This window comes from Gambusia affinis, linkage group LG04 (assembly GCF_019740435.1).
Source record: "Gambusia affinis linkage group LG04, SWU_Gaff_1.0, whole genome shotgun sequence".
Classification (NCBI taxonomy): Eukaryota; Metazoa; Chordata; class Actinopteri; order Cyprinodontiformes; family Poeciliidae; genus Gambusia; species Gambusia affinis.
Window position 1 is genome coordinate 10,894,284 of NC_057871.1, and position 125,619 is coordinate 11,019,902.

The 125,619-nt window shown below is 37.7% G+C and overlaps 2 protein-coding genes across 5 annotated transcripts; one reads left to right on the top strand and one right to left on the bottom strand.

Annotated features, from left to right (window-relative positions):
* Positions 1 to 15,199: 15,199 nt before the first annotated feature.
* On the bottom strand, positions 15,200 to 51,019 carry palm3 (paralemmin 3). Of its 3 annotated transcripts, XM_044114705.1 has the most exons (8): positions 50,523 to 51,019; positions 27,075 to 27,127; positions 25,534 to 25,614; positions 22,040 to 22,167; positions 21,038 to 21,086; positions 19,921 to 19,951; positions 18,420 to 18,470; positions 15,200 to 16,626 (listed from the first exon to the last, which is right to left on the bottom strand). In XM_044114705.1, exons 2-8 carry the CDS (start codon positions 27,117 to 27,119, stop codon positions 15,497 to 15,499), a joined length of 1,515 nt encoding a protein of 504 aa, XP_043970640.1. In that variant the 5' UTR covers positions 27,120 to 27,127; positions 50,523 to 51,019; the 3' UTR covers positions 15,200 to 15,496. The 3 variants fall into 3 exon arrangements, with proteins under 3 accessions (XP_043970640.1, XP_043970641.1, XP_043970642.1); XM_044114706.1 differs by lacking the exon at positions 50,523 to 51,019 and having other exon boundaries at positions 27,075 to 27,251; XM_044114707.1 differs by lacking the exons at positions 25,534 to 25,614; positions 27,075 to 27,127; positions 50,523 to 51,019 and adding an exon at positions 23,418 to 23,535.
* Positions 51,020 to 58,320: 7,301 nt separating this feature from the next.
* On the top strand, positions 58,321 to 114,315 carry LOC122829887 (phospholipid phosphatase-related protein type 5-like). Of its 2 annotated transcripts, none has more exons than XM_044114788.1 (8): positions 58,321 to 58,773; positions 63,835 to 63,945; positions 79,844 to 80,032; positions 101,723 to 101,843; positions 102,448 to 102,698; positions 105,557 to 105,733; positions 109,539 to 109,688; positions 109,860 to 114,315. In XM_044114788.1, exons 2-8 carry the CDS (start codon positions 63,835 to 63,837, stop codon positions 109,890 to 109,892), a joined length of 1,032 nt encoding a protein of 343 aa, XP_043970723.1. In that variant the 5' UTR covers positions 58,321 to 58,773; the 3' UTR covers positions 109,893 to 114,315. The 2 variants fall into 2 exon arrangements, with proteins under 2 accessions (XP_043970723.1, XP_043970722.1); XM_044114787.1 differs by having other exon boundaries at positions 109,539 to 109,672.
* Positions 114,316 to 125,619: the final 11,304 nt, after the last annotated feature.

Genomic DNA, 125,619 nt, shown 5'->3' on the forward strand with positions numbered 1-125,619 from the left:
TTTATTGAGTTTATCAGAGGAAAAAAAAACATCAATTTAATTTAATCTAGGAGTCTAACTTTATCTTATGTAAATTTCTTGAAAGAAATATTTTCTGAACCTTTAATAGATGTAATGCTGAAATCATTACATATATTTTGTGTAGTATAACAACTAGTGAATGCCCAAGAGGATTCATTATAAATTAATGGCCTGTTAATTTAATAGACAATTACCAGGCTACATAAAGAAGGATTTAAACATGTAATTTTGATCAGACTTAGGAATCTGCCTTGTATGCTGCTTTAAATAAAACAATAAGATGAATTATTTTCTCTTTAAAATGAAGTCTGCTGTTATATAAAAACAAAGCCTGTGACCTTTTACTTAAGTAAGTGCCACATCATTCAGCATATTCATTGCATTTGTTCCTCAGACTGAGGCTTTCAGAAAATGTGATGACTCCTTTGTTAAGACTGTTTACCTTCTTGAGATAAACTTAATTTTAAGTGCCTCATAATGAACCTTTGGGTGTTCGAGTTTCTTTCTAAAGGTTGCAGTGTAGTTAGTGACCAAATTAATCTTGCTTTGGTGATTGACGTGTTATATTTTTCTTTCTTTTCAGAGAGTCTATCCATCGTATAAATTTGTCTTTGCAGGGCTGTGGAGGGTCAGCAGTCACTGGGTTGCACTCTGGACAGGCTACCAAGCCTTCATATGGCAACACAATCACATCCCTGGTTTACTGACTAACCTAACAACCATGTATGTAGACTGTAGGAGGAAACCAAAGTACCTGGAGAGAACCCATACATGTACAGAGAACATGCTCCATGCAGAAAGGCCCCAGGTTGGGATTCAAACCTGGGACTTTCTGTAACAGTGCCACCAGTTGTGTCACCTTTTAGAGAATCTTAAGCACCTCCTTTGTGGATTTATGGAAGTATGCTTTGGCAAAAAACATTTATATATATATATATATATGTATTAAGACTAATATGTTTCTTAACGGGGAAATTAATATGCATAAATTTCTAAAATATAGGTTGCTGTTTAAAAAAATGTTGGGAAATGTAAAAAAAAAAAATTAAAAATGGGGAAAACATACCGGTAGGTTTAAATAACAGACTTCATGTGATCCAGAACAGAAACTGAAGAGGCAGAGACAATTTTGGAGAGACAAAAATTATACGAACCTATAATAAATTAGGCAGACAATTTGAGTCAGAATTTGGTTGCATTTTGTTCAACTTCTTGTTGAATGTTCAACTTATTTTCTGCTGAACAAAGCTAGAATGTCAAGATTTAGACATGAAGAAAACATTCTTTTCCCCATGTGACGGTCCATCAAAACTCACTCCAGACTGTCTCAAGCTCATCGTTTGTCTTCATTTTGTCATTTCTTCTTGACAAAGTTCTTGTGTGATCCAACAGAGTAGGTGGAAGCTTTTTCAGACACACTGTGCTGCTCCGTGTTCACTTCCCTTCTCCTGCTGAACAGCCACAAGCACTCGGTTTTCTTTGACTTGTCAAAGCACATCACCAGGCAGTCTGGACAGGATGTATAAATAAAAGTCACACTGAGGCTCAGCTGATCCCCTGCATTAAAGCAGAGGATGCTTCCTTCCACTGTGACGCTGTAGGTGTGATGCTTGCACTGTTCATCCAAACGATTTCTCTTTGAATATGACATGTTGAAGGTTGCTCTAATGTTGGAGAAGTGAATGCCGGAGCTGAGGTTTAAATGACTCAATATGTGCTGAATTATTAAAAGTGCCTTGAAGCCAAAGCCCATTTGCCCAGCAGGTGAGAAGGGTCCAGCTGATCCAAAGGTTCTAGCAGATCTGTGCAGGCCGCTTCACAGAGAGCAAACAGAACAGAGCGATAGACAGGACAACAAACATGTCTGTAAAGTTCAAACTCACCAGAAACAGGACTTATTTGAAATGTGGAAACACTGGACTTCTATGACATGATAAGTACAAATCTGATGAAACCTTGGTACGCCCCATCATCCCACAATCTGTTCAAAAAGGAGAATGATCACTACAAACTGCTTTGATCTCAGCAATAAACCTTATGCTGGGGAACAAGAAGTCTAGAGAATGGCAAAAGTATTCAAAAGCCTTGACCTTTCACACACCTTGTCACATTAGAGCCAGAAACGTCTGTGTATCTGTTTGGTATTTGATGCAGCACACCCAAACTTTGTGAAAGGGATTAATAAATGAATAAATAAATAAAAACCATAAAATATCAGGCATCCATTCACGTTCTATTTTTGTGTGTAAAGGAATAAAAAGCATGTTTAATTTTCCTTTTTGTGCTACATCTGTTTTATTAATAAACATCAAAAGTGTGAATATGTTCCTACTCAGTCTGTGTACATGTGAGGCTGTGAGTTTTTCTCAGTACAGTCAAGGTAAGAGAATACCAGAATACCTAAATCATCTGTTCTCTTAGCATATTTGTTTATTTATAAATAGCAGTACATTTAAAGTTCTGGTAGCTCTTTCATGAACTCTCGAAAACTTCAAAATTAATTTGGTGGAATCTGTAGAGGGAGGTTGAGATAGATTATTATTAGTTGTACTAATGCTTGAGAAATTGCTAAATGTCATGTTTAAATTGTGCTTTTTGACCCACGTGCAGAGAAGACACTGATTAATTTAAAATGGTGTTTTAATGACTTATCACTGATAATGAGTTTAAAGTGTTTGAGGTTGGATGTTTATATTACTACTGCTAAATTATTACTTATATTTTAAATACCTGCCCAAAGATTCCAACACATGCATGTTTTCATATTTAGGTATGTATCATTTTTATTTCCTTAACTATAGTCTCAATGTCATTAGTAATTACATAAAAGAAGCCGACATGTCAGTGCTGTCAGACATCTATGAACATTTTAAGAGCAATTTATGTGTAGCTTAATAAAATCTTTACAGTGTTTCGCCGTCACATGCAGGGAAAATCTTAGAATAATAGCTCAAAAATGGGAAAAGTAGAGATAGATGCAGTGAAGAAGTTTATTCATCAATATGCAATAACAGGTCCAGGCTTATGAGTGTCTTCTAGCGATTTTGTTTTAAATTTCACACTGATATGAACAATCATGATTAGCTGTGTTACTAACAGTGAAAAGTCTTTACATTTTCACTAACACTACTATGAAAAACAACTGACGTTAATATTGCGGTCTAATCGGCACAGACCTCTCCAGCAATGGCATGTTAAAGGTGCAAAGTTCACACTGTTTTACAATGACATAACAGTAGTTTTCATGCTGCTCAGCACAGATTTAAACACTGATTCATGAGATTTTCTGTGATTATATGAGCCAGGTTTTATTTCAGTTTTGTCAACAATTATCTCTGTGAAAGTTAGGATCCTAATACATGGGACTAGGGATTGAATTTAGCATTTTGCTAAATCCGGTATATTTACAACAATATTGTACGTTCATTAAAATGCCATTCAAATAAAATCAGTTCAGTTCAGTTCACCTTCAAACAATAAATAGTACATGAACTATTGAGTAATCCTTCAGGTCAATTGCTATTCAGGTATTCTCTTTATCAAATCATGAAACTTGATTATTAATAAGTTGGACAGACTATATTTTTATTGAAATGTGTCACTGAAGACAGTGAAGTAGTTAAAGTTGGATACCTTGAAGTCGTATTGCTTACAGTATGAGGATAGCAAATTTAATTTAAAGGGATCCAATCCAATCTTCTTGACCGTCAAAAAGGTTGATCTACTGGCACTGTCGTTTTCACATTTTATATAATTTTGTACACTATAAATGTTCAAAACACATTAGTTGAACTTAGCCTTTGCTAAGTGACAGTAGATGCAGGGGTGTTTCAGGCATTTTGTCCCTCAGTTGTTGCTCCAGTTGAAGCAGCTGGATTTCTGGACATCTGTTCTGGACAGAGCTCCTTGGTGGGATCCATCACATGATGTTCAGACATGCTGAGGCACTCTGCCTGGGCTTTGAACTCCTCCATCTCCCTTGCCTCCACCTCCCTCCTTCTGCTGAACAGATACAGACGCAGTGGCTGGTCAGGGCTTTTGTCTAACCGCACCACTATACAGTCCTGACAGGAGCTTTGGATCAGAGTCATGCTGATGTTTAACTGAGGATCGCTGAAGCCACTCCCATCCAGGGTGACGTCCGTCTGCATGTACTGGCAGCTGTCACCGATGTTTGAGATGCGTGTGAAGGATATCTTCGTGCTGTCAGTGTAATTGGCAAAGACGCCGCTTCCGCTGTCTGAAAGCTTCATTTTTTCCAGGTATTTTGGAACAGCAGCGCTGACTGAAACTAAAGCCCATCTGCCCTCCACATCCCGGAAACTCAGGCTCTCCACAGGTCGAAGCAAGTTCTCACAGGGGGCTGGAGCTGAGTGGCTCACGGAAGCCCAGCAGAAAAGTACAAAGACACACAGAGCATACATTTCCTTGAATTATAGAGTACACTCTCTGCTATGCAAGTCGGTGTAGTGTCAAAGTGAGACTGAGATTGGTGAAGCAGCTAAGCTGGTTTTTATAGATGTTTCAGGGATCTTCTGTTTCACAACACTGGCAGATCTGAAGAGCAGAGTCCTCTTTCTGTCTATTTAATCTTTGATTGTGAAATACAGAATGCTCTGTGACTGTTGGACATGAATAACACGGCCTGCCTCTCCACTTCTAAGGGATAGCTGCTGATCCAATGCTGGATGCATGGAAAAATTTAAGACTGAGACAAACTCCAGTCTTCTGACAATATAACCCAATATTCCCTCTGTAATTTACACAGACAAAATGTATAAAAATATGACAATCGCTATGAAGCATTTACAATTTCTGAAGAATACAACTAAAAATCTGTCATTTTATCCAATCGTACTTCTTTAGTATTCCACTTTTTGGCAACTTTCACATGTACACATGAGTTACTTCAACCTAGTAACTTCATCATGAGTTAGATAACTGAAGAGTTTTCTTAGTTTATTTTATCTTCAGTTTTTGTATTACTTTGTATTTCCAAAGAATTTTTTTTCCTGGTTACCTTTGTGTTTGCTTCTTTCATAAATACTTCCCTGGGCAAGCTTTCCTGTCTTTCTTACCCACATCCACTGCTGTTTTCTCCTTTTCATATTTGTTTCCATAACATAAGTACCTACAAAAATGGCACCAGTTTGAGAAGGCATTATTTCCTCAAATTCCCTGGTTGAGCATAGCTAAAGGTGGCAACATCCTCTCCAGCAAAGGGAAACATGTCACAGAATAATTTGCACGTCACCCAACGTGGGCACTGTGTGACTGTGTGACGGACAGCAAACACATCTTCTGGTGTCCCTATTTTCAGCAGCAATCCAGGAACATTTTCTCAATACATGGATTGAAAGAACAACCACAAAAGCAATAGAAAACATATTCAGGGCACAAAAGACAACCAAATAAGTACTTTTGAGCTAGACCTTGTCCTCCCCATTTTAATGCCAGTAGGAGCTAACATCCATATTGGACAAACCAAAGTACACCGCTTGGGAACGATAATCTGACCACAGTTGAGTGTTTTTTTGTTGTTGTGTTTTTCTTGAAGAAAACCTGAGCTTTGACCAGTTTCCAGCCATCTGAAGCAGCTGTCTCAAGGTTTTCCTTCTTGGCGGGATGTAGAAATAGAACTGTTTATTAAATTTCTCATTGTTTTCTGACCTAAACTTGAAGCTCTGTAAGTGCAAGACACATTTCTGTTATTACTGGAGCACTATTGCTTCTAATCCACTTCTCTCATCAGGCACATGATCACAACAGAGCTAATTTTGTGCATCATGTTTTGTTTTTAAGGAAATTAGTCTTTTAATAGGAGTAAAGTGGAGCAATGAGTAAGTTATCTGTTCCCTGAGTATAAACTTGGGATTCACAGAAGTAGGGGATGTAAAAATTGTTTATTCAAAGTTAGATATGTTAGATTAAAAATGATTTTACTGCCTCAGACTGGGATTGGACACTTATTTGTTTCATTTTACAGAGCTTCCAAATTTGATGGGATGTGAAGAGGAAACAGTTTCTTCCAAATCTGAAAGAGAATGTGTGGATGGAAATGAGTGTTAATGAACTCATAGATTAAAATAGGAGTAAAAAAACATGCCAGGATGAATGATTTATTTCCAAAGCACTTTTCACAGACAAAGTCCCAAAGTGTAATACAATATAAAAATAACAAATGTCAGAAAGGTCACAGGACATTCAAATCACAAAACATAAAATTGGAAAACATGACGGAGAATCCATCATAATTAAAGAGTGTACACCTAGAAATGCTCTGTCATTCTCTGTTTAACAAGCTTTGATGAATCCACTATAATTGTACAATTCTTTCCTCAGATAATATTAATCAATAACTATCATATTGATTCTAGGAGGAAAGCAGTATCCTTTGATGGTTCACAGGATTGAAGAGTAGTGAGTTATTCAGTTACTTTACTGAATGAAATATCTCCAGTCACACAAAATTGTAGCAAAAGTACAAATCAATATTGCATATTAATTTAGTCAAGTTTTTTTCTGTGTACAGAGTTGGTTAAGCCTAATGATGTTTCTCTGTTCTTTGTTAGATTCTTTGCCATCTTGGGCTTTAATAAATCTTACATTTGTCTGTACTCTAAATTCAGATGTTTTAATGTGTTTCCCTTCATCTCAACCAAACTCATAACAAAACCCTGCTGTGTAAAATCAACCCAGGACTGGATCTGTCCCTTCGAGTGAGTCCATAAAATTTTAAAAACAGCGCAATGCCAAAAATATTTTTATGACGAAATTGAGCTGTCCGAGACATGTGTGGAAAATGTCCCAAATAACAGTTCAGACAGATGCCACCAAAGATCCTGCAGCAGGGTATTAATATAACAAAGCATGATGCTTTCTCCTAAAATATTTAGAGATGAGGAATACGGATGGTTTGGGGCTCCAACCCATTCGATCATATACAGGATGATAAAGTTTTCTCTAGAGTCTGCTGCCCCACTATAAGCAATCTGACACAATTGGTGTAATTCTAATGAAATTAACCACTTATCATAGGCAAGAAGGATATTGATTTGGGACCTTTAAGGATGCATTGCAGCAGTTTTTTAGGGGAATAAAATGAAGCTACAACAAACTTCAATGAATCTTAAAAAGGTCAACTGAGTGCAAAAGTCTGAATTTACAGTAGTATTCAATAAATCAGAATACAGCCAAATGAGTCCTGTTTGTCAGATTCAAATTATTCAAATTACATTTTGAAAAAAACACAAGGTAAATTTTTTCAATTAAAAATTTTAGTTTTTAACAATGGTTATTAAGAGGAAAAAAATATTAAAGTATGAGTGTTTAATGTGTTTCACTTTGTGATGGAGTTACTGGTAACCGACTTTTCATTTATATTCTAATTTATTGTATCAGTTTGTGTTTTGCTTTTTTTTTTTCTAATCCTCACAGGTTCAAAAATATATGACAGGCTCAAATATATCCATAAAAGCCAACTAATATGATTAAATGTCCCTAAGCAAATTACAATCACTTTTTGCTGCCAACAAAAGCTTCTGGCTTGATGCCAGCTGGATGTTTGACTGCTCCTTCTGGCAATAGAGATAGAGTTCATTTAGATTTATTGGTTTCACGGTATAGTCCCAGCTTTTAAGCATAGTTCACAACTTTTTAACAAAGTTGACATCAGGACCAATCCAAAAGTTTGATGTTTGCCAACTTTACCCATTCTAAAACCAGTGATGATGTGCATTTTGGATGTTTAATTCCCAACAGTGTCCAAGTTTCAGATATGTATGTATGTAAAAAAAACAGTTAGTTCAACAACAACACAGGAACCACCTAGTCTGAAATCTACCAAAAAAAAATTACCAAACAGTTTTTATGGTTACGAACAAAAAAATCTGTTGTTTTAATTGGGTATCTATTATTATTCTTGACAGGAGTTTTGCATTTGTATAGAATATGCTGTTTCATAATAATGATGATAATCAAAAGAGAAGGTTCCATTACAAACAAGCTGTTTCTTGTATTTTTTTTTATAACTTTTATGAGAACCTCTACAGTTGCTTTAGTGATGTTCTTTACACAAAACAGAATAATGGTGGGGAGTGAAAGAGCATCATAAGATATTCTTAGATCAGTAAAAGACATTTACAAAGCAAATTCATAACCACTGATAAATACATTTTCGTCACTGAAAGTACTCTTAACTTGGAAGTTGTGAATCCATAAGTGAAATGCATACATTCATGGTAAAAACTCTTTTACAGACTCTTTTAATGCCAACAACCTTGTAAACAGATGCTTACTACATAGCAAAATGTTTTCAGCAATTAAAGATACATTATTCAATTACTTTTTGCTCCTGTTTTGTCCTCTTTTTGATCGGTGGTGTGCGGTTCTGGGCACAGCTCCTTGGTGGGGTCCATCACAACAGGTGGAGGCATGTTCAGACATTTCGCCTGAGCTCTAAACTCTTCAATCTCCGTCTCCTCCAACTGTCTCCTCTTGCTGAACAGATAGACATGTTGTCGCTTTCCTGACTCCACATCAAATTTCAGCAGGATGCAGTCGTGACAGGAAGTGTGGACAAAGGTTGTTGTGAGATTGAGCTCATCCTGGGTGAAGCTGCTGCCCTCCAAGGTGACATTGTAGGACGCGTAGTAGCAGTTGCCATCTGAACGGCCGCTGCGTCTGAAGAAGATGCTGCTCTCATTGCCGTTGTTGGAAAACTCAGCGGTGGCGCTGTCTCTGCTTCTCAGTAGCTCCATGAAGGGCAGGTGGCTAATGAAGCCGGCAACCATCGCCCTTCTGCCCTCTAAACCACGAAGGTGAGGCTGACCTAAAGGCTGGAGCAGATCTTCACAGGCCAGGGGAACAGAACAGCTCACAGATACCAAACTGAGGAGAAGAACAGCAGCAGCTTCTGCCAACATGACCGTGTTGGAAAAATTCCTCATTTCCTAAAGGTTCAGTAACAGTTTCTGACCATCGCAACATTTTCAATTATATACCTCAGAAACTTGCTGTTTCACAATACTAAAAATACCAGCAAACAGAAATTGTTTATCTCTTGTGCATTCTGTGATTATGAAATGATGGACTTTTAGCAACACAGTGAATTGTTTACGCTGGAAATTTACTGGCTGCTTTTCCCCTCTGTGAGGAGGGGTCAGTGGGTGAGAGGTACGCCCCACAGGGGTCAACAGTCCATCATGAAGCACCACAAAGACACCACAAAGACAATCATGAGAGCACATGAAGCTGACATGGCTGAAAACCACAGGTTTCACCTCCTTACTAAATTTGTAATTTGTATCAGAACTCAAAGTCAAAAAGTAAAGATATTAGTTATTAAAATGTGAAACTGGAAATGTACTTTTGAAGAACAAATAACTGAAAGGGGTAAAGTGGTTTACAAACCAACACTTCACCAAATGAAGAAAATATTGGATTTAGGCCTGGGCTTTGATTGAGAAATTTTATCATTAATATACTTTACTATAAATTACACCCTTGATGTTCTAGCTGTATGCTTAGTGTTGCAGTCCTGTTGGCGAGGCTCTGTCCCTGTGTCAAGTCTACTGTGGAATTCCTCAGCAATGCCCTGTGTTTAGCTCCATCCTTCATTCCAACTCTGATCAGTTTCCATGTTCTTAAAAAAGGGAAGGCTGTTTAAATTGAACCCATGGCATGATGCTACTTCCACCATGATTCAAAGTAATCATTTTTGGAAATATGTTCAGTGTTAGTGTTTGCTACTAATCTAATCTTGCATGTAGGCCACAAAGGTAGATTGTTGTCACATCTGATCAGAAAACATGGCTTTTGATGAACTACTAAAAATAATTTACATAATGGGTAGATCTGTACAGGGCACAGCAAATACTATTAGTTGTTCTATCAACAAATTAGTCCATTTGAGCTATGGATCTCTGCAGCTCCTCCAGATTAACCATAAAATTCTTGGCTATCATTTGAGGTGGACTGCCAGGCAATTGATTGGACTTGATGTTTATAAGGGTTTCAGAATAAGGTGGACACCCACCTATTTGGTTCAGTATTTACAGATTCACCTATTCACAGAGTTTTCTGTGGAACATAACTCCAAATTATTCAAAAATGTGCTTATTCACAGATTTATTTTTGTAGAGCACTTCTAAAATATTCAAAAGAAAATGCAGTTTGAGAATCTGAAATACCTAGGCAGAATGCTACTTGGAACATGGTTGGCTGGATCAGAGTCATTTGGGCTCGTGTTGGCAAAGCAGTCAATCCAGGAGCACGACTTTTTAACCCCCACTGCTGATTGGTTATATGTATCTCAAAAGGAGAGATAAGTAAAACTGCAAGTGGTAGCTCCTGTGATGGTGCTGAGATGGTTTTTACTGTATGTATTGAGTCATAATATTTCAATATATGTACCGTTATATATATATACTTATGTTTATATATATATGCACACCATGTTAGCAGTGTAGTTTTTTCATTTATTATTATTTAGTAGGATTACCTAATAAACCGCCTGTTACTTTTTGTATGTCCGCCTCAAGATATTCTGATAAAACACATTAAGGTTTGTGGTTGTTTAAAATACTGAAAAGATCAAAGGGTATGAATGGTTCTATAAGGAGTTGTATAATACCAACAAAGCATCATAGCTAAATTCCTACAGGGACGTTGAGTACTTGAGTGTGCATGCTTTTTGTGCCATTGAAGTAGTTGAAATTCTATATTCAGAAATTATTAATCTTTTTAAAACAGCTTCCAGTCAAATTCTTCACTCACTGTTGAAGTTGAGTTTTGGTTGAGAATGACTAAGCCTCTTTAGTGAAGGTCAATTTATCCAAATACCAAGAGGGAGACAAAACCACTCTTGTCTTTTATTGCTTTTGTCCCATTTATAAATGAACCAATGCTTCTCAGACTTCCATCATAAAAGACAACATTTATTTAAAGTTCTGCATTACAATATTACACAAGTGTTGGGTTTTCAACTTTAACTTTTAAGGATTAAATCAAGAACAAGAAATCAAGTTTTTCTGTGAGTTTGTTACAGATTCTTTTGAGAGTTTCTTTAGTGTTTAATTTTTCTGCAATTCTGTTTTCTGGCATCATCATTTGTCTGGACACAGCTCCTTAGTGGGGTCCATCATTGCAGGTGGAGGCATATTCAGACACTCCACCTGAGCTTTGAACTCCTCCAGCTCCTCCTGCTCCAGCTGCCTCCTCCTGCTGAACAGGTAGAAGTGAACCCTCTTCCCCAACTCCGCATCCATGCGCATCAACAGGCAGTCACGACAGGATGTGTGGATATAAGCGGCGCTCAGGTTGCTTTTGTCTGTCCCATCGAAGGTGAAGCTGCTGCCTTCCAGGGTGATGTTGATGGAGCTGTAAGTGCAGTTGCCATGCAACCGGATGCTGCGAGTGTAGGAGATGCTGGTGTCACTTGTGGTGCTGGCGAAGTTTATGGAGGCGCTGTCTCTCTGCTTGAAGCGCTCCAGAAACGGGGGGTGGCTCAGACTGCCCGCCACCATAGCCCACTTCCCCTCCAGACGGCGAGTGTCCAGTCGATCTAAGGGCCGCACCGACTCTTCGCAGGTCAAAGGAGCTGAATAGCTCACGGGTAACAAACAGAGAAAAGCGACGGCACACACAACAGGAATCATGATGTTCTGTTTATGCAGTCTCTGATAGAGCCAATGAGGCAGACAGTGAAATCTGGCTGTTTTTATAGTTGTTCCAGAGATGTGTGATTTCACAATGCACCTGGGGAATTTTGTGATAATGAAATCACCTCTCATTCTGAGAACTGTCTGTTACAGATTCCGATATTTGTTAACTTTCTCTCATCGGTTGTAAAGGCACTGAATTCTTGCACACAGAACGAAGCTGTCTTAAAGTATTTGGGGATTAAATGCAAAAAAAGGTGCATAGATTAGTAGTGGGTGAACAGAATGACAGAAGCAACAGCACATTTTATGAGTATAGATTAAAAACATTCTAATTTAAGTAGGCATGTTCCGATAATAAAATTGTGTCATTATCAGCATCATGATTCATAAAACTTTGATCAGTTTTCCCTGTTGATTTGGAGAAAGTGATTTCTGTTACACTGACATGCCTGAGGTGGTGCTGTAGGAAATGATTTGAGATCAAGACTCAAGAATCACAGACAGTTCAACTCACATCTTCAGATACACTCTTTACAGGCATGGATCTCATGTTGATTTTGTGCAATTTACCTATTTGAATAATTCAGTTCTCCACGGTGGAATGATTATATAACACAAACAACTGAGAGTTGATTGTGAATATTCTCCAGTCCACACAGGATCGTGTCCTTGAGAGCATAGAGACAAATGTGAGTGTTGGTAGGGGCTTGTGTGGTGTTGCTGTTTTCTGAGTGTACAGTCAGCTCCTTTGTTTTATCACTGTGTATAAGTAAGCTGTTCACCAGAAACTACATGGTAAAGTACTTTAGTTTTGAGTGGCTATACACAGCTGGTGATTTAGTGAGTTCACAGAAGGAGGCTTAAAAGACATTTTTATGGAGCTCCACTTTTCAGGGTGATAACCCCAGATGTGTATTTGTGTTATAATAATAATAATAATAATAATAATAATAATAATAATAATAATAATAATAATAATAATAATAATAATAATAATAATAATAATAACAATAATAAAACGACGAGTTGAGTAAAGGCACAACATAATCAACCAAAATCTTTCTTGACTATGTTGTGGGTTTACCAGTTGTGTTTTGGACATTACAAAAACTGAAAATGTCTTTTTTAATGCACTTGTATATTTGGAAACAGATGTAAAAAAAAAAAAGACATCAATAGCTAATGACTGACAGATTGTTTGCTCTGATGTTGGTGATGTTCTGGAGTCAAGGTTCGTCACATTATCAAATAAACTTAAATAGACACAACATCACAGCTGGGTTGTTTGGGTTTGAACATTCTGGATTTTTTTCTGTTTGTTTGTGATGTTTAAACACTGATTATGAAACTTCCAGTTTGACAACAGGTAAGAGACAACTCTTTTAGCAAACCTACAAAGATGTAAGTTTGATAAAGGTAGGGACTGTGATAACATATATGCAATAACACAACAAATCTGATTTCAGTAAAATGGAACCTGTTAATCAATGCAGATATGACACATAGAAATGTTCTCATACAGCTGTCATGATAGAAGAAAGGGATACAATGTCCAACTTTTTTTAAAATCAGTTGTATTCCGTTTCCTTGATCCAAACTTTTGAAGGCCACAAATGTTTTTTGAGCTGGACTTTGTGTAGTCCTTCTCTAAATGAGCTGCTTAGTCTTTGGGTTCAGGAAATGTCCAAGTTATACGTTATGATTTGATATGTTTATGACTTGGATGTGTGTCCGTGGTGATAGTCTAAGAGTTTACACTGGACAGGGATGTCATAGTTTGTGACCTTGGGAAACCATTTGAACTGTTGTCTCTAGGTAAAAGAATTGTACAATATACACTTTCAATGACTTTCCTAAGGAAGAATTTGTGCACAAATTGTAGGTTTTCTTTTATCCAAGCAGGGATAAAATTCTATCTTTGGTCTTAGGAAATTGTACACAACTCTATGAATATTTGGGTAAATGTGGCTAGGAGTTGTACTTCTACCACACACTGTTTGAAGACTTGTATCAGTTCTTGCCACAAATTAAGAATGTACTCAATGATCACTGAGCTGTAAGTGCATATAATTCAAATTAAGACTTCTGAGACACAAGGAAACACAACATAGACCTTTGCTTGGTAGTTATGCATAACAAAGGCTAATAACATTGATGCATCCGTTTGATCATTCTCTCACTGTGAGACCCCCCCATCAACCTTCTGTTTAATTACAAGAGGGAGTGTCTCTTTATGCAAACACACTTTGATATCTCCTCTGTTGTAGGTTGGGATGCAAACATCTGTGCTCAACAAGAGCCAGAAGAGAACGCATGACTTTCCCACAAGAAAGCCGATGTTGACCATGAGCTGGCAGAGAAAAGAAACTACTCAGGCAGATTTCTCATATGTTTCAGTACTTGCTTAAATAAAGAATACTTGAGACCAGCTGGGAGAAAAGTACAACCCCTAATGAGGTTCTCTATACTGCTTTCTTTACAGGCCATCTTTTCTCTTCAGAAGAAAAAAATGTTTTCAGCAGTTTTTGTTAATATATATCTAAAAAAACACATCCTCTAGCAATTATAGTTGCAGGCTTAATGGGGGTATAAAGTACAGACCAAAAGTTTGGACACAACTGTGTCCAAACTTTTGGTCTGTACTGTATGTCCTCCAGCTTTCCACTTCTAGACTGAAAATTCTGTACATTCCAAAAAAAGCTGAAGCTGAACCCCCTGCCCCCAGGGTCAGGTGCACTGCGACCTCTTCGACCTTACAAGTCTGCCTTATATTTAGCTTCTTCTGTCTTCTCATCAGTTTGGACCAGATTCCCCGTCAATGCTGAAGAATGCGGTTTTCTTTTATCTAATGTTCTCTAATAAACAAATCTATACTGGGATTAAATTACACACAGATGGACTATTTTTTACTAATCAGCTTCACTTTTATAAAAGGGAAACGAAGTAAAGACACTTTTCAGTTTTTTATTTGTAAAAACAAAAAAATTACTCATGCAATTATTTCTTGTTCTGCTTCACAGTTTTGCCTAACTTCGTTTTGGTTTATCATAGAAGATCCCAATAATTTGTCACACAGCAAGAGTTCATCTGAAAATTATTCAAATGCACTAAGTAAGATGAAAGACAAATTTTAACCAGGAGCTTAAATCCTGCGTAGACATCAAGACGTGACACAGAATAGCACAAACGTTGGTTTAATCATGAACCCATCCAACAGTCACATCAAAGCTCTAAAGATCCACAAGCTGTTTTGTTTACAGTATGTACACCAATTCACAGAAATAATGTATTCACACTTTCAGGTATTCAAAAATGAATCTATTTCTTAAAATCGTCCAAGGTTCCTAAAATGCTAACTGGTGACCCCAGTTTATAAATAAAATGAATAATGTATACGACACTATAACAATGTTCCAAATTAATTAAAAATTTTACTTGGAATATTAGTGTTTCCCATAAAATGCCTAAATGGATAGAAGTGTTAGAAATCAAAGACAAAAACAAGTTTCACCAGATATGTTCAAATATTTATTACTGCAAATAGCATATTGTTTTTACTTTACTGCAACTAATATGTGGAGGTACTTGTAGTCTAACTAGTTTGTCTAAAAAAATGAAGGTTCTCTCAAACTCAACAAAGTCCTCCATGTTTTAGTTTTGTTTGTACAAAGAGAATTTAATAAGGTTGTTCCGGGTAATGAGCTAAAGAGGCTAAAAATTTGTAATATCAAGCTGTTTCAGGTTTGAGTAGTGGAAAAAAAATGCAGCAAAAATGGAATGGATGCATAAAACCAAGGTGACCGAAGGAACAATTACATGACAGAGCAGCACTGGCAGGATTGTTGTTTGGGAGTCTCAGATTTCTCTCCCTGGCTAGCTTTGCTTGCGCTCCGTGTCTCTGAATAGGGAAGGCTGTTTGGTCCTGCAAGTTCTACGTTCAGGTCGGGGGATGGGATTTTCTGCAGAAGGGCCTCCTGCTCTCCAGACTCTGCCTCTGTGTTCTGGTTGTCCTGGGAATCAGTCAGAAGCACCTCCTGGAACTGGCCGAGATTACAGACAGGTTCCTCCACTTTTACTGCCTCTTCAGTCACCTCGGGCACTGCTGGTGCTTCAGCTTTGGCTTCAGCCTCCATCTCTGAAATGAGAGCAGAGGGAGACGCTTCGGCATAGACAGGCACCAAAGAAACACCACCAGAGTCCAGAGCTGTGGGTGGCTGTGGGCTGTCTGGTTCTTCCTGTTTTTCATCGTGGCCTTCAACTTGTGTCTCTTCATCTTGCTGGCTGCTTGGTTCTGTATTGCCTTTTATGTCTCCTCTGTCTTCAGGTGTTAATTGGTCTTTGACAGTGAGCTCAGCTGCCTCCCCATTCTCAGTCACTGGTGAAGTTTCTGGAGCTCCTCCCGTTTCTGAACCTCCTCCTGTATCTGGACCTCCTCCTGTTTCCGGACCTCCTCCTGTTTCCGAACCTCCTCCTGTTTCCGAACCTCCTCCTGTTTCCGAACCTCCTCCTGTTTCTGGACCTCCTCCTGTTTCTGCTACCTGTTCCATAACTTCTACAATCTCCTGGACTCCCTCTGGATTCTGCGTGGACTCCTGCTGGTCCTTCAGGGAAGAAAGGTCCCCAGAGACATCATCCCCTTCATCTGTGATGTACACACACTCTGCTCTTATCACCAGAGTCCCATCTTCTTCTCCCTCCTCCTCATTCATGTCAACATTTGGAACCTGACTGAGAGGAGTGGCAGTTGCGCTCATTTCTGACTCCATCTCAGCATTACTGGCATCCTTGGTGGTTCCGGCTGGTTCTATTGTGCTCGTCTCACTATGCCCCGAGACGGTGTGAGAACTGATGTCTTCGCTGCTACCCCCACCATTGGTCAAAATGACTGTGGTTTCACCCTGTGGTGTATTTTGGTTTACTTTGACTTCATCAGCAGCTGGTTCTGAAAAACACAGAATAAATGTCAAAAAATACTTTATTAATAATACACAAATATATTAATTCATAAAAGTGAAGGGAAATAGCTATTAATATTTATCAACAAGCATTGCAATAACTAGAAAAACAGTTAAAAGTCAAAGAATTAAGTGACTTCTACGACTATGTCAGTGGTTCCCAAAGTGTGGGGGGCGCCCCCTTGGGGGGCTGCAGTGCCATTGCAGGGGTTGGGGGTGCGGGAAGCAGTATGGATGAATGAAAAAAAAGGTGTAAATGTGGTTTGTAGTTTGTTTTCTTGCAACTTGAAATGTGACAAACTTCAGTGGAGTTTGAAAACAAAATATGTAAATAGGTTTATGTCTGGTTGAACGATGTGTATGCCCAGTTGATTTTTTTTTTTTTCTTTTTTGGTGGTGTTTTACTGTAATTCAGAGTGTGTGTGGGGGGGGGGGGGGGGGATTTGGGGGAAGAAAATCTTTAGGAGTATGTTAACTGGAACACTGTTAGCATTAGGTTATATATTACATATTTATTTATTTGTTTGCACAAGGATGTGCACAGGAGCAGGTATCTTGAGTTCATCATTTGGAGCTACAAGTATAAGGGGATTTCCATATAAAAAGTGGTCGGAAACCTTTGAAGTATTGTAGTGTGTAGTATGTCCTGAGTGAAAGTTGAGAGTTAGCAGTGTTGGACAGCTGAGTCATCAACTTTGATTGATTTTTTATATAAAACGACGCGCAGACTTTGTTTCAAGTTCTCTTCTGCTTCAACAGCATCCTAACTGACACATCTGTGCACTCGCTGCCCTTTAAAAATGCAAGATTTGCGCTTTAGTGCCCATTAAAGTGAATTCAAATTCATCACATTGTGTTACCGTTTTGTGAACTTTGGCTACAACATGCCTCTTCACCCTCTTTCATTAAGATAGTTGATGCAATGCATACTGACAGTTACATTCATAAGGGATTCCATGGTGTTACACAGTTTGGCATAAGATAGTGATGGAATAAAATTAACATAAAAAAATTAACAGAGAAAGGACATATTTTCATCGGAGTTCCCCCTTGATGGTACCTGTTATGGCTGCCTATGTGACTAAGCAGGAGCTATATGCTAATCTGCTAATCTCAAACATAACACAAATAAAAACTGATATTTCCAAACTACCAAATGCAGCAGACATTATTGAGTAAGTAGTGTTTCTATCTGTTGATGAGAGTAGAGAGACTTGAAGGATACTCTAACCAAATATACCTAAATTAATTATTCCCATTAAAGTAATGTGCCAGAAATATAAAAATGCATCTATCGTACCCACCTAAAACATCTATCATAGGAAAAATTTTGGATTTTGAGATGTCTTAATCTTACTTACTCAATAGTACACTTGTAATTCAAGACATTTATGTTAATGGAATTATTGACATCCTTAATTTAATTTTTTGCTGTGAATGTTGCTTTGACTGCAAGGACGGATATGGGAAAATGGGAGTTTGAAATAGTTGCATTTTTTTCATATGACGTTAAAATGGTTGCTAAGATCTGCAGAAGTGTAAAAACGCAACAAAAGAAAAATAATCAGCTTTACACTTCCATAAATACCAGATTGTTAGACTCACTACTTGTGACTGAAGTTGAAATTAATCATGGCTTGATCGGTGTGCAAAGACTATACCAACAACACGTGAGCCAAGTTTTGTAATGGATCAGATCAGAGGATTCCTGGTTGAAATAAAGAAACTTGTCAAAGTCAAAGAACATAAATCGATGCGGAGAGACATTCTTTCTACTCACTGTTTCTTAATGCTGTAGAATCTCCATTCTCCGAAAAATTGTAGATGTTTTCTGAGGGCAAAACAAATAGTGATCAACGGGTTATTTAATAAATACAACTGTGGATCTTTTGATGGCCTAATATTAAGGGTATTACAAGAAGGCGACCAAATCCTGACTAAACTAAGCCATGTTATTTGTTTAAATATCATCCACTTTGATGTTATTTCTTGCAAATTAAAAAGCTGAAAATGAGCAAGCAGAGCAATAGAAGCACAGCTGCTGTGGTGAGTGACAGTAAAGTGCGCTTAGTAAAGGTCAGACGGATTGGACAGATGAACATGCAAGCATTAAAAACAGGTGTCCAGATGGATGATGGCTATGCTTTGCTTTTCCCTGTTACATAACTTTATGTAGGAGCTTGTCTGATTATACAAAGATATCAAGATTGGTATTACATACCAAGGAATCTTAAAGTACCACTTTTTCTGTTATAAAAAAAAAATCCACTGAAATTCACTTTTCAAAATACACACTGCTATAAAACAAATGTAGGGGAGCTTACATGTTTCTTCTGCTTTTTCTAATTGCCACACTTCAATATTTTAGAAGATAAAGAACCTCTCTCTTACAAAGATGGCCTGGGCAAATGCAACAAAGCTGTCTTCAAATTAGGTTTTCATTTTGTAAGAAAGGTGCTATGGAAAAACTCAAAAGCCTGTCAAACATCTTGCATAAAAACATTTTTGTGATCTCCAAAAGTCTTGAGAAGGTATTCTGTGGACTGACGAGACCTCAGTGGAATGTTTTGGGAGGTATGCATAACATTAAATCTGGCGGAAAAATAACACAGCATTTCAGAAAAACATGGTGGTGGTGTCATGATGGTCTGAGGATGCTTTATTTTGAACAAAATTGATGGAACTCTGACTTTTACAAATGAATAGCCCGCAGGACAGTGTTCCAAAGCGCACCAGCAAGACTGAATTTAATCAATTATGTAAAGAAGAGTGGTCCAAAGTTCCTCCACAGTGACGCAAAACAATCATTGTCAGGTATCGCTGCATGGCAGCTGTTGCTCCAAAGGGTGACCTTTGTTCCCTTCTGACTTGTTTGTTCAGATAATAACAGGATGGATCTTTCAAATATGCCAGCTGCATGAATGTAATGGATTCGTGGCTCATCTCTGACCTAAAACCGAATCAACTCTGGAAGCAGGAGGTTGCTGCTTCAGCATCTTCAGATCTGACAGATACTGTTTGGCTGCCGTCACTATACTTCTGTGTTCTAGCAGACACATGCTCCAGCACAATTTTGTAAGAAATAAATGGGTCTTTTTTTGTGCTGCTGGGAAATAATTCTTTCATACAACACAGTAGCAAAGTACAATTTGTCCTCCTGCATTTTTATTTTCCATATAAGGTAGACATGAGTGTTTTACCATTTGGCTCTAAATTGAATGCATACTTTTTAATGACACTGTAGTTCTGATTCAGCTTTGTGTTCATCTCGTTCCACTTACCTGCTTTAGTTTCTGCCTCTTTTAATGCCTCCTGTGAGAAAGAGAGACAAGCAGAGTACTTAAATTAGAATCGCCTGAAAAGGTGAATCTGTCATGTCTTATCAGAAACAGCCTTAAATAAAGAAATATATTGTTATAACACACTATTTTGGGGGGCATTCTGAATCTGTGTCTGACGCCTTAACCAGCTAAAACCGTGGTGATGGTTTAATTTTGAATCCCTGGCATTTGAACCAAGCTGAAACTTCTGCCTCGTCACAAGAGGGAGCGATTGAGCTGGAAAGGCTTGATGTAGAACTGTGCAAAGCTTCAATTACGAAAAAGATATATTTAAGTTAGCTTTTTCTTGGGCCCCCTTAAAGAGAAATGTGACCCCTTTTACTGTACCTTGTAAAATCAGATTTAAAGCAACTAAAATAAATAAACCTTATGCAACAGATGCACTCTGTATTTGTGAAGTTATCCAAAACTTCCCCCAAAGCGAATTATTATTAAACTCACTTGCTTATTAGAAGAATTATGCAACCATGTCATTCCATCTTACCTTGATGAAAATTAATAACATCCATTTGTATATTCAAAAATTTTATGAAAAAAAAGCAACTAGAATGTAACAATGTCACTTCCATCTTACCTTGATGAAAATTAATAACATCCATTTGTATATTCAAAAATTTTATGAAAAAAAAAGCAACTAGAATGTTGATCTAAAGAAAAGAAATTGAGTCATGCAGTAAATCCAGAGAAGCTGCAGAACGCACCGGACAACACAATTGTTTTTTTTGTTTTTTTTTGATGTAACAGATGCAACAGATGTCCTAATAAAATACATAATTGGTGGCAAAACAATTATTTAAGAGTGGATCAAGCTCTGTATTTTTTATGTTAAAGTGCTGCTCATATTCATAAAGTCCCTGCTTTTCAACAGGAGGTGCTACATCAAAGCTACACTGAGCGAGCAAATGCATTATGCATGGCAGAGAGCCACAGAGAGGCAATGTGGGAAATTTCCTGCCTAATAGAAGGTGATGTAGCAAACATGTTCAACACATATTCCAGCCCCTCTTTTGTGTGCACAATGCAAGCGTATGTGCGCTTCCACAAGAGATTTGCTCACCATTTCGTAATCTTTCTGTGCAGTCACCTGCTGATCCTCCGACTGCAACCTGAGATGGACACACAAGTGTGTAAGTACGCACATGGATGAAAGAAGCGATGCATTCAAACTCTGTGTGGCTTCACAGAGCAGTAGAAATTGTACTGTGATGAAAGATAATTCAATTCAGTACAAAAACACTTTACTGATCCCAAAGGGAAATTAAACAAATCAGAGGAGGAAAAACAGTTGAACAGTGGCTTTTGTCATTTTTAAACTAACATTGATGTCTTGTGTTAAAATGTTTTGCTCAAAAGAGGATCTTTTTTTGAAAAAAGTGTACTCCAGATCTTGAAGACTATAAATATAACATGATGACAAAAAAAAGTAAAAATACCAAACAGATTTTGTGGCTGAGCTCTAATGACCAGTTTCGTAAAGCTCAGACCTGCAGGTATCAGTTTTAGCCGACTCCTATTTCTCTTTGGGAGCTTTAAACACCAAATTGCTTTCTTCACTGTCTAAATAAAACGTTTCCACCAAAATAATACTTTTGTTTTTCAAAAACAGACCAGAGCTTACTCTGTTTCTTATGGATATTTACCTATTGCTAGCAATTTTCTTTGATTCTTAAGAAATTATTAATATATATATATATTTTCTGAGTCTCTAATTGCTCCGTTCCAGTCATTTTTTAAATTTCTTGATATATCTATAGAAAAGAAAATCTGTCGATAAAAATGAGAACATGATGTGCCAAAGTTAAAATCTCGTGAAAGCAAACAGAATGGAAAAGGTTGCACCCATGAATTTAACCTTTTAACTGTCACCCCAAATACTGTTACATGCAGGTCAATGGGTAAATCGGGGCACCGGCAGTTAAAGGGTTAAATTACCTGCTATGTACCAGCTGTACACATACAAAAACAAAAATTCATTATGCTGCCAGCCTTTCCGCCTGTTTTAACAATCCCAAACTCTTGCTCTTTCTCTGAGTGGTATCCACATACACACAAAACATACCTGTCAGCAGGCTTTTCCATATCCTGCTCCTGTGTTCCCCACAGAGAGGAAAAGGTGTTCTGGGTGTTTGGTGACAAGGGAGACAAAGGATTTCCTTCCATCAGCCACTGATCTCTTAAAGACTTCCTCTGTAATATAAACAAGAGGGTGAGGGGAGAAAAAAAATGATGAGTGTTAATCAAGTTTTGCCTGTCCTGAAGGGCTGTGCAGAGCAGCTCTGTGTGATTCTGAAGGCAGTTACAACCTTAGTCTGAGCCACAAGAACGTTCCACTGCTGTAGAAAACATCTTGCCCTTTTCCAGCACCAAATAAATCCTTATTGATAATCCTACTGATATCCCACATTATGAAGAGACTCCTTTTGGCCTACGCGAGTTAGTTATTAAATTATTATTATTATTATTATTATTATTATTATTATTATTATTATTATTATTATTATTATTATTATTATTATTATTATTATTATTTCTCCAGTGTATTTAACATAATTCAGCTTGATTTTCTTTGTTAGACACAATACGACACAGGTGGAAGCCTCAACAATCACCTGGATCGATGACTTCCTGACAAACAGACCACAGTCTGTGAGACTGAAGTGTTGTGTGTCTAACCAGGTGGTCAACATCACATGAGCCCCACAAAGTTGTGTCCTGTCATCTGGAGAACTACTCAGAGGAGCAGCGGAGCAAGAGGGGAGCAGACTGTGCTTTCAGTGTTTGGAGCAGTGCAATGTTGGGGGTGTTAGCATCAGAGCTAGTTGCTTAAAAAGGTAAACAAACTGACAAAGAGGGCTGTTCAGTGGACTGATTTTGAATCTCTAGAGATGATGAGATTTTTTCAGAAAACAGAGCGCATCAATAATCCTCTTCATGACTTTAGAGGCCTCTTTGCTGTAATACTGACCACACAGGAGGTTGTTCTTCATGCCCAGCCCACAACCATCACCATCTACAACTCTTCAAAAAATTTAACTATGGCTTATAGATTTATTTATAATCAATTTTTTTTTAACTGAACTGAAAACACCTCAAATATTTTCCACTTCTCACAGGTTTCTCAAAAATGTTAGCTGCAGTGTTAGCATCTTTGTTGTGTATGTCATTATACATATTTTAGATCTTAAGATTGTACAAGGATGTTACAAATAAAAATGCTGGTTGGTTAGCTGTTATTTACACGATCTTAACATATATTTAAACACCACATTAAGTTGATGGAAAACAAACTGGGCTCCCAAGATTTCATTAAGATTATTGAATTAGCATCAACTGGCAGTTAGCTATCTAACTGTCATAACTTAGCCTTCAAGAAAATATAAAACAAACACACATTTAAAAACAGTAAATTAATAAAAAAGACATGACAAATAGTATACCTTCAGCTAATATACCCGTCAAGGTAAATGTTGTCTTGTTATTCACCCACTTTATCCTCATTCGCAAACAAGTTAGCCACTTGTAAGTATCTGTTATGGTCCTGTTATTATCCAGTTGCTACGGGAAACAGAATGTTCAAATGAAAATAACTGCCTGTCACCGTAACCAAGCAACAGTAAAAATATTTTGTTTGTTAATCTTTGGACTTTTATTTTGAGACACTGCATAATTCAATTCAAATTTAATTAAAAAAGCAATTTATTAATTCCAAAAGGAAATTAAATGTTATTGTTACTTATATTCTCCAAGGCTCTTTAAAACCCCTCAAATGTCATGAGGACAGCAGTGTCCCCATGGACGTATTGACTTGCATGTAACTGTTTTGGGGTGACAGTTGAAAGACTTAAGTAGCTGCATGCTAATGTGGGCAGGAACAATCTTCTGAACCAGTCTGTATTACAGTGACACCTTTGAAGCCTCTGACTGAAAATGCACTGTTGTAAAGCAGTCTCATGAAGCAGATGCTCATGGTTGTCTGTAACTTTGTTAATTTTATTAAGAATTCTTGCAACCATCCTCTCCAGTGGTTCTAAGATAGTCTCCAAACAAAACTGTTGTCCAGGTAAACATGAGGTTATTTTTATTCCTCACCTATCTCCACTTCTGTTTCACCATGATGGAAATAGTGTTTGACCTAATTCTGTTTCTTCTGAAATCTACAATCACATCCTTTGTTTTGTTCACATTTCAACATCATATGATATGATGATTGTTTCCACACCATGCCACAAAGCGCTCCACTAGATCTCTGCTGTACTCAGCTTCTTGTCTATCTCTGATGCACCCAACATAAAATTAACATAAAATCATAAACTCAGCAGAACTATATCTACTGAGGTTAGATAATGAATAGGAAGTCAAATGAACGTGTCAACTAGTTTATTTCGGATATTTAGCCAGTTAGGCTATTGATTGCTGCATGGTACAACATAAAAATGGTCTTTACTTGCCATCATACAATTCAAACTACATTTTACTTAGATTAGACTGAATTATATAAAAATCTCTGCCCTACAGATTTTGCACTACATGATAGTAAACATTTTTCTTTTCTGCTTTGTAGAATAGCTCAATCAGTCAGATTGGAGAGTATGTTGTGGGAAAAATGTTTTACATTTTTGCCTTAGCTTCTCAATTGAACATATACACACACATATATATATATGTTTATTTCTGCAAGGGACTATAAACCTAAAACTTTTATGTACGATTTCCATCCACCAGAAAGGCCCAGGTTTCCAACCTTTGGTAACCGTTCACCTGTAGCTACCTACTTACAGTAACTGAAGGCAGCACAATACTACCTCTGTCTCCTTGTGAAGAGCAGAACAAGTCTGGCTCTGTTCCTTTTCCCTGTACAGGGCGCTGCCTTCTCTACAGTTTTCTGCAGGCAAGGAACTGCATGCAAGTTGATGCTGTCACGCTTTCGCTTATTTATATTTGCACCGAGGTCAACTTCAATGCCAAAGCAAATGGATTCACTAAAGCCTGCGATGATAACACCTCCCGTAAAAGTGCACATATCTGGATTGCAATTCGAGGTCAATATTTAAAATCTGTAGCAATTTTTCTTTTTTATCCAAAATTGCTTTCCACTGTTGAAGCACGGTGCACAAACTCACAGGGTCGACGCTTTCCTACATGTTTCAATGTGTCCTTCTACTGGACAAACTTTGCACAATTTGAGGAATGTGCCTAAGGGCGGCAAAAGACCGTGGAGTAGGAAGTGGAAACGGCAGTTTGGAAATTATGTGAAAACAATGGAGCAGCGCTGTGACTTGCAGAGTGTGTGTAAACAGTCACATAAAAATGATTTTGGCAAAGGAAGGGGCTGCCTCTAGGATTCTAGGGAACAGGCAGAAGCAGGAAACGTGACGGGATATACTTACAGGTCATCTATGTGGGTGTGTGGAGAGAATGTGTGAAGAAAGTTGACATACAAACAAGCTGGAGTAAATATACAGATGATGTTTGCTGAGCGAAATGAAGGCAGGATGTAAATGGGTGTGTGCGTGTGTGTGAGGGAGTGAGGTTAGATCATCATGCGTGTCAGACCTTGAGCTGTTGTTGTCTAAGCCTCTCATCCTCCTTTTCTCTTCTGACTTTGTCCTGCTCTTCCTGTAGTCGGCGCTTCTCCTGGATAAGAACAAGAGAATAGAGACTTGAGGGTTTAGTCTGCACACAGCACAGGAAGAGCCAGAATCACAATGCTTTAATTGTTATTGTACTGAAGCACAACAAAATCCCTTTCATTTCAGAAGTGTTATCACGTAAAGTGCGAGAGGGACCTATCTCTGATTAACAAATCATCATAAACACAGTTAATCTAAAATAAAACATAAACTGAACCAAAATAATTAATTAAAATACATTACTAGAAAAGAAAATATTTCTTTTGTTCTTTTGCACCTGGAATTGAAACAGATTTTGGTTGGGCTTTAAATTTAATTAGACCAACACATTCACTATTTTGATGTTGTATTATATTTTAAACATTGAAGCGAGGAGCATATGAAAAAAGAAAAGCTTTTCCAGTGTATTTATGTTTGGCCCACCTTAGCAGATGGACAGTAATCTTTTCATCAGAGGGGAACAAAAAAGAAATGTTTCAGCTCCTTTCAAGCAGGCTGGCTTCTGCTGCTGTACAGCGTTTGTAAGAGCCAGATGGAGATGGAGGTCTGGGCTTTCACCATATCATTCAAACACATGAATAAAGCTTCTCCAATAGCAGCCTGTTGCTGTGGACTCGGAATGTGTTTTCGTTTGTTTGTCTCTTACTGTTTTTCCCCATTTTCCATCAAGCTGTTTTTCTATCAATTTAAGATGTTTATCTAATGACTTTAATGCTTTACTGCATTAGACATTTTTGTTAGCACTTCCTGTGCATTTCTAATGATATGTCACCATCCCAATCGGAGACATTTATATAATCTGCAATAGCAGTCAATCAATCAATCAATCAAATTTATTTGTATAGCACATTTCAGCAACAAGTCATTTCAAAGTGCTGTACATCGTAAAAACACAAAAGGAAAAACATCAGTAATTAAAGCCGTTTCAAAGCTCAGGTACTCAAAGAGCTGAAGAGGAGATATGAAGATAACATGTAGGTTATTTTTTAAAAAGAAAGAGACAGATGGGTTATGAGTGCATTAGAGAGATTGTGAGAAACATCAATAAATATTGCAGCTTTCATGACTTTTTCATAGAGCAACCAACTTTCATATCACTAGCTTTTTAAAAATCACACTTACACTCTCTACCCTTCAACCCAAAGTGATACTTAAACTGTAATTTAATTTTTTTTTAATGACTATATTATTATACGTATCACTGCCTTTGTCTTGTGCTTCTTGCCAATACTCTGACTTGCTTTAAGTCTTTAGACTTCATCTGATTTTTATGAATTTAGTTTAATACTTTAATTTCTTTAACAATTTGCATAACCACATTTATTTGCCATCCACTGACTGTTTCAGTACGAGGCACAAACTCGCTCATCACATTCACATTCAGTGAAATATTTAAAATGTAGATAGTAAAAAGAGAGCTGCTTAACCTCTTTATGCTGTGTGTTTTTATGTGTGTGTACTCACAGCAATGGCCTCCAGTCGCTGTTTGTATTTCTCGGCCTCATCCATCCTGGCACCTGTCAGACACCAGGACACGATCACAGTTTAGAGCTCTGTGGTTAACAAACACACAAACACTCAACTGGATCCATTCACTCTACAAGTTTTTATCACGGTAGGGGGTTTGGAAAGAGCGATCCCCTTCCCCTCCCCTCACTCCCCTTCTGTACGTTCAAAAAAAAATAAACAACAACAAAAATCCATGGAATTCATCTGAAATCCAACAGAGCATTTTCTTCTGTTGGTGTGTCAATTTTCCCAGCTTTTGTGATGTAATTATTATTTTTGTTTTTTTGTTTTCATCTTTGTAAGAGTAAATGTTGTCTGTCATCTGAAGAGAAGAATCAAAGAGTATTTCTGCACAAGTCCCCAAACTCTTGCAGTCTTGTTCCTGCAACATCAGAGACTGAGTAGGCAAGCTGATGAGTGGGAGCAAGATCAGAGGCAGAGGCTCAGGTTCAGCCTTCACAGTTGGCAAAATGTGTAATTTGGCAAGCATAAGGCAACATGTGCCCTTAACTACAGAGCGCCTCTGACCCACAGTCCCAAATAAAAACCACAAGAACATCCCCCTTCCAATCCATAGTTAATCTTCAAGTTTTGTCGTGACACGTTCTGTCTGAGAAAAGGAGTAGAGGAAATATTAGGTTTTCCCTGCAGCTAACACTAACTTGGAAAATATCTCAGTTCTGCAAAACCCAAAGGTACAAAGAAGAGTCGTACAGAGCAACCAGCTCCTCAACACTCCATCATTCTTGTGCTCTCACCAACTACAAGAACAACAACAACAAAAAATCTCTGGTTTCATCATTTGAAAGGGCAATTTTTTTTTTTTTTTTACAAAAGCCAGAAATGTACATTTATTGACCATAATTTTACCCAAACAGTTCTTTTTCAAACCCAAACAGTTTTTTTTTCAGGGTTTGATAATATACAACCTGGATTTTACAAACAAAAGTAGATGTAAAAAAAAAGAAAAAAGAAGTGGTATTGTGAACTCTTGCCAAATGCACTGCAATCAAACACTTCCATTCATCCCACTGTTATTTTCATTTTCAGTACAGACCAGGCCAGGGCCTTTCCAACAGCTTAATATTAACTTGCTTTGTCTCATCCGAAATTAGTTGTAACTAATTTCGGTCACAACTAATTGGGGTCGTGGTCCTCTCAGTTTCAACCATCTGTCAATAAGAAACAGCTGAGACATGGCCAAAGCTCAAACCTGCCATAAACTAGAAACTGCTGGTTCATCAATATCACTTTCTACTCCTTCATGCTTGACTGAAACATGCACGAAATAAAGTTTTAATCATTTGCCAAATATCAATGTTTATGGCAACATAATGCTCTGAGGTTTTTTGTTGCCATGGATTATAGCGTTTTGTATGTGAGGAGGATCTTATGTTTGCTGAAGATGAGCCAGATGAAGCTAAAAACTTTGCCACTTGAGGAGTTCTGGAAAGAACATATTTACAAAAAAAAAAAAAAAATCCTCTTCATCTTTAATGTAAAATGTATATTTTGTAAACTCTCTTTACTGTTGACGATTATTTCAATAATCAATTAATCACAATTAATTATTTCAGTCCACGTTGACTATCTTAAAAAGTCAATAATTCCATTCAAGAGGAGAGAATCACATATTCAGCCAGGATGCTGGAGCCTTGATGATGGTTACAAAAAGTGTTTGGTTACAGACAATTCATAAAGTTGTGAAAATATTTCTTGATTTTTTTACTCTGTCTATTTCTCTGTCATCATTCCACTCTGAAAAAAGAGCAATTGAAATAAACCATTCACATTCCCAATATCATTCATGGCCATGATGAGTGTATGCAAATTTCAGGCTGCAACTGTAGATCTTCTAGTTACAGAGCAGACCTAAAGTTTGGACACACCTTCTAATTGAATTCAATTAGAAGGTGTGTCCAAACTTTTGGTCTGTACTATATATATATATATTTATAACTAGAATTTCTAGTTATATAAATATAACTAGATCTAGATCTAGCACATGTGCTATGTGCACAGATGCTATGCTGCACACACCTAAGAAGCTCATACACTCTACAAATGAGGTCTCTCCTTTCTTCCCAGAGGGGAGCTCTGCACAGCACAGGCTATTGTTGCTCCCTCAGAATGGAAGATCTTCCAGGGCCTTAGAGGGTGTTAGTTATCATAGATAGAAACCTCATCTTCTTGATGCCAGAGGGATTCCTCCTGGCGCCCTCCAGGTGTAAGCGGGTGGGTGGATGGGAGTGAGGGTGGGAGGATCACAAAAGAGGTCCCTCATAAATGCTGGCAAACACATTGGTGTGCTCAAAGACAGACAGGAATAAAAGAAAGAGAGAGAGAGGAAAACAATGTAACCGTGGAAAAAAAAAATCTAACCTGCTTTTCATCAGGCAACTCTAAAAAAAGATGCACACAGACAATTCAGAAACATTCCATCGATGCAGAGCAACAGAAGAAGAAAAAGACTACATTTTTCCGTGGAAGGCTTTTGAATGACTGAAGGTGCAGTGACAGCTTACAGTATAAGCCTCCGTAGGGAGTGGAGGCTTGTATCTCATCAGGGCTTGAGGAGAACGCCTAGAATAGCAGTCTGAGATAAACAAGCAAACACAAACCGAGGCTTTGATGAGGAGGTATTGAGCAGCTCCCTGAAGACACGCACTGACTTCAATAATTAAGCATGATACAGGAGAGCAGAGATGGGAGGGCTGACAAAGTCAAAAAGTTAGGAGATGGTAAGAAGATGGAAGGAAAGAAAAAGACAGGAAGGAAATGAGGTGATGCGAGGTGTTGCACCTGGTTAGCTGGTTTGGGCTACGACTGTTAACGTCAGCATGTAGGGAATGAGCTGTGACAGGAAGGTAAATGTAAACATGAAAGAAAGCATCAGGAGGTTTCAGAAGATTCTGAGCACTGTGAACCAGAGTGGTACAAAACACTCTCTCTAAGTCAAGTCTTTAATGACTGAACTAATGCTCTTTCATCAGATGCATGAGTACTGCCTATAACACAGATGTAGTTTATGAATTCAAATCATGCTAATGGACAATGTGTCTTTTAGAGCATCTTGTCCCCCCCCAAAAAAAAAAAATCTGCTATGAAAACAGCAGCCCCACACAGCATAACCCCTCCACCATCACACAACAAAAAACAACAGCAAACAGCAGCAATTTAAAATAATAATATTAATGATAAAAACATGTTATATCTGCTTTTTACACAGACATGCCATATTTGCTGCATAATCAAGCTGCAGTCAATGTATAATTTAACTTGTTAGACTGTCAGGAACCTTTTCCCTGAACCAGGGTAGTTCAGAGCTATGATTTATCCTCCCTCACCCCAATCCAAAGATTAAGTTTCAGTAACACTTCTTAAATATAGTTGGTATCATTTATTAAAGATCAATGAATTTTACACTTTTGTTATAAGAGATCTTAATGCTGTTGCACAGAGTAAAAATAACCCTGATAATCCTCCTCTTCATTTCACTCTTACTACAAATGCAAGTGAATGTAGACGTCTGCATCTGTGATCATTTAATATTTGCTACAGTTATACAGAGATTGGGATCTTGTTTATCCAAGTTATAGACTGAAGCTGTTAAAATTTCGTTGCTTATAGTTTTATTATAGAAAACCCATGTTTTTATTTTAGAGAAATAAAAACATGCTTTTCATCATGCAACACTTATTTTCCATTTCTCTTTTACACACTTGGCAGCAGTGTGGAGACGAGAGCCAGACAACCCTCTCAGCGTCAGCAGATGTAATTTACATATCACAAACACTGAGCAGCAGCCAAAAACGCACAACAAACAGCCCAGGGGATGTTAAGGGTTCAGTGTAGGTAAGTTCCAGGGGATAAAGGTTCAGGGTAACGTAATGGTGACGTGCCTAAATAAACTGATGAGTCAAATCAGGAAAACTGGAATCCAGAAGGGGAAATAGAAGATGCGAATAGAAGCAGGACAATACACTTACATGTTGTATAATATGTACAGTGCTCACATTTTGAGAACAGTCTGAAGTTGTTTTTTCATTTGAATTCTTTGATCTGACCACGGATCTTCACACCTTAACTGTGAATGTTCACACGACTCCCACAATCATCACAAAGAATTAAGAAGGAAGAGCCGTTTACAAATTTGGTGTGGGACTGAACCTGCACCTCTGTTTAGTCAGATTAAATTTTTTGTACCTCAAAGAAATAATGATTCCACACTCAGAATACAGAACACTATGGTAATAATTAAAAAAAATATACATTAACAAACTTACTCTTTATGACAAAGTCATCAGAGAAAACCATGAAAAGAAACAGATTAGTAGGAAAAACCCAGCAAGGATAATTCTCATACAGCACCTCATAAAAAAGAAGCTCAGATTACTTACATCAGACAAAGTTTAGCTTTTAAAATGTATCCACTCACAGGATGATGGGCTACATCGCTAAGCAGCCCCCTGGCATTTGTTCATGCAATGAACTGAGGTAAAACCACCAGAAATTAGGCAGTCTGAAAGTGTATCTCTATATGTAACCAGCGTGTTACAGATTTGTGTCATTTATGAGCTTTTGAAATGCATGAGAGCATATTAGTGAAGTAAGGAGGACACAGCCTTCCACTCCCGACAGAGCTGACTAATGTGAGTGCAAGCGGTCGTCATCTGAAAAAACACCAGGAAGCTTAAAATGTCTTAAATTAAAAGAGCCCTCCTGTGAGCTGTTAGCCGTTTTAGTTGTAAAATGCGACACGCACAAGGAAGTAAATTACAATCGTATGTATTGATCTAAAAAGTTTTACGATGTGGGGAACACAGCTGACAGTAATTACAAAAGCTAAGCTGTTAAAAGCCTCTTGGTATGGCAGAAAAAAATGTCCCAACAATCCGATGTTTTTATGTGCTATGTAAATAGATTTACATTGACATTTTAGTAAGACCTAATTCTTGTCAGCTTTTTCAGAAATATGCATTTTCAGCAAACTCGGAAAGCGTAAACCTTGGGGGTAACTCCAAAGATTCCATAGAATTTTGTCATTTTGTCAGTTGAGAGACATTGTCATTCTCTGTTTGTCGATAATTTTCATGAGTTTTTGCTGAATCACAGCACAGAGGGATTGTTTAATGTCCAAGATCACATAATTTACATTGGTATTTCTGCAGACGGATGTCCTGATGTCACAAATGATTCATTTATGTTTGGTTGTTTATCAAGAAATTGTTTATTTCCCCCAGCCAGAACCAGTTGTGGCTGAGAAAGAACTAAATATCAGGCCCATACCCAGAGCTGGCATTAAGCAGGATTAATACAGATCGGCAGAAAACCCACATCCAAAGGAAAGACACTTAGTTCAGGTTAGACCAGGTTAACCATTTTAGCTTTTGAGCTAGTGCTAATTAAATGCAGTTGAGGTTCCATAAAGGCAGAACCTGAACTGATGATTCTACAAATTACATTGAAAAAGGTGCTATGAAAACCTTTTAAATGCAATTTGTTAATTTTATTTCAAAATAGATTAACTTCTACCTCTGCATATAATACTCCAGAATGACAACACGTGATTTCTTACATTTGCGCAAATAACTTTAGAAGACCAGAAAAAAAAAATTCACATTTATGCAGCCTTTCCTCATTAGTTTATTTTTGCACCTTTGGCAGCAATAACAGTATCAAATCTTCTTGAATGTGATGACACAAGCTTGGCACACCTGTCTTTGGGCATTTCCATCCATTCTCCAACTCCAATGAAGCTGAATCAAATCAGTGGTTCCACTACCAGGCTCTGTGGAGCTGAATGACATGCTGATGAGGGAATTCAAGGATTTGATTCAGGTGTTTTGCTGACAGGCTGCATCTAAAAGTTGCAGGATAGGAGCCTCACTACAAGCTAATGCATTTTGATGATTCAATCAGCTGGACGTGACCTTGCATTTGACCAGCTTGATTTGGTTTAGGACTATAGAAAGGAGACACTTTTGAAAAAAAGTTGTTGTTTTTTTAAAAGTCTACTAGTAAAAAGAAAATGGACATAAAATCTTAACCAAAAGGCAGTTGCTTTAAAATTATATTTGAATTTATTCAAATATATTGCATTATAAAGCAGTTGTTGTTAATGCATACAGACTTAAATCTTGTCTCCATAGAACTCCAGCTGCCTCTCAAGTCTCTGCAAACTTTTCAGCAGACCTTCTTCCCACCCAATTGCAAAAGAATGCGGTGTATATTTGCCAAGCAGTGGATGTGTGCATGTTTATATAACAATGTATATTTGCTTTGCGAGGTGTTAGGAGAGCTGCACACAAAGCGCGAGTTTAGTGACATCAGCTCTGTGGAAACAGATGGCTGAGCAGAAGGGGGTCTGGAATGCAAACTATAAGAATCGCCAAGTATTAACAGCTCACATTTTGTGACACCCAGGAAGTGCATGATCGGATCAATGATCGAGAAAGAAAAGATTGGTGTGTTCCAGTTTCAACAGTTGAAGACAGAGGTTTGCATACACCAAAGACAGATATTTTCTGTTTGCTAAATGCTACAATAATGAGAGAGTTAATAATTTGTTTATTAAAGTCTTTAAGATCAATGTTTAGGGACACTTCTACAGTATTTGGTAGGATTGTCTTTGGACTGTATGACTTGGGTTGCATGTTTTGGGTTTCTGTGTGCATTGGTACACTGCAATCTGGCTTTTTTAGGTTTCTTTTGGTGTAATGGCTTCCATACATTTCAAGGTGAATGTTAATTTGAACGTTTTGAACCAAAACTCTGGGACTAACCTGTTTCCTTCTTGAGACACATGATGGTTAGATATCCCCATAATGTCAACATGATTATACTTCCTTATAATTATTAAAACAGATTAATGTGGAACCTTAAAGCATCTTGAAATTGTTCCCAAGGATGAACCAGCTTTCATTTCTTGTTTGATCCAATGCCACAAGAAAGCAGGTGTGGCATTATAATACATCCACAGGTGTGTCTCTAATGTGTCAGCTAACTTGTAAGAGGTTTCCACTGCCATGACATAATCGCCTGGTCTTTCATTCATTGTTTGAAAAGACAGCAATCATTCTGTATTTATCATAGTGAGTTTCAAGAAATCAAGAAATCTCTGAAATATTATTTTTCTTATTATTGTGACATTTAGCAAATAGAAATCAATTGTGTAATTTTAACAAACTAAAACAAGAAATGTTTGGTCTGATTTAACTTTAGACAATGAGAAAAACAATGTGGGTTTTTCATTCAGTGGATGCAAACGTCTGGTTCATAACAAGAGGTTTGGCTGCATTTTGTCATCTAAACAAGGCGAGTGGTAACTTTTTAATCACAGTCGACAAGCAAAGGGAAGGTCTTTTGGTAAGTGAAAATTGCACAAAGTCTGAAACCAGACAAAATAGTTTTTTCCAACAGAATGATGACGCACATCAAAGTTGGTTTTGAAATAGAAGCAGGCGAATATCAGGGAAAACCAAACAATTTACCAGGAAACCAATCAATTTAAAAGAGCTCTGCTATGTCTGATAAGAAGCTTGATAAAATAGTAGTTTGCGAATGGACAAAAAAAAGAGGAGTGTGGTTTCTCTGCATCTTGCTTAGTGACATTTAGTGACCAAATATGGTCGGGTTGCATGTATATGTTATATACATGGTTTTAACTTGTGTGGATGATGCAAAATCCACACAAAATTTAAACATGTGCATCTGATTGTTAAAATTCACTGAAGTTTAAACATCATTCCACCCTGGAACATGTGTGCATAAACATATCATTGCAAGCCCCAAATTAATATGAGATACCTGTTCATGATGAGTGCTTACTTATAAACTTTTGACCTTTACTGTGTGCATTTAAATTTTGAGGATATGCACACAGAAGGCAAAGAAAACTCTAAAAAAGAAAAAAAAAAAAAAAGCTCTACGCACAAAACAAATAAATGGTTCTGAATATAGTAGAGATGGTGTGGGGGCAGAGAGCGTCATTAAAAGGCCACCATCTGACTTTCCCTATTGTACAATAATTATCCTGCTGCCTGCCCTGCTTTACAGAAAGCTGAGGTTTCTGCAGTGTTTTTCTGAGAGGTTGCTGAATGGAGGTGGGAGATCACTGTAAAAGCAAAAACTGTGCAGGAGGTAAAAACCAGGACGGCTCATCAAAATTCCTTTTCTGAATTAGAATATTTATGATTTTGTTTTTAAAAAGTCTTACTACACATCATATAGTGAATCTTGCGGGGGTCCATTTTAGTACTTGAGATACTTGAGATAAACTTGAGATAACAGAAGGCTTAAAAACAAAGCCTGACCTGTCTCGAGTGAAGATAAAAATTCAACCTGATTTGTTTCGAATTTCCTGCGAAACAGACAGAAACCAGGCCAAGGCCATTGGAAATTGAAAATATCCTCCCACCCGTGTGTTTAGGAACAGGAAGAGCACAAACAATGTCGACCAGACGATTGGAGAGGGAACGTGCAGTCGCACGATCCCTGAACTTGTGCATCCTCTGCTGTCATTGTCCGCCATCGCTCAGGAAAAGCCCGACTCATACAGGCAGCAAGCCGTAAAGCAAATTCTTAGATAGAACTTCAATTGCAGGCGGGAGAAATGAAAGAGGCAATCACTCTGTAGCTTGAGAGATGGACGGAGTGAATTGTGGTAAAAGTGCTTTTTCATCAGTTATTGATTTTTAGTTGCTTTACAGACTCTGCAGCAGGAATCACATTATTAGGGATGGATATCCTGTGTATTGAGATAGAAATAAATCTCTCACACAGTGGAAGGCAGTGTGTCTGCGTGGACCGTACATGTGTGGGTGGTATGGGTGGAATTTGTGGAGCCTGGATGGCACTGCTGAAACAGCACAAGGTTCTTCTGATGGACAGTCCAGGTCAGCAGAATGAAAACACTACATTCCAGCTCTGTGCGCGTCTGTCTGCAACGTTCTGGACAGCTATATGTCACAGCTAATGGACAAGTGCATTTTGGAGCATGCAAGGTCCAACTGCTGTCTGACATCTACACCTCTTGAATCTGTTCACATTTTGACCCCTTGCATCCACAAACACGGTGCATTATTGTCAAGTGGGAGAAAATTGACTGATGGCTTGCTTTTTTTATTCCAAATAAACAAAAATGTGAGAAGTCTACATTACATTAATGTTCAGCCCCTCTCAGTCAATACTTTTAACACCTTTGTGTTGCTACAGTACGTGCATGTCTCTCTTCACACTGAATATTTTTTTTTGTCTATTGATCTTTGCAAAATAGCTGAAGCCCAGCTAAGGCTGGGTTGGAAGAAGACCATCTGGAAACAGCTATGTTTTCTAGTTTTATCGAATATTCCCATTTTGATTTCAGCATGACTGGGCCATTCTAAAACATAAATATGCTTTGATCGGAACCTCTGATGGCTGCCGTTACAGCCATACCAATGTAGTAAAGTTACACCAAAAACCACAATACAGAATTAAACATCACACTAAGTGTTATGTCTAAAGAAATCAAGACATAAGTGTAATTTACAGAGTAACACATAATTTGTTTTGGTTTAGATTTCATTTATTTACAAGACTGCATTCTAAAAAACAGCATGCACTATTTAGTTTACCTTGTTATGTGTGTCTGACTTGACTTAATCTTTTTGTTTTATGAGTTGCCCTTGGCTGGTGCACTAAGATATGAAAAAGGATCCTATCAGGAGAGGGTGGGAAGGGGATTTGCTCATGTTAGTTAGTTTCTGAAGAGTTTTATATTCCCCAGATTTCATTTGGAAGAATTATAGTAAAGGGGGGGAAATGATGTATGATTTACCTTGCGCTTCACAACTCTGCATTGCTCTATTACAAAAAGCCCAATAAAACACAGACGTTTGTTGCTGTAGCCGTAGCGTGACGAAATGTGAAAAGGCCATGAGTGACAGCGAGGTCCACATAATGTGTATATCTCTGAACACATAAGAAGTTAATCTGCCTGTCACATAAATACCTGTGGGTTAACTTTTGAGATACATATGGTAAGCCTGCTCAAATGATCACAAGGGAGAACGTAAGCTTCAGAGCTTCAAAGGAATGACTGCAAGGGAAAAATCAAACAAAATCTTCCAACAGGTCCCAGTGTTCAGTGGTTAGGAAGTTTAATGCACTGACAATCTGACTAAACAGTGTTGAGAGAAGAGATGGTGATAAAAATCAAAAAATAGCCCTCAAAGAAGCAGACTCCCTTTGCAATTATAAGAGATTGAGGGGGATCAACGGTGAACCATCAGGCTTCACACATACACACCGACTCACACACGCAGACATAGAAAAGGACACACACATAAGACTAGTGTGTGTGCAGTACAGAGTCTCTGTTGAGCAGGAGGTGGATAGATCTTAGCCTTTGCCTGTTGCTGCCCACTGCAGAAACAATTGTACACAAAACAGACACCCACCGCTCTCCGTCTAATCTCTGCTGTGGCTGCTCAGGCATGCAATGCAACAAATGTTTTCAGGTTCCACTGCTAAATCAGTAATGATTTCCTTTGGTCTCCCTCATGCTTTTGCTGAGATTAATGCAGTCAGAACAGAGAGAAGAAAAATTATATTTAGTTGCATGCATTTCATTTGCAAACAATCAGTTTGGTAAATTAACTAAGAAACGGCGCAAATGAGCTGTGGATACACCAAGCATGTGACAATTGACATTGGTGTCAACTAAAAAAAAACCTGTGACATGTAATCTTAGAAAATAGAGGCTAGTAGACCCACATCTAATTGTTGAAACTTCTCCCCATCAGAGTCAGTGTACGTTGTGTCAGCACAATGTCTTATTCTTGAATTGTTAAGCAGTATAATTCTAAGAGTCAAATTTCAAACTAGAGCAACTGATTATAAGAGTCTTGTCTTTAAACCATTTCCCTTCCTTCCACTTAAATCTGAACAAATTCTCTAGAATGACATTGTTTGGGTTTTTTAAAGAACTTAAGAAAACTAACAGTACTTTCTTCTGAACCCCTAAGGATAAAATTACTAGTTACCATGATAAACATTTCTGACAGTTGAAATTAAATCATCATTAAAACTTATTTTAGTGCAGATTGCAAAATAATAATAATAATAATAATAATAATAATAATAATAATAATAATAATAATAATAATACATCCAAATGTTTTGTACGCAATGCAAAAAAAAAAGGTTTATTTTTTTTCCAAAATTTTTTATTATGCATTCTATGAAAACATTTTGAAGTTTATCAAAATCTGTGGAATAATTGCAAATTAGATCAGAAGTTTGAGAATGTGGTCAACATCGTCCAAATGTTGGTCCAGCAATCTATTTCCTAAACAAACTAGGGGGTTTAAATAATAATTCATGCAGACTGAAGATAGCAACTATTTGGTAAATTGGTTCAACCTTCTTCCTGTATTCTCACCATAGTAGACACAGTTACCAGACATTTTTAATTAAAAATTAAGCTAGAAACACAAGAAACATCTCTAATAACTCCTATTTAGCAAGCCTCGCTACAAGGTCAAGCATGTTTGTTTACTTCTTATGCCTCCTGCCAAACATACAGATGGCTGAAGTAAATCTAATTAGCAAAAATGGCTAAACGAAAGCTCTTTGAGTGGCATAGTTTTTGGTGAGGTTTTCTGATAAATAAACTAGGCCAAAATCACCATCTGCATCTGCACATTTGAAAGAACAGATCTGGAAGGGTGTAGGATCATGAAAATACTGACCAAAGCAACAAACATAAATGATCCACTCATTCCATCAACAGAAAGGGCTGTAGAGATTAGCAGAATCATCCAGAAAAATAAGTCTAAAATATACTTTTTTTCTTTCTGGGAAAGCTAAAGATAAACAACATGAGCCCTATTCTGAAGGGGAGTTCACATCGATTCCACCAAAAACCACAGAATGAAACTGCAAACTTCCCAGTTTTGCTCTATTTTCAGATGCACTGTTACTGAAGAAACTACCCTTAAATGGGCTGAGATCAGGTTCATCTTGGTGTGCTTCAGTGGAACTCATCCAACGCGTTTTAACGGCAAAGACTGATAAGGATCAAGCAATGTTCCACAGCACTCATATCCAGCCGCTCAAACAGATCTGCCATCACTTCAACCCACAAAACCAAATCACCCTTTTATAAGTCAAAGATTACAACTCTGAGAGAACCTCATTAGTCGGCTCATAATATGTCCACTTCCATCTTGTAACCACAGAAGAAATTGCACAGAGATGAGGTCTTTTAAGTCTTGTCTTAAATTGAAGGGTGAATGGAGCATAATGAAGTTGTGCTTTACAATAAAAAGTCACATTATTCCAAAGGCAAAAATCTAAATCCAGATTATAGTTTTAAAATGCACACAGGAAAAATATCTCAAATTAGGTTATGGAAAAAATATAATCTGAGTGGCTGGCCACAATGATCTATTGCATTTAAAAGGAAATTGGGGTTTAATAATGAACAATATTTTCTGTTTGTCTTTTTCTTTGTTTTGTATTTGTTCACAAACATAATGTGCCACACATGCATCTTTCACTCTGATGTTATATATATATATATATACATATATAAAAACATAAGCAAAGTTTGTAAGCATTGTAATATTGTCCCAACTTAGAAAATTTGCAGTGGCAGTGTCTTGTTGTGAAGTGTTTAGGTCCAGATGGAATGGTGCACTTTTTAAAATGGATGCCATCAAGAGGAAAGAACCTAACGTGAAAATAATGGCACAACGTCTCAGTATATTAGTCATGAAAAATGACCTTCATAAGATTTCCATCACACAGTCCTGATTTCAGTCCAGTAGAAAATTTGTTAGCAGAGCTGAAAATGTGCGTGACCAAGACTGCCAACAAACCTGCCTAAGTTACAGTAGTTTTGTTGGGACAAATGGACCAAAACTCCAGAAACCTACTGTGGGAAGTTTGTAACAAGACACTCACACAAGTTTTTCAATTTAGAAGGCAATTCTACCAAATACAACATAAACCTCTGAACTCAAAGAGAAAAAGACTCTAAAAATCTCTCTCTTGGTGTTCTGACTTAAACCACTTAGAAATAATTTGGGTAAATGAGAGAAAATATCATGGTTTATGTCATCCACTGTATCTAAATATTTGGTTTTAACTGGATAATAAATCTCCAGTGGCTTAAACTGAGGTTTATAACAAGCATATAATTTAGTCTGAAATAATTCACAAGTTGAGACAGAACTCTCCATTGCCCCAATTAAAAAATGTAGTCAGTTTGGGCTGGATTTCAGTTCAGTGCAAAACCATTTGTTCTCAACTCTTCTGAGTGATGACCTTGTTCAGAGCAGGAGACAGTGGTTTATCAACTGCCCCCTTCCCCACCTCCCTTTGCAGTAAGACAGTTAATCAGTGTTCCTTTATTATTTTGGGACACACAAACTCTGTCTCTCAACAGCTTTATCTTAGAAATCCTGCGCAAAGGCAGCTGAGGGACATATTAGAATACAGGGTAAGAGGGAACGCAGCATTTTAACCTTGATGTGCAATGCACTGTGTTTTATGTTTAACTCTGCAGATGGGTGATTACTGAAGGTAAAGTTTCCTTCAGGCACTAACAGAACATTAGTGAACTATATCAATTAAAGCTTTTTATCCCGAACATCATACAAGGTAGTGTGTGGATGGAAATGTACTTTTGGGATTTCTCAGCCTTTTAAAAAGCTTAATCTTACTCAGCTCTAAGAAGAACCTAACAACAGAAGGATGAATCCCACACACACACAAGAAGGAGAAATTGAAAATCCTGCAGGCAACCAGAAAGGTTCAAATGTGCAAAGAACAAAAAGTTGAAGAAGTGAGGAGAATGTGGGAAATCGGGTTGCAAGGCACCTGTTCTGACAAGTCCTAACAAGCAACTGAGGCTATGAATACTCAAATATGTTCTTCATCAAGTTCCCACTGACACATTGTGCTGTGTCTGTTTCCTACTGTCAGTGTCTTAAGTGTAGTCTTACTCAAGACTTGGGGCTTTTTCCAGAGCCAGAGTACAATATCTGTGCTACACTAATGATCAAGCATAGACTGTTCAAAATTATGAAGTTAAACCAAAGTTTTAGGCATTTTTAGCAAGGACAACAAGAAAGTCTACCATGAAGTGGAAATGTACTGGGTGCGCTGGGATAGTTCCCAATATCAAGGCTCTTTAGTTATTGGTAACCTATGGTTCTTCTAATGAAGTGTCAAAGAAAGTGGCTGTAGTACAATAACTTTTCCTACACTTTGACCTTACAGGAAAGACAAACTCCAGTTTTTGGAAATGTCTCTAGAATTGATTAACACAATTCCATAGAAACTAAAGTTGCGCTACCCATCACTTTTCTTAAGGCAATGCTGTTTTGAAGCAATAGTTGACAGGCTGTGAGAGTTATGTGTGTTAAGCAACTGTTGACAGTCCCTATTTGACTACTTACCCAGCTAATATTATCTTCTTATACTCCCAATGAAACAAGGTCTTGGACAGTGAGTGGGCAGAAATTAAGTTTGAAAGACACAGCAACTTCCTACAACAAAAATCAGTATCTAAAAACCATTCAGCACGACTGATACTTCTACCAAACTTTGTTCAGCCATGATAAGGGCTGGTAGAAGCAGCAATCACTGTCTCATTGTTCTCCATCTTTCTCTCTCTCTGAACTCAGCTCTAATAATAAGGGCATTAACAGACAACATGCTGTCTGATATTTCTGTTGGACTTCTTTGACTTGATTCTAATGAAGCAACAAGTTGTGCAATTTGTCATATTGTATAATGCAGCATAACAGTAATTACTATCTTAACTAACCCTGAAAATCCCATGGCAGTTCATTCCTGCTGTTATGCAACATCTGAATAAATTCGCATTTGTGAATTTATGCAATTCACAAAAGTGTACAAGGTCATTATAAGAAAACTACATCTTAAATCTATTTTTACGCACAAAAAAATTGCATGATCACAAAAACACCAAATAAGATTCATAGTGAAGCTGGTGCAGTTGGAGTGGCATAAATAAGGCTTGTATTGACTGCTTTTGGCTTTTTGAGCAACTTTAGAATCTTTAGTGGCAAACCTGCAGAGTATCTGTCCATTTTTATCCAGGGAGATGGCTGCAATTTATCTGTTCAAGCTTTGCTGTGGTTTAATCGCTCAGCAAGCAATTTTACAAAGACCAAACTACAGGAATTAGAAGCATGTTTTGACAGGTGGTAGTCCTAAAGAGAAACAGAATAACATTAGGCAAACGCGCAGAAATGAAAACTATCTTGTTTGGTGGGAATATTAATGCAGATTTGCTTCAGGCTCTATTTATACACAATCTAAGCATAGAAGAGAAATGAAGCATTACCTAAACTAGAGTGAACACAGCCTGCTCAAACTCATCTATGATTTAAGGTTTTTTTTAAATTTTATGAGGATGTTTTTACTGCTGTACTTTTTGGACTTTAAAGGAAAATCTATATGGCATGTTTTGGCTTGCTCCAGTCTGTGTGCAGGATTAATGTGTCTGTGTTTGCATTTCAAACAGGTTTGGAAAGGTATGCACAACCGGTGTAATCCACTCTCAGTTCATTTTTGCCTATTGTCAAAAAGTCAAAAGACTGTGAGGTTTCTGCGCCTCAGAGCCCTGGACATAATGACACACATTTTTCCAGATAATATCCAGGTTGAATCTAATTTGATTCATGGATGAAACAAAACAACATTACACAAACAACATTCACTACTGATTTCATATAATGCCACTTAAGCACCAATTCCCTATATTTAAAAAAAAAACTTCAAAGTAAAATTACTAGTTGAGTAACCAGCTCTCAAGTTGATTCATCTTCCCATAATTTCATAAGTGAAACAAACAAAATTCCTTCTAAATATTGAGTTTGAAGTAAAAGTACTTTAAACTTAAATAGTTTAAAATACACTTTGGTCTCTCTTACAAGACAAGAAAGACAACTGCAAGTCACTAAAGACTCTGAGGCTGTTGATGTGACTGGATAGAAGAAATAAGGTGAGAAATTGATGCTACTTGGTAGCACACGCATCTTGAAGTTGGTACCACAGATATAGGCTGGAAAATCTAAATCTTTAAAACATAATCTAACTTAGTGTTTCTGGCACAGTCCTAAAATAGCTGTCCTTTGGAGAAGAACAACATTTCTATGTTCATCACTAGTTCACCATTTCTTATAGCACAAGTTTGTCATCAACATTGCAGTGTTTCTCCGCTAAGCTAAAGTTTACATCATAAAGCTTTAACCAGTTGGTGCCAACATGTGAAAGTGCCCGGAGAAGTAATTCTAAGCTGTTGTTTCGAGTCCCAGATTCCCAGAGAGGTTATGTAAAGCCCCTCACCTGTAATAAAAACATGTCATATGTGAGATTGTTGGAGAAGAAAACAAATCATCAGCATGATAAAAGCTTGCAAGCTAGATCGACTGTTTCATTCTGGTTCATACGTTGATTTTTTTGGATCAGGTGAGTCAACTGGGATAACTTTCAAACAACTATGACACCTGGAAACCGAAGTGAGACACCATCTTTGATTTCTGTTTCACAACTAACAGTGACACAAAATTCACAGGTGTTTGGACTGAGCAGTAAATTGGTCACGCTGTTGACTTGATGTAACTCTATTTGGAAACAGATTTTGGGGTGAACAAAACGGCACCAAACACAACAGATTCTACTGATTCTAGATCCTTAATATCCACCATCAGAGTTATATAGCTGCTGAGATCAGCTAAAACAGATGGGGCAAAAACCTGCTAGAATTCACAACTCTAAGGAGGAGTTTACTTTATCCACAAACTCAAGATGAGATCACATATTGTGGAATAGGTAAGGGGACTTTATAAAAGCTCTCTCAACAAATATTAAACTAACAATTTAAGCTCGACAGCTTATAACAGACTTTTTATTTTTGAAGAAAAGAAGTAGTTATTTAGATGGCCTGCTGTTGTGCCAGAATCGACTAATAAATACTTATCTTCTATAGAAAAGCATCACATTTTGGACTGTAGGTGCCTTTCTGAATTTGATCTTTAATGTTTTTAGTGGACAAAATGATTTGCGATGTGAATAACACCCAGCACGAATAGAGCTAGACTTACAGAGCTCTAGCAAAGCAGGGAGAATGACTCATTTATTTTAACTGAATGCCCAGGTAGAACAATGTCTGACAGTTGCAAGAGAAATGAAATCAAATGAATTCCACCTCCTCTGATGTAAAACGTCCATATTGCACATGGAAAAAACATCTCTAGCAGTTTGCAGAACAGAAGCTCAGCCACCAAAGAAGCTGACTCATTTCAGCGTGGGGCTTAGATCTTCCTTTGGCACTCTGCACAATTCAGCAGCAGGTGAGTTTCCTCTAAATTAGTTGTAAACTGGCAGAGATATAAGGACATGATTTACCACATAATTGGCCACATAAACCACATCACAGATTAGTTCCGGCTTTGGAAAGATGTGCAACAGTAGACAGCTTCCTGGCACCACTTAGTGCTGGCTATATATTAGTTTCTTTCATCACCAGGACACCAACCCTGCCAAAAAATATATCAAATCCTGCATTAACTGGCATTTTGCTGTCTTTCAGTTAATTCATAGCATAAAATGAAGAAATTAAATTAAAAAAAGACATCCTGAATTTGGTCAGCTATTGTTAAAATGTTGACTGAAGAGAGAGGTAGACTTTAATTGGTGGTTGCTAAAGCGATAATCAGTCCTGCCTGGCAGTAATCTCTTCCTTTTCCACTTAACTTGCAATTACATTTAATATGAAAGGAGCATATCATTTACCATTTTTCATTCTCACAGATTTACATTATTTTTATCATTGATAACTGAAAGCATTTGTGTTGGATGCCAACCAGAAAATTAATGTAATGGCCTTTCTGAACAGTCTATAAAATTTATAAGATGTACAGTTAAGCCAAAAATGATTTCATCATTCTCATTAAATGAGTTTAAAGAGAATAATTAATGGATTAAATGGAAATCCATTCTCCAAAAGATAAAAAGATGATGTACAAAGGGTATCATTATGGGGCAAAAGAAAACATTTTTATTTACATTTGAGCTGCATTTTTCAAACTTTTTATACCCTGGTGGTTCATACGCCAACAGCTGAATCAAATGACTGAATTACCTCTTCAGCATCCCATCAAGTTTGGCAAATGCCTGCATGTCAGTGTAAAACATCTTGTATTGTTTAATAATACTTGTTGCTGTGACTTCTCAAACTTGAAGGTATTCATATGTGGTCTTGTAGTTGAGTTGTGAACTGCCACAACGAACAGCCGCAGGTCCTAGACGAGCGCTTTCCCTTAGCCATGACTTGTCACAACTAGCTGCAGAGAGCTGCTGCTTTAATCCTGCTGTATTGATGAAAACAGCTGTTCTCAAGTAAGCGTAATTAGGATGCTCTACAAAAGTATTGTGTGCTGTGGGAGGGTATATAGCCTTGAATTTTCCTACAGAGTCTCACAATTTCTAATGGATGTCAAGAATTTCAGACATGCTCTATCAGATAAAGTGTAATCAAAGACAAATACTTTTTGGATTTTTTATTTTTTTTTGCCAAAGTCTATGCCACTTTGTAACATTTTGACAAACAAGTCAAAAGAAACATCTTCATGAAATTAAAATGTAGCTTTAAAGGTATACCTGCCTTGTGGATGAATAATTATTGGACTGAACTAGAAAAAAATATTGAACACATCATTGTTAAGAGTCCAAATATCAGCAGTATTGATCTACTAGTTTACTCTAGATCAAACCTGTTCACATGACAGTCCTGTAGCAGTTGACTACAGGAGTTTTTTGATAAAAATTCTAAGCACTTTGAACAAATGTTTGACCAGATTAGAATGAAAAAGTCCTCAAATCAAGGCAACAAATGAATTTTGCCTAAATTCCTTCTTCAACGATATTGCAGTGTAAAATTTTCTTGCAATATATAGGTTCTATAAAGTAATGTCAACAATAACAATCAGAAAACTGAAGATTCAGAACAAAACATCCAAATAAGACCCACTGTTTCCCAGCAGAACTGTTGAAAGCCCAGCAGCTCATCTGGGTCACATGACTTCTCTTTAAAAGTCTTATGAACCATCCTACATCATCACTTTTAAGTAAACAATAAAAACATTTATTTGACCTGCTATAGTAATTTAGTTGTTTGCGCTACTCTGACAAACACTAAATCTTTGTTTGCTTCTCCATTTGCCAATTCACATTGGCCAACACAAATTTTGTCAATAATTATCAGGTTTTCTATAATTGCATGCCATTTAAGTCCAGCTGTGGAAATACTAGCAGTGAGCAATATAATTCTTGCAACAGCTTGCAACTCGATAGGAATTTCTAAAGAACGCTCCTAACCCCTAAAACAGAAATAAACAACAAGAGTAAAATGAAAGAGAATTGCACTATGGTTCATATTTCAGTGATGAGGCATGGCAGATATCTCAGACATGTTTGGGCAGATCAGATGACATCATGCAGAAACATGCAAGTCAGGTGAGCTCTGTGGGATGCAATTTAGTCTATATTAGCACAGCAGACACAGGTTTAAGAGTGACACCTATGCTTTTAAACTGAATGAGTGGGTGTATCCAACATTTTAATAGCAAGTTTTAGTTTCTCTTTCATCATAGTGAAAATTTATAGTCTGAAAAAATGCTTATGATCCCGACAGTCACTGACTGTGGGCAAACTCCTACAATAAAAATAAAAATGTAAAACCTAAAAATGTTGCTATTCAGAATCTTTCTTCAAAACTACATGATTTTAAAACAGAACCAATAGCAATTTACTGAAGTTCAGCTCATATTGGTATCTTCTCCTGTTTGCTTTAACAAAAATACATGCAGAAAATGAAGGAGTATTGACTGAAATCTTTCAATCAATACTCACTTCATAGACCTTCCTAATAAAGTACATAGATATAAACTTGTTTTCATTTACTTTCCCAGCTTCACCTCTAGTCTGCTATGTCTTAAAAATGTCATGGAACTGTGCCTCCTATGCTTGTTTTCTTGCTTCTTTTTAATATGCGGAAAATTAAATTAAAAGTCCAATTAACAAAGTATGTACTGTTTGGTGTATGACCTCCCTGTTTTTGTTCCATTATTCTATGTATACTCTGCCACCTGAGGCCAAATTTCTGCTCGCCAGTAACAGTAACCCAGAAGGGCAGTTTGTTTGTATCCTGTGCACCTTAAGACAAAGAACAACATGTATTTGAAGAGAAAACACTCTTAACCCCCCCAAAAATAAACAAACCTCCCCCTGACCATTTTCATAGTTTTAAACAAGCTAGTAACCACACATTAGTTTGTTTCAGCTTGGAACCACAGTGCAGAGGGACATCTATAAATGTAACACGTCTTATGGTGAAACTGTACATGATTGAGACATATGCCAGAGGTTATGGGACAGTAAGGAATTTTCCTCTTGCTTAAAATTCGGCCTTGATCATGTTGGCCAGCAAAGAGGTGGAGGATTTAATTCCTTCACTACCAGCCACTCTTTTGTCTCCCCTCCTTTATCTTTCAGCTTTTATAATCTATGTGAGCCTTGTCAGACTCTCATTCCCCTCCTGTTCTTTTCATTGCCATTTGAAAAGATAAGACACTTGCTGATTGGTGGTGCTGACAACCACAGTTTCATCTTGCCCTTTTATCTGCCTTTAATAACTATCCCACCCAGTACACGCCCCACTGTGCCCTTTTTGTGCATTAGACAAGATTTTCTAGAGACAGATCAAAAATTAAACTTTACAAATGAGGGCCTCATTGATTGGTTAAATGGTCAATATTTTAAAGAACAATGGCAGACATCTTGAGGGTTATGCAGTGTTTGATTTGTGCTCAGAGATTAAAATTTCCAATTTATAAAAAACGGGTCAGGCTTGAAAATCCAAGGTTAAACACTAATCACAAGATCAAGGATCAAAATGACTTACTCATAAATAAAAAATATTCATAGTTGAAGTTATAACCCGTTAAGATTTGAATTCTGTGTCAAATTTTTGATATTTAGAGGCAGAGGATACCATACCATGTTAGTGAGAGAAGATTCAATCGGGTTTTACTACGGTTTTAAAAACAAAAATACTACAAATTTGATATTTAAACAGTCTTTTCATTTCACATTGAAAAGAATTGGTTAACAAGGCTATTAAACATGTTCAATGACTCCATGACAGACAGAACTGGAAACTCAGAAGAAGAAATATTCAACCTTCCTGTTATAGGTTGACCATCTTTTTCTCTCGCAGTCTGAATGAACGACTAGCATGACTCGATATGCAAGTGTATACAGTTTCCTTTTAAGTAGCTTCTTGCATATCTCTGCTTCTTCTGACTTAATTTTAAATGTCCATGTGATACTGAAGGTATGCATTCTTCAGTCTTCTTCACTCACTACCAGCGTTCACACTGAGGAGTGTTCATTACCTCTGCCTCTTAACATTCAGATATGAGGGGAATTTCCTGCTCGTGAGAATACCAGCCCCTGGTCAAGCTAAAAATCAGCAGACTCCCATCAGCAGTGTTTTAATCAGTGCAACCTTAATCAATCAATCAATCAAACTTTATTTGTATAGCACATTTCAGCAGCAAGGCATTTCAAAGTGCTTTACGTCAAATCAAACACAAAGATTTGTTTGATTTGCAGAGTAACCAAATCTCTGACTTTCAACTGGAACTAGATTATGTCTGGTGTGACATCATTTTGTGATGAGAGTTCCAGGCTAAACAGAAGAGCCTATTAAAATAAAAATCTGTAAAAACCCTATAAGATACAATCTGATGTTTATGAAAACACCAGATCCTTAATGAGATTTTTTTTTCTCTGAAACTGGAGAAGAAACAAACCTTCAAGAGACCAATTACCATCTGAGAGCCAAATTAAACTGGAAGGTGAGTAACACCTCCTGAATGGGGCTTTAAGTACCTCAGTTCTTCAGTTTGACAGAAAGAGAAGCCACCTCAGCAGCCCCTGCTGATATTTCTTGCTTGTGAAGATCAGTATGCACAGCTGGAAGCTAAGCAGCTCTGGCTGCATAAAGTCAAACAGATCTGGTACAGCTGTGTCTAAAAGTAAGAAGTTTTGTATTTCACAGAATTTGTTGAGTCAGAATGAGGAGGGAAAAAAAAGCTGTGTGGTTAAACTTACTGGCCTTATTTGACATCTTAATTTGAATGGAATGGGTTTGTTTTGGGGGGTGTTGCAAGATGCAGCTGCAACTATGGCTCTTCAGCCAATAACAACAGAGCAAATATGTCAAACTATTGCTTAATAGAATCTAAACTCCATGCAGAATTTAATGACAGAAAACTGATTTCAACCAGAATCATTAGAGACAGGTATATATTGTGATAAGTAAGTAATTGTAAACATAAAGTAAATATGTCATCTAGCAGAACTGCTGTTTAAGCATTCCAATTGTTAATTTAGTTGCTGTACGAGACTAACAATTGATACAGTTTGCCAACTACTGAACAATGTGCCGATGTGGTCAGTTTCTCTGTTTTCCTTAATTCCGTTTTTATAAATGTAATTTACAAGTTTATGGTAACATCTTGCTCCTCAAAAATGAGCTTTCACACACATCTGCCTCTGATTACATCACATAAAGCATAAATCATCTGCTCAGTAATAAAAGCAATATTTTTTTTACTTTTCAATTTCACATTATACTTGAGTACAAATCCCACAAGTATAGAGGTATAGCACAAAATTTTATGCGAGGGAAATAAGCACGGAAACAAATCCGATTGAAAAATGTAAGCAGGAACATACGCAGAAAACAATCAATGTCACTTTCATTATTCACAGCATTTATCATCATGGGTAAGAGGGCAATGAGAGTCAAACACTTTCTCAAATACAAGGATGAACTCATTCATCTCAATCACTTCATAATGCGTCATAATCTATCCAAAGTTGCATGTCCTCCATACAGTTTACTAATGCCAGCTGAACTGCTTGCACCTCTTGTGATGTCATGAACCCAAATACATATGCAGCAGAATTTGCTGTTCTTAACCAATTTTAAAACTTTGTGCAGGCTAATGTTAAGTACTACAATCGTTATCCATACTTCAACTCACATGTTGATGTTTTCTTGACACTCACATGTTGATGTTTTCTTGACAGGGTACTTTTACTTTTAATAATGACAAAAAAATACAATCGTGATTGGTATCTTTAACTGAGGTCAGACAAGTCAACAGCTGCTGGGGCGGTCCAGACGTGGCTAGGCTCACTTCCACCATCTGGCCCAGACTCAAAAGGTGTCAGTCGAGCAAGTACGCCGAACTTACTAGGACAAATTCATGCAAAAATGTTTCCAAAGCCGAGCCAAAGTGCACTCACCTGTTTAAGCTTTGCGTCTTGGGAAAAAAAAACAGACCAAGTTTAAAAATAAAAATAATAAAACGCCAATCGTTAAAAAGTAAAGGGGATAATTATCCTCCTTCCACGACTCTTCCTTTTGTGTCTCCAAAACGAAGAGGAAAAACACGAGTCAAAACACCTGAGAAGGCTCGGCTTTCTTCGCTCCGCTGCGCAGCCACACGTTAGTCACATTGAAAACAGCAGGACGTGGCGACGTCAGACGTTCAAACTTTCTTTAAAGTCCTTCGAAGTTAGCCTAAGGCTGAGAGCCACAGCCTGAGTGGAAAAGGTAATAAAGTCCTCGGTCTTGCAGCGTCTTTATAGTCCGTGAGTGAGGAGGAAAGAGGTCGATGTGAGCCGCACGGTTACCTGACTCCTGTCATTACGACGAGGCCAGCCCTCCTCACACTGCAGCGGCAGCCTCATGTTTCCTGTTATTTTCCCTCTGAATGGCAGCGGAATAGACAGGCTCACACGGACTGGGCTTCCCTCTGAGATGCATCACTTAACACGAACTTTCATCCTGAGACTTACAGCCTTTTTACATAGCAGTTTAAACTAACATAATATTTACTCTAACCTGCATCTCTCAGTTGGTGTAAAAACAATTTAGTTTATAATTACATTAGTGCAGTAACAATTATGACCCTAAGTTCTTAGAAGTAGTGAATTCATATTTAAAGACAAACATGCATCTTCACATTTTTTGTTGCAGCATAAGCAGATTAAAGCGGACTCAGAAAAACTGGTGCACGTTGTCATATTCTGAATGTTACATTGGTCTGTGTAAAACGTCAGTAAGGCAGCTGAAAATGCAGCACATTCAAAATGCTGCTGCAAGAATCCTGGCCAACAGTGATACAAATGTAGCCACACACCACTTTATAAATCATTGGTCAATAGGCCCAAAGAAGATTTCTTACCTAGGACCTAACTCAGTGTTTCCGTGACCAGAACCAAACAAGCTGAGGCAAGTTTCTATAGGCTCTTCAGCTTTAGAACACACTTCATGAAAACCAGAGATGTTGCAGAAACTGTTGGCTCCTTTAAATCAGGACTGAATATAGTTCTCTACTAAAACTTTTAATACAGTGTTCAATCATTAGTGGAGTTTGAGAATGAAGATTTCTTCAGGCTTTTTAACCAGTCTCATAAATCTACATTTTAACTTTTGTTTCTTTTATGCAGTTATTTAGGTGTTTGACATATTTAGATCTCTTAAACACTTGAAAGGTTTGTCTCTCTGCTTTGATGTCTTGTAAAGCACTTTGGATTGCCTTATGAATATAGCTACACAAATAAACATATTAAAAAAAGAAAAAAATGTTACAACATACAATATAATGGCTACCAACACTGAACATAAATCTTAAAATTATGCCACAATTTCAGAGTTGTCGACAGATTCTCCCTCTTGAGTTGTTGATCTGTGCAGCTCCTCCAGAGTTCCATCTTGGCTGCTTCTCTGATTAATGCTCTGATTGCTCTGCCTGTTAGTTTAGGTGAACTCCTTTTACTTTTTACTTTTTAATAACTTCTGACCCCTAGTTGTTGCAGGTGTTGTCTGTTACATTAAATACAGATAAAATGCAATAAAGCTTGTAAGTACAGCAGGAGCTAAAGATAAAGGGATAAGAGCATTTTGCAATGCATAGTAAGATTTTCTTCCATTCGTTTCACTTGGATTGAATAATAGCAGCACTGAGAACAGTGGAATAATTGCCAGGGACAGTAAAGTGAAAGAGCAAGCAGTAGTAGGATGATTAGGTGCCATTCTGTAATAAAACTTTACGAGTTCTTTAGATTGTTGTTATGATGATGTGTGCTATCAATGCAGTTCATGTTTTGCTTATTATTTTATAAGATGAGATTAAGCAATAGACTTTGAATAAACCTCCAAGGCAACACTGCCGTATAAGTGACTTTTATGACTGCATGAAGCAATGCGTTTGTTTAATATCCTTATTAAACTCGTGATTGTGTGAGAAATTTTGCAGCATGTCAAATATGAAAAGCAAAATTCTTCTGTTTATTTATTCTTCATATTTTGTTTTGGCTGCAGGCAGAAAGACAAGAGATTCAGGAAAAGTAGTTAACAGCTTTGTCTGGACCTCTGCTCCAATTGTGCTTTTTTGGAGGTAATTCAGAGCGGGAAACGTTCTGCCGGAGATGTGCTCTTACGCCTGGAAATGCAAGACGGGGAGTGTGATGGAACGTCAGTTGATAAAGACCAAGAGTCAGGTCGGGTCATGATGGAACAGGTTTGTTGTGCAAAAGCTGCTGCTGACAGTGTGCTGTTTTCTTTACAGCGCAGTGAGAATAGCAGTTTACTGATGACTGTTATTCTGCTGATAAATACTATGTGTCTGAACAAGCACCATGCAGGTCAAAAGAAAAGCACAAGCAGCAAAATTTCCCTTCACATTGACTCATAGTTGGAGAAGAAAGGCTGACATACGCCTACTCGCACATTGTTTTGCTAACTGAGAGCCATTTTAGGTACAGCCCTTAAATTCACTGGAGATAGTTCAGAGGTGATTGCAGATATTTCACCTCTATTGGCTATATATATCTATATATATCTCTCTATATATATATATATATATAGATATATAAGTACAGCAGGAGCTGTATATATATATATATATATATATATATATATATATATATATATATATCTATATAGATATATATATATATATAATATTTATTTATTTTCTATAAAAAGCTGTAGAAAAAGTTAGAACCCAGATTTTTTTGGATTTCTATTTGATAAAAATATAATTGTTTGACTCATCAGAACATGTGGAAAAATCCTAGGAAAGTCTTGTCATGTCCAATACCTTGCAAAAATATCTATTTTCCTTAACTTGTGAAGGTCATTGGTTGGACTGGATTTTGCTTAGAGGTAACATCTTTTAGATTTATTTGGAAGAAATTTACTTTTCTTAACTTTAATGTAAAAACCAACAGTAACTTGTATGAATTCAGGTTCCAGACTGTTCAGTTCCCTCTCATAAACAGGCAAAGTTTCTTCATCCCAAACGGTTTATTTTAAGTTAATTGAAGCCTTTTCAAAACACCTACATATAATCTTCACATCCTCAGGTGATTACAGCCTAAGATGGACTGCAATGTTTACTCAGACTGGTTGCAAAAGGATAATTTTTCTTTTGATTTAGGTTATTTATTGTTAAACCGGCTGTTAAGAAAATTTTTACCTTTTGTCACATTACACATAGGGCGACCATTAAGAGGTTAGTAGGCTCTTCCTTCTGTCCATGAATCATAGGATGATGGGGGAAACTGTGTGCCATGTCTCAATAAAAAAAAAAAAAAAAAAACTGGGTCGATCTATTTTAATATATCTTTTACTACAGCTTACTCATATTTCATTTATATTACACTATGCTTGAGCCTCATTTTTTCATCATGAACAGCTTTTTTGTTTTAATTTGGCCAAATGTAGAGTGTGAACCCTTAAAATACCAAAGAAAAAAAGTTCTTTAGAGATGTTCAGTATTTAAGGCACATGGAACACAGCTTAGCTGACCTGCGCTGTGTCTACTTTTATAATCCCATTTAGCTGAAAATCTGATTAATTCTTTATGTCTGAAAGTCCCAAGCTTGGCAATTTGAAGCTAAAATGTCCTTGGCTGTGATCCACAGTGATAGTATCTGAAATGAGCACATCCAAAGACTCGGCCTACTTCTGATTCCCCAAGACAAGGGAGAGTCTTTACATGAGCAGCCAGCCGGTGGGAGTACACAGGCACATATCTCACTGTATTATCCTTACAACATGGAAATAATCCCTGTGTGTGTGTGTGTTGTGTTTACAAAGGGAGGCATTTGGAAGTATACCAACCTTTCCTCTACAATGTGGTCTATGGGCTTTTGTGCTGGAGTATTCATGTGTACAAGTACCAGCACCTTCTGAACACCGCTCTTTGTCTGCAGAGGTTTGCACATGCAGCGTGCCGTTAAGAGTCCCGTTTGTGTTCATGTGAATGCAGCACACACAGGAGGACAAACCTGCTGGAGTGGATTCAAGGGGCTTTTATTTAGAGACAATGTTATTTATGTCATCACTGTTTCTTAACAGTGATAGGTTTAATGTTATATTGTGCTGTAAAAAAGCTTCTGCCCCCATACGGATATTTTTTTACTTTTTTCCCCTCAAATGTTTCAGGTCAACAAACAAATCTTATCTAAAATAAGCTGAGTAAATTCAAAATGCAGATTTAAATTGTTTTAGTTATACATTGATTAGTTGGGAGAGGAGTCATGTGTTAAAACGTAACAGTTTTGACAAGTACTCATTGCATCATCTGGGGACAATAACAAAAATGCCCAGACAGTAATTATCCAATAGGGTAGAACTTATGTACATAGGGCCACTTTCTTCTTTGGGGCAGGCAATGTGTATTGAACAACAATGTACACTGTAAAAACAATGCAAGCTGGATGTATTTGATTTGGACAATATTCTCTGCCGATGGCTTTGATATTAAAAATGTAATATGCAGCAAAACTGAATTTGGTAGGTCATTTCTCAGATCCTTTGTTCAGATTTTTTTTTTTTTTTAATTACACATTTTTTGTGATTTGGGCTAACAAGAAAGCATGAAGTCATTGCTATTGGCAAAAAGGGGGGAAATAGATGGAAAGTATGAAGCCATTAAAAAATTTACATATGTAGAAGAAAAAAAGCAAAAGATATACCTGCCACCTTTTGTTTTATGACCCAAAACAAAATGTGGTATTTTTGCATTAATTTAAGACAATCTGTGACTTAAAGGCTTCATACTCTATTCAAACACACATTGAGAAATAAAACATTTTCTTTTTTGTTCAGCACTGGTTCTTGATGTGGATCACAACAAGCAGAACTGCTACCATAGATAGGGGCGACAGAATTACAGCTGTGTGGAAACCATTCCCAGGGGAGAACAGGTGTATTCCATGAGGACGTTTGGTGAATCCAACCCCCTGCTGCATTAGACTTGTTTCAGTATTTGAAGTTTGCTTATGTGCACAGAGCCTCTCTATTATTTTGTCCTTAACTCTTTTGTCCAGAACTCTTCTCTTTTTGTTTCTTTTAACAAATAGAACCATTATTCGTAGAACCATCATACTTCGCCTTATAAGTAGTACGACCAGAAATACATATTCAAAACTATTTGTTGCTCATTCTTTACTCATGCAAGGTAGAGAAAAGCTGCATACCTGCAGAGCTTGAGTTAAAGCAATGGTCTTAATAAGGTAAATGGGATAGACAGATATTAATGAAGCTAATTAACACCATGCAGTCATTTCTATGAGCTTTCAACAACTGGGTGGTGTTTTCACATTTGTGGAAAGTTGGAAAGTAGACATTACTTATTATGTCTTCTTCTTCTCCTTCCACTTCAGATAGCAGTGAAAGAGGATAATTAGATGAAGTTTTATTTTGACCGAGTTCTGTGTGTGTGTGTGGGGGGGCTGCATGTGTGAGCGTTTCTCATCCAGGCTTCTGAACTCAGTGATTTGCCTGCAACGCCACTTATCACCAGCGCTTGTCTCATCTGCATTGTCTGTGTGCTTTTAAATGTGTGGGTATTTCTACATATACACGTTCCCCCATTTGATATTACTGTTCTTGAATGCAGCAGGTTTCCATGGGAACTATGACATCAGTGACACCACGTGATTTTATCCATAATGCCTGGGTGGGAGAGAAAAGCCACTTTGCCATGAGTGGTCCACGATCCCTCTCCAGCTGTTAGTGATTTGTTTGAGTGGAGAAGAAGGGTGGGCGGCTGGTTCCTTACATTGTAGGAAACTGTGACGGGTTTTGAAATTTTGTTTAATCAAGAACAATACCAGACATGGTCCCATTTCTGAGCTTTTATCTTTCTCAACGACGTTGTCTGATAATAAGTTTCAAAGAGACTGAACTGTCATAAATGTTGGGGAGGTAACGTTGACTTTCCAAGAGTGATAAATATTGACACAATGTAGTGCACAGTTGTGAAATGGAAGGACAATAATTAATGGTTTGCAATATTTACTGGGCCATTGTAATGCATGAATGTGGTTTGAGCTATGAAATTTCATTGTAGCCGTTGCTGTGTTTTGGCATTTCTGTCCTGCTGGAAGGTGATCCTCTAATCTCAAGTCCTTTGCAGGTTTTCTTCCAGGATTACTGAATTTAACTCCATTTGTCTTCCAAGTTTGATAAGCTTCCCTACCTCAAATGAAAAAAAAAAAAAAAAAAAAAAAAAAAAAAACATTTGTAAAGTGTGACGCTGCCACCCCCTTACTCTACCACTTTGCTGTAGGCATGGTAATTAGGGTGACAGTTTTAGTGCCACACATACACACAGAGGCTGCAGTGTTTTGCATGTATACGTATGAAATGTCTGTTCTAGTCTCATCTTAGTAGAGCACCCCATCTATAACATGTTTACTGCTTCCTGCACATCCTGTGGCTTTATTTTTTATGTTTTCATTGACTTTCTTCTAGTCTTTCTTCCCAACATGGAAGAAAGACAAGACAAAACTGTTCACATGTTTTCCCAGGTGAGCCTTGGATCTATGCAGCTCCTCTAGGGTTACTATTGGTCTTTTGACTGATTCTTTACAATCTCTTTGATTAATGCTCCCCCTGCTTGGTCCTTCTTTTTAGAATCCAGATGGATGGATATGTCTTTGTAACTTTACAGATATACCACAATATTACACTTTTGAAGGATTAATTAATGATCTCTGAAATATTCAATATTGTTTTTTAATTTAACTCTCATTTTAAATTGTTGATTTTATTCAAAGATGGGGTATACAAGGGGATCCCACCCTTTTGAGTTTTTTTATTTGAAAAAATTCCACTGTTGGTCTTTTATATAAATTCCTAGTAGTATACATTGATGTTTTTGAAAAAAATTGCAGAAATTTCAAGGGTTATGAAAACCTATGCAGAGCGACTATGTCAAAGTGGAACTCCTATTTTTTTTTGTAAACAGGGTTGAAGTCCAAAGTGAATTTAGCCTTTGCCTCAGTGCCTTCAGTGGATGTTCCAGTCCCTTGTAGTGCACTGTGCATACATGTTTAAACATTTACTAAAAGACTCACCCTCATAGAAACATGCATTTCTTATGAAAACTCTGACTGCTTTCAGTTTGCCACTGATTTATGTGTAATTTATTTAATGCAACCCAAAATCATTAAGTAATGCACATACCTGCATGTGGAAAAAAAAACAACCTCTAAATCCTCCTGGTGAGCTTGCGACCAGAAGGCCTGTGACCTACATAGGGACATGTGTGGGTTGCATCCCACTTTTCTGCTTGACAATGCATCGTTAACCCACTTCAGGCTGTTCAGAATTGAGGTCCCAGATCACCTGAGCTCACTCTGTATAAGGCAAGGTGCTCAAAAAAGCCATAGAAGCACACAAGACTGACTACCATTGGGTAATTCAGCTGCATTTCTCTCCTGGTTCTCCAGCTATAATCACATACATGCATGGACACACACACACACACACACACACACACACACACACACACACACACACACACACCAGTACTTTTACGCTCAGAGTGTGTGATGTCTCCCTTTTTTCAAAGTGGTTTGCAGGGGTACTAAAGTGCATGATGTCTACCATTTTAGCCACAGTGTTGCTTCAGCCTCTGACTACCACACACACATTCTCATTTTTGCTCCCATCTCTCTCTCTTTCTTAAATTCCCTCTTCCACTGTTTTTTCCCTTCGCTCTTTCTTTCCCACACGCAGATGCAGATGCTCTCACACACACCTTCTCCTCCTCTTCCCGTATCCACCAGCAACTGCACCGAGCAAGCTCCCTCAATGAGCCCATGGATCTCGTCACTTGACTAATTAGCCTGGAAGTGCTGTTGAAGATCATCATATTTAGCTTGCCGACCCAGCAGCAGAGTGCAGACAGATATAGACCAGTCTGGCTGCAGGCTGAGTGCCTGGCAGTGGGCAGGCTCTCTATCTCTCTCTATTCACACTTAGTGCCGAAAGGCTTATAAGTGGCGGAGCAGCGGAAGTGAGGGGCGGTTATGCTTTGAAAGAGACGAAAAGAGGAGAAAGAGAGAGATCGGAGCTGAGACCACAACCAGACCACACGATGCGACTTCGCTGCAGAAGCAAATCCCCTTAGACTTCTAGAGGCAGCGGCCACTGTTCAGCAGCACTGCTTCCAACACACAGAGACAGAAGGTGAGACTTTTTCAAACCTCTTGCTAATCCTGGTTTGTTTGGAAAGCTGCATGTGTGCATGTGTTTGAGTGAGCAGAAGGGAAAGGTAAAGAGAGGAGTGGAAGACGTCCTCCTACAGATGGAATTCCTGCTGTGCCGCTCCTGAGGTTCAACAATGTGGGTCACAGGGATGCTCAGCTGCACACACACACACTCACGCCCACGCACGCACATACTCTAAAAAAGTACCAACCGTGTGCCTGCATGCTCTACTAATACAAATCGGCATGCAATGAGTCCTGGAATAATAGTCACTTTTTGAGTGTAAGAAGTAGGAGAAAACCTTAGCGTGAGCATAAATGTGTGTGTGTTTGTGAATCACTGAGTGTGTGCCAGTGAGATTTTTAGCCTTTTGTTGCCGTGGTACCAGTAAAGGGCTTAAAGATGCACATAATAGTGAATAGCATGGAGAATCAGTCATGCCAGCCTTTTGCCTTATTGCTTCTCACAGCTTTGGAAAAGCAGTACATAAAAGATCTTCCTTAACACAGTATGTACAGCGCACTGCCTGTAAGAGTGTGTGTATGTATAGTTACAATTCTTTTATCTTCTGACATAAATATTACAATGTGCTCTCTGTGGATTGTGGAGCTTTGAATCCTGTTTCTCTTTGAAAACGGTTTGCGCTTTACAACAAGAGCTTATATTTCAACTTACATAATGTATATGTAGTGATGTTGCTGCAGTGTTCACTGAATATTTTTGGGATTTGAGCATTTTTAATGGTACAGAAGAGTGTTGTGGATGAATTCCACCACACTGACTGTTTTTATATATATATATATGTAATTTTAGCTTTTCTCGGGAATCCAGCTACGTACATTGAAAGTCTTTTGTTCTATTAGAAGTTTTATGGTATCAGAAGTTCGTGCTTTGAATTAAAACCTAAATGATTACAGAATTAACATTTTCAGCTGTTTTTACCATTTTCTATTAATGACTAGAACAGTTATACAGACATGAAAAGGAGATTTTGGTGGGTATTTTCTACAGAAGGTAAATGCATTCCATGAAGCTGCAAAATGTCCAAATCCAGTCTGTTCTTTAACAATCACATCAAGTTTATTTGTACAGCACATTTCAGCAATAAGGCAGTTCAAAATGCTTTACACCATAAAGCATTTGTAAACAATTACAATTAAACATTACATTTGATGAAATACCATCATCAAAATCATGAAGCAAATATATATTAAATATACTGATCAATATCCAAGATTTTATGACTCAGGCAATGCTAAAAGGATGGGTTGTTAGCCTTGATTTAAAGAACTCAATTTTTCAGCTTTTTTGCAGTTTTCTGGAAGTGTGTTCCAGATTAATAGAGCACAACAACTGAATGCAGCGTCTCCATTTTTGGTTCTGGTTTTGGGAATGACGAATGGACTTGAATCAGAAGACGTGACTGGAAGTTTGATACAGCAACAGGTCTTTAATATATCTTGCTGCTAAGCCATTGAGTGATTTATAAAATAACAAAATGTCTGCTCTCTGAGCTACAGGGAGCCATTGCAAGGCCCATGACTTTAGAACTGGGATGAAGTGCTCTATTTCCTGGTTTCAGATGCTAAGGGCTTCAGACAATGAAACCACAAAGTTGTCAAAGTCAGCCTTCCTGTTATCCGTTGAAGTTGGCTTTTGGTTGGCTGACCATTTGCCAGTTTAACAAAACATCCCTAATTTGGGTACTACTGGACATCCTTTGGGAGGTGATTCAATTTGGTACCTGCTACAAAATGCTAAAATGTTGAAGGGGTGAAATGACCATTACACATCCAAGTCTCATTCACCCTGAACAAAAAATTGGTTATTTTCATTTTAAAAAGCTTCTCATGTTTTCTGTTCTTTGAGTTATGTACCTGATGTTTTCCTCGTCAGGAAAACATCAGGTTTTAATGTTTCTTCGCCTGTTGGCCATTCCTGCCAACGGCTGATTTCTCTCTGCCTCTCTACTTCAACACTATTTCTGACACTATTTCTCATGGCATGTTTGACTGTCTGCATTCCAAGCTTTGTTAACCCCAAATTATCAAGAAGACTTGTTATATTAAAAGATGCTTGAAGTACTAACAGATTTATTGGGTTATTCATTTAATTAGTCCAAAATTTGTTAATATTTCAATTTTAGAGACTGTTCAGATCTATATATGTATATTTAGAGAGTGCTGAGCTTACAAGATCAATGTGATATATTTTTCAGTGTAAAGTATAAATTAGTAATCTTTGAATCTCATGTTAGTTAAACAAGCCTGTTGAAATTTAATTAAAAAGAAAGCCTTGTTTTTTGATGGATTAAATGGCTTCAGATGTGAGGAGATCTTTGTGAAATGTTTTTTTCCCCAGTCTGTTGTATTTTTAATTCTTGCTTTATTAAGGCACAGATTATACATTTTATTAATATTTGATCATGTTTCACTGGTTCGCGGGCTTTTACATTTATTTCATAATGAATTCTCAGGGCCTGTTTGGACAGGACTGAAGGACTCGCCTTTTATCTATTATTCTTCATTACTCATTCAGGGCCAAAATATAAGCATGGATGCCATCCAACCTTGTGAAGTGGAGCACTCTCCACTTCTGCCGTAACAACCGCTGATTGAGGAAAGGGCTGACGAGGCGCTATAAAGTTGGGGAGATAATTGTTGCCAAGGAGATGAGGGAATAAGCGTGATATCTGCAGAGAAAAACCAGCTGGTCCTAAAATGAATAAATTATATACAGAGGATTGGTGTTTTCTCCTCTTTATGAGCAATAACAGGCAGATTAGAAAGTTTCCAACTCCTAACAAAATGTTTTTGCTGCTTTAATCAAAAACGTATGATCTGAATGCCTTTTGAGATTTTCTGCATATAACAAGGCTGACATTATTTAGTGCGAGTGCGATCATTTGCATACCAGAAACCCCAAAGCTTCTCTTGAGCTCTTATTCTAACTCTCTGCTCCTTCTCCTTTTTTCTCTGTTTCTCTTTGTGATTTAAGGCTTAATTCTTTTCTTTCTACCTGCTATCCAACTATATCAATTATTTCCCATTGCTGAATTTGCTTGCTTTTTACCTCACCATCCACACTTGTCTCCAAACATCTGCATCATGACTTTGTCTCTTTCTTATCTCTTTCTGTCAGGCTTTTGTTTTTGATCATCACTCCTCTGTTTCCACTCTAGATCTCCTCCTATCAGCCTCATTTCCTCCTCCTCCATTCTCCCATTGCCTCCCTGTTCGGTTTGTGTGTTTGCGCCTGTATACCTGAGTGTGTTTTTTTTTTTTTATGCATCATGCACTATGTACCACTGTGTGCATTTTTGCACATCTGCAAATGTGTGTGTAGCAAAAAGTGTAGGTGTGCGTTTGCATAAAAAAATTGTTTTTTCATACCTTTTACTCGTGGGTAGAGAAAGGATTCCCCGTTTTTACTCAGAAAGGATTATATGCAGAAATGCAGGGCACAAAGGCTATCGTAAATCTAGATTTGAGTGCATGGTTGGCACATTATTCACGGCTCAAATTGTTCTCAATATGCTAGTTAGATATATCCTGCTTCTTTTGTTCACTGTAAAGGCTTGATCCTCTGTATCTGGTGCCATTTCTGTAAATCCTCAGAAAGGCAACCTTTATCTGGTAAAGTGTCTGCAATCGTAGTTTTTCTTTTAGTTTTTTAATATGTTTAATTATACAAATAATTTTACAAATGTTTCAATTATTTAAAGCAGAAAGAAAATCAAAGCATTACAAGAATGCTACAGTTTGAATCTCACACTTCAAAGTTAAAGATACAGTTTTGATGAAATAAGCAGACATTTAAGAAAAGGCAAAACTGGCTTGAGGAATGGAGGATTTCACTAAAGTTTTATATATTTTGTTAGCACAATATATGATAGTGATCTTTTTTTTTTCTTCATATCATGCATGATCAATACACAAAAGAACTGAGGAAAAATATGTTGCAGAAATTTAAAATAAAGCAGTTTCACAAAAATACTTAAGGAAATAGGAAGAAAACATATTAGACTAGATATAGATTGCAGTTATTTCCAGTAAGCTGTAAAAGGCATCAAAATGTGTAAGGCTTCACCAACAAGAATATATTCACCACTGTAAGGAGAAATATGATGGCCCAAATTAAAATAAATCTAAAGTGATAATTTGCATGTACTTTTTCAGAGCATTTTGTTTATGTCTGAGCATCACATTTGACATTCCTAACTGTGTAACAAAATTTTGTTGACATTATTTTGCTTATAACGATCTGGTAATAAATGAAGGATTTGGATTCTAATGTTGGCTGGTTCATATGTTGAGGTGACATTTTTCTTCACTTCTTTATAAAGAGCAATAGATTGATATCCAATGAAAATTAAGTGAAATGCTAGAAGTAGTGAGGCATTGTCAGCAACCCAGTTTCCATATCCTCTGCCTCAACCAAAGTTTTTATGGCACCTGTGGGTCAGTACAGCAGAGGAAGTGATCCCTCTGCTGTACTGATACCTCTGGTCTGCTGATGTGAACACATCACTGATTAAATAGCCAAATTGCCCAAAGCAACAAAACACCTGCCCTTGTACTTTTGAACTTGTCTCAATATTTAGGAGAATAAATAGCTCTGTTAAGCAGGAAAAAATCAAGAGGAATGTGACTCTGAGTCAATGTATTGATAAATTCATCCATCTATCGTCAAAAGTGATAGAGATATCACTTACCAGAAGAAAACATATTCCTTTTCCCAGTGACAATATCCAACTGATACTAGGTTAACACAAGACTATTCCATGCCAGGGAGGTCTTAGTGCAGACAAGGTCCCGATCTACCCATCTGCTCCATCCTGCCGTCACTCATGAAAAAGGTACTTTTAAGGCAAAGATTGAACCTCAACCTAAAGGGAGCGATCCACCTTTTCTGACTGAGAACCATGGCTTTAGTTTTAACTGTACTTTTATTGCATGGACATGCATTATATTTTTATTTTAAACAAAGATGAATACATGTGATAGACAAAGGCGTTACAACAAACTTTATCTCCTACAGATGATGGACAGTCAGCGACCATCGCAGAGGAGGCCCATGATGAACCTTACCGCAGACAGAGGCCAGTTGAAAACCAGCACCTACATCGTGCCCTGTTTCCTCTTTGTGGAGGTGAGCTTGAAATAATATTTCCCTCAGTGATCTGGTTCAACAGAGAGAACATCCCTTTGGGTTGTGACGGAGAATCAAGTTATAACTACCAGGTACTTTGGTAGTTGTGGAAACAACTAATGAGCACGAAAAAGAACATTTTCCATCATGTGACTGTTCTCTGCTTGCATCTCTATCTCTCAGCCTTTGATGCTTTTCTCATGGCAGATTAACATGAATGACTGTCAGCTGCAGAAATCAGATGGCAGGTTCTGTTTTCAGTTCACTGACTCCAAAAAAAGAGTGATTGATTTGGATGAATTAACACAAATGGGTAATTATCCTCAGCCCATGAATCACTTAGTGATAACGTTTAAAAGGATGGTGAAGGGATCTATCATGGAAGTCCTCTCCAAAGCTGTCTTCGCTCATCATTTCCTGCTCCTCTCCCTCTCTCTCTCTCTCTCTCTCTCTCTCTCTCTCTCTCTCATACGGCTCTTCATTTCTCTGTGTAATCCCTTAATGACCTGGCGCAGCCCTTGTGGCCTTTGCTAATATTTCCAAATTTATTGCTCTAATTAAGAAGGGAAACCCAATTTGGCCATCCCATGCTGCAAGTTGTGTGAACCACAGCAATGATAGTAGGTTGCGTTGACTTAGCTTTTTGCTGTTGTTGTTTAAAGTCTACAGAAGACAATGCAATTACAATGTTGCAAAAAGGTTAATGAGCTTGCAAATGTGCAGAGTTAATGTTATCATCTCCCTTTTGTGCTTTTCAACTCTTGTCATGTTACAAACTCAAACTTCATTGAATTTTATTGGGATATTTTTGTAGGAGATCAACACAAATTAGAGCATATCTGCACTATATTTAGGAAATAAAGCTCTTTATGGGTTTGTCTCTTCAGGCTTTGCACTTCTAAAAACTGAATTTTCTTGCCCATTCCTCTTTGTAAAACAGGTCAAACTCAGTTTGTGTGGAGTTTTTTCAAGTTTTTCCACAGATTTTCAATTGCATTTTGATGTCTAGACTTTAATTTTACTATTTGCATGGGTTTGCTCTATTCTAGCTATTCAGGGTTGTCCTGCTGAAAAGTGAACATTTGCCTTCCTGCTTCTAATTGTTTTTTGTTCTTTATTTAGCTCCTTCCATTTTCCCTTTAACTCTAACCAGTTTAACTTTCCCTGCCAAACAAAAGCTTTCCCACCACATGATGCTGCTACCGCAGTGTCTCACATTGAGAATGGTGTGTTTTGATTGATGTGCAGAAGTTTCTTCAACACGCAGAGGCATGGATGACAAAACAATTTTGGTTGTTTTTATGACTGATAATTGTCTTCAATTGTGGCTTTCTACTTGCGGTTCTTTCATAATATTCAGATGTATGAATTATGACAGGCAGATTCTCCCACTTGAGCCATAGATCTCTGCAGCTCCTCCAGAGTTATGCGTGTTGGTGACCAGAGATATGTTCATAGATTTACAGTTATGCCACATTCTCTCTATTTTCAGGTGGTGGATTGAACAGTACAATGTGAGATACTCAAATCTTGGAATGTTGATTTTCAACTTAACTCTTACAACTTTAGCTCTTACAGCTTTATCGTTGGGCTGTGTGGTGCACCTTAGTCTTTGACAGATATTATGTGGCTTCTGAAGGTTGTTAGCTGCACTGGATTTTATTTTGGGTTGTCAGAGTAAATGTGACCAAGGCTTACACTGTCTATTTATTTTCCATGAAAAATAATTTTTAACAAACATTATGTGTAGTTTCACTGACATTGAGTAATTATCCACTACTTAGTTGGTCTATCACATAAAATCTCCAGAAAATAAATCTAAGTTTGTGGCTGCACAAGGGAAGTATGAATACTTTCTTAAAGCACTATAATTGTGAGAAGCTTAGACTTTCATACGGAAGATAAAAACAAAATAAAAAATCCTGCAGGCTAGGAAAAGCAAAAGATTGGTTGAGAAAACTTTTGAGATAAAAGCTCAAACTTCTGATGTTGTTGAAAATCTCATCTCATTTCATGTTTGATCTTTTTTTTGTAAGTGAGTTCAGCTTCAGCATCAGCTGCAGCGACAACCTCCTCTTTAAAAAGATCTTTAGAAGAACTTATTTCGACCCTGTTGTTCTTTTGTCTGTTGCAGCTCATTCGTAACATCCTCTTGAGGTCTTACGATTGCTTTTCAACAGTTCAGACAAACCACTACTGTTACACTCTTCCAACATAAAACCACTCAGTGCAGCGTTTTAGGGGGGGAGTTTTTATTGCACAAATTTACAATTACTCATAGCTCTTTGCATATATTTACCCCTCCCCTCCTACAGTATTCTCTTTGATGCTCTCCGGAGCCATTCACAGGCGGTCTCCTCATGCAAGTTCTTGGCATCACTTTTCTTTAACACTCATTCACTTGAGTAATTACATCATTTGTACCAGATCTCTCCATTTTATGCCCCTTTTACATAAAATCTCATCACTTCCTCCACCCACTCAAGCCTGTCTTCCATCATAACCTCTCCCTGCTCCTCAGTGCTTCCGTCCAGCTTCATCTTTTCTCTTGTGTCTCCTTTCCCCTTTTTTTCAGATGTTTCCTTTAGCTCTGTCTTCAGATTTGTGTCTCATTAATGTAGATTTTGTCCTCGGCGGATCCCGTTCATGTGCTCACCTCACGCCACAGACCGGAGGTAAAAATTCAAACCCAGGATGAGAATTTCTTCCCATTTTCTCATCCTTGTTGGAGGCTTCTGCCTCTGTTTGCGTTAGCTCAGATGCAGCCAGAGGTGAATCTGGCTTGACTTTAATCACTTCAGGTGAACTAGACTGACATCGCACGCATTGTGGTGGTTTAGTAAAGGGCATTTTTAAAATTGAATTAAATTCATCTTTATCTGTTTTCGTACAGAAGCCGCCTGCTGTTGCATAGCTCCCTCCGGAGGGCACTCTGTCCTTTGTTGCTACATTAGCATCTCATTATCTACTTATTTTCTATTGAAATGCCCCGTGTGATTCCTGCTCCTCTCTTGCCATCTTGATGATGATTCCTTTTCTCGTTCCGTCTTTATCAGTACAATCTGGTTCTCTGCTGCTCACACTGTATCCCTCATCCTTATCTTTGTATCTGCTTGATGATCATTTTCCTGTCCCTCAGTCTGTCCTGAAGACATTTCATCACTGCTGTTATCTGAGCTCTTGTCTGCAGTATCTGACTCTGATCAGCTCTGTTTCATGTCGTTATTTTCTGTCCTCGAGTGAATGCATTATTTTTCTGAGGAACATTTTTATTATTTCTCATTTAGAAGTGTTTTGTTTAACATATAGAAGAACAGTAAGAAGAAAACAATATGGAAAGATAATAAATCCTCATCTCACCTCCTCTCTCGGTGTGGCTTTATGACGGCACCCTTTCCGACGTTCCTCTTTAGAGAGTTATTTTGATATGACTGCCTCGTGACAGAGCCAGGTGGGAGGAAGTTGATGTCGTCAGGGTCAGACGGACTGACTGAAAATCTGTTCTAAAGCTGACTAATAAATACCCTGAAAAAGTATTCACACCCTGGGAGTTTTTTTCATATGATGTCACACTACAACCACAAAACCTCAGCATATTTTACCTTTACTTCATATCATCCAATATATCATGGAAAAAGGAAAAAAACAAAAAATTTTCATGTTTTTTTCAAAATGAAAATCTGGAGCATATCAATCAGTAATATTTTAGGTTGTTAACTTGTTGGAGCGCGAAGCTCTGCCTAATCCTCAAGGCTATACAGATGCATTCTACACTTTTTGGAACATTTTTATGTGTAAAAAAATTTAGACAAAAGCTTTCCTTTCACAATTAATACTTTGTATTGGTTCATCTAAACATTAAAACCACAAACATTAAAACGTTTGTGGTTTTAATGTGAAAACAGTCAACAGGTATGGGTATTTTTGCAAGAGATTGTCAGTTTAAAGACAAACTTGGTGTAAGGGGAGAGTTTTTCACTCTGCCGTTTTGACTCAACATTTCCAGGGAGGTATCTGCTGTTTCAGTTGTAAGATATTGTATTAATCGCTCAGTGATTGCATCATATCCCCCCGGATCACAGCATGCAGGCTTCCCAGCTTCACTCCTGTCTCAACTGCTGGCTCAGACAAGTCGACTTTCCTCCCTGTCAATCCTTCCTCATGCCTCATTGGCTGCTTCCTCCCATGGCTTTGTGAGTTCTGTAAAATAAACAGACTGGTGAGCATCAGACCAAATCATATTTCAGCTTTACAGCCTATGCTGTCTCTGTTGATTCTCAGCACATCTGTTATCCCTCAGCTCTTTTATAGTCGATTATAACCTCTCTCTTTTTTGCAATTTTACAATTTTAAGCACACATTTGATTTCCAACTCTTTTCATGCACAACAAATTTGCATATTATCTGCACATTAGTTCTAAAAGAAACACATTCTTTGAATTTTCACCACATTTATTGAGTTTTGTATTATCCCATTCTTAATGATTCGCTATATTATATTTAGTATTCATTTATGTTAAGGTGAGATAGATGATAACGCACAACAATGAGCCCAATGCGTTCATATACAGGGATGGATTTGATCCTTCAGGTATTACGCTTTGTCTCCAACCATCTTACCATCAAATCTGACCAGCTTCCCGGTCACTTGTAAAAAAAAGGAATCGCCACAGCAAGTATCTCAAGAGATGGCTTGAAGTGAATTCAAAGATCAGGACTTCAGCCTCAGCAATATTAGAGTTACTGTGATATGTTGTGGTGAAGAAGGAGCTGAGCCAAAGGACAAAGCGTTTGATTCTCTCATCCATTCATATTCCATCCCTCAGCTATGATCAAGAGTACATTTTGGCAGCAAAAAGAAAGTCACACATGCAATCTGTTTTGGAGTTTTTCTGGGCTCAGGAAAGCAGAACATGCAGGAGGATTTATGGTAACTTTTAGGCCATAGTTCCCTGATAAACATGAAACCAAGGGTGATTCCTCCTTCCTCCACCCCACTTTTGTCATTCACATCTCTCATATTAATCTGGAGTATAACTAGACTGTTGTTTCAGAAGATGTTGCACCATCACATCATATTTCTGTGCCTTTCATTTCTTCTTCATCTGGCTGTGATCCTCATGCAGGATGTCCAGATACATTAAGTGCTTCAAATTATTTATTCTGTTGAAACCTCAAAATATATATCTCCTGAGGATAGTGAGGCTGTTTGGCATGAAGACCAGCATCCTCACCAACTTCAACAGGTGAATGACAGAGTGGTGTGGGAAAAGCTCCTGGCACAGCTGGAAGAGTGAAGCAGGAGGCACATTGCAATCTGTCTTCCATCCAGGACATTTACGGCAGCCGGTGTCTGTGAAAGGCACACAGCGTCATTTAGGACCACAGTCATCCAGCACACAGACTTCTATTCCCATCTGGCAGACAGTACAAGAGTCTGACTGCTAGCACCAAAGGACTAAAAGACAGCTTTTACCACCACAGTGTCAGGCTCTTTAAGTCAAAATAAACTGTTCTAGAGCACTGCATTGTTCCTCATGTCACACAAAAATTCATACATTTTGCCCTGTAAATGTTTACCTTTTTATTTTTGACATATATATGGATGTGTATAGATTTTCTGTACACATCCATAAATTCTGTGATTTCTTAAGCATCTACATTGTCATGGTTACCATCTGTAGCATATGACATAGATGAACCTTTTGTGTGTTTGTGTGTCTGTGCATGTGGTGAATTGATTGGTTCTTCTTGTCTGCAGCATTTCCTGTCATGGTTGACTGTCTGTTCAACTGCATATGGCAAATTGTTGTAATATCTCATGATATATTACAACAATATATTTATTAGTTCCTCAATCAGATTTTGTGGATCAGCATCTTTCTCATATTAGCTGGACACTGAAGGATCTTCTTCTGTCTCAGCTCTGCTTGCTCCAGCAGGCTGTGTTATATCTCTGCCTCACTCCTTTAGTCCTGGCAGGACAGTTTGCAGAGCTTACAAGTTTGTTTCTACCTATAGCTATGGATCTGAGACCTAATATTAGTAGGTCAACTTCAACCTTGTTGGATGGATGGTATTTTTGATGTAAGAATTGCTTTCATTACTCCACAGTTGCCAACAATAAAGTGGGCTTTTGCCTGATTTCTCTATATTCCCATCTTGGTTCAACACCTCCTCAGTACATCCATTACCTTTAGGTAATTTATTTGTTGTCTGTTTACACTCTTAGATCTCTGACCTGAACCACGTTGTTTGTGCCAAATCCACAAAACTCAGAAAATCTTGAAAATGCTCTTTAAGATTTACATGTTTCTCTTAAACCTTGCTGTGATCAATTTGTGCACTATTAAAAAGCTACCAACTGCACACAGGGAAGGTGACAAATCTTGACAGGACAGTAACACAGCTGTTCAGGATCATCCTAAAATATAGTTATTACACTAATACATTTCTCAGTGTAATAACTTTCCTCATTTTCTTAACTAGAATTTATTACATTGATTATTTTAAAATGCCTCTTTCTCTTTCAGCACCCAGTTTCTCTTCAGCACCGGTAAAGGTTCACAAAGAACTTTTACCGGTTCATTCTTAGATTATTTCCTACTTTCAGCTCGTTACCGCTCAGACTTCATGAATAACACCTGCCCGTTTCTCTGCCGCACTGGGATCTCTCAATGCTCTGGGGACACTTGTTAGTCGAGCTGCTTCCAACCTGTTATCTTGTTTAAGAAAGAGAGACATAGGTATGAGAAACCCCTATATATCACAATATTCTACAATCTCCTTTTATGTGCAGGCATTAAAAGAACTTGCCTGAGTCTGAGGTGTAGTTAAAGTCAAATGATCTCTGCTGAAATAGAAAGATATGCTCGTCTCTGCAGCGAGTCTGTAAAATAAAATTGACTTGATGGTATGTAATCATCCCTCAGTGTTTATTCTTTCTAAGATTCATGCTAATGCAAGATTCAGAACTACACGTTGATTCTTTCTGCTGCCTGTGCTGCTTGTTACTCAGAATATTGTGAACTTACTAATAGAAAAAGATAATATCTCTGCTGCTGAAGGGTTTTCTTTAATAATCTAAAATCCTTTGGAAATGTGTGGTGTATCAGGTAATTGTTTTTTCCTACATGAAATGGTTCAAAACCCTGATCCCTATTTTGAAGGTGCTGATTTTTCATGTAAAGTGTTCTATAAAACACCAGCATGCACAGCATGATAGGAAACAGCATTACAGCAGCTTAACGTAAATAGCTTTTCACTGCTAAAACAATAAAGGCCAGGGGGGAAAAACAGAAGTCAGAATGCTGTTTCACTCTTATTTTACGGTTCTTCTTGATGTTACTCTTGATGTTTTTCTGCACCCTCTGATTTATTTCCCAGTGGCACACTCAGCTTTGCTCTGCTGCTTATTGTGATCAGTTAATGTCTCTTTACCAGTTCTACCCATCTTTTATCCTCCTCCAGTTCCCCTTTATTGCCTCCCAGTCATTTATTTTGGACCCTACCTCTCCCTTTTGTTCACTTCTTTCAGTCTCATCTGCTTTTCTTTCTCAGCTTGTTTGAATGCAATCCACTGCCAGTAGGGGGCAGTAAAGGCTATGTATTGTAATCACCAGTGTTGATTTGATGAAGCTCAGTTTGTGTTACCCTTGTTTGTTTCAGCAGTCTCATGTGGCTTCTTCTATTGAATATGGGGCAAATGTAATGACTTTGATGCTCAGCATTAGGCAGCTTTTCACTCCCATATGACAGCATGTAATTTAGAAAAAAAAAACAAAAAAAAAAACAACCATCACTGTCTAAGCCTGTTTGCTAAAAAATGTAGAATTAAAACTATAGCTGCTGTCAAATACTCACATGCTCTGTTCACACCAGCTAGTAATTACGTGTGCTCATCTGGAAACCAGATTTGAAAACCAGGGGGAGAGGTGCCGCCTCGTCTCAGCCTAATTTTGGGAAGATTTTTGTGACAACGACAACAGGGGAAGTAACAATAAAAACTTGTAAAACCAGCCTGACACTGGAAATAACAGTTAATGCCAGCTTTTGGAAAGATTTGAGACGATATTTAAATTTGTGTTAAATTTTAGGCCCATTGTTATTGAGCCCTACAAAGCCAGTAATTAATATGTAAGGATCCTTTTAATGTTTATTTGGTCAGTAGCTATAAAAAGTTCAATCCATGTTCATGGTTTAAACCAGGAGTGGCCGGGCCTCGAGGGCCGGTCTCCTGCAAATTTTAGATGTATCTTTACTTCAACACACCTGAGTCAAATAATGAGGTCTTTAGCAGGACTCTGGAGAACCTGACTGCACTTAAGAGGTGATTCAGCTGTTGGATTCAGGTGTGTTGGATCAGGGAGACATCTAAGAGTTGCAGGACACCGGCCCTCGGGGACCAGGATTGCCCATCCCTGGTTTAAACGTTAGATTTGCATACCATTTTATTTTAATTAAATAAAGACACCGGTTTTGTTAGCAGGAAAACAGAGTCTGGTTCATCCTGACATTCGTAGTGCACCAGCGGGGTGCTGTCAACTCAACACCAGCCACTGTCCACAAATTTCTCACCCTCCTTAACCATGTTTGACTTTATCAGTTGACTTCTCTGCCATCTGGCTGCTCCCCACAGCCCAAAGGTGGACATGCACCGTTTACTGCATGTGCAAACTCAGTTTGGCCCCAGGAGACATTAGTGATGCCCTATCTATTTTCGCCTTGCTTTTATCCCTACCCATAATGCTCTATTATTGTCACATTTTATTTTCTGCATCTTTGGTCCAACGGCTTTCTGGGGATTTTCTTCACTTTCTGTGACATGATTTCTTCCTTTTGCTGGTTTTCAACTTCAGAGGTATTAGCTTCAAGCTTTTATTAACCTGCCTGATCAGCTGAAATTGAATATTTATTATTAATCTTTCTCATTCTATATACATATGTTCAATCCTATGGCGGAATCTGTGCTGACTGTATAATACAACCTTAAATTTAATTTCATCCATTTTCAACCAAACACCAAGAACCTCAAGCAGGGAGAAGATAAAATTCAATTTGTTCAACAGCTGAACTGCAACATTTATGATTATCTGCATGTACCTCAAAGCCTTCATTGCTGCAAGGATTTAGGAAATTTGAAAGTCAGGTTTAACATAATTCTGCAAAGAAAAGAATTGACTCTGTTCCTGATCTGTTATTTCATTACGCATTTACAACAATCACAGGCATTTATTTATTCCCCCCAACAGTTCAGCAGAATTTATTAAACTGGTAATTACCAACTCACAGGATAATAAATCCAATCAAGCAGCATGAGGCATGTGTAAATGTCTGCCAGAGTTAATTAATATGTGTATAAACTGCTGGTAGGAGAAGGAATCAAAAAGGCAGCCTTTATTAAATGTAGGTTGAGTTCTTGTGAGAACAATATGGCAGAGTCAGTGGTGAGTTTATAGTTAAAATGGTGCCTGTCATTTCAAATTGGGGATGGTTTAAAAAAGACCGGACCTGTATTAGTGTTTTGAGTACGTAAGGCTTCATTCTATGGTGAATGTTTTGAGTAAAAAACATGTCCTTTTAAATGAAAACTTTTAGAACGTGGACAAAGTGAAAAGGACAGATAAGATCTTCACACCAGGAAGTCTAATTAAGACGATAAAAAGGAAGTTGGCATTGCTAAACACTTATTTGCCAGTCTGGCTATGTGGCCACCTGGATAAATACAGGGTTAGAAATAAATCAGATTTATTATCTGCTGTCATTTCACGACATTTTAATTAGTTGTTAGGTTTTAGTCTCTGACCAAAGTGGTGCTTTCATCAGACCCAAAAACTTAGCAAGCAACTCGGTCCCTTTTAGAAAACTAACGTCGACTACACTTGGAGTTTTTGTCATACGTTTAGTTGGAAATTCAATGAAGCACTCGCAAACAAAGAACAAACACATAATGGCGTTGATCCTCTTACCTTCTGTTTGCAGAAAGCCTCCATTTATGCAAATTAATATTCCAAGGAGACTGCAGTGTCGCCTTGATGCTAATTAGAAACCATCAACTTGAAGTTGACCTTCAAGAGTATTTAGTAAAACTTTCAGTGTCTGCAGAGTGAGCTGCACATAAAAGCTCAAATAACATTCAAGTCAACACCATATTTAATAAGGAAGCATTGAAATATTTGTGCTAAATAGTGAGTACTCAAGGCTAACAATAACATGGTCATTATAATCAGAAGGTTGTTTCTGATTTTATTTCTGTTATTCATACCACGTTTGTGACGCAAAGACAAGTCAGTGTTACAGAACTTTGCAGTCAAATGGGATTCTAGTGTTATTTTTAAACAGTCAATATTTTGTCAGAATTGGCATTTTAAACTGTCTTCAGTGTCTTTATATAAGTGATTAGCACAATTATAGTGTTAGCACCTAGCACTACTAAGAATATCAATGAATATGTGCATTCATCATCATCTTATAAGATCCTTTTGTTAGTTGTGAGACTTTTGAAAGGTTACTAATATTCCCTTTTGAATACTAATATTCAAAAGGGATATATAATGTGAAAAGGATAAAGCAGAGCAGCTATGGTGCATCCTGTGATATGCTCAACTTCCACTTCAGCTGTTTAGAGCCTTACTAAACAGCCGTCATATCTGTAGAAAATCCAGTTTTCTAGGAGCTCTCAGAACGTTTGTGCTTCCTCCACTTATAAACACCTTACTGATGGTAAAAATAGCTAATTTTGAGTTTTCTTCCTCTCAACACCTTCCATGTTAAGACGTGTTTTTGCATTAAAAGGCAATACTCCAGCCTGTCTGTCTCCAGTCATGCGTTGTGCTGCACATTCAACTGATTGAGATGTTTTAATACCGACATATGGCAAAACTTTATATAAAAATGTAAAACATGAATCTCTCAGGAGCGTTTCAGCAGTTGCCTTCAAATATTTAACTTCAATGGGTGTTTGTAGATGTTCTATCTTTCTCGTCCTCCCACCTCTCCTCACTTCCCTCCCTCAAGCCTTCTGTAGCCTGGGCAGAACAGAGGACCGGATGATGGAAAGAAACATTCACCATAGCTCGCCTGTGCCTGAGTTCCTCATGAGACATGGGAATGCACCCACATACCAACAGATATCCTCAAATTCAGTGCACATGGAAACACGCCCACACAATCAAATGCAAAACCACAAACAAAGCTCTGTGAGATTAAAGAAAAAGGAGAGAAACAAAGCAATTTTGCTGCACGGAGGGTTGTGACTGGCTATGCTGTGCTTGGAGCATAAAGCTAACTGTACTGTGGACCCCAGGTAAAAGATAACTAGAATCCCAATTAGATGCATTTGTCAGATTGTTGTTTTAGTTTACAGTTCATTTGGAGTCACTCTTTAAATTTCAGCACCTCTAAAGAAAGCACACAGACCAGAGGTGAGCCCGAGGTCATCTTATCCTTCCTTAACAAAGACAGTTAAAATAAAACATGCTCCATATCACAACTGCTTGACCCTCTGAGGAGCCCTGAAGAGCGGCACTGGCACTAGTCCTGGGCAGACATCGAGAGACCAACATGAACACTTGTAGGGCCTCTTGACTGAGTCTGGAGACATGATGGATCCATGAAGGACAGTTATTTTCTGTCCTTCATGGATGAGTGGACATAACACTCATCTCCAAGTGTTATGTCCACTTGGAGATGAGTTTAGGAAAAGCTCAAATTTTATATAATTTCCATATTGTGAATTATAGTTGAGTGATTTTTCTTTGAAGATAATGAAGGCTGATTGCAGTTGTATTCCATAGACTGCATTCTGCTAAATCAATGCAGTATTTCAAAGGACTTTAACTGAAAACATGAAAATTGTGTGCTTTCCTATTTAATATGTGGAGGACACATGAAAAAAAAAGTTTCTGAAATAAAAAGCATTTTAGATTTCGGAGTGAGCAGAGGATTTTTCAGAATGATGACTGTTCCAGTGGTGCTACTGCATGAATCTGGACTGTGTGTGATTAAAATTAAATCCCATAAACAGATTTACTGTAAAGAAATCTCAGTGTTCAGTGATGTCTCGTTCATAAAACATGCATAACTATTATGTCGACTTTGTCCTCCACCAGGCCAAAATGTAAGAGGGCATTTAAGTGGTAAACCATTAAAGCCATATCAGTAAATTTAGGTCTGAGAACTGCCAGATCAACTTCTGACTCGGCAGTCTGACTGTCAAAATATTTATGTTTGAACAGTAAGATATTAAAACTAGAAAATTCCTGAAGAAATTTAACTGGGGCCTGCCAAAGTGTGCCCGTCGGTTTGGACCCAGCGTTCTGATGCTAAGAATTAGCATCGATGCTAAAGAAAGCTGCAATGTAATCAATAGCATGTGGAGAATCACAAGAATGTTAAGTAAGCTGGACATGCAACATTCAGTATGATAAAGCAAGTGTATTAGCTAAAATGAGCAAATATGCTAATGTAAGCATAAATACTTTCAGTAGCATGTGGGGTATCATTAGAATGTTTACTGTCATTTACTTACTCCATTAAGTATACTAAACATGGCTAATAAGTCTGAAAAATAGAAAATAGCTTATTTAAGCTAAAAGGCTAATGCTAATCAACTGCCTTGCTGCGCAAGGCAGTTCCCTAACCTCGGATAAACAGATAATGCAGAATGATATCACTGCACCGCCTCTGGCGTGCACTATCAGAAGGGGCATTTTGAGGCTTTTATTTTGAAATTTGAAGTAAGCTTCATATTAAATGCCCACACTAATCCAATGTGTAAGAGTGCTTTGGATAAACCAGTCACATAAAGCCAAAAAGAGCAATTACATGATGTAAAAATTCCCAAGGCTTTTATTTTGAAATTTTTGTTAAGCTTCATTTGAAAGGGTCAAAGTCATCCCATGTGTAACAGTCATTGGATTAAATCAGTCATATAACGCTCAAAAAAGCAATGACCTGATGTAAAAATTTTCAAGGGCTTTTATTTTGAAATTTTCAGTAAGCTTCATTTCAAAGGGCCAAACTCATCCCATGTGTAACAGTGACAGGGTTAAATTAGTTATATACAGCCCATAGCAGCAAGTTGTTCTAAAGGCCAGCTCAGTCCTCCTCTGTTTTAACTGAACTAGTAGTTCGAACTACAGTGATGCGTATTTGTAGTCCTCAGCAGCTCTCCCTGCTCTGGGTTCCGTTGCCATGGTAAATAATCCTCTCTGCCAGCTGTGAGTGAGACATCCAGGGGGAGACAATTCTCTGTTTGAGCCAGCCAGTTTGACTAAAAAAAGCATTGCAAAAAACTGTTTCCGTTAAGAACCGTAATACATATTCGAAAACCGTTTGAAGCATATGAGAGGGCTATTTGTCGTCTCACATAGTCCCGCCATTCATATCTCTACCTCACTCACAGTATTAACAGCGATGAGATAAAAAAAGTGTGTGCCAAGGTCTGAAATTTATCAGAAATACATGGAAGTGAATCAGTGAGATCTGTCTGCTACCCTGGCGCATGACTTTGCTCTGAAGCACCTGGAGAGAAAACTATAAGCGCTAGATAATTTTTGAAAACATTTGACCGGAGCAGGCACGCGTATCAATGTCATGACCAAGTTTGATACCAATCATGCAATATTTGTGAGCGTGAGGGCGAGTTAAAAAATTATTTGGGGTCAAAATGTCACTCTGACTCTCACTCTAGCGGAGTGGCCTTCACACTCTGATTTTTCCAAAAATCAAAAACTTTGGGTCGCTTAGAAAGAAGTTGTGGACAAACCATAATACATATTGACGTGCTGTCTTCACTTTAAAAGAGATCACGGACGTATCTACAAAATGAAGTTTGAATGGCGTTTCTACATAAGGTTATGACGACACAGAAAATCCTCAAAAATAGGGTATTTTCAGGATTTACTGGTTGCCTCGTCCCCTTGACGACGAGACTTGCACCTGGTGAGCTCGTTAGTGATTTTGGGGTCGTTTTTTTCTTTTTAAGTCGCCATGTTAAATACAAATCCCACCCAAAGTAATATCTCCCATGCCGGGTTCTAGACGCAACGTTTGAAACAACTTTTGTGGGTGGGCTCAGTGATGCACGAGCCGCATTAACGGAGACGGAAGAAAAATAAATAATAAAGAGGCATTCTATTGGGTGTAGAACAATAGGTGCCTGCCATGCAATGCATGGAGGCAGTGACTGACTTGCTTCGCAAGTCAGTCACTGCTCTCCTTATGCATTGCTATGGGCAGGCCCCAATAAGAAATCAACATCCATGTCTCAAATTCTGTGGCGTATGGCTTATAAATTACAATTGTTTTCAGCCACCAGATATATAAACTCTTGCCTGTTTGTGCCTTAGGGTTCACAGCTTGCTCATGAGTTCATAAACCATATGTGAAACTTGTTCTCTGATCACTACTGCACCCAGATATAAGTCAAGTTTTGATAAATAAAGTCTATTGTGTATTTGCCAATTCCTTGAAGAAGTCAAATTCTATTTTCTTTCTCTTTAGCTTCCCTCCAGGGGGTCTTTTGTGGGCTCTAGTGTCCCTTATATGAAAGTAGGCTAACAGGAAGGGGGGAAGGAGAGAGGGGCAGACATGTGGGAGTCGAACCCACGACAGCCGCGTTGAGGACTCGAGGCCTCCAAGCACGGGTTGCGTTATCCCCTACGCCACCACGGCATGCCCCCCTTTAACTTCTTTTAGATCCAGAGATACAGTATTTACTCGGTTCCAGCAGAGGTTATCCTTTCTTTTCAATTAGAAAGTACTCTTTACAGTTTTTAGTATTAGGTTTTTGCATGTCATGTTTTTATGACCACAGTGCATACATGTCTGCTCTTTTGGAGAAGGAATGGCTACGAACAGCCATCAAACAGCTGAAACAGCAAAGAGTTGTGTCCCTGCAGCTTTAATCCAGCTTAGTCTGCCCTCAGAAGCCCCCTCACGCTTTTCTCTCGACAAATTTGTCCTTCAAATACACAGCAAGCTCATCACGTAAATATCAAGGCTGCAGATGGAAGAAGTCAAACTGATCAACAGCTGGCTTTGCTGTGCTTGTTTTCTTAATATATTATGGTTTTAGGTTACTGTCAGGATCTTTGCACAAACCACAGGTCTTCAGTCATAGAATGAGAGAGGCTTAGATTCTGATCGTATGTTCTTTTTTTTAAACAGTAGCATGAGTATGCTGTTTAATTAGTGCCAGTGTATCTGTCTCATCTGTGCCGAAATGCATGCATGCATTTTTTTATTTTGTGGTTTCTATATTTACCATTTCTCTTCCTCTCTCGTTTCACCCAGGCACTCTGTTATGAATTGCTAATGAATGATTGTGATTGAAATTTTAGCAGTTATGGAGGTCATGTTGCATGTGTTTTTCATGCAGCTGAAATATTAGAAATGTCAGAAGAGCCGTAAATTAAGTTATGCAGAGAGCCATACATGCATATGTTCTACTTGTGTTATTCCCTCTGTTCATTGCCCCTCTTTTCTGTCGCTCACCGATCTGTTTCTCCCCCCTCATCCTTTTCTCATTCCCTTTTCTTGCTTCTGCGTGAAGCTTTATTTCCTCTTTTCCTAAGCGAGCTCAGTTTGTTTCTCTCCCCTCCTACTCTGAACACTGACACTGCTGAAGGGATCTCTCACTCTCCCACTCTGCTTTCTTTTCTCCTCTCCTGCTTCCTCCTTATCCATCTTCCTCCGTCTCTATCTACTTCCCTCCCTCTCAACCTCCTTCCTCATTCTCTCTCTCCTCGCACAAATGGCTTACTTTACACATTAAGGAAGCATCCGTCATTTTGCTCTGTGAAGGAAAAAATATTTCCACTTTTCTTCTTTTTTTTTCTGGCTGCTCTCTGTTTTCCCCAAACCTGACGCTGCTACCAATATGTTTTATTTCCAGCTGGTGATCATGGCAGGGACCGTTCTGCTGGCGTATTACTTTGAGTACACGGACACGTTCCCAGTGCACATCCAGGGCTTCTTCTGTTTCGACAAAGCCTACTCAAAGCCATACCCAGGACCAGAGGACTACAGCAAGGCGCCGCCGGTCCTGGTCTACTCCCTCGTCACCGCCATCCCCACTGTGACGGTGAGTTGGTCGGCAACTTATTTAAGGAAAAAAAATGGAAGGCAGCAGTTTCTCCAAAAGCGCTCATCTTTCACCTTCACAAAATTTTCACGTCTAATGCAAACAGATGAAATGATTGCCTGCTTCAGTACAATTAGTCACAAACAGGTTTCTGCTTATCTGCACGTGGTGAAAAGAGTGTCGGGGGGGTGTGTGTGTAGGTGTGCGTCCTCGTGGTGCTCAAAGCTGTTTGTGGCAATGTGTTCTCTGGCATAACCATGGCAACGGGTACTATATTTGTCCTCCGTAGAGCAACCAGAGACAGCTACATTGTGCATAGACTCTGTTCCTGTTTCAAATAGTGTCCTAAAGGAACCGAACAAATAATTAGTTTTAAAGGATTTCTGTGTTTGTTCACAAAATGCTCACTTGCACTATTTTGCAAGTGAGCATGTGTGATAAATGCACAGGAAGTGTGTTCAATAATTAAACACTGATGCAGAATTTTAAAAAGTAGGTCATGGTGAATGTTTCATTCATTTGATTTTACCTGATTTAATTCTCCTTTTTTACCATCACTAAGCATTTACTAGTAAGGGTAATTGGTGTTTCAAGCTAATAAGTGGAATTTCATCATCTTCTCTCTTCTAAAAGGAAATAATAAGTAGTGAAACATAGCTCTGCGTCACGTTCAGAGCGCTGCCTACATGAGTTAATTTGACCCCCAGGCCTCAGCCTTCTAGATGTCATAGCTTTAGGTGGCTATAGGACATGTCTGTCACTGAGTCTCACATTAAACCAAATAATCTAAGGTGTATTTGCTTTTCAACAATTTTATAAACATAATAAATTAAGCATAAGGGGATTAGCAAAACATAAATAAATAAATTTACAATACAGGATTTTGTAAAAGTTAAAAGTTTTTCTTGTGAAAATAAAATCTTTGCATTGTAAACATCTAGGGCAGTGACATCACAGAGGGGTCATAAGGACTCATGGTGGGTCATGAGAGTATATGAGGCTATTGATTGACTTTAGTAAACAGTATGTCTGAAGTGGATTTCAAAATGTTCATCCTGTCTGACAGTTTGTTTCCTGAGGATTATAAAATACGGTGATTGAGCTGTAAGGGGTCCAAACGTATGAGTCAGAATATGACTCTGTCGATCCACAAGCTATGATAGATGCCAAGTCTGAAGCAAACATTGACAAGGATACAACTAATATTCAGAGCTTAAACTACATAAATCTATGTATTCATCCATCCATCAATTGCCTATTCCCTCTTTTCCTTGCAGGGTCACATGGAGGGCTAGTGTCTTATCTCCCGCAGTCATTGGGCGATTGCGGGAGATATGTTGCTTTATCCCAAAGCAACATTAAGATACACAGATTCATGTTTAAAGGCTATTTAGAGAAACCAGTCAACCTGAGAGTCATGTTTTTGGACGGTGGGAGGAAGCTGGAGTAGAAGAGAACCCACGCATGCATAGGGAGAACATGCAAACTCCATGCAGAAAAACCCCAGGCTGGGATTTACTGATTTTACTGCTGTAACTTTTTCTGAGCTCTTTGCTCTTTCCTCCAGTTTTAGCTCGAATCATAGCTGTGAAGCAGCTGCAGTCATGATGGGGTTAACTAGTTGGACTGGACCCACCTTAAGTCTATCTGCTTGGTAATCAGTCATTGTAGTGCTGGTGGATGAGTCACTGGGTTTCCAATTCCCTCTCAGATAGATAGTTGGTACCTAAAGATTAGGTCTGGTCATTTCCATCCTCCCATATACATTTCATGAGTCTCTTTCACCCAATGCAGATGAAGAGGAGATACATGTTAAGAACATGTGTCAACAAAACACTTTGACCTGATTTGTCTTACTTACCAATGCTCTAGGCCCTAATGCCTTGTATGCTGTCTCTGAGGGACATAGAAGGGATGCAAAAGTTGGTTTTAATTTAGTCATTGGCCAATAGAGCAAATTCTGTCCATTAAGTTAAATCTACACATAAACATTGCACAAACATTGCATGACTCCACTCCAGGTCATTTGCTCCTGCAGCTGTTCCAAAGTGATGAAAAAGGTTTATTGATCATGCCAAGAGTCAGTTTCACTGTCAAGGGTGATGGATTGCTCAACTGAATAGCATGATGACGGAGGGACAACCTCCAGAGTGTTCAACTCCACTTCAAATCAACAGCTTTAGTTGAATCTTAGACTTGACTGGATGTTCCAACAGAAGGCCCAGTCCAAAATCTCTTGGATAAAGCAGGCTAATATTCAACATCTGTAAAGATCAGACCTCAACTGTTTTGAAAATGCGTGGACTATATCTACAAACCTGGCTCCATTTTAGACTCAAAATTGTACATCCAATATCTTTCACAATTCAAACTATGTGAGGTGTGTATAAGACTGTACGGTTCTATAATACAGGCTCATGTTTGGAACCAAGTGAATTAGTATAAGGATGAGGTTTCTAGGAATCATGCTTCCCTTTAATTTATTTCATATAATTAAGTGTTATAATAGTCTTTCATAAAGAAAAGTTAGTTTTATTTTAAAAGTAACCCATTAAATAATAAAACACAGGAGTTGTATACAAATATAGAAAGCTTCAGGACCTGATCTCACATACAGCAGGGAAGGCCTGGTTTATGATATGACCTAATTAGAAATCATTAAATAGCTCACATCTGTGACTCTGCCCTTATTATCATAAGTTGTAAAAGTTGCGAAGAGATATTTGATATTTGTTAAGAGATGAGCTAATAAAACAGGTGTACAGAATACCATTTGTAAAATATTTGCACATTCAGAAGTTTAGAAGAGTTTATTAAGTGAGTAAATTAGATGAATTTACACCAGGCTATGGCCAGTTACCAATATGTCATCCTATCAAGGTTTTAAAAGGTAACCAAGAGCACACTAAAACTTAACGACAGGATGTGCTTATGATGCTGAAGTGTGCCAAGCTTTATGCAGTTCATACTCGAGCAGGCTCTCCTCTTTTTCTTCAACTAGCCAAAGGAAAAGTACCGCATTCTTTCCTTACCAATACAAAAGACAAATTTGGCTGCTTGAAAATGTTCCTGTTTGTAAAAAAAGTTCCACCCATCACTGTTTTGAAAATAATGTTGTTTTAAAACTTCTGTTTGTAAGATCCTTGCAACATATCTGTAAAGCTGACTGCAGGCCAGCTACCATGATTGATAACCTAGTGATTTAACTGCTGTTATCTAATATCAGCTTGTTATCCTCCCAGTGTGCCAAAAGCTATTTTTATATGTGCAATAAACATTTTGTCTTGAAAATGACTAATTTATAGTGTTTATTATCAATTAATATCAATTATTAATTGATAATATTAATAAACAAATGTTATGGACGATTTTTAACACTAAACGTTGGTATGTTATAATGCTTGTTTTTTGTTTCAAATAAAAATACATTAAATTATACATCTTTGTCTTCAAATTTTAAGAGGAACTTACAGAGACACCCTGAAACCATGGTAATTTTACACACGGCTGTTGTGCAGTAGGAATCTCATTCCTAATTTGTTCTTTCTTAAAGCATCAAGGACTCCTCACGTTTTGATGTGTAATAATCAATATTTTAAAAAATTGGTTAAATGTTCATGTTTGAAATGAAAGTTTAATTTTATGGCATCTTTAAGTATGATATTTCCCCATGTTACTATCTAGAGCTGTAGTGTCATTGAAAATGTTGTCATTTTTTTACCCTTTCCATCGTCTTCCTCTCTCCTTGAGCATTCTTATCTTGGTGACTATGATCAAAATCAAGTTTAAAATAAAAGAGTGACACTCAAATTTGTAAAAAAAACAAAACAAAACAGCAATTTAAGACATGACACCTGAAATACTGAAGCCTGCCAAATATTGGATTGAAGTCATTTATGATTACAATGTTGTGATATGTTAGACTGTGAAGCTCCATCACTATCTTATTCTTTCTCTTCTCTTCACCAAGTTTGATCCTTGTCTTGTTGTATTCTAATCCTGGATCTTGTTGTCTGCCAGGGACATGTACTGATGTTGCATGATTGAGTTTGATTCATATTAAGTGAAACTATAAGCCAGAACTCAAACTTGAAATTCTGTCGCTTTTGTGTCAGAGCAGAATTAGATCAGAGTTAATCCAATTAAGTGTGCATCTGTTCACCTTGAGTTAAATGTGTAATTAGGTAAAAAAAAAAAAAAAAAAAAAAAAAAACAGTGGTTACAAGCACAGAAGGAGAAGCTTTTAATCCGATGGAGTCAGAGATGTAAGTGATATCAGTGTGCTTTTTAAAACAGAGCAGAAAAACAACTCAGAAGGTTAATACTTTAACATGTTGTTAGGCCAGACTTGCTGAAATTAGTTTTTCCTATCCATTATGGTGTTTTGGTGGAAAATATAGCTGGAATCTACTTAGTATAATACAGAAAGTAATACATGACAGACTTCCTTAATTATCTTTCTTGCAATGATAACTGCTGTCTTCCCCAAGACTTAAATGGACAGAGAGAACATTGACAGCAGGGCCAATATACATCAAAGATGAATGGTGCAGAGAAGATTGACAACAACTGCTTTGATGTTGCATTCAGTTGGTACTCACAAGTTGGATTTTGACAGCTACCAGTCGGAAAACACATCAAAAACATTTCCTGAAACTTAAATCCTGATTTGTAGTTTGGAAATCTCCACGCAGCTCCACAATCAGAATCTGGTATGAATGCAGCAGGTAAACACTTACTTAAATCTAATTTGTTTTACCTTTGTTTATTCAGTACTTGGATCAGTTCTTGATGTTTTATGGTGCTTTATGAATGAAGAAGGGTTGGCTTGGTTCACTCTAATCCAGTGCAAACATGGTGCTGTTGCCTGTGCATTGTTTTTGTGATTTTACACATAAAATGGGGCAAAAATACATAACTACCCAAAATGTTGAGTCATTTCATCTTGAACAAGAACTGAATTCAGTTAACATCTACAGCAGGAACTTTCTTGTTCATTCATCACATTTTGTCTGAAACAAAGGTTAAAATACATAAATAGGTCATGATGTAATTCACAAGTTATCATAGTGATTATATCATCTTCTAGAAATTGTAACCTGCTTTACATCTGAACGGCCTGATGCTATTTTGTCTGATTGGAAGTTTGATTCCTAAAAGAATGCACTGCAGCACAAGCGGAAAAAAAAACTTTACAAATCTGACATGTTAGTTGTTGACCACATTTAGACTGATGAGCACTGCTCTGTAAGTTATGTCTGCAGCGAGTGGTGAGACAGAAAATAAATGCTTTACTTTCATGGGGGTTTCCTCAGCTAATAATGAAGGAAAAACTGAAGCTCTTTTCTAACTGCCACTCTGGCACCTCTGGGTCGTGTCACTTACTAAGGAACATTTCTTAGCAAAAAGGATTATTCAACAGAACCCCCGGAGTTTGTCAAAGAGAAACCTGCCGGTTGGGTAAAGAGTCACTTGCCATGGTAACTTATCATGGTTACCAGGACAACTGACTCAGATTTTAAGTTGGGTCTCTGAAAAGGGAGAACCTGGAATTTCTCCTCAGCAAACGGAACATTTTATAACGCCGCTTTCCTTCATGCAGATTTAATCTTGATTCAGGTTTAGAGGTTTCAAGAATTGCTTTCATTGTGTTTATTCCCATCAATAAAATATTCATTATACCTTTATTTCTGCACCTTATTGCAGTTTATGCCTTTGGCACTTAATGAGATTTAAAACCACTATGTTTATGCCATAAGCTGAACAGGAGAAACACTTTTATTCTACTATAATTATTCTGACTTTGCTGAACCTTCCTTGCTCTCTTTCATGACAAACTGAGCCTCACAGATCTGAATAGCACACCTCTCAGTGCGCATGCATGTGTGAGTTATTATCCGAGTGCTAGATAATGGGGAAAAGAGAGGCTGAGAGGAACAGATGCACTCGTGTGGCACTCGGCAAAAATGCCATAGGTTTCAGTGTATCAGTGAAGGTAACCGTGTGGGTGGATGATGCCGCACATTCTCTCCTTCTCCGCTGCAGAAAACTGTTGCTGTGTGCACAGATGAGAGCTGGAATGTGAGCGTCACAGCTCCAATATGAACAAGTCAAAGAACCTGCAGGCAATCCGTATCGCTTTCTGCAACAAAATCGTTTTCTCGTGCAGGCGAACGCGCTGCATCCAGCGTGCAACCCGTAGCGCAGTCTGCGAACAATGCATGCTCCAGATGCATTGAAGGTGACATTTCTCTTCTCGCTCCAATTATCGTCCTCTGGGCTGGCGGAAAGCACAGCCCTGCTCGAACTGTTTACTGATAATTTGCTTGCATCTATTTGAGAGCATGTATTTTGCAAAGCTGACCTTCCGCTGATTGCACGCCCCGACCCACCTGTCAGGTGGCACAGTTTGGCCACAGCCAATCAGAGGATCAAATGGTAATTGCAGGCTTTAGATGCTTGTGGCATAGTGTGAGCCTTAACAGCTCATGTAGACTCCCACTGAGCCAGACGAACATACACACTTGTAAATACAAGCAAGATGAAGGCAGGAAATGGGTTAAAGCTGGCAATGTTGGGTTTCATTTTTGTTTGTGGGTCAGAAATAAAATGCTAAATGTTGTCCTTGAGATCTTGTTTCTTGTGCTGTTGAATATAAGCTCTGAAACAGAGGGAGAGGTAAAGCGAGGGTGCTTTTTGAAATGAGACAAAGGATATGTTTAAATTTGCTGTAAACATAACATAGAGATAAAGAAAAAGAGCAAGAAGCCAGAAACAAGATGTGGGAAAAAAAGGAAACAAACCCCAGAAGAAGAGAAGCCAAAGGATTTAGAACTGACAAACTAGGAAATGAAATGTGTCTGACGTCTTCGAGAGGATGCTCACTTCTCCAAGTTTGTTTGCTGTTATCTGGTAAACGCTGGAATGAACCCTCATGCATAATGCATCTCCATGTGACAGAAAGATGGGGATTGAGCAAAATCACAAAGGAGAGACCACATTATCCAGGCAGCCTGAGTTTATCAATAAAGATCCAGCTGCACAAAAGACTTCATTGTGCTGTTGTCATTTCTCCAAGAGATGGAAAGAAATGAACAGGAAGATTTAGGAGGTGAAGAAAAGTATGAGCTAAAATTAGAAATGAACTGATCAGAAATTTGTTGACAATTTTCCTTGATAATTTTGTAAAGCTCTTACTTTCTGGTTCCATTTTTAATATCCAAATATTTTTTTTTATGCTCTCGATCTCATCTTCATGGTAACCTGTTAAAAATAAAATGTTTATTGTAAAAGAAAACAAAAAACTAAAGAAAGACAATTTTTAGACAAAACCCTTTTTAGAAATAAATCCTAATTGAAAATATGCTGCCAAATCGTCTTTACTCATTTATAAGGCACATTAAGACAAATAAAATACAGAAAGTGTATGATATGACAAAATATTATTTTTCTCCTACTAGATCAACCGTTGAAAATATTTGTCAAAAATGCAAGGATTTACAGTGATGAACTGTCCATTACTTTATTCTAACTATACACTAACTTTTTTTGTTGTGATTGATCATTATCATCTGTATTATTAACAGAGGTGAAGGTACACAGAAGGAAAGATCAGTCATTGAAACATCTCCAAACTTAGCCAGACATTTAAAAATAAAACCAAGGTAACTAAGGTGATAACATTTTATGTATGTTGTAGTCAGTGGATATTTGATCATGTCACACTAAATCTTACACAATGCGTAGTTGGTATCAGCCTGTAGTGAAGTGGAAAGACTCCAAAATGATAGATTTTTGAGTGTAGCAACTAACTGTATACTTAGCTACCTTTATGAGGTAACGATCATATCAGTAATACCTCCACCTGTCAAACCTCTTTAACAAACCTTAACCCTTTCAAAAACCTTTTTTGCAAGAAGAGGAAGGATTATTAATGTGATTAGAAACAAGAGAATCAAAATGAATTAAACCTGTTGATGGACTCTGTTAGGAACAGCTTCTCGGCTCTGTTCAGTCCTTTCTTGTCTCCGTTGCGCTTTCTCCACAGTCTCTTTCTGTTTATTGATGCAGAGAAATATGAATAAAAGATTTCTTGATGCAGGTCTCACAGTAATCAGACATAGATGTGGCCTGAGGCTTCACTTTTGTGTTTTTCTGGGGGGGGTTTTGGCTTCTCTTCTCAGATCACCTGCCTCCGTCCCACCCAATCCATAGGGATGTATCTGATTAGTTAACAAAACAATCTTAATACATATATGTTCACAAATGTTTTAGGATGCCTGGCCCCTTTTCACAGTTCTTATACTTTTTGATTCAGTTTCTGTTGTTGTTTCCTTTCACATTGCAAGAGCTGTTTTCTTTAGCGGTTCTTGTTTGCAAACGTTTGTTTGTTTGTTTGTTTTTTTTACACCCGCTTAATTTTTTTTTAGCACAATAGGAACCCATGACTACCAGTAGGAATTAAATTATCCCAGTTTTAAGGAAATGTTCAAATAAAACATAAGACAGAAAAGTAAATAACAAGCTTTTCGTATTGGAAGAAATACAAAATGACTTTTAAACTGTGCAGGCAAAAAAATACAACTGAAGCAGAATTACAAATAAAACAACATCACAGTAATGAGTGTGGCTTGCTTGCAGCGTAAGAGCAATTAATGGTGGAATTTATTGAAGTCAGCCCTGTGGCAGAGAGCAATTTGTGAGTGTGACCATTATTATTGTCTGTCCCTTTAAAGTAGGGCTTCAAAGAGGAGCTGCTGCACTGAAATGTTTCTTTAGACATTCAGACTTTTTTGTTTTCACATCTATTGATCATTTTTAATCCTTAGATAAAGTGGTTCCACATGATCACCTGCTTTTATCTGGACTCAAACAGATTGTAAACAGCACTGTGAGCCTGTGCTGTATTCAAAGGTTGTTTATGTGCCTAAATGATGAACATGTATGGTGTAATACATGTCGTTTTTCATATTTTATTTACGTCTTTTGTTCATGTGATTGAAAAGTATCCTAAATTTACAGACTGATATGTTACTTTAGCCCAGTTTTCTACCCATACTTGCGTGGGTTTTCACAAGCTGCTTCTTCCCACATGAAAAAAAAAGGATGTTAATTGGTTATACTAAATTTACCTTGTGAAGGTGTGCATTCATGCATACTTGATTTATTATGCGTTTGTTCTGTGATGAACTAGCACTCTGTCTACCATACAATCGTCCCCTCAATGGCTGACAGATGTAAATGAGTTCAGCAACCCCCGACTCTGCACGAAGCAAAGCATGGTTGGAAAGTTAATATGTGACCTAATCAACAGGTCAGTGCATTTATGTTTTAAAAGGAGCACTCTTTCTTGAGACGCTGCCTGGTGTTTACTACACGTTTTACTCTTCTATTTATTTCACAAATCCCTCAGAAAGAAATATCTTGAATTGTGCAGAAAAGTTAATAGTATTCCTCTGCACATACACAGTTTGCCAACATTTAATATAATCAGTCTGCATGGCTTTATGGGAAATATTCTAAATGTAAATTTGTAGCATTCAAGTCAGATGAAACGTTTACCATCCAGTAAATAGAAGAAGCAGGAAATAAAACGGTCCCTTTTTTACTCTGATAGTGTGCCTCAAAGTTTATAAGGCTTATTTAAAAGAAGCGTCTTAAATATTTATACAGTCTAATGTATTTTTTAACTTTCGCTGAAGTGTTAGAATGAATCAATAAAGGCATGAATCATTCCACCATTATTCAGTCTCTAGTACTGCATAAAAAAACATTTCTAATACTTACTGATTTCTAGAAATATCAACAGAGAAGAATCCCCTGATGGTTAATCCACCAAGACTGAGAGTTTTCTGCGAGGAAATGTTTTCATTTTCTCTCCTTCACTTTTTATGACTGCTGAGTTATTTTAATTGTGAAGCGAGACCCACCACTCCTGTTTGCAGTGGTATTTATAAGGCATGTATAAATTTATGGATATAAAGGTTCAGTTTTTGGCTGAAATCTAGAGGCCTTGGCTTTTAGAAGTTGCTTAAATCTGATCTGTATGAAAACCTCAAAACATTTTTCTTCTGCACTTATTTAATCTCAGTAGTAATGCCATAACTCGTTTTTGCTTGCTGTGAATTCTAAGTTACATTTTGTTCCCCATTCATGAGCATTTATAAAAACCCGGGTTGAAAAGGTTAACTTATCTTTTCGTGTTCTTAATAAAGAAAATAAATTCTGCAGACTGCTAAATGAATACGAGGCTTATCTGGAGATGTGTTGAAAGGCAGATGTCTCATGTTGCACTTAGCCTCATTGCAGTGGACCTACAACCATGATCTTATTGTTCAAGAGACTAAAAGCAAAGTGTCATTCCCTTGTGTTATGATAATTTGCATAGTATTTAATTTACGTAATTGGATTAAGCTGCAGTTCCATTTAACAAATTTGTTGTTTTTTCGTGTCTTTTTATAATCTATTATATGTTTGGAGCTGTACTGCAATTTTAGTGAATCAAATTTGATCAAGTTGGTGTTTTTTGCTCATAATCTTTAATGTTCCGTGAGCCTTGGTGTTCATCTGCTGCTATTTGCCTTGTGAATGAGCCACTGAGAGGGAGCTGACAGCAGGCGGGTGAAAATTAAAGCTAATACCACCTGTTAGTGGATCAGGGCCAGAGTCTTTGTCAAAGGTTATTGCAGTGGGCAGTTATGACCTCCTTCTAGTTTCTAGCACAAAGCTGATCCAACAGATGGCTGCAGAGACAATTGCACTCTGCTGTATGCAGAGCCATCTGAGGGTTTCTGCAGATGATAGGGCACCATGTTGTACTGGAGGTGTGAGGCGTTCAGGGTTAGAGCACAGCCCCATGTGGCGCTCACATCCTGCTGACCACCTGCTCAGACTTTCAGCCATTCAGCTGCTCGACAAACTACATTCTTTCTGTCATCCGGACAGTTGTGGAGGCATCCTTGAAGTGTAGTTTTTACTAAAAAAGAAAACAAAATACAAGTTGTATTGTATCAGATTGAACCCTACCATGTAATTTTAATAGGTGGAAAAGAATTGTGAAACACCTCATGTAAGTAATGATGCCACTTCAAGTTATTCACATTTTACCTTGTTTAAACAGTAGACTACAAATGAGATTTTATTTACTGACAGTTAAGTGCGCAGCAAATATAAAACCAAATCTCATGTGCCACTGAGATTCAAAAATAGAGAGTGAAATGAACAACTGGAATCATACCAAGACTGGACCATCCTCAAAGTTACTATGAAATCATAGAGAGCAAGACAGAAGCAGCTAAGAGGATCATGGGAAATGTTCCCAGGGAAGAATCTGTTAACCAGACAACTGGTTGTGCGCTCTGAATCCAGTCTTTATGGAAGAGTGGAAAGAAAGAAAGACATTGTTGAATAAAAGCTTTAATGTTATGTGTAACATTTGCTATAATACATGAAATATACACAGCACACATTTTTGAGTATGTTCTCTGGTCGAAGGAGACCTAAGTTAAGCTTTATGAGCCTTCATGCAGGGCAGCTGGGAGATGGATGTGGTGAACCCCAGTATACTCAAATAAAAGGGTTGAATAAAACATTATAACAGAGTACAAATTGAAAGATACCATCTTTGAAACAATACAAGTGAGTAAAGACACACTGATAAACATCTGATTAAATGTTTGATGAACTAAACAAGTAGAAATCAAAGTTAAGAGCACAAAAGGCTTTATAAATAAAAGCAACAGTTTTTGCACAAAATAAAAATAAATAATTATTCTATTATTGAGCCCAGAGGCTTAGTTAAGTTGTGACTAAAGTCACTTGTAGGATCACAATCTCCCTGATTAAATGTCTGGAATAATATGGAAATGTCAGCTCTGACAGGAGCCAGTAACACCATTTCCCTCTCAGTCATAAACACTTCAGGATGTGGAAATAGGTTTTTCTCTCTCGGAGTCTCAGTACAGGTACAGACTTGTGATTTTTTTTTTTTTTCTGCTCAATTATGGGTGGCTGTAGGTGAGCATGGTTCCGGTGTCCCGAATCGGCTCTCATCATGCTCCCTGACAGCACAATTGTTATGGTAATCTTAACAAATTATGTTGTTCAGAAGATCCAGGCTTTCCCTGTTCTCATTTGCTGCCTTTCTTTGCTCTAAATTTACCCTCTTTTGTTAGTGTAATCAGAGTTGTCATCTTTGACAAGAAGCACAAAAGATATCTCACACAGAAGAACCGCTGCTCACAAAAGTGCAATCACAAGCCATAGTTTACGTATGCGTCTTCTTTCCTTGACATTTGAAAATGATTACAATTATTCGGTTTATCTGATCAAAGCTGGTGGCAAAGAGCACAAAAACAAACGCAACCACAAACTCTTTCACATGCACACATTTAAATATGCCCTATTGCAAATGAGCCAAATGTTTGCATTTAGTTAAACTTCACCATAATCCTTTATGAATAATGGAGTCAGACATAAAGAACTTAGCAAAGAATAAGAAAAGGCGTCACTCTGAAACTCTTCTGTCGCTTTGCAAACAATGGATGGATTGTGAGGGCATCAGAAGTCTTTGTTATTATCTTTTGAGGAAGAACCCAAAAAAGATTTTGGTGCTGATGCAAGCCCAATTGGATATAAAACTTTGTTTAACAGCTCAGCATGTTACATTTAGCTTACATAAATGTTCCTCACTTATCTGACTCAGAGTTTTTAAAAAAGAGCAGCAAAAAATGCCCAAAAATGTTGTTGCATAGTGTTCTCACTACCAGGAACTTTTGCACATATTTACTATCATTTTGAGTCTCTTTGTTTGGTGTCTTATTTTAGCTACTTTATATTTAATCATTTTAAATGAGCATATGCTGATATCATGAAGCTCTACTCTCTAACTGATTAATTCAGTTGCAAGTTGGATAATTTTTACTTTACTATTTCTTTTTCTTGTTTATTTGTTTTTTATGTCTTGTTAAAACAACCAGGCTGTCAGTGTCTGTACCTGAATTACTATTGGAAATGAATATTGAGTTGCAGCAACATTTTGCTATGTGGTAAATATCAACTTTTGTGATATAAGATTTAAGTTTGTGAAAACCACACCTTTTAGATTTTGCAATAGACCAAAATAAAACAAATACAATTGTGAAGTGAAAGGAAAAAAGATGCATAGATATCTTCTTTTTTTTTTTCACAAATCAAAATCTGGAAAATTTGATGGTCAAGCCAATGCTTTGAACAAGCCACACGACTACAGGTCTTTTGGAGTATGTTGTTAACAACTTTTCACATCTTGAAACAAAACATTAAAATTCTTGCTGGGTGGACTTTGACTGGGCCATTTGTACACATTGATCATAATTTCAGGAAAACATGATACTAGGAAAGCATAAAATTGTAATTACATTGTTGAATAACTATTAAGATTAATAAAAGTTTTCTTCCTTTTGTATCTTCACAATGACTTTATCACTGTCCCTGAACGTTCTAATCTTAATCAGAAAGATATCCTTCAATTCAGCATACATGGCAGTAAAAACTTTGCAAGAGGTCAAATTTATTATTGATTTATTGCCTGGTAGAAGATGAACCTCGACACCAGACAGAAGTGTTTTGTAGTTTCTAACAGATTTTCTTTATTTGGTTTAAGTTTAAATGGTACGAGCACTTTTACAAGGTTGCAAACATGATCATATTTTCTTTTTTACTTTGTTTATCTGGTTCGGTGTTTGTTCAAATCAATGACTATTTGAAAGTCAGAGACGGAGAGCAGCAGACAGACGAGAATTCAGCAATAGTAATGCTTATGAGATGGAACATTGGGAAGAGGGGCAGGGATAATAAGAGATAATCTCAGCTTTACCCCGTAGCTGCCAGTCAGGCGGCATGGAGGAATTAAAGATGACGACGGCAGAGCACAGAACCCCATGTTGCTACGCCGGTCCAGCGATCTGTTCCCATCCTGATAGCCTGTAAGACGCATTCTAACCCATAGATGAGAACCCTAATCCGGCTGTACTCCTGGTGTATTGTGGAAGATTAGCTGGAAGGTCTCCTCCCACACTGATCAAGAATGCCTTCCTTTGTACCAATGAGGAAAGAAACTTGACTTATGTGGAGAAACATCGGATACAGGGCAAAGGACAGATAACGCATAAATGGGACAAAGAAAGGGAGAGACTGAAGCATAGAGAGGAAACGACAAATAAAACGGGAAGAGATTGGGGTCATACCTCACACTGCAGAGAAAACATTTCCGAGTGTAACAGGATTTCAGCTGTGTGAAGGGACAGTGGATAGAACCACAGAGGCAAGTGAGGACACTTTGTATTTGTATAGAAAGTGAAAAACAGATGAAAAATAGGAAATGCTTTTGGTAGCCCAGTTTCTCCTCCACAAAGATCAGGGAAAACTGCCCTACAAAGCTCTGAATAAAGGCAGGGTGAAACAGAGAGGAGGAGATGGATAGAGAGAGTGGGAGATGCTGAAGGAGCTACATTGTCATGGTTACCATCAGTAGCATATGAGATGTGTGTGTGTGTGCGTGTGTGTGTATGGCCTTGTCTTTTTTACATTGAAGGGACTATTTTCCAGCAAATAGTATGTTGTCTCTATGGGGCCCAAAGTCGGGTCCCATAGGAAGAGCTGCTGTTTCTGGGTTAGGGGTCAATTTTAGGACTGAGGTGAGTTTATTTAGGTTAGGTTTAGGGATCAGTGTAAAGGTCAGGGTTAGGTTATAGAAATGAACAAAAAATTTATGAAAGTCGATGCAAAGATCTCATGAAGACAAAAAAGGCATACTATCACTGTGTGTGTCTGTGTGTGTGCAGTCAAAGTAGAGCACTGGGCCACCAATGTCAACATGTACCATGTGATTTGTGCAGAGGATTCGTATAGATCCAGTATAATCCTCTGTAATGTTCTGTTTCTGTCCAATTATTATTCATGATGCGTATCATTCCTGACGTCATTATCAGTGATTGGATTATTGAAACACATTGCATCAAAATATATGAATATTGTAGAAATAGCTCCAGCAAACGTCTCCAACATCTGCAGCAATAAAAACTGCAGCTACACTCGCATTTATTTTCTCATTCCCACATAGGCTTCCATGTTTCATCCCTCTTTTTTATGTTCTGACGTCAAATCCGCTTTTAATGCTGCATCACTTGATAATGATAGCTGGAATTACTCACAATGCCCGCTGTGTGTATATTATGCTTTTCTAAGACACAGTGGGAGATCTCTGTGTTCCTATCACTGTCTGTTTCTCACTTTATACACCTTTGCATGCTTGGAGATTTGCCACTTGTGCACAGTAATTCTTCACTTAACATCCAGAATACAGCTGTTAAAAATCAATACCTCGAGGGGTTATAATTACTAACTTGTTATTCTCTCGCCAGACTTTTTTTGGGGGAAAAAGTTTCTAGCTTAGTTTGATGACTTCCCGTTTTTCTCTTTTTGTTTGAGTTTGTTCTTCAGCTTTGTAAGCAGAAAATATCTGCAGTGTCTCCTCTCTGAAAGGCACATGCCTCTGCCTTGCAGGCAGAGGCATCTGCGAGATTGATCTGCCATCCTGTCACAAAAGTAGAAAATAAAAGGGAGCCAATTAGAGCCTCTGGTGCTACCTGTTTCCTTGAATGTCCTCTCAGCTTATATATATACTTGTCAGACTTTAGAGGTTGCACTTAAAATGGCTCCAGAGCTGCTCTCATTCTCTGCTGTGAAGACACACACACACATTTGTACCCAATCTGGAAAGGCTTGTAAAATCAGGAATTATATTCAAGTATTTTTTTAGGTGTTGATGAGTATAGAAAAATCAATTATTTCCACTTCACAGTGTAAACATGACAACCAATTTTCTGAGAGATCGGAACATTAATATTTTGTGCCTGTGACCAGGAAAATCCTCAGAGCTTTTCCCACTGACTCTGTGTTTGCCAAACAAGAGAGTAAACAAAACAGCTGAGAACTGATAAAGCATAAATAGGTAATCATCATCTGATGTATGTTATGCCAAGAATTCTGACTCTTTTCAAAAACTTGATTTGAGTCTTTGAAATAAGTTTAATATTGAATTTACTAGACTGAAAGAATGTCTTACAAAATTGCTGCAAAAGAGTTTGTGAAAGTAAAAATTTGCCTTCAAATCCTTAGGCCTTGACTTGACCCTGTCTCAAAAGCATTGATAGTTCCAATCCTTGAAACCAAACCCTGCATTTATTAAAACTAATTTCTGTTCAATTCAGTAATAATTGATTGATTCCAAATAGAAATTAAATGCTGACATGACTCAAACCATCCAAGTATTTTTGTATCATTTTAGAGCACTGGTATAAAAGTCGACTGGTTGGTTCAGCGCCTATTTGCTAATGGATAAAAGCTTAAAGTATTAAGAGTTTCATTATCTTTACCATTGCCACCTTTACTGTTACTATAGACATTGTTCATGTTTCAGCTGGTTACTATACAATCACTAGACAAATGTCTCTTAATCCTGATCCTTGTGTGTGATAGAAGGGAAACAGCTAAAACATGCAGGGCAGTGATCCCTTAGGGCCAGGACTGAGAAACAGTGCACTAGACATAAATAAACAGATGAACACAGTTCTGTCAGTTCTCCTACACTTCACGTCTCTCTGACTTTGACTCCTTTATAAGACATTGGATCCAAGAGACTGTATCGTTATGGAGCTCTTTGAAAATAGACACATGAAAATTGACAGCATGTCAGAGACTGGGATGGTTGGAGTTTACAATCTCAAAGCCAGGCTGGCATAAAATTAACAGAAACATCAACACTTGAGCACGAACAGTTACCTAGAAATGATAGAATACAGGTGCCAAATATTCTGTCAGAAAACGTGAGCCCTTAGAAACGAGCAAAAACAAAATCAGAGTAAGGTTTGGTTTCTTTATGTACTTGCTAGCCACATTTTGTATTTGAATGTTTTCCGCACCTGTGTCTTGCGCTCATGCTGGTTTTGCATCCTGTTGCCCCACAGAGATTACTCTTCAGAAGCATTGTTCCAGCCTTGTTTTTTTTTTCTTACAAAACAGAGACTTGGAAAACATCCGCCAGTTGCTCATAACTAAAGTTCCTTTTGTTTGCTCTGCTTTGACAAAATGCTGAAACCGATTTAGAAAGTACATCATTAGGCTTAGACAACTTAGTGATGTTGTGATAGATTTTTTCCTTTCTAATGCTCAAGTCTGTTACTGTGTTATTTTATAATTCTAAAAACTACATATAAGTACAAATAATAAAAAGGAGACTGCTTCCTTTCTTGCACAACAAAGCTTTGCAGCAGCCTTTGTGCACAGTTTTCAGCTAACCTATAGAAAGTTCTTCCTTCTTTTGTTGTATTTTTTAGAAGACCTCATGATCTTGTATGTGTGTGTAGAAATAAAATTTTTGTCATTTCTCCTACTCCTAAAAAGTGAATAGAAATTACCATTAGTTAATGCATACTGTCATGTAATTTGTGAAATTAAACGATTTGATGTTTATTTTACAATAACATGCAAACTGTGCAACCATATATGCTGATAGACATTAGGAGGCTATTAGTTTCTTGTTTTCATTAGTGTCACAGATGCCTTCCAGCTTCACATCAACCATTCAGCTTGTTTAAATGAAACAAACAGTAGTTCAGTATCACTGAATGCGCCACTCTGAACATCAAGCAGCGAAAGCAAAGGTGAGAACTGCCTGAGGACCTCAGAAAACTGTTTATGCTTACTCCTGTTGAAGGTAAAGTACAGGAAGCCATCGCCAATCACCTTCACATTCCTGTTACCACAACGGCTATTGTTACTAAACAGTAAAAGGTCATGGAACTGGAGCCCCGGTTGATCTGAAAAATGCAAAAGAAAGCCATAAGAAATCCAACCTAACTCTGATTGCTGCAAACGTTGCTGCCTCTTAGTATTACATTATATAACTATTATCATATTTTAGTCTAAGACATTATCATGTGTTTGTTTACATGAAATCTTGAGCAAATATTCAACTATCAAAAGGAAAGGTGGTTTTCTGACTAAATTTGTCCATACTCTTTATTTCATGATCTCTGAGAAATTACTTGCATACATGTTCACAGTTTACTGCAAGATTAGCAGAGCAGCTGAAATTAATAACGCCTTCTCAGCTTAGTTTCTTTCCAAAGTTTATGAAGAAAAGAACTGCAATTTGCTGCAGTTGGTAGCTTTGTTCCTGGATTCAAATCCCAGCTTGTGTCTTTCTAAATGGAGTTTGAAAACTCCCTCTTCATGTGTGGGTTCTCTCCCGGTACTCCGGCTTCCTCCCACTGTCCACAGACTTGACTCTTAAGTTAAATGGCTGCACGGTGTTAGAAAACTGTGTGACTGCAATATTATTGGTAAATACAACAACAGTGATATCAGTTATGCAAAAATTTATTGTTTTGTGAGGTTTTATCTGTGCCAGGTGTGAGACTCCATTCAACAGGCTAAATCTTACAGTGGCATGCAAAGTGTGTGGTATGAGCTCATAAGACTTGGAATATATTAGCCAATAATAACACAGTCCTGTGTGATGTTAACGTTACACACTCTGACAATGCAATGATATTTTGCAGCCGTAGTATGGAGTCATTTTCCTCATAAACAGAGTGTAATAACACTTTGAAGTAGCTTGGAAGAGAATATATGATCCAGCTGTTTTATCTCTGGCAACTACAAGTTCAGCCAAAGCGCCTGCAGCATAATACCACACCACTTCCAGCTTCAAGGATAAGGATTTGAGGCTGACTCATCCCCCCCGAGCAAATCTTCTTGTAGAAACAAATAAGTCAAATGTGGGAGAGAATAAAATTAAAGTGTTGTCGTAGCACTGGCTGCTTCCACCTTATCATAAATGGACTTTTCTGCTTAGGTGATGGAGTTTTGCTCTTCCTAAGTATCAGTATTTGCATGCATGCCAGTGTCGTGGGTGTCTATGTTGTCCTGTGATGGACTGACGACCTGTCCAAGTCCCCTCTGACCCTGTAGGCTTAACCTGATTTTGACGATTGATGGACAGATGGAAAAACATTAACTTGAGAGTATTATTGGATGGTTTAGAGCTACACAAGACATTATTTCAAAACTCACAAAAATTTCCATGTGTACAATGTTGTGCAAAAAATAGTAATCTAAGAGTCCTGCTAACTATACAAAATACACTTTGAGGTGAGGGAGGAACGCCTCTGCACCAAAATGATGCAAAAATAGTTGGACTCAAAAATGATTTTAAGTTTCTTCCACCGTCTGCAGTTCAGCCTCAGACATCTGGTATTGATCTGTCCTTGTGAGTGGTGCATTGAGCTGGTCCAGGTTAAAGCAACACAACAAGTCTCCACAAGGTTCCAGAGTCAATGTCATGTTCACATATTGACATGCTGGCGCTGCAAACCGAAGGGGTCCACCATAATTTAATTTGTTTCTGGTAAAGTTTTTAGAGGCTTGCTTCTGGACTTTACATAGAAAGTCCAGAAGTGTTGGTTTTCTGTACATTGAGTGGCACGTAAGGAAAAAATTTTAAATATGTTATATTTTGTTCTTCCTGTACATAAAATATCAAATGCAACAACTTCAAATAGAGGGAACTGTTCATTGTTGAAAAATGCAATTATCCTGGACTGACTCTTTAATTTGATTTTAAATAAGGTGAGTGATTTTAACAAGAATTTATTGTAACTAACACAGCAAAATACGATAACCAACACTTCTGAGGTATGGGAAAATATTTCAATTTGGAGTTAAGCGGAAATAAAGATAGAAGGCTCGATATAGCTGCTCTGCAGTGGCTCTGTGATCTATCAGTCCCCTACAAAGCTGAACCACTGAGACAGAGCAGCCTCCTCATTTATATGAAGCCCTAGCGAGAACGTGTAGAAAGTCTTAAAAAAACATTATTTCCAGTGCAGTTGCATAATGTAATTCTGTAAAACTATTATATTAAAAAGAAAGCTTTTCTTTAATCAGAAGTACATTTATTTCCCATGTTAACGAGGTCATGCAGGGTGTGATAAAGGAATTGTATTCTAATTAATATTAATAATGATACAACACTGATAGCATTCAGATTCTGTCAAGTAAAAAATTAGCAAATTCATCAGATCCTACTGAGGGACCACCTTGGATAAAAAGGTGAATTGTGCCAGAAAACAAAACAATAAGTAATCGGGGCCTTCAGCAAAATATTCAAAATTTTGGTTATTATACACCTAATGAAAAACCTTCCTTTACAGCCATCTTAGTCAAAAGACATAAACCCTAAAGTACATTTATGTGGAGAGCTGAAAAGCAGAAGAGAAGTTGGAAGATTGAACCTTGCAAAAAAAAAAAAAAATGTCTAAGATTTATTAAGATAAGACCATTTATGAGTCTCCCATAGGAGAAATTTGCCTTGGAAACAGGGACAAGACTGCAGTACAGCAATAAGAACAATACAATACAATACAACAATAGACAATGGCCATAAATACATAAAAGTAAAAATACATAAAAACCCAAATGTTAGGTCGACAGTACATCCCTATAACCATCTCATTTCCATCTCATTGAATCTTGTGAAAAGTTAAGAGAGGACTGTTATGGTGTTCATGTTCTTTCTGATAGAAACAATTTTAATGTTGCAACCACAGTAACGCTTTCTAGGTTGCAAAGAAATTATAATGGAGCATTTTCAGGGAAAATGTTGAACTCTTGTGGGACAAGAATCACATTCAGACACACCAAAGTACTGTAAACATCATTAATTTCTCTAGCATGCATAATTATTGCCTTACAGTGCTTTTTGTACCTTTGGGGTCACCTCTTACATACTGAAGACACCATAACTAACACTACACATGCCCAATAAGCATCAATGAACCTTCCGCTGGCGGCTTTTAGTTCATAACATCAGGGCCAACTTAGCGTTGATCTGTCACACTGAGGGCAAGGAGCCTCGGTGCATTAGCATCATCCCACGCTCCTCGCTCAGAACCATCCATATTGTATGAGCATGTAACCTACATCCATCCACGCCTCTGTCAGCAGACGTCCCCTGACGAGACAAAATCCATAAGCAGACCGTAATGGTGTTCGCGAATGTGTGGCTCGGTGTTTAGTCAGTTTATTCCCCTGTCAGAGGAAATCAAGGTCCTGCTGATTTAGCTTGAAACATTTCATGCTGCTTTTCAAACGATTGCCAAATGCTAGGGGCGGATATTTAAATGGGTGCTCCAAATGTGTTCAGGCTCTATTAGTAAAATTGTGGCTATGTGGGTGAGCTAAAACATTAAACATTTGGGATATTTTATCTGAATTATATAAGCAATGCTTTGTGTCAGTGGACACTGTTGTTTTTCAATGCTATACAATAAAGAGAAACCATTGTTTAACGGAGCATCATAAAATTGCGCATTAAAAGTGAAATAAATAACAGGTCTCCCACTGATCGCAGCAAACTGAAGGTGTTGATGTTGTTCATTTATAAAGGAACAGAAAAGCGGCCACATTATGGGGGAAAAATTTTTTTTTTATCATGACACATCTGAGGTAGAAAAACTCATGAATAATTTTGCTGCGCACCACATTTAACAGGCAGAATATTCATAGAAGCTGATCAGCCCTCAACCATGCTGTTTTAGCTTTTTGTTGCTAAAAATGTTTGACTCCGCTTTGCTTGTTGTGTCCCAGATTCTGATCGGGGAAGTGACGAGCTTCTTTGTGAAGACGGAGGGATCTCAGGAGAAGACCATAGTGACCGCTGACTGCTGTTATTTCAACCCTCTCCTCCGAAGGATCGTACGCTTTCTAGGTCAGTCTCAGTCCCGGTTCTAATGCATTGCCTTCAATGTGTTTTATTGGAGTTTTCTGTGATAGACCAACCCAGATTTCTGCAAAAATGTATTGTAGTATAACAGTAATACATATAGTTAAGCCCCTAATTATCTGTTTCCTCAGTTGATTTAGCTTTAAAGTCTTTTAATTTTGACTGAATGTAATAACATGTTGACGTGGTCTAGCAGAATTCCAGATGTAAATTTTACATCATAGAAGGTAAAGCAAAAGGACGATCAGCAAATATAAGAAGAGTTTGATGTCAATACAATTTTTTCTAATCACTAGTCAATAATATTTAAATAAATATTTTGAAAACCATCCATTGTTTTCATTCATCTTTATAATTACGCACTACTTTTCATTAGTTTATTGCATAGATTCCAATAAAATATATGGACAGTTGACAACGTTATGCAACAAAATATGGAAAACTTTAAGCGGAATGAATATTTTTGTGTCACATTGTTTGTAGCACAAAGAATCTATCTTTCTTTTTTACTCTCCAACAGCTTGTTTCTGATCCTTTGTCCTGCCACTTATCCTCTTATCTTTACTTATTTTCTCTCTTGTTTTCCCAGGTGTCTACTCCTTTGGTCTCTTTACCACCACCATCTTTGCCAATGCTGGTCAGGTGGTGACAGGAAACCAGACGCCTCACTTCCTGTCCGCCTGCAGACCAAACTACACAGCTCTAGGCTGCCAATCTCCTTTGCAGTACATCACAGAGAACCGAGCCTGCACAGGAAATCCTTTCCTAGTGGTGTCCGCTCGCAAATCCTTCCCGTCCAAAGATGCAGCGCTCAGCTTTTATTCAGCCATCTACACAGTGGTAGGAAATCAAATGTCAGGGAATTGGTGAGGGGGGACTCATAGGCTGGATCGATTTTGAAAATAAAGAATCTTACTTGAATGTAACACCACAAAGAGGTTTCTTTTTTAAATTATTCAACCTTCGCTGTTGAGCAAGTTCATTCTTAACAAGAACTTGCTTTAAATTCAGCTCATAGGTTAAAACTGAATTTATTCATGTTCACAGTTTACCACCTACCAGGACTGATTTCACACTCAAAACATTAACTAGTTCTTGTTCAATCTAAATATTTCATATGATGTAAAGTTTGAAGGAACATGTAGGTGATGAGATGATCTGCCGATTAGTGTGGTTGAAGCTTCAATTTCATTGCTCTGCTCTCCTCTGCTGTGCTTTCAAACATACCTTGAGACTCCCTGACTACAGGGAGTAGGATCCACACAATAACAATTAAACATGGTAGCCGAGATCAAATCTACAAAATCTGTAGGTTTTTACAATTAGCACATAAACTTGCAGTTTATTTTGTGAAGCTCCTCTGGAGAGTTTTCCCATTTGAAAGGATTTGGATTTTATATTGAAACTTTGGCTAGGCCATTCCAAAACATACTATGCTTTTTATATGTAAGACTTGTTGTACATTTAGAAGCTTTTTCCCTTAAGAAATAAAGTTATCATTTGCCATGAAAGACTTGTTAGTTGATCTCAGATATTAAGATGGGAAAGAAAAAAGGAAAAACAAAAGAAAACTGTTGGAGGCAAATGCTTTTCTCCGCACTTTAGCTAAACTTTCTCCCCAATAGTGTGCTTTGAATCTTTTGTTTATGCCTGAATATAGAGCTCCTCAGGTTTTTAATGTAGAAAAATACAATCAGTCATTCTAAAGTTCTCCAAAAAGTTAGTTTGCCTTTCAGTAAGTTGCAGCTGCTTTCTGATTTCTGAGTGGTAATTCAGATGTGACTGTTAGACGGTAGATACAGACAAAATGTCTAAAAGTAAATTAAAAAAAAATAAAATAGTAGATAAATTCATTTTAGAAAACAGTTTATTAAAATATGTTTTATTGTATTCCATATAAGATATGTTAAAGTTTTGAATGGTCCTATTGAATATAGAAAGATTTCCATCAACGTTCTGCATGCATTGTGTCATCTTTGGCAGTTACAGGATGCTCTTCATTTTCCTGGGTAGTTTTACACATTTCTATGAGAATCCTTAGACATATTTTTTTGCCAGTGGGTTTTCAGTTTGCTTTCAGAGGCTGCCAACAGCTCCATAATTACAGAGCTGCACCTCAGCTTCCTCAAGCTCTGCCAATCAGAAGAGCTCCGGCTTTTAGGAATACGATCCTTGTAGACACACCATCTGAAAAAACTGGCATAAAACGACAGATTAGCAAGCAGAAAAAGGAGTTAATAAATAGAGGATCAGGAAAACCTTTTATTTGCGAGTGTACGTAATGCAGAGGTTCTCAAGTAAAGTGCCAGGATAAGTTGGTTTTAAGTCTTATTATGCTTAATTTTTCTGTTATGTTGAATTTATTTCTGCTGAGGAAGAATACCAGAAAACACTGATAAACTCTGTATTTTTAAAGACATTAAGTTTATCATCTGTTAGGTAAGCATTTGTATAGTTTACTGAGTGTACAGAATAAAAGGCTCAGTAATGACAATCAGTTCTTCCTAATAAACAATAAAAGATATGCATATCCTTCGCATGTGGCCAATCAACGATACTTTATAAATTCCAAATGCTCAGACATTAGCAATAACTGATTGTTGAAAATACTAAAGAACATCTCAATAATGTTGTTTGTGTCAATTTTTATACATTTCCTAAAATTTTTACATATGATTGAATATTAAAGGCACAGTACAACAAAAGTAAACTCTAATCCAGACCTATCATGTGGATTGAAACGGGTACAGTTGATAAATTTTTAGAGTAGTATAAATAAAACCTCTGCTGTACAACTACTATGTCATTTATTATTTAACTGAAACTAAGTGTGTGAGAGCCCAGGTCTATGCCTTGCTGTTTCCATAAAATTTTACAATGTGAGTAACAGCTAGTTGCACTCCCTAACCTCATCATCAAGTCTGAATACCTCTATAAAAGCAACGATTATTACAACTGGCTGATTTAAGACTTGAAGCAGTGCTTAAAACAAAACGGCAATAAGTAAAAATGTCAGAGTCTTATTCCACTTTAACATGTCCTGGCCTTTTTCGTAAGGGAGCTCTACCATTCCCATGGCATGTTCTGGGCTTAATGCCGGTTTTTCAATAGGTATACATTTTTCAGTGTCTTCATGAAAACCAGATCTGTTTTTAAAAAAAAACATCTGAAACTTCTGCCCCAGATGCCCATTATTTCCCTTTGACATTACAGTGTATATGTATTATCATTAGTCATTGTAGCCTTATCTTAATGTAACAAACCAAACAGAGCTCATCATCAAAGATGAATCAAAAAACTAGTGGGAGTATGCAAAATGCTGCTCAGCAAATGATTATTGAGGAGGGCAGAGATATTTTAGAGCCTTTTTAAATAAGATGTAAATTATAAAAATGTGTTTTCCGCTTTCACATTGTTTTGTTATCTTTTTAGAGAGGCTTGTCTTACTTCCTCTTTGGAAGAATGAAAATGATTTTATATCAGTTTGTGTGAAACCACTCAGCGGCTGCAAAATGACTGTAGATTGCGTCCTCTTGTGGCCTGATCAAGATGTACATCCTGCCGAGTCAGTAAGACTGCGGCACCGTCTGCATCGTCTCAGCCGGATGACTCAAGCGCCTATATCTAAATATAAAATTGTTTTTTTTTTTGTTTCTTTTCTATTCTTACATATTCTTGTGACTATGTTTGTTATACAGATGTATGTGACGTTGATGTTTCGGACCAAAGGAACCCGTCTGATGAAGCCCACCCTGTGCCTGGTGCTGCTGTCTCTGGCGGTGCTGGTCGGCGTGGTGAGAGTGACGGAGCACAGGAACCACTGGAACGACGTCCTGGCTGGTTTTGTCACAGGAGGGGCCATTGCTGCATTCCTGGTGAGGCGGAGAAAAAAGAGAGATGGTGCAAACAAATGTTTAACATTTCTCCTTAAATTTGACAAGCAATTCAGCTAACTTGTAGATCTGGTCTTTAATACCTTCAAAAATATTAAGTTCTTACTTCAAATGTTGTTGAGGAATTTTGACAGATCTCTTAGGATCCCGCAAAGAGCTTTTCAGTTAGGTTCAGGTCTGGATTTGACTAGGCCATTGCAACACCATCCCTTCTTTATCAGCCATTTTGTTGTATATTTCTTGATTGAGCCTGTATCTAGCCATCAAACACAGACAGATTGCTCTACTATGTCAGTGTCGGACAGAATAGACGATTCTTAAAGAGACAGAAGCAAAATTTCAAGGTATCAAATTGCAAAGTCAGGTTTATTGGAATTGATGTAAAAATACAGCATTTTTATATCAACAGAAAGTTACTTTAGTTAATTGATTTTGCTTTAAAATTGCACTATGTGCATGGAAAATACATAATATCACCACTTTAATTTTTCACATGGTAACTGAGGTTTGTGGAGGTTATAATGGAGATGGCCAGATTCTGCCTTCTCCATTATAAATTCTGCAGTGGATTGTACAGTCTGAACAGCAGATTTGAACAACTCCTGAGAATATTAACAACTGTCTTACATTTTTTTTTTATTTAGGAAAAATCCTACCCACCGTAGAATGATGCAAATGAATGGTCCAAAATGGTAAACTACTGCTGCAGTGTGTAATCAGTCATTGAAGTGCTTCATTAGCAGAAGCTGGCTTCTACTGTTCCTGCTAAATCCTTTGGAAGCAGCAAATTGTATCTGTTTTTGTTCCAAATAGAGTCTCCACATTGGCTTTGTTTGTGCATAAAAAATAAAGTTCATGTGGAATCAGGGTGTCAAAAATAAACTATATTATTATTATTATTATTATTATTATTATTATTATTATTATTATTATTATTATTATTATTATTATTATTATTATTATTATTATTATCATCATCATCATCATCATCATCACTGAAAAATATTCTCATGCACTTCATATGCACTACAGGTGGTCATACTCACCAAAGGGTTTTTACCACCAGTTTTGCACCATACTGTCACCCCATGGACAATTTAGTAGGCATGTTTTTGTAATTGCAGATTTAATTACGGTAACACCGTTAAGCATAAATATATCCACCTGTTGAATCGTTTTCTCCCATTTCAAGTGTCTCTACTTTAATACAGGCCTAACTGAAACTCTACAGTTTGTAGAGAGCAACTTGTTACTGATTGCCCCTTTGTTTCTTGTAAAAAAAATAAAATAAAATAAAAAAGCATGACTTTACATAATGGGTTTGAGGAATCTAATAATCTTGTGTAAACAAAAAAATATGCTGCACACCAGTTTCAGTCATTTAGGTGGCTTAATTTGCATGTCATATGTAAACATTGTTTGTCCAAACGTCTATTTCAGTCAGGAACTAGAATTTTAAAATATAGGAATAATCAACAGATTTAAGGTCTTGGAGATGCACCAATTAGATTTTTGTAATCAGTTTCTAATCAGCTGATATTTATCTTGCCAGTTCCAAGTCATTGAAATTTCTCTGTAAGAACTATAAAATAGTGTTTTTTTTCTAGCATTTTTTACATGAACTGTCATGAATTATTTATATTACTAGCAGAGGCGACATTAAGTTGTGTTTGAAAGAGAGCAAGCATACAAAACAGGGTGTTACTGATATTTTAAAATAAGAAAAACAAATTAATACAGAGTGTAGCATCTTATATTGGGGATTAATGCAGTTAGTGGAGCTGGCATTACTGAAACAACAGTCTTTGCCTGATTTCCCTAGAGAATGTAGATCCTTATCCTAACTCAGGGATTTCTTGAAGGCTGTTGACCTTTAAAAATCCAGCATGTTTTGTGACAGCCAAAGGTTGAAAGCTTACAAGGATAAAACAGAACAACTCTTCTGTAATACATTCATCCTTCCTTCTCTGTTTCTCTCTCACAACCAAAAGGAACTGCAGGCATGGACTAACACGTTACTGAGAGTACAGTTTCCTTTGGAATAGATTCTTTCACCTTTTGTGTTTCTTCAGATTTCAGTCTTTAACATTTCATACTGAAAAAGCATAGATTTTTTTGTGGTAGTCTAATTCAGCTAAAGTGGAAATTGTCCAATTCCAGTGGATATCCTTGTGCAGCTTAGTTTCTTCCCTTGCAACTTAAAAGTATTTATTTGCCTTTACATATGTTTTTACCAAATTAAGTTAAAGTTTGATTCAAGAACATTCTTAAATGATTGTTATGGTGTCAGGGAGTATTGATATACGAGATCTACTTTTTTTATTTTACCGATACAGACTTCCTGTTTTGCTTTGATAAGTGACCCACCAATTCTGACTCTAAAAAACTTAAGACACATAGTTGTTTTGTTTTTTTGCCTCCCCTCCAGGGGGTCTTTTTGTGGGCTTTAGTGTGCCTTATATAAAAGTAGACTGACAGGAAAGGACAGGGGGGTCCAGGAATAGAACCCACGATGGCCGCGTCGAGGACTCAAGGCCTTTAAACGTGGGTCACGCTGTCCCCTACACCACCACAGCACGCCCCACACATAGTAGTTTTTAATCCAACAGAAAATTACAATATTATGCTTTGAAAGATGTGTAACTTTCCTGTATTTAATCATTTACTTTAAAAAAGTATATGACGCTAGTTGATACATTAATAATTTTGCTCATCTTCAAGTTCAGTGACGTGCGGTGAGGTTCATAGCTGGTGAGGCACTGACGTCATCAGAATCAGATTTGCAAATAGATGCATAGATTGACAGCAGTTTACAGGTTATGTTTCACTTCTGCATCCTTACACATACAAACTGTAGCTCACAAAACACACATTTCGACATGGATGAGTACATTACAACAGTTGTAATGTAGTCATCCATGTCGAAAGTCGGGATAAGCGAGAGGAAAAAAATCACTATCTCTATTATAATCTATCGCTGCACTTGACTTGCTTCCCGAATCGTTTAGCCTAGCTCGCTGTCACTTACTCGGCAGTTGAGGAGTGAACAAGACGAACGTCTGGGATCTTGAGCGCCCCCTGCCATGAGGCAAGAGAACTGCCTGCCTCACCTCGAACCTGTTCTCTGCAGTTTATAATCGCTCATTACACGAAACACGTTACACAAACACAGTTGGTGACAAAAAGCACTGTACATTATATACATAAGCTAAATTATTGGAAATAAGTTCACATATTAAATTTGTTTAAACCATTTTATTGACGCCGTACAGCAACATGCTCTCTCCGCTTAGCAGCCAGCGCAGAGCCAGGGGTTGCGCAATCCAAGGTGAGGCAGAGCTCGCTGCTGCCTCACCGGCATCGCTTCCAAGCATTTGAATGGGAAAATAAGAAAATTCAGCGATTTTGAACAAATAAAAATCGAAATTGGTGAAGCTACATGAAAAATAAATATTTTTTAGTACAAACCACCGGATGAATATAACAATTTAAATTACTTTATGATTATATATTTTCTTTCTTTCCATGATGGCTGGTGAGGCACTGCCTCACCTGCCTCCCCTGACCGCACGTCACTGTTCAAGTTCTCAGATCTGTGGATCTCTGTTTAACATGTTTCAGAACAGAGGGAGTGTGAAGTTATTATGATTGATCCCAGAAGAAAGGAGAAATGGGGACAAACTTGGAACTAAACTTGGTCCATTAGAAAAAGTTGTTGTTGAAAAAGAGAATATTTTTTTTCCTTCTACTCATTTCCTTCTACTCATCTCCTTCTGTTCTCCATCAGGTGTCCTGCGTGATCAACAATTTCAAACCAACTAAGCTAGCAGTGCCGACTCCGCCTCCCCCTCCACAGCGCCCTGAAGCCCCCATCAGTCTGCCTCTGATCAGCCTGCCCCGTGTGGAGAGTCCACTCGAAAAGTTAAGTGGCTTCCAGGTAAGGGGTGAGGTGTATTAAGAGTATTCAACCGGAATCACTTGAATTCTTGGTTGCCTCTTTGAATCTGATTCTTAAATGGTTTGGATTTTTTTAGTCTCATGTTGACACTATAAATTCCCAAATGTTTTAAAAGTTTTCCTAATTGGTTTTTATCTTTCTCCTTCTTAGGCTCCAGGGCTACCATATTCTGAGATCACATGACCATCAGCCAACCCTGCTCCCCGCCCCACCCGATGTGCTCCTCCCCTCAAGACGTTGCCTCACCAGCTCAGTCTAGACCTGCCCCGTGAAATCCCCCCACCCTGCCCCGCCCACCCTGAAGGACGAAAACCTCTGAGGCGAGTCAAATCCACGCAGGTGTGAGGCTTCACTAATCACAGAGGACAAAGCCTGGAGCCAACCGGGAAACAAAGACCTGTCGTCTCCTTTCCCTGTGATGCTCTGTTTTGTCCTTCAAGATGGCCGCCCTTTTCCTTTGGGTGTAAAAGATCCATGAAAAGACTCTTTAAGGCCAGAGCTGTTAAAGCAATACTGTGTCCTGTTTCCTTGCGGTTTTCCACAAAGATTCAACGGTGACTCTAAAGACTGTTGGCTGGTGATGACTTGATATTTCCAATCAAATAAAATAAAAGATAAAAAACTCAGCTGAGCTGAGGGTCACAAGTGGATTTTCCTCAAGATCATTTTGTTATACTCAGGACAATTAGAGGAAACAGCTGAAAGAAGACTTTATGTAATAATGCTGGTACTGTTGAATGATATGGTACAGATTTTTGGTTCTGTGCACAAGAAGAGACGTCGTCGTCGAGGGAAGCACTTTTGTAAATTATAGCACAGATGAACCAGTTTAAAACTCAGTAAACAATGTTGTAACTTTCAGTTTTGATTTTAATTGTGCAATGTGATAGAAGAGCGGTTTATACACACTAGGGCTTTGCTTTTGATACCAGCTTTTCTTTTGTTTATTCACTCCTGAATCAGATTGTCATCAACCTTTCAAAACTATAACATTAATGTTAGAGTGTGTTTCAGATGTCTGTTAGTCTGATGTCCATGCTGTGCAAAATCTCCATGTGGAGTTTTTATTGTTCACTAGAAGTAAAAAGCATTACTTTTTTGTACTTCCCATAATCTATTAACCAAATTTATGTCTCATATTTTCTCTATTAACCCACATCTAAATAGATGGCAGCATGGTACTTCTTTCATCTAAAATCAGTTAAATTTTACAAATGCATCTAACTGGATTTTAAAGAGAAAAGCTGGCTGCTGTTTGAATTAGGCATGGAGCAGCATAATATTTTCACATTATGATGACCCTGAGTAAAAGCCCCAGTTTAACAGTATCAAGGTATTTAAATGAGTTAAAAAAAAATGTGCAATATGATATAATTGCTTCTATTTAAACCATAGGGTTTCTGCAGAGTTTTTAAAATGTAAATTTAACCCGTTTTTTAAAAAAATACATTGACTTGAAATTAATATATTGTATTAACAAAGACCATGAATTTTACTATTTGTACTGTCAGTACGAAATTTTTTTATTTGTTTTACTAATATATTGGCAGCATTGATTCATTCTGTTTGGTGGCTGAGGGATTTAGCAAAATGGAGGACAGCCAACAGCTCTGTAGGAATGAATTATCACCAAACTCTCAAACTAAATCAAATTTTGCTCTGTCTACATTTTCTACATTTTAATTTGCTTTGGCAACTACAATTAAATAGTCCTAGCTACTCTGTCCACTTCCAGCCCTTCTGTCATGAATAGGTGTTTGCTTAACAAGGTTTGACTTAAAAACAGTTTTTGATCTTTGGCCAAAGCCTGTCAGCTACCGTTGACAAAAAGCTTTCTGTATACTGAATAAGAAGGAGTAAGAAAGTGATGAAGTGAAGTAACACATATGCCAAAGTATAACAAGAACAAAAAACCCTCAAACTTCAGTTATTTTTACTTGCCCTGTAAGGTGAGAAGAATTCTTCTAATTATGTAAAAAGCAAATTATGTTTGTTTTATTTTGATACAGGTGCTAAATAAAGAATATTTTTTTTTAGCTGAATAAAGCACATACAGTAGATACAAATGTAGCTATTTGATATCTAAATTAGAAAAATTAAGCTCAACTGGTTATAACTCTAATCACTAGATGGAAGATGTGTCAGAGTAGAAGTAGTAGAAAAAGAAACAAAACAGCAAAGCTTCTTTTTAAAAAATACAGTGTGAAGAAATCAGCATTTTTCCCTCTAAGGACAATTTGTCTCTTATCCAGGAACAATGAGGACTCAAACATTGTGTTGATATTCTGCCAAGACTCCTTAACTGTCCGTATTTCATTCTACTGAAAATATTTCCAGCTAAATTTCTCTTTTATTCCTTGGAGAGTGAATACATTCATAGCCTTTTTTTCCAACCAGCTGACTGGCAGTGAGCAGCAGCATAACAGAATAACAAATCTCCAGTCACTCAAGCACTTTATTTGGCATCTCATAAAAAAAGAAACACCTTTAAGCCATGAAAATGCCATGACAGAAACATTTGACAATTTGAACATTTTTTTCAATCCTTCCAATACCTTGATACCTGTGAGCTGCCCATGCCTAATTTGATTGAATCTATCTGGTCCAGTCATTCAAAGGCTTCTCTTCAACATGTTTTTCATGCACTGAGTTTATTAGCGGCATTGAGACCTCTGACTTTGGTAGAGTATTGTACAATACTTAGGTTTCTTCAAACTTATACGATGTTACCATCCAGTTTGTATGGTTTTGATAATGTGAAGCTACCTGAAATGTTCTTGCGGCACGGTGGACGGCTGTAAAACAGGAATGTTGCTCAGTGGAGAAGAGTTTAAAATCAAGCCAGCCTGCAGTCGGAGCGTATGCCTCACAGCTGGCTCAGCTCTGCTCAGTTTAAAAGAAAACTGCAGGTTCTTAAAGTAAGAAGAAAGTGTTATATACAAAACATCCTAATGGGTTTCTTATGTCTGTGTGCGCTTGCTGTGTGTGTGTTTGGACTTATTTAGATCTGTGTGTGCGTGCGTGTGTCTCTGTGTGTGTGAGTATTTATAATGAGCACATTGTAAGGCAGCACAACTGTTAATTTGGCAGCCTGTTTTTCTTAAGTTAAACTGTCAAAAGTAGCTGCTATAATTATACACTCACATTCGTTTTAACTGCAGGCCTCTGAAGGACCCCTGCCAAGGCGTCCTAACAATGCCGGTTAAAGCAGAAGGTGCTCATTATAGCTTTGAGATTACCTACAGTATTGTAAGTCTGTTTTTATTTTCTTTTTCTTTTTTTAAGAAAAAAAAAATGACTACACCCCCTCTGGCGAGATAACGTTATTTTCATGTTAAAGTCTCTGTTTTGTATTTATTTACCAAAATAAACTGCAATTACCACTTAGTGAAGTAAGATTCTTTTATACAGACGCAGATTTGACATTTTACTAGGTTTTTTACTAGGTAAGGCTCCAACAAGAGCCTTAAACATGAAATGTAAATTCACAGTGCCTTGCAAGAGTATTTGCATTCTCTGACATCAAACCCACAATCTTAGCTGCCTTTTCTTGTGATTTTATGTGGTAAACCAACACAAAGTGATATGCAATTGTGAATTCAAAGGCAAATTATGTATGGTTTAAATTTTTTACAAATAAAAATCTGAAAAGTGCAGCATCCATTTGCATATGCCCCTGCAGAGTCAATACTTTGTAGAACCACATTATTCTTTGTGTAGAGCTTCAAGTCATTTAAGGATATCTCTGCCAGATTTGCACATCTGTAGGTTGACATTTTTGTTCACCATATTATTTCTGGATATTGGATTGAACTGTTATTTTTTTTAGATGTTCAAAGCATGAGATGTTGTTTTAAAATCTAACTCTGTTTTGAACTTCTTAGCAACAGGCTGTTGTGCTCCTCAGTCTTCTCTTCACAATGCTGCTTGTTCACTTTTGTTCTCTAACAAACCTCTAATCTAAGGTTATCACAGTACATCTTTATTTAACATGATATAAAATCACAAACAGATGGACTCGGTTGATGAAGGCAGTTGAATGCATCAGAGTTCAGGGAGCTGAACACAAATGGACACCATACTTTTCAGATTTACTTGTGAAGCTATTTTGATTAATTTTCCTCATGTACATTTCATAATTATGCACTACTTGTTGCTAGTCTAAAATCCTACTAAAAGCTCTGGTTGTAATGTATTAAAATATGTTATGAATACTTTTGCATGGCGCTGTAATTGCATTTCTACTATTTATACGGCTGTTGCTATTATAGATCACTTACCCTTTACAGACTCCTCGCCTGCATGTATTGGTTCTTCTGTTTTTACACTACTGCAGATGAAAGCATCAAGATTATTATGGCTTTCATTGCCTGGCCCAAAGAGAATATGTAAAGCAGAGAAGTGAGAGATCGAACCACAGAGCTTCCATTTGGCAGAGAAAATGCTCCTCATCTTGTGCCACAGCCACTCAAATCCCCATTTCCATGTGACATCAACAATGATTCTGTGTTATTTAGGAGTCTCAATAAGAACTAAAGTGGGATTTTTGTTGTTGTTGTTGTTTCATTGCATGTCACACAGAAATGTTGATGCCCTAATTCCACACAGTTTAGCATAAACACCGCAATAAATATAATTTTTCATTTGACTTCTTACTATTCCTCAGAATTGTGCACACATAGAATGTCCCACAGGACATTAGTCTTTCAACATCAGTCAAAAAAAGGGAAATTAGATTGGATTCCCTTTTAACATCTCTAAACAAATACAATTTCATGCTTTTCTTGCCTCTGATTATCTGAGCTTTGATTCAGGCTGCCGTAAAAGAAAGATTTTCCCTCTCGTTGTTGTGATCTTGAACAAATGTTTCCTTACTCCATGTTCTGAAAATAACAGGTAGGCAGCTGGCAGAAAGGTTAGAATATGAATACAGTTCAGGTCAGAAGTTTACATACAGACATTATTAGCGTGAAGGTCAGATGGTTTAAGGATGTATTCAAACTGTTCTTATCCCAGTGTAGAGAACAAACAACTTGAATGATTTTGTGGCTTTTCCCTAATCCAAACATTATTAAATATACATGCTCCAACATATACACACCTCAACTAAGTGCCATTATTAATTATCATTTGAACATATGTGTGCACACAATGATGGACACATTTTACATTCTGACAAAAAATCTGGCCCTGAGATTGTCAAAATATATTATGTGTGATAGATCAAATATAATCAAATAGATTTACATTCAAAAGTTACTTATTTGATCGTAAGAATAAATATATTTTCAGAATCCACTCATTCCGTAGAAGCGTGCAATTTAGGTTACATGACAAAGAGAATTTACATAAAGACTTTTTAAAGATTTAAAAGACTATTTTATTGAATCAGATTGAATATTAGTACATTAATATGAATAAGTACCTTATGAGTTGGCATAGTTAATAATTAACCTTTTTGTGAGGCCTCTCATTCCACTTCCATGTTTTTTAATTGTTGGTTTTCTGCCAACAATTTCTTCTTAAATGCTCAATATTATTAAGGTCAGACCTTTATATTCCAATCACATTAAAACTGAAAATGTGTTCCTTAAAAATGCCTGCTCATAAATATCCTAATGGTTGCAGTAGGCCACCATGAGCACAGGGTGGTGCTGTTTAACTGTGACTAATAATAAGAAGGCTTTCAGGAAAAAAAAAAAAGACTAGGTTGAAAGCTTCTGGTAGTAAACAACAAATTAGGACGCTAAAATGCGAAGAATCCAAAATCTGTGTATCTTTTCTCACTGAAGCCTCTGATGGACCATAACAGGTATTAGTCATCAATCTAATGAAGCAATTTAACGGCAGACAGAAAATTTCTCTCTTTGTCAGTCTGTCTCACAACTGCTCCTATCTTGTCCCGCCTCCTCTTTGTGTTCCTCTGAATTTGTAGTTGTCAGTCTTGTTAACGACAAGACGTATGTACACACACACACACACACACACACACACACACGCGCACACACACACACCCAGACAGAACTCTCTGGACTCTCGACAACATTATCTTTTCCGGAAATTGCTTCTCAAGTACAGCCAGAGCCCCATTAGAAAAGAAGAGCTCTATGCTGTAACCTTTTTAAAAAGCCATTAGTGATGCACCTGCCTCTCTCTGTCTCTCCGTTCCTGTTTGTGTGTCCTATTTGTCTCTCTTGTTAACACTGACACACAAACACACGCATACACACACATTTTTTTTCTATCCTGATTGCCAGCATCCTCATTCCCAATCCTATAAACTAACTGCTGAGCCTAATAAACACATTTCCACTCCAATTAGAGTATAAATCTTTCACATCTTTGGGTTCCACCTCAGAGTGCAAACCACTCAATTTAATTATTTGCGTGTGTTATTCTAATGCCTCGTGATTTTTAGGTCCCCTGTTTGGGACATAAATAATTCTCCGTCTCGAAGGTTAAATAAACAAAATAATTCATAATTTGCCAAGTCACCACAGTCAACTGGCAGCATTTCATCCTTAATGAAGAATAGATTTGGTATATTTAATTGATGTAATAACATTTAATGTCAACTGTCTTGCAGAACTGTTAAAGGCACATTGTTTCAGGAAAACAATGAAGGGTGCTCTTTCATTTACCAAGAGACGGATCTTAAAGGTTGGTTCTTTTTTTTAAGTGATGTTCTGGGAAGCAATTGTCAGTAACTGTTTTGCTATAGACAAATGTCATATAATTTGCGGAAAGCTCAGATGTAAACCCTTATTTAGGCTGATTTTAATAATGTACAACAATTCAAACTGAAAATGACATCTATAGATTTGTATCTTAATGAATTAGAATATTATTGAAAAGTTCAATTATTTTAGTAACACCATTCACTAAGTGTAACATGTTTTAGATGTGTCTCTGTTCACAGGTGATTTAAATAGTTCCATTAACTCCCTCATCAAGTTTTGCAGAGGCCTGCTAATGAGCCATCATTTGATTCAGGTGTGTTGAACCAGGGACGGAGCTAAGGCATACAGGGCCTGAAACTGACTTTGAACAACCCTGCTTTACAGATTATTTACATTGCACCAAACCAAAATTAATTAATAATACAGAACTGAGGACTTATTGAGGTCTTTAAGTATCAAGTATTAAACATACCTAAGATATGTTTAATACCTGCTTAAAGGCTATCTTCTAATCTGACAAGAGTCTTATTTTTAATGGGGTTTTATTATTTACTGTAATGCAGTGGTCCCCAACCACCGGGCCGCGCAAGAAATAATTAAATATGTCAGTTCTATGTATTGAGTCTGGAGGAGCATTTATTCTGAAAATCCTAAACCGGATGCTGTCGGTTACGTCTTACGCGCCAACATGCAGCAGAATGAGTAAGAAACAACGGCAATTTGTTTCTTGATCCTCACAATGCCCTCACAATGGGAAGATTTTTTCATAGGAGCACTTCACAGATCTAGAAGATCTAAAATGTGATTCTGAATCTTTAATTCATTACAAATGAATTAAAGATTCAAAATCACAACAACTGGCCCCTGTAGAACAGGTCCAGATCTGTTCTACAGGGGCACTGACCCCTGCTGGTCCCTCTTTACAACCGCCCCTGGCTGGCAGGACTCATGACTTCGGCTGATCCAGCTTATAGCTTTCACCTGTGTAAGCTCCTGTGGAACCACTGATGTACTTTCGCTGAGAAAGCAGTAACTATCTCAGCGGCAGCTCTTTGTGGACATGTAAATGGTTAGCATCGTCTCAGTGTTATTTGTAGTGTTATGTCCTACAAATATGAAAATGCTTTAGTTAAAATTAGTTCAAATGGCAAAAACTGGCTCAAGTCCAGGTGTGATGCGCTTTTAGCTTCCTCCCCACTCTGAGGATTTCCCTGCCATTTGCCATCTTTCTTCTCCAAATAATAACAGTAACTTCACAGAACCTCCATGCAAAAAAGTGGAACCACAACCAAGGTGTTTCCACTGGTGAAATTTGCATTTGGATGCTGTTAATCAAATATTACTCATACTTGTTTATGCCAAAGACTTGTACCGTAACTGTTATGGAGGGTTCTCATTCTCACAGAACAACCACACTAAACAACAATGCTAAAATGGAAAAGTACTTTCAAATACACAAGCAGCCCAGTCAAACTCATGACCTTAATCTATTTAAGAATCTGTGTTTCAGAGACTGAGAAATGTTTGTCTTGATTTTATGTGATGGAGGTTGAGCTATAGCACAACAAAAGCAGCACAAATCATTTTAGGCTGCCACAAAAACCTACCTCTGTTTTTTTTTGCTGTTTTGTTTTGCTGCTAAAACATCTCAGAAGCTAAATCTTGCTAAGATGTTTTGGACACTAAATTGCCTGAAGTATTGGGTTGCTGGCCTTTTGGCAGATATGTAAATGCATTTATATGAAATTGTTTTACCCTGTATGGATTCCCACAAGCTTAAAGGTTGGGTTTTTAGATAATTCATCCAGAGGCGTTTCTGTGAGACCAGACATAGATAACGGTAGAGAAGACCTGTTTTGCTTTTTTTTTTTGTTGTTGCACTAATTCATCCTGAAACTGTTCTATCAGATTGAGGTCAAGCCTCTGTGCAGACCATATAAAACTGTTTTACAGACCCTTTTTTGTGGACACAAGCAAAGCCATTAAAACAGCAAGGGACCATTCTCAAACTAAGTGTGAAGCAGTCCTAAATATCTTGGTACACTGAAGCAGTGAGAGCTCATCTCCTGAAAAACAGCCCCACACCATAATCCAGTCTGCACCACACATTACACTTGACAAAATGCAGTCAGGTAAGTGCCGTTCTCATGGCAACTGCCAAACCCAGACTCATCCATTGAATTGCCAGACAGAAAGGCGTGATTTGTCATTCCAGAGAACACATCTCCACTGACTCCACTGGCAGCTACACAACTACGATCAAAGCTTTGTGTTGCACTTGGTGATCTAAGACTTGGATGCACCTGCTCATCCATGGAAACAATTCACCGAATCTCTATATGCACTGTTTATGAACAGGTCTGAAGGTCATATTGCATGAACTATTGACACTACAGAAAGTTGGTGACCTCAGCACACTATGCTCCTGAGCAGCCACTGACCCCACTCTGCTTTTAAGTGTCCTACCACTATGTGCCTTGGATGCGTTCATTCCCAATCTTTTCCCCTTTGTTATACCACTGACAGCTGACTGTGGAATATTTAATGGTTAGCAGATTTCTAAGCAGCTTCTGAGAGCAATCTATGCTTTCAGTGTTTGTAAACACAGTCTGCAGGTTTTATGCACCTATGGGATTGGAAGTGGCTGTAACACCTGAGATCAATGACTGAAAGAGCTGAGCAAACATTTCTGAAAAAAAAAATAAATAACCGTGTGCATCAGTTGGAATGAGAATAGGCTTCTCTATCCATCCATTCATTCATTATACCAGCTTATCCTTGCAGGGTTATTGGGAGGCTGTAACCTATGTCCAGCAGTCACTGGGGAGGGGCAGGATTCACCGTGGACAGGTCGCCAGTCCATCGCAGGGCAACACAGAACAAGCAATCATGCATGCACACACTCACACCCATGGACAATTTATAGACAACCCTTAATTTAACAGATATGTTTTTAATTCTCTGCATTCGAGCAGAGCATGCAACATGTACACTCCATGCAGGGAGACCCCAGGTCAGGATTTGGACCCTGGACCTTCTTCAGCAAAGCAACAGTACTAACAACTGTGCCAGTACGCAACACCCGAGAATAGGCTTGTCTTCCTGCATGCGTGTGTGGGTGTGTGTGTGTGTGTGCGTGTGGGCGTGTGTGTGTGTGAGACCCATGCCTGATATTTCCAGTGATGAGTTGGACTTTACTCCCTGACTCAGTGTCTGTCTGTTTGACGTAATTCATCTGACCCATGCGCCACACTGTCTGACGCAAAAAAAAGAAAGAAAGAAAGAGAGGCAGAAAGAAAGGAAGAAAGAAGGAAAGGAAGAGAGAGAGAGAGAAAGAAAGATAGACCGAAAGAAGGGTAGATAGAAAAAGAGGAAGAAAAATAAAGAGAAAAAGAAAAAGAGAGTGAGAAAAAGAGAGAAAGAAAAAGCTCAAATGAAAGCTGAAGAGAGAGTGGTTTATCGCATCTCAAAACAAAGCAGAGGCAGCTGGGTAATAAAAATGTACTGTCTGTCATAGTAAATTACTAATAGTGGTTTTTGCCTTTCTGCAGTCTCCTGATTATGCTCAGTGGTCTGCCTCCGACAATTATGAAGCCATTAACACTGTGTGCGTGCATGTGTGTGTGCGTGCGTGTACGTGTGTGTGTGACACATTCAGAGAAGGCAAAAGACAGCGAGAGAATCTATGGTTGCTGATTTGAGGAAATGTTGTAATTTATTTTATGGCCCCAGAGCTCCTGGGCTTGCGTTAGCGCTGCAGGCTCTAAAACATCAAGCCTACATGTTTGCTCCCCGTCTGCTCGTCTGTAGCTGCAAAGGAGACGGTTTCTCTGCCTGCACAAAGCTAGTTTGACTCCTTTTTGTGGGTTTTCGTCCAGCTTTCAGAACTCAAATACAAGCAGGTTTTCAGGGTTCGCTCCATTACAGACCACCGAATGAAGGGAGAAATATAAAAGGCATCAAGCCACTAGTCCTATGCGGCATGTCTGCTAAGGAGCACCATCAATCGAATGCACAGGCCCCATTAGATGTAGGAGCAGGAGTTAGAACACACATGTACATACACACCACACAGAGACATATATACCTCAGGGAATTTTGCAGAGCAGGAAACATCCTTAAAGACATGGCCATTACAATTTCAGCACCGTGCGTTAACATGCCATTACCACACAGATAGACTAAACCTTTCCTAACATAAATCTATATACAAAAACCTGAGTGAAAGAAAAATCCTTATATATATTATCTAAGAATATATATATATATATATATATATATATATATATATATATATATATATATATATATATATATATATATATATATATATATATATATATATATATATATATATATATAAAAAACATGACACCTTTACTGCATCACTCAGGGTGTTATGACAGTTTTACCGTAGATCACAGGGAAGACACATTTTTATGATCCTATGTGGGGGTCTAGGTCACTTAGCTGCCTAGGCTTCTTGAAGGTCTTTCAATGTTATTTTTAAAATTTGGCTGCATTTTTATTCATTTCATCTCCAGTACAATACAGTGACAGCACATTGTGAAATATTGGCTTAGAAAGAAATGTCAGGTGTCAAAAACTACATCAGATGGAGACTTTCATAAAGAGATAGGTCCAGTTTTTTGTTTTTTTTTTTAAAGTATGTTTTCTTAAAGGTTTATAAGCAGTCAGTACACTAATGGAGATTAGTTGAGGCTAAATAAATCTATCCTTATAAACCTAGCAGTATTATATGTTGATTCTTTTATAAACATCAGTCATGTTTGAATTAAGTTCATATTCACACAAATGCTGATTATTCATATGAAAAATTAAGATAATCCACTGTCAATAAGCATTCTGAAAACATCTACTGAAAATGGGACACCTAAAGCTTTTCCAGCCAGAGCATCCAAATAAAACATCAACATTAAATTGTTCACTTAAACTTCAATAATATTTTGCTTACACCACTGTATTTTTTACATCCGACAGTTGGCGAAAACTCACATTCCATTCTCAACACATTTCACACAGGACAATGCAAACACCATGATAGATTGACAATTCATAAAATAGCTTTTGCATAAACTGCTACAAAGTTGTTGAGACTGATTTTTTTTTTTATGAACAGTGGAAGTCTGCTACTGCGTGGCAAGAGTTCAGTCGTTATCTTTACACTGAGGAAACTCAAATATTGGGAATGCTGCCAAAATGCTAGCTGTTCACCTGTGCTGTCTTTCATGGATCGATTAGACATAACCAAAGATGATAGAAGGATATTTCTTTTTGCCATCTGTATAATTCAGTTTTCACGCTTGTCTTTGGTGGTCTTGATGCAAAAAAGCTTTGCAAATTTAACAGATGTGTTCATTTTAGTTATTTCAGGAAAAGAAAAAAAAAAAGATTCTGATAATATCAAAGAATTTATGCTAAGAGTATGTCACCCAGTTCAGAGTTCAGAGTTTTTTGATTTTGAATTAGAGGATCAAATGCAATTCAGATCTCTGAAAAAAAAACAACAACAAAAAAAAAAACTGAATATGCATCAAAACATTTGAATTAGTGCAGAATATAATTTGATAATCAGATGCAAACTTATGTGTCAGCAGCAATGTACTTTTAAGGGTATGGACACTTTCCATAACACATAGAAACCCACAATGGATACTTGTTCAGTGCAAACCTGACAAATAACTTTAGTTTTATTGTTTTGTTTAATTCTATGTGCTCAAGCTGTACTCTGACTCAGTGGTTATATGCCTCTGCCACAAGGAGAGGCATATAGTTTAAATTTTTAAAAATATGTAGCATCATCCCTTGAGCTTCAAAGTCTTTTATGTACGCATAATTCACACTCATAAGAACTCGCCAATATCTGAAGTCTACACTGTAAAACTTGCTGGCTTTTATGTTTTATTAAAATGTGTGATTTATACCTTTGTACCATAATCTAGAGAGTTTCAACCAAGCATTGAGTAAAAACCTGTGATGTAGGTTGTTGAGTTACAGAAGATACAAGAAGACTTTATCGTTCTTCAGAGACCGCCATTTTCAATTAAATTGTGACTTGATGAGGCCTCACTGAACCATTCCAAAAGATCATAATAAATTATAAGATGGTAAAATGTTGCAGTTTAAAAATGTTGATGCCACTGAAAACAAGTTTGTTCACTAAAGATAACATTAGCCTTTGAGCTGCTAAATTGTAAATTCAAACAAGTGCAACTATATTAAACCTTCACATCCTGACTCCAATAATAAATTAGAAAGACACTATGGACAGATGATATTCCAAACATTGTTACTGAGTATGATTTTCCTTCCCTCCATTTTCTCTACCCAGCAATAGAGACACACAATACACACAAACACAGATACCTAACAGCACTTTGGAGAGTCATGTTTTTGGATTGTGCGCGGAAGGAATGCTATTTACACAAGATATGTCAGGATAGCTCATTTTTTGGTTGGGTTTATGCTAAAATGATTTGATAATCTGAAATGCTTCAGTGTGACAAACAGCAAACAAATTGGTAATGGTACAAATACTTTTTCACAGCTCTGTATAGTGCTTTATTTAATTGCTTAACCATTTAAAGCTCTGTCAACTGTGACTAATGCAACAAAGGTTATAATGCAGGGTTGTAAAATAAATTCTTAGCTATTTGTGTGGAGGAAAAAAAAACATTAATTTTCTGAAATGCACTCCAGTTGGAAAAAAAGGACAATGTTCTGTTGCTTTCTCTGTGTGTGTGGGGTGGGGGGGGGGGGGGACGTGTGTGTGTGGGGTGGGGGGGGGGGGGGACGTGTGTGTGTGTGTGTGTGTGTGTGTGTGTGTGCGCGCGCGTGTGGTCAGTGAGACAAATTAATCACCCATCCGCAGAGGTGCATTCATTGTATTAACCCTGAACTCTGTGTTAGCCTATACTCCATCATGACTTGGAAGTAGCCAAACCAGCTCAGAAGCTGCCGCTGCGCTATAGGACCACGCTCTACTGGGATGGACCACAGAGAGAGAGAGAGAAAAAGAGAGAGAGAGAAAGAGAGAGAGAGATTAGAGGCGGGGGAGAAGAGAGGTGAGAGGTTGCAGATGAGTTGCATTGCAAAGGATGCTGCTGTTGCTACAGCACCTGCAGAGTAGTCATCGCTCCATTCATTCCTTCCATTCCGCGGGGGGAAAAAAAAGGAAGAAAAAAAAGGAGTGGTTATGTGATTCCCCCACAAGCGGGAGGAGACGCGCACAGTGGAGAAAGGAATAGCATGGATGGAGAGGAGAGGGGGGCGGAGGTGTGGTGGTGGGAGAAGGGGGTGGCGGGGGGCGTTTCCCTGCACAGTATAACCTATTCTCTGACTTCAGCGTGGAAACAGTGCGTGGCATTAAGAACGGCTTCTCCGTGGGAGCAGCGTAAACGTGGACCTAGCGGTAAGTGATGATTTTTTTTTTCCTTTCATAAAATCACATTTTGCCTCAGCTGATAGCGTGGGTTCCAGCACTTTAGGATGTTGTAATCGCGGCTAAACAACCTTTCTTTATAATCGTGGAACTAAAAAAAACAACTAGATTTAAAGATTCCAAATGAAACCATTTATATCGCGGCACTGACGCCCCATCAGTGATCAGTGGGATGCTGGCATGCTTTATGGTTTGATAACTAAACAGGTTGGTCCCAGCAGCATCCCCAAAGTGCCTATCAAACGTCTTGAAGGGAGATACACCTGCTCCCAGCTCAGTGTTTCACCGCAGCGCGTCTTTTTCCTTTTGTAACCTGCTGGATGGAAAGTATGCTGGTTTGAATCCCGTTCACACTCTCCTGCTGAAGGGTTAAGGATTCAGTCCACGCCTGCCACCATGGCATCTGAACTGGGACCTCCTTGTCAGTGGGAGCGGATGTTTTTACAAACAAAGAAAGCTTGATAACCCACGCCTGTCACGTAGAAAACAGGTGCTGCTGGCTATGTGCGATTTTACAGTGTGTGGTTGTTTGGTTATTTGGGCCAGTAGGCCATCTTGGAGCCATCTGTACTGGCAGGGCCGGACTTTAACAAGGGCTCACAGGGGCAGAAGCCTGGTGGTGGCCTTTCATGGGGGGCCTCAAAGTAGTTTTTTTTTCAGCTTTTAAATAAATTTTTGCTTCACTTCATAGCCCATATCACTGGGATTTCCATGTCTAATTGCTATTTGAAGTAACAGCTAATAACAATGTATTACTCTCTCTTCTATTACTCTATTGTGTTTGTTTGCAGAGTTAAGAACCAATAGTATATTTGTATTGTTCTATGGGTGGCTTAAGTTGTGAGAATTACAAATAAACAGTTTGCAACTTTCTCCGTGTTTAAAATGCACCAGCCATATTGGATAGCGAACACTTCTGAGTTTTTCATGTGAAATTCAAGCATCTATTGTGTTTCAAACTGGAAAAATGGAAAATCAGACTTCTAAGGACAAAAAGAACACATCAAAAAACTGGATGTTATGTAATTATGTGTTTGGGCTCTAAGATCTGGTTTATATTTGTGAATTGCCTTAAAACAGTTAGCACCAAAGCAACTTGCAAATTGCATTGATTTTCTCACATGCACCTAAAATCATCTTGGGTATTGCTGTGAAATTTTGGGTTATTTTTTTGTACGAATGAAGACGTATCTTGATTGAAGCACATTATTGTTAAAATTAAGTTTTCAAAAAGGAAGAAATACCATAAAACTTCTATTTTTATGTAGACAAGGCCTGTACACTTTGACATTAATTTGTCACTAGATAATTATCCGTAGCAGTTACAATGCAATTTGTGGCCATTAGGAGTTTAACAATACATCCAGGACATGAGATGCTCAAGAAAACAAGACAAGATGTGATTTCACCTGATTATTTTTTCACAAATAGGATAAAGGTTTTACAGTTCATACAAGGTATGTAATAAAGGACTGTTATGAATGTTACAAAGCGAATTTTACCAGTTTATATATTCTGTTACTAATTTTAAGGTGGTGCTACTGAAATGCACTGAAAATGCTCCGTAATGTATGTTGTTAAAGAATAAAGGACTTGTTAATCTCAAACTATGCTTTAAAAGATCTCTGTTTCACATAGAAATAATTAGTGTTTTATTATTAAAATTAAATGTAAATTGCCCTTTTAAGACCGGTTAGCTGAACACTTCAAGCTAACATTTGCTCCCTCGTGGCTAATGTTTAATGGTTGTATTTCGTCAGTGCTTACT

Bases quoted from the DNA above. Each gene is read 5' to 3' on its own strand.
- palm3 (XM_044114705.1), bottom strand. From the start codon at position 27,119: ATGGATGAGGCCGAGAAATACAAACAGCGACTGGAGGCCATTGCT. The intron at 19,952-21,037 runs GTGAGCAAATCT...TCTTTCTCACAG, and splicing joins CACAGAAAGATTACGAAATG to GAGGCATTAAAAGAGGCAGA. The intron at 18,471-19,920 runs GTAAGTGGAACG...TTTTGCCCTCAG, and splicing joins AGAGGCAGAAACTAAAGCAG to AAAACATCTACAATTTTTCG.
- LOC122829887 (XM_044114787.1), top strand. From the start codon at position 63,835: ATGATGGACAGTCAGCGACCATCGCAGAGGAGGCCCATGATGAACCTT. The intron at 63,946-79,843 runs GTGAGCTTGAAA...TTTTATTTCCAG, and splicing joins CCTGTTTCCTCTTTGTGGAG to CTGGTGATCATGGCAGGGAC. The intron at 101,844-102,447 runs GTCAGTCTCAGT...TTGTTTTCCCAG, and splicing joins AAGGATCGTACGCTTTCTAG to GTGTCTACTCCTTTGGTCTC.